This window comes from Amblyraja radiata, chromosome 11, assembly GCF_010909765.2.
Source record: "Amblyraja radiata isolate CabotCenter1 chromosome 11, sAmbRad1.1.pri, whole genome shotgun sequence".
NCBI classification, from domain to species: domain Eukaryota; kingdom Metazoa; phylum Chordata; class Chondrichthyes; order Rajiformes; family Rajidae; genus Amblyraja; species Amblyraja radiata.
This window is the reverse complement of record NC_045966.1, coordinates 11443554-11587732: the sequence shown is the minus strand read 5'-3', so window position 1 is coordinate 11587732 and position 144179 is coordinate 11443554. Positions and strand designations below refer to the sequence as shown.

The following is a 144179-nucleotide window of genomic DNA, read 5'->3' as shown; positions in this document are numbered from 1 at the left end:
CCTCGGAAGGGATTGCTAAATAGGTTTTTAACTGATACGTTAAATATGCATAGGATTCATGAAGCAACTAACGTGCGCCAAAAAATGCAGCCATGCAAATATTAACGATGCATCTCAGACTGCGTGAAGTGCAAGCTTCCCCAAATAACTTATTCGTCTGAAGAATATGTGATTCTGTTTGTAGTTTGTTTGGTTGTTTGTTTGTTTGTCTTTTTGCACAAAGTCCGCGAGCATTGCCACTTTTCATTTCACTGCACATCTCGTATGTGTATGTGACGAATAAACTTGACTTGACTTGAATTGAGAAAGGTCTCAACTCGAATTGTCACTTATTCCCTTTACCCAGAGATGCTGCCTGAGCCGCTGAGTTACTCCAGTTTTTGTGTCTATCTACGTTTCGGACCAGCTTCTGCAGTTCCTCCCTACACAACTTATTTCTATTCTCGTTAACATTCTGGTCTAAATTAATAATGGTTAGAGAATAACCGCTATTTTGCGTGTAAAATAATTCAATTGAAGTTGAATTGTAAAAAAAAAACAAAGCACTGATTTGGGAAACTAGCGAATAATTGGGTAATATTCACTTCAGGGCACCCGTTATACACGAACTTTCGCGATGCAAACCAATATTCCTCGCATGCAAGAACTGCAGAATGGTGGGCAATTTGCGAGTCTGAGACCAATGCATTCCTCCAATGCACCAAAGCCAGATGGCGTGAGATCATGTTCAGTAGATAGTCCCAAGCTTTGTTTAAAATATGGAACAACTTCACCCGTCGTTTCAAACCGCCGGTCGGATCTCCTGGGGACATTGAATTTAGCCCAGATTTCTTTTTCTCCCCATTGCACAAGAACACAAGAAAAGAAGGTCTGTAGAAAGGGCTCCGACCCGAAACGTCGCCTGTGCACTTCCTCCACAGATGTTGCCCAGTTACTACAGCGCTTTGAGTTCTGCTCAAGGTTCCAGCATCAGCAGTTCCTTGTGTCTACAGGGAAATGGGATCACGAGAAGGCTGCTAGGATCTTACAATATGATCACGGCTGATGTATGCTAGCCTCGTCTACTCTTGTGCATCACTCTCAATTCCTCCCTTTGAAATGTCTATCTAATTCCCTCTTAACTATTTCTAATGATCTAATGTTAGCATTCATAGCAAAAGGATTTGAGTATAGGAGCAGGGGGGTGCTACTGCAGTTGTACAGGGTCTTGGTGAGACCACACCTGGAGTATTGCGTACAGTTTTGGTCTCCTAATCTGAGGAAGGACAGTCTTGCCATAGAGGGAGTACAGAGAAGGTTCACCAGACTGATTCCTGGGATGTCAGGACTTTCATATGAAGAAAGACTGGATAGACTCGGCTTGTACTCGCTAGAATTTAGAAGATTGAGGGGGGATCTTATAGAAACTTACAAAATTCTTAAGGGGTTGGACAGGCTAGATGCAGGAAGATTGTTCCCGATGTTGAGGAAGTCCAGAACAAGCGGTCACAGTTTAAGGATAAGGGGGAAATCTTTTAGGACTGAGATGAGAAAAACATTTTTCACACAGAGAGTAGTGAATCTCTGGAATTCTCTGCCACAGAAGATAGTTGAGGCCAGTTCATTGGCTATATTTAAGAGGGAGTTAGATGTGGCCCTTGTGGCTAAAGAAGGGATCAAGGGGATATGGAGAGAAGGCAGGTACAGGATACTGAGTTGGATGATCAGCCATGATCATATTGAATGGCGGTGCAGGCTCGAAGGGCCAAAGGGCCGAATGGCCTACTCCTGCACCTATTTTCTATGTTTCTATGTTTCTATGATCCGGACTTCACCCACTCAGAGAAGAAAGTCTTTCACACCAATTTTGAAAGGAATAGATCCTTTAAACTGAGATTAAAACATTAAATCACTCCAGTCAAGGTGGAAAGTGTGCAGAGAAGATATATGAGGATGTTGCCACGACTGGTGGGCCTGAACTATAGGGAGAGGTTGAGCAGGCTAGGACTTTCTTGGAATGTCGGAGGCTGAGGGGTCATCCCACAGAGGTATGTATGCAAGATCATGCGAGGAATGGGGGTCAGTCTGAAGAAGGGTTTCGGCCCAAAACGTTGCCTCTTTCCTTCCCTCCATAGATGCTGCCGCACCTGCTGAGTTTCTCCAGCAATTTTGTCTACCATGAGAGGAATAGATCAGGTGAATGCACCTGATACTCTTGCCTAGAGTAGGGGGACACAAGAACTGGAGGACATAGGTTTAAGGTAAGGCAAAATAGATTTAATAGAAACCCGAGGGGTAACTTTTTTACACAAGGGGTGGTGGATGTATGGAACGAGCTGCCAGAAGAGGCAGTTAAGGCAGGTACTATGACAGCATTGAAAAGACATTTGGACAGGTACATAGATAAGAAAGGTTTAGAGGGATATGGGCCAAATGCAGGCAGGTGGGGCTAGCAATGGCTAAAGGGCCTGTTTCTCTCTCCGTCCCTCCCCCATCCTACCCATCCTGCTATTTTCACTATTCATATCCCTTCGTTATGACCTCTTCCACAGCAAACAACAGACTATTGTGGGCTCCACCTTTCCTTGGTCATCCGTGCTGGCTCTAATTAGTTTTGTACCTTTTCATACCTCTAGTTTCCCTCTTCCCTGACTCAGTCTGAAGAAGGGTCTCGACACTAAACATTACCTATTCCTTTTCTCCGGAGATGCTGCCTGACCCGCTGAGTTACTCCAGCATTTTGTGTTTATCTTTGGTGTAAAACTGCACTTGTAGTTCATTCTTACACTGTTTCCATGCTCAATGACTCTAAATTTGAGAGGTTTTGTTACAGTTGTGCTGGGTGCTGGCAATTTTGCTCCAAGGGGTCTTGCTATATCGCATATTAACAAAACATTTAGACAGGTACATGGGTAGGACAGATTTAGAGGGATATGGGCTGAACATAGACAGGTGGGACTAGTGTAGATGCAACATGTATGTCGGTTTGGGCTTGTTGGACCAAAGGGCCTGTTTTCATGCTGTACCTCTATTTTAAATGACCAGCCCCTTATCTTGTAGCTAGGCGCCCTTGTTCCTGATCCTCCCACTAGTGAAAGCATTTCAATATGTATCAGGCAGCTGCACAGAATCATCTTATAGAGGTGTATAAAATGATGAGGGGAATCGACAGTGTGAATGCACAAAGTTTAAAATTCAGAGTAGGGGAGTCAAAAACTGGAGGACATAGGTTTATGATGAGAGGGGAAAGATTTAATAGGAACCTGACGGGCAACATTTTCATACTGAGAGTGGTGGGTATATGGAACGAGCTGCCAGAGGAGGCAGTTGAGGCAGGTACTATAACAACATTTAAAATACATTTGGACAGGTACATGGATAGGATATGTTTTGAGGGATATGGGTTAAATGCAGGAAAATGGGACTAGCTTAGATTGGGCAACTTGGATGGCATGGGCAAGTTGGGCCGAAGGGCCAGTTTCTGTGCTGGATGAATCAATAATTCAAACATTGTTAATTTGACTGTACTTTTTCAATTAATTATAGCGGCAATATTCCATTACCGTCATTAAACTGAAAAGTGTGAAGTGTGCTGATTTAAGCTTATCCCAGTTTTCAAAGTCGCCATCTTTTGCATTTCCATAGAAGCTATATCCAATCAGCGCAAAAAGTGTCATAAGATAGGAAAGGTTTTGAGGGATATGGGTGAAACCTGGATGTCACACTTTTCAGGTTTCGATACCTTCCTCCCGATGGCAGGTGTGAAATGAGACCAGTGGCCAGGGTGGTGTGGGTCTCTGATGATCTGGCTGCCTTTTTGAGGCAGCGACTGCTGTGATTCACTTTGATGGTGGGGAGGTCAGAACGTAGAAACATAGAAAATAGGTGCAGGAGTAGGCCATTCGGCCCTTCGAGCCTGCACCGCCATTCAATATGATCATGGCTTATCATCCAACTCAGTATCCTGTACCTGCTTTCTCTCCATACCCCCTGATCCCTTTAGCCACAAGGGCCACATCTAACTCCCTCTTAAATATAGCCAATGAACTGGCCTCAACTGCATTCTGTGGCAGAGAATTCCAGAGATTCACCACTCTCTGTGTAAAAAATGTTTTTCTCATCTCAGTCCTAAAAGATTTCCCCTTTATCCTTAAACTGTGACCCCTTGTTCTGGACTTCTCCAACATCGGGAACAATCTTCCTGCATCTAGCCTGTCCAACCCCTTAAGAATTTTGTACGTTTCTATAAGATCCCCCCTCAATCTTCTAAATTCTAGCGAGTACAAGCCGAGTCTATCAAGTATGATGGACTAGGCAGTGTTCACCACTTTATACAGTCTTCCTCGCTCCTGGACGATTAAGTTGTCGAACCAGGCCGTGATATAACCAGTCAATACGCTCTCTACTGGCTTGAGTCTGAAGAAGGGTCTTGCCCCTGAAAAGTCACCATTTCCTTCTCTCCAGAGATGTTGCCTGTCCTGCAGAGTTACTCCAGCATTTTGTGTCTATGCTCTCTACTGAGATTAACTATCCTCGGAGAGAGAAATAAATGTCATCACACCTGAATGCAAAGTGTCTTCTCATGAAGTTTAAAACCCAATGGAGTAGGAATTGTGTAAACGTCCAAACATGAAACATCACCTGATCTCAAAGTCAATCTCAACCATCAGTATAATTCCAGGTTAGGGGTTGAAAATGACCCCAAAAATGTCAGTCTGTCAACAACATCTGCGGTGACTTAAAATTATAGGCAATGGGGGCGAATGTGAATGTAGAACACAGGCACTCCCAGACTTACAGAATAGGTGACTTACGTAAACTCACACATACTAAAGCAAAACCAGCATCAGCAGTTCCTTCCTACATAATGCTTTAAGCCCACTGCTTTATTTCCCAGTTGTGCATCTTGGTCATCATGGCAGCAGTGCAGTGCACTACTGTGCACGGGGCTGTTATTGCGAGCCAGGCAGCCATTAAGAGTCATGCATCATGGAAACAGGCCCTTTGGCTCAACTGGTTGTTCCCGGGGTGGTCTCTGCAACAAATAGTCAATTTACATGTGCGTGGTAACACTTACGTTTCCGGACTTACGTAACAACTGACCCTGCAAGGAGGGACGTAACCCTTACATCAGGCAGGGAGCAACACACAAAATGCTGGAGTAACTCAGCGGGACAGGCAGCATCTCTGGAGAGAGGGAATGGGTGACATTTTGAGTCAAGACCCTTCTTCAGACTGAGAGTCAGAGGAGAGGGAAGCTAGAGATATGGAAGGGTAAGGTGTGAAAACAAGAGATCAAAGGGGACCATGATCAAGTAAATGTAGAATAGATCATGGTTAGCTGAGGGTAAGGTGACAAAGAGGCATGCAATCACTAATATTTAATCAGGAGGACAGTAAAACCAGTCGGAGAACTAGGATGGGGGAGGGATGGAGAGAGAGGGAAAGCAAGGGGTACTTGAAGTTAGAGAAGTCAATGTTCATACTACTTGTGTGTAAGTTGCCCAAGCAACATATGAGATGCTGTTCCTCCAATTTGTGTTGGGCCTTACTGTGACAATAGAGGAGGCCCTGGGCAGAGAGGTCAGTGTAGGAATGGGAGTGTCTAGATTTGTATCCAATATGATGCTGCACTAAATAGCATATGCTGAGCAAAAGGATGACTTATGCAAAATTCTTGCTCTGCCATCATGGCTAGTTTAGTTTATTGTTATATGTAATAGTAACAATACTTTTTACGGGAGACATAGAGATATGGAAGGGTAAGGTGTGAAAATGAGGGATTAAAGAGGATGAATATTAAGGTAAATGTAGAATAGATCAATGCTAGCTGGATGAAGGTGACAACGAGGCAACAAAGTAAAATGTATGCAATGGAATAATTTGTGACAATCACAGTGAGCTTCTGTGCTTTGCATACACTTTGTTTACAAATAGCAGCCACCTACAGAATGGACAAAGTTACAAAGAATGCCGGCTCCTCCCTTTGTTCTCCCTCCCCCCCCCTTCCCTCCCTCAACCCCTCCATCCCGCACAGCGATTCCTCCACGATGGGTCCCCATTGTCCATTGTTCATCTTCCACCCCACGCCGGTTCCTCCATTGTTCTTCCCCCCTTCTCCCCCCCCCCCCCCCCCAGGGCATGTAATCAGGGGAACAGCCAAAGTAGTCGGAGAACTAAGGTGGGTTGTTCTATGCCATGTTCAACACGGCAGCCACAGTCACTACTACACCTCACATTTACAGGACAGGTATCAGAATGCCACCATGCTCATTCTGAAGTTCCCAGGCAAGAGGTTTAACTTTAGTTAAGGCACAACAGAGGATGTGTAACGGGTATAGCTTGGACCCAATAGCAGCACAGAATCAGGCAGGTATAGTTGGTAATGAACTTTATTACGATACTGTAACACAGAGTAGTAACACAGGAATGGGTACACCGTACTCACACAGAGGCTCAGGATTGAGCGAGGGTTCCGAAGAGGGGCGGGCGGGCGGGCGGGCAGGCAGGATCGAATCCGTATAGGCAGTCGGGAAATCGCTGGAGAGTCTTGCATGAATGCTGAGAACAATCTGGCACTGTATGAACGGTGAGGAGAGTCTATATACCGGGTTAATTGGTGATCAGAGGCAACTGAGTGCAACAGGTGAGGAGAGTTGGGCTGATGAGAGGGGAGTGGCAGGCAGGCAGGTGAGGAGAAGGAGGGACCGGTGGAAAGGTACTGGGAGGTGAAGTGGATGAGAATGAGGAGAGGGCAGACTGTGACAGGATGTATCAAAGTCAAAGTATCAAAGGTATTTTATTGGTCACATTCACATACACTGAGGTGTAATGAAGTGAAATGCTTTTTGCCATTTTGCAGCACACAAAAAAAGAATACAGACATAACACCAATGAGAGTCTTAAACACAAAGAACATCCCCCCACAATGGTTCCCATTATGAGGGAAGGCACAATGTCCAGTCCCCAACCCCAGTTCACCCATAGTCGGGCCTATTGAGGCCTCCACAGTTGCCTCTACGGAGGCCCGATGTTCCTGGCCGTTCTCGCCGGGTGATGGTGCTCCGGCGTCGGGAGTCCTCACAGCGGCTTGGGAACCCTGGAACGGCCGCCTCCGTACTGGAGGCCGCGGCTTCCGAAGCCGACAAGGCCGCGCCGGTTGGAGCTCCACAACTGGCGATCTCGTCGCGAGATCCCAGGCTCCCGGTGTAAAGTTCAGCGCCGCCGCCCGCAGCTGGCCACTCCACAGTCCCGCAGCTCCGCGATGTTTTACCCGGTGGTCTCAGCTCACCGGAGCTCCAGCGCGGCGACCCAGGCAAGGCATCGCCCGCTCCACGATAGCGCTCCAGCGCTGTGCCGCCGCCGAAGCCGAGGCTCTGGGCGGTCCGCGACAGGAAACGCCGCTCCAGGCCCGCTGGTAGGCAGCGAGGACGGGTCGAAGCTGCAGCCCGGAGAAAAGCTGCCTCTCTGACCAGGTAGGGCAGTTTCCCCCTCCCCCAACCAGACATAAAAACAGATTTTATCCACGAGTAGTTGCTCTACTCAATAGCCAAAAATCCCTTTGATCTGGTATTTTGTTGGTTCACATGCTTGATCAATGGTGCTTTATCATTAATGTTTTATTATTATTAATGTTTAGTGTTTTCTGAGTCATTCGTAACTGTCACTGTATGTCATGTTACTTGTGGGCGGAGCACAAGGCAAATTCCTTGTATGTGAATACTTGGCCAATAAACTTACTTACTTACTTAGAACCAGGAAAAAGCTAGATTAATACAAGCCTGGTGTGTAGGCTGAAAGATGAAAAGGGCAGCACGGTGGCGCAGCGGTAGAGTTGCTGCCTTACAGCACCAGAGACCCGGGTTCGATCCTGACTATGGGTGCTGTCTGTACGGAGTTTGTATGTTCTTCCTGTGACCAAGTGGGTTCTCCGTGGGTGCTCCGGCTTCCTCCCACACTCCAAAGACGTACAGGTTTGTAGGTTAATTGTAAATTGTCCCTAACGTGTAGGATAGTGTTTCGGGTCGAGACCCTTCATCAGACCTTTTCCCTAGAGATGCTGCCTGACCCACTGAGTTACTCCAGCATTTTGTGACTATCTTCGATATAAACCAGTACCTGCAGTTCCTTCCTATTACACAATGGTTAGATTTACTGTGGTTACATTTCCTTTCTTGGGTTGACAAAGATTCTGCTTCAGTCTCCATCAACGTTCCAAAGGCGTACAGGTTTGTAGGTTAATTGGCTTGGCATAATTCCAAATTGTCCCTGGTGTGTGTACGATAGTGTTAGTGTGCGGGTATCGCTTGTCAGCGCCGACACGGTGGGCAGAAGGGCCTGTTTCCGCGCTGTATCTAAAACGGAAACTAAAAACTAAACTAATACCACTGCCTACAATTTATTGATTGTGTGCCAAGAGACGACCGTTGGCTCAACTAATCAGTAGAATGTCAGAACCATGATTTGAATGATTTGCTTATTGTTAAGATATTGTCGCCGAACAGTGGCTGCCTGTCCCGCTGAGTTAGTCCAGCATTTTGTGTGTGTCTTCTGCTGAATCCAGAGCGCAAGGCGTACAGATGGAAAATATTGGTGAGACAAGTGTGTTTTCTTGGGTTGTTGCGAATGACTGACGGCTCCTGCTGTTTCCTGTGAATTCTGTGTGGTCCAACTCAAATCCATGCCTTAAAGCACAATTTACTCAAGGGCGTTAACAAAGTAAAGTGGAGATGCCACAATAAAATACATGGGAGGGCAAATTTTCTGGTTGAGTAAAGCCCCCAAGGACAGCTTCAAATGATCCTATTGATCATGGTTGCTCAATGATATACAAGCATTTAATGAAATTCATCAAGAAGCCTTTTCATTGGAAAAACTGCATTGTGAGCCAATGACATAACCTCTCCAAGTCAACCAGTATTTATGATCTCGTTAATACAGACAGGTGAATCACCTTTTACTTTTAGATCATAACACGAACATTACTGTATAAACTTGCCAAGCCTTCCAACTACCTTTTAATTTCCAAATAAATTATCTTTAATGTCCAAATAAAATGAATACACACATTCTGCAGCAGTGGTGAATCTGTTAAATTCATTGTCACGGAAGACGGTGGAGGCCAAGTCGATGGATATTTTTAAGGCAGAGATAGATAGATTCTTGATTAGGCCAAGTGTCGGGGTAATGGGGAGAAGGCAGGAGAATGGGGTTGAGAGGGAATGATAGATCAGCCATTATTGAATGGCAGAGTAGACTTGATGGGCCGAATGGCCTAATCTTGCTCCTTTAACATGAACTTATGAAGTTATTTCTTTACCTTTAGCATCTTTCTATTGCTTCATATTCACTCTTTCAACAATGATTTGTTTAAATGAATACAAATCTTCCACAAGTATTTTCCCTTCAGTAACTTTCTGCCACTTTATTCTGTCAAGCTAAAATAAACACACATACTCCTCGAGTCTGTAGAATTCTCTGCCTCAGAGGGCGGTGAAGGCAGGTTCTCTGGATGCTTTCAAGAGAGAGCTAGATAAGGCTCTTAAAAATAGCGGAGTCGGGGGATATGGGGAGAATGCAGGACGGGGTACAGATTGGGGATGATCAGCCATGATCACATTGAATGGCGGTGCTGGCTCGAAGGGCCAAATGGCCTACTCCTGCACCTATTATCTATTGTCAATTGAGTAATTTCTTTACCTTTGGTTTCTTTTCTGTTGCTTTAGATTCTCTTTCACTCACTGATGACGTTTAAATGAATACAGATTTTCCACAAGTAATTAGTTTTTATCCTCCAGTACTTCTCTGCCACTTTATTCTCTCTCGTTCTCACACTGACAACTTACTTTGATTTCGGTTCCATTAATGCTGTTGTTCTTCAATACAATCCCAAGTTGTTAATGCTTGTATCAACAAGTATAGGGTAGAGACGCTGCCGTGTGGGCGGCCTGGTGCGGGGTTGGAGACGGTGCTCCGGCGGCTGAGGCGGCGTTCTGGCGGCGGCGACCTGGATCCGGGGCTCGGCCGCGGGCCAGTGGATGACAACGTCGGGAGCTCGCGGGTCACAGGTTGATGCCTGTTTTCCGGAGCTCCCGTTGCAACAGCTGCGTCCGCTGGACTGGAGGGCGGCAGCTTCGACCACCCCCGGGCCGCGGAGCTTGAACCGCGGGACTGATACCATCGCCCGGTGGGGTATCGCCTCGGCGCAGAGGGAGAAGAGGAGGGAAGAGACAGTAACTCTAAGACTTTTGCCTCCATCACAGTGAGGAGGTGCTTGGTGGACTCACTGTGGTGGATGTTAATTTGTGTTTATTGTGTGTTGTTATTATTACATGTATGGCTGCAGGTAACAGCATTTCGTTCAGACCGAAAGGTCTGAATGACAATAAAGGAAATCTAATCTCTAATCTAATCTAATCAGAGGGCTCCAACGGTTCAGCTGGGAACCTCTTGCTGCATATCCAAAGCTATTCTCACCCCTTGAACAAGTAAATCGATCTCCAGCAACCTTTGCTGCATAAAATGCAGAACTAAAGGCCTTAAGTTCTTTACTTTCCACACCAGGGCATCGGAAATGTCCTCGCTCTTCAGGGAACGGGGATTCCCCTCCTCCACCATAGATGAGGCTCGCACCAGGGTCTTGTCCATACCCCGCAACACTGCTCTCTCTCCCCATCCCCGCACTCGCAACAAGGGCAGAGCCCCTCTAGTCCTCACCTTTCACCCCACCAGCCGGCAAATACAACAAATCATCCTCCGCCATTTTCGCCACCTCCAACGTGACCCCACCACTCGCCACATCTTCCCATCTCCCCCCCCATGTCTGCCTTCCGCGAAGACCGCTCCCTCCGCAACTCCCTTGTCAATTCTTCCCTTCCCTCCCGTACCACCCCCTCCCCGGGCACTTTCCGTTGCAACCGCAAGAAATGCCACACCTGTCCCTTTACCTCCCCCCTCAACTCCATTCAAGGACCCAAGCAGTCGTTCCAGGTGTGCGACAATGGTTCACCTGTATCTCCTCCAACCTCATCTACTGCATCCGCTGCTCTAGATGCCAGCTGATTTACATCGGTGAGACTAAGCGGAGGTTGGGCGATCGTTTCGCCGAACACCTCCGCTCAGTCCGCAAGAACCTACCTGAACTCCCGGTGGCTCAGCACTTCAACTCCCCCTCCCATTCCCAATCCGACCTCTCTGTCCTGGGTCTCCTCCATTGCCAGAGTGATCAACACTGGAAATTGGAGGAAGAGCACCTCATATTCCGCCTGGGTAGCCTGCGGCCGGCGGGCATGAACATTGAATTCTCCCAATTTTGCTAGCCCTTGCTGCCTCCTCCCCTTCCTTAACCCTCGAGCTGTCTCCTCCCATCCCCCCCCCCCCCGCCCTCGGGCTCCTCCTCCTCCCCTTTTTCATTCCTTCTCCCCCCCCACCCCCTATCAGTCTGAAGAAGGGTTTCGGCCCGAAACGTCACCTATTTCCTTCGCTCCTTAGATGCTGCTGCACCCGCTGAGTTTCTCCAGCATTTTTGTGTACCTTCGATTTTCCAGCATCTGCAGTTCCTTCTTGAACACTAAAGGCCTTAAGAAATTGATTGCAAGTTTTATATTGACTTACCTTCCATCATGTATGTAGAGGCCAGCGAGCCAGGTGCAGATATATATTACCCAACATCTCAATTAGCTGATTGTGATATTAATTTGCACAAGATAAACTGATAACATTTGAGAAACAAAGCCCATAAATTTCATTTCAGAAGGATGGCTTAGAATAAATAATTAACCAAGCTTACTTGAACCGAATTTGCTTTCTCGTTCACACCGAATGCCGTCCTGCTTTTAAGAGAGAGCAACTATAACGTAGCAAACTCATATTATTGTGAGCAGTTACTGGCCCCACATCTGAAAAAAGGTGTGCTGGCTTTGGAGGTTTACAAGAATGATCCCAGGATTGGGTTAATGGGGTGGAAGATTGCAACCTTCACGTGGTCCGCCTTGTTTCGACGAATGCAATCAACCCGGCGTGCACAATCAAATAAGGTCAAATAGAACAAGTTGTCCTACAACTTTAAGGGCCTGTCCCACGAGCATGCGACTGCATGCGGCAAGCGCAACCAAACCGGAAGCGGGGGCCACGCAGAGGTCGAGTGAGTGACGTGAAGTTCGATCGAAGTCCGCGGGAAGTCCGCGCGTGACGTTCGGCGTCAAGATGCTGCGTACGCCCGTCGAGGCGGTGCTTACGGTGTCGAGGTGGCTGCGGGCCAGCAGGCCGTTGCTGCGCGGAATTTTTGAACACTGTCAGTTTATCGGAGCCCCGCGCGATGTCGGGACCAGCTCCGCACAACTCCATACGGCTCCTGCGATCGAAGTGGGACCGGCCCCGCGAGTCCATACAGCTCAAGCGACCACGTTAGGTCGCGCTTGCCGCATGCAGTCACATGCTGGTGAAACAGGCCCTTTAGGCAAGAATAAGAAGATTAGGTTAATGTACGATGAGCGTTTGATGGCACTGGGCCTGTACTCTTTGGAGTTTAGAAGGATGAGCGGGGACCTCATTGAGACTTTCCGAATAATGAAAGGCCTGGATAGAATGGATGTGGAGAGGATGTTTCCACTAGTGGGAGAGTCTAGGACCAGAGGCCGCAGTCTCAGAATAAAAGGACGTACTTTCGAAAAGAGTTGAGGAATTTCTTTCACCAGAGGGTGATGAATCTGTGGAATTCATTGCCACAGAAGGCTGTGGAGGCCAAGTCAATGGATATTTTTAAGGCGGAGATTGCAGATTCTTGATTAGTACGGGTGTCAGGTGTTATGGGGAGAAGGCAGGAGAATGGGGTTGATGTATCAGCCATGATTGAATGGCAGAGTAGGCTTGATGGGCCGATTGCCTAATACTCCGAGAACTTATTAACTACTTAATGCCATGACATGTAAAATATCACAGAGTGCTTCACACGAGCATTATCAAATAAAATTTGACACCAACCCATGAGAGAAGATGTTAGCGTTGATGGACAGAAATTTGGTGGGATCATGGCAAAGAACATCATAAATGGGGAAAGAAAGGCGTGGATCTGGAGCAATTCAGGGAGGGAATTTGAGAGGAAAGATTTTGAGCTGAAAAGGGGCAGAAATGATTCACAAGGAAGTTGTCTGAACTGACCTGCATCTGTTATAAGGAGAGACATGATATGCTGGAACTGATTTTTCTTGAGAAAAGGACTGAGGCGTGAACTTATAGAGGTTTATAAAAATAACGAGGGGTCGTCTTCTTTCGTGTCCATCTTCCATGTTTCAAATGTTGACATCGCTGTCATCATCCGTCCTGAAAAGGACGCAAGCTTCCGGCGACTATCAGTGGGAGCCACCAGGCACGGAAATCGCTATCAAAATATGGAGGGGACCTGGGGACACAATTTCTCGGCGGCCGCACGTGTATGCGCACACTCACACGCACGTGGCTTCGGAGGCTCAATCCAGCGCTAAACGCAGCTCAACTCTGCATGTCTCGCCGGGTTAACCTGCAGCCCTGCCTGGACTGACGGGACACCAGCGCTGCTTCTCCGCGCTGGCTGTAAACCTGGGCCATATTTCCCGCAAGTCCAGGCAGGGCTGTAGGTTGACCTGGCGGGACAGGCAGAGTTGAGCTGGGTTTAGCGCTGCTTCTCTGCGCTGGCTGGGGGCCGGGGGGTAGAGCTCCCGTCTGGGTCCCGACGTCTCTGGCCACCCCCGGGCATGGGGGGGTGGGCACTCGGGTGGGGACGGGACAGCGCCGGAGGGCCGGGATCGATCCTGGCTGCGGATGAAGCGCAGGTCTGTGCCGAGCGTGTTTTGGCACGTCTCTCTCCTCCAGTCATCGCGCTGAATCATCATGTCCCGCCCCCATTGCCTGCTGACCGACGTCTCTCTCGTCCAATCGGCGCCCTCGATCAGCAGACCCACCCCCACTGTCTCGCGGAAAGCGGAGATTGCACCGGGTTTTAAAATCCGGATTACAAAAAATGGGGGGGGAATCGTCCCCCACCTCTCAAAACAGAGTGTCCCCCCGGCCCCCCCCCCCCCCCCCCCCCCCCCCGACCGGGATTTCCGCCCCTGGGAGCCACCACTTGTTGCAATAGATGATGGTGGTAGCAGAATTAGCTTGGGATACTTCCAGTCTCCAGCCCCGCGACATGGACACTTCTGCTATGGGGCCAATGAGGGGTAGTAATAATGAGGTGGATGGTGGCAGCCTTTTCCTCAAGATAGGAGAGTGTAAGACTGGAGGACGTAGGCTTAAGGTGAGAGGGGAAAGATTTAAAGGAGCCCGAGGGGCAAGCTTTGATGGGTATAAGGGGCGATTTGGCAGAGGAAGTGGGAGAGGCAGGAACAATTGAAACACTGCAAGGTGGCACAGCGGTAGAGCTGCTGCCTTACGATGCCAGAGACACGGATTCGATCCTGACTACGGGTGCTGTCTGTTTGGAATTTGTAAATTCTCCCCGTGGCTGTGTGTGTGTTTTCTCCAGTTTCCACCCACACTCCAAAGACCTTCGGGCCTTTGGAGGTTTGTAGGTTAATTGGCTTTGGTGAAAATTGCAAATTGTCCCCAGTGTGTAGGATAGTGCAAGTCCACGGGGGTTGCTGGTCGGCACGGACTCGGTGGGCCAAAGGACCTGTTTCCGCGCTGTATCTCTAAATTAAACGAAACTAAAGTAAACTTTATCTAACCATCTGCCTATCAAATAACCCTCCTCACCTGTGTCGGCCCATTACCTGTGAGGCTTTGGCCTTCCCCTCTCCTCTCTTCCAGCTCAATCTGACAGGTCCCGACCCAAAACGTCACCTATCCATGTTCTCCAGAGATGCTGTCTGACCCACTGAGCTACTCCAGCACTCTGTGTCTTCTTCTGTAAACCAGCATCTGCAGTTCCTTGTTTAAACAATCTTATTCATGTTTCACGTATCTAGTTGTGTAATATGACCGTTGGCCGAACAATTTCCCTCCTAGGATAAATAAAATTGTATCGTATTGTATCGTATCGTACTGTAAGTTAATGTACCTTGCAGAGAACAGTTTAAATTTTACAGACTACGGAAGTGCATTATATTGTCACCAAATAATCTCTGACTTTGTTTTTAGAATGAGAAATATCTTCTTTCTGTCAGCAAATGTAAAATATATAATCTCAAGTAATCTGTGTAATTCTTTGCCACTGAAGGCGGTGGAGGCCATCAGTGGATATATTTAAGGCAGAGATAGATAGATTCTTGATTAGTAGGGGTATCAGGAGTTATGTGGAGAAGGCAGGAGAAAGGGGTCGGAGAGATAGATCAGTCATGATTGAAGTATGGAGAGAAGGCAGGTACAGGATACTGAGTTGGATGATCAGACATGATCATATTGAGTGGCGGTGCAGGCTCGAAAGGCCGAATGGCCTACTGCACCTATTTTCTATGTTTCAATGAATGGCGGAGTAGACCTGATGGGCCGAATGGCCCAATTATGGTCCTATCACTTATGATCTTATGAACTCTTCCACAAGATTTAGTTTAGTATTCCAATTTTACTATTAGCAAAGCTCCTTATCAATGAAGAAACAAGGAACTGCAGAAGCTGCTTTACAAAAAAAATACACAAAGTGCTGGAGTAACTCAGCGGGTCAGGCAGCATTCCGAGAAGAAAATGGATAGGTGATGTTTCGGGTCAGGACCCTTCTTCAGACTGAACGTTTTGGGTCGGAACCCTTCCACAGTCTGATGGTTTTTTTGATCAGGGCTCTTCTTCAGACTTTCAGTCATCAGTTCCTGATCCGAACTATCACCTATTCTTTCCCTCCATAGATGCTATGGGATCTGCTGAGTTAGTCCAGCATTTTGCGTTCTGCTCAAGATTCACGCATCTGCAGTTCCTTGTATCTCCACCTCCTTTGTAATTTAGTTAAATTCAGTTTATTGTCATGCGTACCGAGTTCCAGTGAAAAGCGATTTTGTTGCGAACTTTCCAGTCAGCGGAAAGTCTATACATGATTACAATTAAGCAGTCCACAGGGTCCCTTTTCCAACCTGCCTCATTTTGTAACAAATTGAATGCTTACTGAATAGGACAAGGGACAACTAGGATGCCCAAGACATCCATAGAGCCATGTCTAAGAGCTCAAGCGAGTCAAGGCTGCACTGACAAACAGAACACTAAAATTGCAGCATAACAGACTTGGAAACCCAATACACCTTGATAAAATGTAACAAACAAAAAAATCCAAGTTCTGGTTCTCAAGGGTGGAGGGAGGAACAGCAAGCAGATGATGGCTTCAACCAAAGACAGATACAGAAAGCTGGAATAACTCAGCGGGTCAGGCAGCATCTCTGGAGAAAAGGGATAGGTGCCGTTTCGGGTTGAGACCCTTCTTCAGTGAAACATCAGTGAAACATCACCTATTCTTCAGACACTGAAGAAGGGTCTCGACCCGAAACGTCACCTATTCCCTTTCTCCAGAGATGTTGCCTGACCCATTGAGTTACTCCAGCTCTTTGTGTCTATGCCAGATCTGTATCTTCACAACTTGCTTTTTCTGCAGTATTTTGCTATTCATAATCCATGGTTCAATGGTTTTCACACCTTGCCCTTCCATATTTCTATGTCCCCCCCTCTCACCTAACTCTTAGTACAAGAAGGGTCTCGACCCAAAACGTCACCTATTCCTTTTCTCCAGAGATGCTGCCTGACCCGCTGAGTTACTCCAGCATTTTGTGTCTGTCTTCTGTTTCTGAAGTGATTGGGTAGTTATGAAGCATTTGACACAATGTGCTACTCACTCTGTGATTCATGTTGTGAAACGTGATGGGAAATACTGTTGTGACGTGTGTTCTCCTTACCTGGCAGAAATTCAATGCGAGTGCGTTATTTGTTCTTGCCAGTTTTCTCCTCTCCCTTCCTGAAGGGAATTACCAAGATACAGGTGCAAGCCCTAACATCAATTACTTGCCGGCTATCTCATCACAGAGTGCCTTTGCTCAGCCCAAGCATGTTTTTGTTTAAAAAGGCAGACACACCCACTCTCAGCAGAAGGTACACAAAAATGCTGGAGAAACTCAGCGGGTGCAGCAGCATCTATGGAGTCTCGATTTTCCAGCATCTGCAGTTCCTTCTTAAACACTCTCAGCAGAAGTTGGTTTGTGTTGGTATCTCACAAACCAACTTCCCTTCCATTGGCTCCATCTACACCTCACGCTGCCTCGGCAAGGCCAGCAGCATAATCAAGGACCACTCTCGCCCCTCTGCTCCCCTCTCTCATCAGGCCAGAGATACAGAAGTGTGAAAATGCACACCTCCAGATTCAGGCAGAAATTCAATGCGTTATTTGTTCTTGCCAGTTTTCTCCTCTCCCTTCCTGAAGGGAATGACCAAGATTCAGGTGCAAGCCCTGAAAATTACCAAGATTCACCGTTGGTTTCCAAAATTACCAATCTTACCAAGATTACCAAATTACCAAGATTCAGGAGCAGTTGCTTCCCAGCTGTTATCAGCAACTAAACAGTCTTCTCATCAGCTAGAGAGCGGTGCTGATCTCCCATCCACCCCATTGGAGACCTTTGAGCTATCTTTAATCGGACTTTATCAAACTTCAGTGTTATATCGTGCACTACATGTGTGCTCTTTATCCTGTATCTGTGCACTGTGGACTGTGGTTTGATTGTAATCATGTATAGTATTTTACTTCGGAGTCACGTGAGTGATTCCGTGAAGAACCCGTTCAGCACGCATGCGCGGCATTACGTCCAGCAGAGCAACAGCGGCACAGCGGGAGTCAGGCGCTCCCGCTACGGAGGTGAAAGAACGGACCGTCAGGTAAGCTGACGTCGGCTTTTTCTTTCACAGGGAGCCTTCTGCTGTCCGGCAGAGAAGAAAGGCTCTGCAACAAACCTGTCCCCCGCTCGACTCCACGGAGGAGCGTTCCATCTGGGGGGGGCAGCATCAAGGCAGTAGGATCACTTACCCGGCGCTACGCTATCCCGACACCGTGCCGAGCCCAGCCCCGCTAGCGCCTAAGCAGCGGGCTGGAAGTAACGCCACGGAGGCGTCCAGCCGGTGGCTCCGCCTTGTCGGACGGGGACGTCTCTCCACCCAGGCGGGGGAGAGACAGCCGCCTGAGCCGCATGGAGCGGCTCTTGGAGCAGGAGCTCCAGCGAGATGCACCCCAGGAGGGGCGCTCTCGCAGAGGGGGATCAGGCACTCCCTCCACAGTGCCTTGTGCACTGTCCATTGCTTCCTCCTTTCCAGAGGATAGCTTTGGTGACCAGGACTGGGCTGGTCAAGAACAGGGGCAATGGCTGAAGATCTCGGGAGTATGCAAGGGGTGCAGGAACAGGAAGAGGTGCTAGGTGTGGTGGACAGCTACGTGGAAACCCCACGTGCAGGAGGCCGGTAAAAGCCTGACGTAGCCATCACATCGTTTTTTCCTCGTTCCATGGACAAATACAGAGATGACCACAACCTTCGTAAACAAGTCATAAGACCTGCCATAAATCCTACATTGCGGGGTTGTGCATACCCCAGCCACTGAGCCAGACCCACTGCTCTTTGGCAAAAACCTCACAAAGCATATGAAGGACATGCAAGAGGTTTTACAAAACTTTTGGCTCATGAGGGCAGGGCCGGGACGAGTAACCAAAAACAGTAATTCCTACGCAGCAGCACTCCATCGCGTCCATCAGTCAACGTCTACCATATCGGACTGATGAAAGCTCGGGATCCGCATCTATCACCGAAAGTCTTCTTTAGACCAGGGCCCAGAGCGGACCCCATGGAAAATGTGTCACCCCCCAACGTCACCGCCATGTCAGACGACGTGCAACACTCGTTGGACCGGCAGGAAACAGAAGAATACCCATAACCATGGAGGTAGGTGGGTCTGGTTTCTACCAGTGTATAGAGTAATACTAACACATGGGAGTCTATCACGAGAGATCAGTATATACTCAATGGCATTAGTGAATACAAATACAATTCATACTAGAAAAATTGCCACCAGGTCAACATTCACCCCAGAGGGTATTTTTTTCCCCTCTCCGTTAAAGAAACGAGAGGGACAAGCTGAACTGGTGAGAATAATTACAAAGGGTATCATGGGAAAACCTGAACCCTTACAATTCGTATCAAATATATTCACTAAACGCAAAAAAGATGGTGGATGTCGCATCATCATTGACTTAACTTCACTAAATATGTTTGTTAAGTATATACATTTCAAAATGGAACCGGTTGTTACTGCCAAACAACTAAATTCCAAAGGATACTTCATGGCAATCATTCATCTTAAAGGTGTTTACTATTTAGTACCATTCACAAGGATCATCGCAGATACCTGAAATTTACCTGGATGGGGCAGCTATAGCAGTTTAAAGCGTTACCCAATGGGTTCACATCAGCCCAAGAGTGTCACCAAGACACTAAAACCAGCTCTGGCAATATTCAGAAGACAAAAACATATTGTCATGGCATATCTTGATGATATCCTAAATGGTAGGCAAGACCATGAATTTGACTATGTTAGCTGTTCAGCTACCAAACAGTTATTCGAAACCCTGGGGTTGTCTTACATCCAGATAAATCTAAGTTGAAGCCATCATGGACTACTTGGGCTTCACAATTAATTCAGTCTACGTGACTGTAACATTGCCAAAAGACAACATAGTTGAATTGGCACAATCATGCAACAATTTAATGGTCAACAAACTACCAACTACTCGACAAGTAACAGAGTAATTGGGAAAATGGTAACAGCATTTCCGGCTACATAATTCGGACCTTTGTACCAAAAACGACATACAGGTCATTATGATCGTTTCATGAAGTTACCCACTGAAGTAATATCAGAACTACAGTGGTGGGCAAAAAACGTTTGACATAGTTTCAGCCTATTATCATCACTAACCCTATGTCAGTTATCCAAACAGATGCCAGTGCTCAAGACTGGGGAGCAACTAACTCTATATCAAGCACAAGTAGTAGATGGACTAACCCAGAATAGTAAGATTAAACGAGAACTTACCTGTTTGAAGTTTGATCTTGATTTCATGAGGAGTTACGATGAGCGATTACGTGAAGAAGGGCCGTCCGTCTACATGCGCGTCAATCTTCAAAGCAGCGGTGTTAAATCACAGATAAAAAAGAAGACCTGAGAATAGTAAGATTGAGAAAAACTTGAACTTCCATATGACCTTGATAATATGAGGGTGGGAGCGGTGGGCACGTAATCGCTCATCGTAACTCCTCATAAAATCAAGATCAAACTTCAAACTGGTAAGTTCTTGTTTAATCTTACTATTTTACTTCGGAGTCACGTGAGTGACTACGTGAAGATTTCAAAGCTCTGTGATTTTACGCCGGTTACGAATCCAGGCGTCACACATTGAATGGATTGACCATGGATGCGTGTAATCATTAAAGCATTGAGACATTACGTAGTTAAGTAAAGAAACTGATGCTTTAAATGAAAGAATAGTTTTTTTTTAAAGTTACCCCTCCCAACCTTGGGGGGGAAACTAAGGTACAGAACTTAAAATGGTACGTACAAACACCCCCAGTCCGGTTATAGGTTTGTTATAAAACCGGTGGACCGTTATTTCATTCGTCCATCCTGCAGCCACTAGGATGTCGTCAAGGGGCACGTCCATAGCTCTTGCTGCCGACGTAGATGCAGCCCTGGTGGAGTGAGATTTAACCATATAAATGTTTACTCCTGCTACGCCATTACCTCTTTTGACCATCTGGAGTTGGTTTGAGTTGACACCTTTTGGTGTGTTTTTTTTTTTTTTTTATGGCTGATGAGGACTGATTGTTCTGTGCCTCTGAGATTCTCCGTAACTCTCAGATAGTGGTGTTAGTATGTTACCACCCACACAACCGTTGGTCCTCTGGATATGCCAAGAACTGGATCTCCATCCCTGGCATTCCTGGCCTGCTCTGTTTATCAGGTTCCTGATTAGGAATGTTATGTTGTTCATATTGGTGGTCATGTAGTCCAACCGTAGCTTTTGCAGTGTCTGGACTCTTTGTCAGCATACCACCTTCAGGGTTAGTTATAGGCGGTCCCCGCTGTCAAAGTAGGGCTTGTACCACGCTCACATCCCATGTGTCAGTGCACCTTGGCCTTGGAGGTCTTAAATTGTAAATTCCCTTCATGAATTTTGTTGTAAAGGGGTGCGTTCCTATCGAACTGTGCCCTGCTTCTGGCATCAGATTGGAGGAGAGTGCGCCTCTGGCATTATAGATGCACTATAACTTAGTTTATAGTTATAGTACAGTTGATAGGAACTCCAAGACATCCGTTATCCGAACTGTGTTGTATTTGTTCAGACAGTCCTATGCCTTGAAATGGCCTCCTCAGAATCTGCAGACCAACATTACTGGCTGGACTATAATTCTGGCACTACCAATATGCCTGTGGCTTAGTCTTGCTTGATTTTTGTCAAGCATCAGTTTGTGAGACAAATTGGCGGAAAGCATACATAAACATTCCTCCCCAATTGAGGGAGAAAGCATCCACTGCCTTGCTCCTGGATCCAGCTCGCAGGACACATATCTGGGTAACTAATGGTTAGTCTAGATGCAAACGGATCAACATCTGGTATGCCAAATCGTGTAGTTATTTTGTTAAATACTGTCTGATTCAACATCCATTCTGTGTTGTTATTAAACATTCATGATCCAGCATCTGTCACCGTGTTATAGCTACCTCGTAGATTTCCCAAATGTTCCTCTCGATACACTAGTGCCAAATGAGGTTCGACAATCTGTCGTAAGATACAGATTTTACACCACCCTTGTTAATGGATATATGCCACCGCAGTGGTGTTATCAATCTGAATTTGAACAAGCACCGGTTGCATATCGCTACAGAGAACCTTGAGTCCATATTGTGCCCCCAACAATTCTGGGTAATTGATTCCATTTGTTGGGGAATTACAGACTCCTGCTCATTCCATCTGCCCCCACAGCTCTAGACTGTGTTGGTGTCTCCCCATCCTTAGCCGCTTGCATAGGTCTGAAGAACCCTCGATGGCTTTCAAGCAAAATTTCCCTGAGCTGTCTCCCATTCGTTATCCACCATAGTTATTCAACAATGGCCTCTGCTGGCAATCCATAGTTTGCCAATTAGGCCTGCATATAATTTGCTTCATTCCTTTGCTTGCTGTAAGTTCTGGTAATGCAAAGGCCCGTACTGCTGGGAATGCAGCTACTATTTGCCAATTACACTCGCTGTTTGCCTGATAGATGGCTAGAATTTGACTATCAGGTCATTGCAGGCTTAATTAATATTGTCGTTTGCCCCTAGGCAAAGTCACCAACATATTTACTGTTTTTGATAGTAAATTCTAGGTAATCAATTACCCTTGTAGGTGTCAATTTTGATTTAACTGGATGGATGAGGTAACCAATTCTTTCAAACAGGGTTTTGGTTTGCTTGACTCATGCTTCTGCCAATTCTTGGTGACTCCAAAATGAAAAAGTCCTCCAAATATGCCATTACTATGTGGTTTTGAGACCTTTGTAGGCCCAGAATTGGTTTCCGTAGTTTTGTCAATAGTCTAGGAGCTGATGTCAACCCATTTGGCAGATCCATACCATCCAGTTAAACTTCAAATATCTCCTGTTCTTAGTGAATAGACACCGAATAGTATGCATCTTTGAGGTCGATGCATGCCATGTGACCATTCTATAGGAAGCTCCTATAAAACAGTAGTTAAACCGTAACAAAATTACTGTTTCTAAAAGTCTATACTGCACAAATGAGTTACACCTGGATGAAGTGACATCCTCCATCTGTCACATGTCCTGAATGGCAATCCTGCCCAAAAATACTGTACCTGCCTCGAAGACAATTCCAGTCCGAGTTCCAAGTCTGCTTGGAACCTGTGTATGTTGTGCAGTAAAATTATCACGTTATTATCTGTTTTTAAAAACCCCGTTCTGAAATTTCTTGTTATTGTCATTTTGAACAAGAACACAAGAGTAAATTACCAACATGTAACTGCTCCACAATCCCTTGTTTCAGTAAACCCAGACCCACCTACCTCCATGGCTACCGGTGGTCTTGTGGTAAGCCCAAAGGCCCCTGATGCGGATTCCTTTCCTCTCCTTGATTGGGAGTAGGACTGGTAAGGAGTGTGGATTCCATGTTTCTCCCGACCTCTGCTTGGGTCTGGTCCTCATCATACTGAGCCTGCCTTGTAGGACAATTCTGGCCATTATTTTGAGTCTGCCTTGAAAGACGACTGATCATATTTCCGTGCCCAGCTTTCAAGCTACCACCGGATTCAGTGAACCGCTCCACTGAGAGTGAAGTTCGTAGGCAGCCCTGAAAACAGGTGCTGCCGCAGGCCCCTGAGGATACCTGTGCTGACATGGCCCTTCCAGTGGACCTAAATGAGATTCTAGCTTTGGTCAGACTGAAAAGGGCCATGAATGCTCCTCTCCTTAGAGCAGGAGACATTTGTGCAGCCCTGAAAACAGGTGCTGCTGCCTGCAGGTTCTCCATAATACCCGGGCTGTCAAGAGCTAGATTCCATCCAGGGAAGCACCCAGTGGAACCTGGATGATTGCAGAAGCACTTATTTTCTGTTTGTTTGTATGGAAGCTTATTATTCCTTTTATGTAAAGCATTTTGGTGTTGACTTAAACAGTGCAATATAAGTAAAACTTACTTACTTACTTCCTTTCTTCTGCTTGTCCCTGGGAAGGTTTCCCCCCCTCTCTTTGTACTCTGATTCAGAGTGGTTTCTTCCACATGTAGTTCCCCCTTCAATGGGGAAGACATTGGGCTGCCCCATGTGCGAGGCTCCAGGCACCGGCACTGCTGTAGGCCGTGCTGATACTGCTCCTACCTTTGGAGCAGATTATTGTTGGAGCAACTTCTCCATAAGTTGCTCCATGTGGGAGAAGTCGTCCTCAGACGCTCTCCGTTGAGGGAGGGTATCCCTCTTCCCCGGACTCATCTGAGTCAATGGGTTAGTTTAGACTTGCGGGTGGCATTACGTCCCGCAGGGCAACCATGGAGCTCCTGCTCCCGCGCAAAGTCTCCTGCCGATTCTGCTGTCGGCGCTAATGTCGGGAACAAGACCGTCGCCCACTATTTGGAAAGCTGCGGTCTTCGGCAGCCGACATCCCCGCGGGCCGTCTCCTCGACATCTGGGCTCTGAAAAAAACTTCAAGCCCGAAAGAACGCAGGTAAGTGAGTTCAACGTTCCTTACCTGCTCATCCCGACGGCCTGGGAGGCTCAATGCCTGCCAGTCCGTCGTGCGTGTTGCGTTCAAACGTAATGACGCGCACGCAGACGGACGGCCCTTCTTCACGTAGTCACTCACGTGACTCCGAAGTAAAATCATCGTTACCACTTACACTGGGCATTAATTATCTAGAGATGTTGGGTGACTTTTATGGTTTAAAAGCATATGCATAAATATGCATCACTTGCATGTACGGTTATAAATAGATAATACTGCGGTGGTAGCCTACATTAACCATATGGGCAGCATAAAATCGGTATCATGCGACAAGTTGGTCAACACAATTTGGCAATGGTGTGTCCAAAGACATATTTGGCTATCAGTAACTTACCTGCCAGGTAAGCTAAATACAGTGGCAGACACCAGGTCACGTAAATTTAATGACAACATCGAATGGATGTTAAAACCCAAAAAAAAATTTCACAAAAGTTATCTAGCAATATCGCACGCCAGATATCGATTTATTTGCATCGAGGCTAAATCACCAGGTACCTATGTATGTCGCTTGGGAACCAGACCCTGAGGCAGCAGCGGTAGATGCGTTCGCGCTGGATTGGGGAAATTCTTCTTCTATGCATTTCCTCCCTTCTGCCTCATCAGTCGGGGACTACGCACAGTACAAATGGACTCTGTTTCAGGTATTTTGATAGTACCCGACTGGCCTACACAGCCATGGTTCCCAATACTCCATGACATGGTTGTTGGAACTCCGATGGTATTCCCCAGTGACCCAGAGTTATTAACACCCAGTGTCGGGCACAAGCCACCCGTGCCATGAAAAAATCAAACTCCTGGGTTGCAGATTCTGCACAAACCACTTCTGGGACTGGGATTATCATAACAAACCGTCGACACCATGTCAGCATCGCTCCGAACATCCACTAAAAAACAGCACTTGTCCAGCATTAAAAAATGGGAGAAGTACTGCTTGGATACAGGGACCACCTACTCAACCGCTACAGTTACCAACGTACTGGAATTCCTGGTGAACCTTCACCACGATGAAGGACTCAGCTACAGAGCCATCAACACAGCTAGAATTGCCCTGACTGTCTATTTAAAGCCAGCTCCAGGACAACAGGCCATGGGGTCCCACCAGCTGGTGGTCAAACTAATGAAGGGTATTTACAACTCTAACCCCCTAGAACAAGGTACACCCATATATGGGATGTCAGTGTGGTCCTGACATACCTCAGGGGATGGCCACCAGCCAGATCCCTCAACCTGGAACCATCTATGCTCAAAACACTCATGTTGATGGCACTTGTAGCTGCACAGAGGGTCCAGTCACTACACCTATTGCGACTGGACACCATGCTCACAGCTCCAGACCAGATCTCTGTCGTTATCCAGGGAATGATCAAACAGAGCAGACCAGGAACACCTAATCCAGTCGTGGAATTCCGGGCTTACCCACCAGAAACACGGTTATGTGCCATGACCCTATTATCCTACATAGACACAACCAAAATATTCGAGGGAGATGAAAAGCCTTGTGGGTCAGTCATAAAAAACCTTATGGTCGGGTGACGAGCCATTTCGAGATGGCTCAAGCAGGTGCTAAAAGCTGCTGGGATAAAAACTAACATGTACAAATTTCATTCCACCAGGGCAGCATCCACGTCGACGGCTAAAAGAATGGACGTGCCTATAAACCACATCCTGGCTACAGCAAGATGGTGGGGGGAAAGACCGTTCAGAAATTTTATAATAAGCCGTTGGCAAAACCTGTTTTATTTGCAGGAAAGATTTTACAGACTGCAAATATTTAATTTAAGCCCAGGGGAGCAATTTAATTTCTTTGTTGTTATTGTTAAAAAATACCATTGTTTTTCTACAAACAGATTCATTGGTTGGTTACGATAACACACTTCCTCCCTCAAAGTCTTCGGCAGTGATGTAGTAATAACTGTTACATGGTTTGAAATCACAGAGCTTTGAAATCTTCACGGAATCACTCACGTGATTCCGAAGTAAAATAGTAAGATTAAACGAGAACTTACCAGATTGAAGTTTGATCTGTATTTTATGAGGAGTTACGATGAGGGATTACGTGCCCTCCGCTCCCACCCTCAATAATATGGGTCAAATTCATAAACTGATGTCTCCTTATCTTTACTATGTTTACTTCAATAACTGTGTCTATCTGTGATTCCACACCGCTGCTTTGAAGTATGCCGCGCATGCGTGCTGAACGGGTTCTTCACGTAATCCCTCATCGTAACTCCTCATAAAATACAGATCAAACTTCAAACTGGTAAGTTCTCGTTTAATCTTACTATTTCATCTGACTGGACAGCCCACAAACAAAACCTTTTCACTGTACCTCGGTACGTGTGACTATAATCAACTAAACCTAAACTAGACCCGTTGAGTTACTCCAGCACTTTGTGACTTTTTTCATAAACCAGCATCTGCAGTTCGTTGTGTCTACATAGTAAAACTGGGGACTGAGAGAGAAGGAGAAGGTTTGAATAAGGGAGGGAGCTAAGGAGGAGACTGTGAGGCAGATAGTGTGTGCTCTTGCCAATCTACCAGTGTGTGGATAGTGTATGTCAGTAGTAACTAGAGTGTAAATAGTCCTTGTGTTGCTGAGAGAATATGAAAATGACCAGATAATCCGTTTCTGTCAAGTGTTTAGAGGGATAAACACTGGCCTGCAGGGATAACGCCTTTAGTCATCTTTGGCTGAATGCCATGGGATCCATTCCATCCATTTGAAAGTGTTTCAGTTTATTTGTTACAGTTTAATAACTCGGCCAAAACTCACACTAAGTTGTGAGAGTGAAGCTCTTCCAAGGCATTAGCCTGAGGTGCTGGCCTAGTATTCTGTCAATAGGTCTCTGGTATAGTTTTGAACCTGCTGCCTGACCCACCAAACTGTTATTAATCATAGGCCAATTCAAAACAAGGTACCCAATACAACAAACCCCCCCTCCAAAAAATAATAAAATTATGTGAAGGGAAGAAATGCAGATGCTGGTTTACACCAAAGGTCGACACAAAATGCTGGAGTAACTCAGCGGGGCAGGCAGCATCTCTGGAGAAAAGGAATAGGTGACATGTCCGGTCGAGACCCTTCCTTTATAAAATTACATTTGCTTCTAGACTGCCAGACTATGTAAAGTACAAAGTGCTGGAGTAACTCAGCGGGTGCAGGCAGCATCTCTGGAGAAAAGGAATAGGTCTTTATTAGGTCTTTATTCTTTGGAGCGCAGAAGGTTAAGGGGGGACTTGATGGAGGTCTTTAAAATGATGAGAGGGATAGACAGAGTTGACGTGGATAAGCTTTTCCCATTGAGAGTAGGGAAGATTCAAACAAGAGGACATGACTTGAGAATTAAGGGACAGAAGTTTAGGGGTAACATGAGGGGGAACTTCTTTACTCAGAGAGTGGTAGCTGTGTGGAATGAGCTTCCAGTGGAAGTGGTGGAGGCGGGTTCGATTTTATCATTTAAAAATAAATTGGATAGTTATATGGACGGGAAAGGAATGGAGGGTTATGGTCTTAGTGCAGGTAGATGGGACTAGGGGAGAATAAGTGTTCGGCACGGACTAGAAGGACCGAGATGGCCTGTTTCCGTGCTGTAATTGTTATATGGTTATATGTTGATGTTTCGTGTCAAGACCCTTGTTCAATAGCATTATATTTGCTTCTGGTCTGCCGGACGACTTAAAACACAAAGTGCTGGAGTAACTGAGCGGATCAGGCAGCTTCTCTGGAGAACATGGATAGTTAATATTTATGTTCATTTATTACCAAGGTAGAATGAAATTATTTTTTTTTGCATACAGATCAGTAATATTATTGTCATACAGAAGTCCAATCCCGGATTAAGTGCAGAATGCATGGAAACAGCCCACTCAGTCCACATGCAAGAGTAGCTGGGTTTTGGTGACATTTTCAAAGTCCCAGCTGCAGATGGCCATAAAGGCCCATTGCCTGATCTGGATTGTGTTTAGTTAAGCCTCCTTTTGTGCATGAGAAGATATAATTACTCCAGGGGAAAGAAACAGCCTTTCTGGCAATGGTTACACAAGCTGTGCGAAAGATGTGGTAGGAATGCTAGTTTTTCTTGCTGTTATAGTTCCAGAATTTCTAATTTAATTATTAGTTGAACATAAAGGCATTACATGGGACAGACTCATTTGGGCCCCACTAATATCCAGTATCAGCCATAAGCTGTCATATAACCATTCGGAAAACTGAAGTGTGTAGAAAGGAACTGCAGATGCTGGTTTATACCGAAGATAGACACAAAATGGCTGGGGTAGCTCAACGGGTCAGGCAGCATCTCTGGAGAAAAAATATGGGTGACGTTTCGGTCAGTCTAAAGAAGTGTTCCGTCCCGAAACGTCACCGTTCCTTTTTCTCCAGAGATGCTACCAGACCCGTTGAAGTTTAAGGATAACGGGGAAATCCTTTGAGACCGAGATGAGAAAAACATTTTTTACACAGAGAGTGGTGAATCTCTGGGATTCTCTGCCACAGAAGGTAGTTGAGGCCAATTCATTGGCTATATTTAAGAGGGAGTTAGATGTGGCCCTTGTGGCTAAAGGGATCAGGGGGTATGGAGAGAAGGCAGGTACAGGATACTGAGTTGGATGATCAGCCATGATCATATTGAATGGCGGTGCAGGCTCGAAGGGCCGGATGGCCTAGTCCTGCACCAGTTTTCTATGTTTCTATGTTTCTCCAGCACTTTGTGTCTAACTTCAGGACAGATGAAGGGCAGAGTTTAATTTAGTATAGAGATGCAGCATATAAACAGGCCCTTCGGCCCACTGAGACCCATTCGCACTAGTTCTGTTCTCTTACATTTTTACTCATTCCCGTCACACGAGGGGCAATTTTACAGGCGCTGAATAAACTGACAAATCCACACGTCTTTTGGATGTGGGATGTAACCGGAGCACCCAGAGGAAACCCACATGGTCACCGGGAGAACAGGCCCTTCAGCCCACAACATGTGTACCCATCTGATCTCCATCCTTCCAGTCCCTGCACCTCCATGTGCCGATTTCAAACATCACTATCGTATCTGCCTTGACCACCACCACCTGTTCCAGGCTCCCACCACTGTCTGTGCAAATAACATGCCCCGCACATCTCCATTGAACTTTTCCCCTCTCACCTTATAGCAATGCCCTCTGGTCTTAGACATTTCCACACTGGTTCTGACTGTCTACCCTAAGGAGTTTTAAGGGGTTGGAAAGGCTAGATGCAGGAAGATTGTTCCCGATGTTGGGGAAGTCCAGAACAAGGGGTCACAGTTTAAGGATAAGTGCGAAATCTTTTAGGACCGAGATGAGAAAAACATTTTTCACACAGAGAGTGGTGAATCTCTGGAATTCTCTGCCACAGAAGGTAGTTGAGGCCAGTTGTTTGACTATATTTAAGAGGGAGTTAGATGTGGCCCTTGTGGCTAAAGGGATCAGGGGGTATGGAGAGAAGGCAGGTACAGGATACTGAGTTGGATGATCAGCCATGATCATAGTGAATGGCGGTGCAGGCTCGAAGGGCCGAATGGCCTACTCCTGCACCTAATTTCTATGTTTCTATGTTTCTATGTTTCTATCTATGCCTCTCGTAATTCAACATACTTCCATCATGTCTCCCCTCAACCTCTGACCTTCCAGAGCAAACAATCTGGGTCTATCCAACCTCTCTCCCTGTAGCTGAAGCCCTCTAATCCAGGCAGCATTCTAGTAAACCTTAAATGGGTAAGAACTGCTACTTTAATGATAGTGTACATTAGACTTGGCTTCTGCAACTGCATTGCTTCAGCCTGTTCAAGAACAAAGCCTAACCACCTTGGATCTGCATGAAAGCAGTGTCGGAGTGTTGTTGTATAACAATTTGCTTTCTCTATTTTGGTGTCCAAGTAATAAATCTGATTCTGGACAATGTACTTGAGCCAGAACCACCAGGATTATTTCATTAAGTTTAAAGATAATTCATTGCATATTGGCATCCCTGGGTGGCCCCCAATTAAAAGTGTTAAAGTTTGTATCTGTGGTGTTGTTAGACACGATTCCTACCAAAGCATGCAATTTACAATTACACGGAATACATTTGTAGATCATCTCAGTCGCTTGAAGGAATTTAGTTTGCAATCAAGTGACTATTCTTTGGGTTCATACGTTCATGAGTTATTTGAGCAGAATTAGTCCATTCAGCCCATCCAAGATAGACACAAAATTCTGGAGTAACTCAGCGGGACAGGTAGCATCTGCGAAGGGTGCTCAGCATCGCCAAGGACTGCTGAGGACTGTTTACCCTCCTACCATCCGGGAGGCGCTACAGGTCTCTCCGTTGCCGGACCAGCTTCTTCCCTGCGGCTGTTACACTACTCAACACTGTACCTCGGTGATTGCCAATCACCCCCACCCCCCCCCCCACCCCCCCCCCCCCCCCCCCCCCCCACCCCCAGACACTCCTCTCACCAGGAAAAAATACTATGACTGTATGAACGTAAATAGATTTATTTATTGCTCATATCTATGTCGCTCTTCCAGGGAGATGCTAACTGCATTTCGTTGTCTCTGTACTGTACACTGCACAATGACAATAAAGTTGAATCTGATCTGATCTGATCTCTGGGCAGAAGGAGTGGGTGATGTCTCGACTCGAGACCCTTCTTCAGAGTGAGAGTCAGGGGAGAGGGTTGTTAGGTGAGGGGAAAGTCCAAGTCTACTCCGTCATTCAATCATGGCTGATCTACCTTTCCCTCTCAACCCCCATTCTCCTGCCTTCTCCCCATAACCCGACACATTTACGAATCAAGAACCTGTCTGTGTGCGCCTTAAAAACACCCGATGACATGGCTTCCAATGCCGTCTGTGGGTTATTAGAAAAGGAAATGTTAGTGATTATGTTCAACAAAGTATGTGACTTTAGAGATACAGTGTTAAAACAGGCCGTTCGGCTCACTGAGTCCAAGCCGACCAGTGAGGTATGACCGTGGCTCGTCGGGTGCTAAAACATGAGCCGCAAATAGAGTTAACTAATTCTGGGTGGCACAGTGGAGCAGCGGGTAGAGTTGCTGCTGACAGCGGCAGAGACCTGGGTTCCATCCTGACTCTGAGTGCTGTCTGTACGTAGTTCGTGCGTTCTCCCCGTGACCCACGTGGGTTTTCTCTGAGATCTTCTGCTTCTTCCCACACTCCAAAGACGTACAAGTGTGTAGGTTAATTGGCTTTGGTAAAATTGTGAATTGCCCCTAGTGTGTGTAGGATAGTGTTAGTATGTGGCGATCGTCGGTCGGTGCCGACTCGGTGGGCCTGTTTCCGCGCTGTATCTCTTAAACTGAAACTAATATCCTTTGGGGAGACAATTTGGGAGAATCTCAACAACTTGATATTGTTGTGCTTTTATTAGTCTTTTGAACTCAATATTAAATAGTGTAACAATACGTGTCTTCTTTTTCATTTCAATTCCACTGTAGACGCACCTGCATCTGTTTCCTTCCTTTCAGCTTGCAACATGTTCCCCAGAACATACGATATTTCAAAGTAAAGTTGTTGTAATCTAGAGAACAGAGAGCATAATGAAAATATTGTGGATAAGTTCATATGTGATAGGAGCAGAATTAGGCCATTCGGCCCATCAAGTCTACTCCGCCATTCAATCGTAGCTTTCCCTCCTAACCCCATTCTCCTACCTTCTCCCCATAACCCCTGACACCCGCACCAATCCAGAATCCATCTACCTCTCTGCTTAAAAATATACATTGACTTAGCCTCCACAGCCATCTGTGGCAAAGAATTCCAAAGATTCACCTCCCTCTGACTAAATCATTTAAAGAAAAGGCCTAGAAATTCAGTTGCAAAGCATATCATTGTATTGTCACTGTGTTCTGATAGCACTGCGGCTCCCACAGACCATAATATAACTCTCTATTGCACAGCTTCCGGTTATTTTAGAGACACAACACGGAAACAGGCCCTTCAGCCCACCGAGTCTATGCTGACCATCAATGGTTGCTAAACACTTTAATTCTCCTTCAATGGGACGACAGATGGCACAATGGGCTAAGTGTTCGGCTGGCAACCGGAAGGTAGCTGGTTCGAATCCCGCTTGGAGTGCATACTGTCGTTGTGTCCTTGGGCAAGACACTTCACCCACCTTTGCCTGTGTGTGTGGATGTAATTATATGAAGCACTTTGGGGTCAATGCAAGTTGACTAAAAATGTGCTATATAAATAAAGAAATTTAATTTAATTTAATTTCACATTCCCACACAGACCTCTCCGTCATAGGTCTCCTTCATTGTCAGAGTGAGGCCCAGCGCAAATTAGAGGAACAGCAGCTCATATTTTGCTTGGGCAGCTTACAGCCCAGTAGTATGACTATTGATTTCTCTAACTTCAAGTAACCCCAGCATTCCCTCTCTCTCCATCCCTCCCCCACCAAAGTTACAAGGTTAATTCACAGGATGGCGGGACTGTCATATGCTGAGAGAATGAAGCAGCTGGGCTTGTACACTCTGGAGTTTAGAAGGATGAGAGGGATTCTTATTGAAACATATAAGATTGTTAAAGGTTTGAACACGCTAGAGGCAGGAAGCATGTTCCCGATTTTGGGGGAGTCCAGAACCAGGGGCCACAGTTTAAGAATAAGGGGTAAGCCATTTAGAACGGAGACGAGGAAACATTTTTTCTCACAGAGAGTTGTGAATCTGTGGAATTCTCTGCCACAGAGGGCGGTGGAGGCAGGTTCTCTGGATGCTTTCAAGAGAGAGCTAGATAGGGCTCTTAAAGATAGCAGAGTCAAGGGATATGGGAAGAAGGCAGGAAGGGGGGTACTGATTGGGGATGATCAGCCATGATCCCATTGAATGGCGGTGCTGGCTCAAAGGGCCGAATGGCCTACTCCTGCACCTATTGTCTATTGTCTATTGTTTATTGTCAGTCGCACCAGCTTCTCGTTTTCACCCAACAAACAGCTAACAATGGCCTGTTTCCTTTATCATCATTACATTTTTGCATATCTTTCATTCATTGTCCTTTATCTCTCTACATCATTGTCTATACCTCTCATTTCCCTTATCCAAAACTAGTCTGAAGAAGGGTCTCAACCCGAAATATCACCCATTCCTTCTGTTTGTGTTAAATCTTTATTGTGTATTGTGTGTTCTTTTTAAGTGTATCGCTGCTGGCAAATTCATTTCACTGCATGTGATGTGAATGTGATGGAAAAAATTGACTGACTTTCTCCAGAAATGCTGCCTGGCCCGCCTAGTTACTCCAGCTTTTCTCCAGTGTCTATCTTTGGTTTAAACCAGCATCCGCAGTTCCTTCCTACACAATCTACCGTTCACACTAGTTCTATGTTATTCCACATTCTCATCCATTCACTACACACTAGGGGCAATTTTCCACAGGCCAATTCAACTACAAACCTGCATGTCTTTTGGGATGTGGGTGGAAAGCGGAGCACTTACTCTTATGCTAAAAGCAAGATCTAAAGACCAAGTCGCTGAATGGCTTGGCCTGAGGTGAGCATCAAGTGAACCCACACCTTCACACACTAGAGGTCATTAGAGTCTAATCCAGTTTTACACTTCACACTTTAGAGATACAGCATAGAAATAGGCCCTTCGGCCCATCGAGTCTGCGCCGAACTGCGATCATACTAGCACTATCCTACACACTGGGGACAATTTACAACTTTTACTGAGAGCCAATTTAAGGGCCTGTCCCACGAGCATGCGACTCCATGCGGCAAGCGCGACCTAACGTGGTCGCTTGAGCCGTACGTCCTCGCGGGGCCGGTCTCATTTAGATCGCCGGAGCCGTATGGCGTTGTGCGGAGCTGATCCCGACATCGCGCGGGGTTCCGAAAAATGAACATGTTCTAAAATTCCGCCCGGCAACGGCCTGCCGGCCCGCAGCCGCCTCGACGGCGTACGCACCGCCTCGACGCCGTACATCACGCGCGAACTTCCCGCGGACTTCGCTCGAACTTCATGTCACTCACCCGACCTCCGCGCGGCCCCCGCTTCTGGTTTGGTCGCGCTTGCCGCATGCAGTCGCATGCTCGTGGGACAGGCCCTTTAGGTCGCGCTTGCCGCATGCAGGTCGCATGCTCGTGGGACAGGCCCTTAACCTATATACCTGCACGTCTTTGGAGTGTGGGAGGAAACCGGAGCACCCGGAGGAAACCCGCGTGTTCTCAGGGAGAACGTAGTCAGGATCGAACCCGGGTCTCTGACGCTGTGAGGCAGCAACTCTACCACTGTGTCACTGTACCGCCCTTCCAGGCTGAAGAAGGGTCTCGACCCGAAACGTCGCCTATTTCCTTCGCTCCATAGATGCTGCCTCACCCGCTGAATTTCTCCAGCATTTTTGTCTACCTTCGATTTCCCAGCATCTGCAGTTCCTTTTTAAACAGCCCTTCTGATTTAGTGGACATGAATATCTAGAGAGAAATGAAGCACGTGTATCTGCAATTTTATGCACGCATGTGGCAGCTCAGTTGACACCTACGTGAAGAGAGACACAAAAAGCAGGAGAACTCAGTGGGACAGGCAGCATCTGTGGAGAGAAGGAATCGGTGACGGGTCGGGTCGAGACCCTTCTTCAAACTCAGGATCAGGGGAGAGGGAGACATAGATGTACATAAAGCGTATATTCTACATGAAGTGCCTTTCTACTCACTTGTACAGTGTATTGTCCTGTTCGTCAAGACTCGCGAGGTAAATATCTATGAACGACACACTCGAACACAGATCATCCAGCATCACAAAATCATCGTGACGAAGTGTTTGTTTGAACTTCTCAATCATTTCGGAGAAGCTTTCAAACTGGCTGGTTTTCTAGAATACAGGACACAGGCAGAACATTAATTTCATCCAACGGCTGAATATTTTGAGTAATCTTTTTCTCTTTTTGTTCAGCCTCACCAATTTCTTGATTATCATGTATTATTCAGCAAAATCTAAATGGCTATCCCTCTATATATTTATATCTGGGGATCAGTTCAGTTTAGTTTACTGACAAGTGTGCTGGGGTGCAGTGAAAAGCTTTTGTTGCGCGCTATCCAGTCGGCAGAAAGACATAGAAACATAGAAATTAGGTGCAGGAGTAGGCCATTCGGCCCTTTGAGCCAGCACCGCCATTCAATATGATCATGACTGATCATCCAAAATCAGTACCCCATTCCTGCTTTTTTTCCCCATGTCCCTTGATTCCGTAAGCCCTAAGTTCTCCCATCTGGGAAAGGGAGAGGAGGGGGCGTCTGCCTCATGGTCAACTCTGCGTGGTGCTCAGACGTGGCAGTCCTGTCCAACTCCTGCTCTCCACACCTCGAACATCTGGCGGTGAAGTGCCGTCCCTTCTACCTCCCAAGGGAATTCACCTCCGTTATCCTGACCGCGGTCTACATCCCACCCCAAGCAGACGTCCGTCTGGCACTGGAGGAGCTGCACGCCGTGGTCAACAAACACCAGACGTCTTACCCCGAGGCATTTACCACCATTGCTGGGGACTTCAATAAGGCAAACCTCAAGAAATCACTCCCTAACTTCCACCAACATGTCTCCTGCTGCACCAGAGGACCTAACACCCTCGACCACTGCTACACCACCATCAAGAATGCCTACCGCTTTATCCCTCGTCCTCATTTTGGTAAATCTGACCATAGACGTGCTGCTTCTTCCTGCCTACAGGCAGCAATTAAAGAGCGCACCCCCAGAGGTGAGGACAGCACAGAGCTGGTCAGGAAGGGCAGAGGAACAACTCCAGGACTGTTTGGAATCTGTAGACTGGGCAATGTTCAAGGACTCGGCAACGGACTTGAACGAATATGCCACAGTCGTTACAGACTTCGTAAAGAAATGTGTGGAGGACTGCATCCCTACAAAAACCTTCCGAGTGTTTCCCAATCAGAAACCTTGGATGAACTTTGAGATCCGCACTCTTCTGAAGTCCAGACACAGTGCATTCACTTCCGATGATACAGTGGCCTACATGAAGTCCAGATACGACCTTGGTATGGCCATCAAAAAGGCCAAAAGGGACTTCTGCTCCAAACTGGAGGATGAGACAGATGTTCAGCAGCTGTGGCGGGGCCTGAATGCAATCACCTCCTACAAGGCGAAACCAGGAGGCAGCTCGAATGTCGGTGAAACATCACTCCCTGACGAGCTCAATGCGTTCTACGCACGCTTTGATAGGGAGAATACTGATGTGCCTTCCCGATCCCCCATCCCCTGTGATGGCATTTCAGTCTCAGTCACAGAGGCCGACGTCAGGAAATCCTTCAGAGGGGTGAACCCCCGAAAAGCACCTGGTCCTGATGGTATACCCGGTCGTGTTCTAAAAACCTGTGCGGACCAACTGGCTGGAGTTTTTACGGGCATTTTCAACCTCTCACTTCTGAGGTCTGAGGTCCCCACCTGCTTTAAGAGGGCATCAATTATACCGGTGCCCAAGAAGAGTAAGGTGACGTGCCTCAACGACTATCGACCAGTGGCACTAACGCCGGTGGTGATGAAGTGCTTTGAGAGGTTGATCATGGAGCAAATCAACTCCTACCTCGACAAAAACCTGGACCCACTGCAGTTCGCTTACCGCCACAACAGATCAACGGTGGATGCGATCTCGCTGGACCTCCACTCCGCTCTGGACCACTTGGACAACAAAAACCCATATGTCAGGCTGTTATTCATCGATTACAGCTCGGCATTTAATACAATCATCCCCTCCAAGCTGGTTACCAAACTCGCAGAACTGGGTCTCTGTGCATTCCTCTGCAATTGGATTCTCGACTTCCTCACTCACAGACCATAGTCTGTTCGTATTGGTGGAAATGTGTCAGCCTCGATAACAATCAGCACGGGAGCACCTCAAGGCTGCGTGCTCAGCCCTCTGCTTTACTCACTCTATACTCATGACTGCGTAGCCAGTCACAGTGCAAACTCCATCATCAAGTTCGCTGACGACACCACTGTTGTGGGACATATCACTGATGGGGATGAGTCAGAGTATAGAAGAGAGATCGAGCAACTGTCCATATGGTGCCAGCGCAATAACCTGGCCCTCAACACCAGCAAAACCAAGGAACTGATTGTGGACTTTGGAAGGAGTAGGAGGGGAACCCACAGCCCCATTTATATCAACGGGTCGATGGTTGAAAGGGTCAAGAACTTCAAATTCCTGGGCGTACACATCTCTGAAGATCTTTCCTGGTCCGAGAACACTAATGTAATTATCAAGAAAGCTCATCAGCGCCTCTACTTCCTGAGAAGATTACGGAGAGTCGGTTTGTCAAGGAAGACTCTCTCTAACTTCTACAGGTGCACAGTCGAGAGCATGCTGACCGGTTGCATCGTGGCTTGGTTTGGCAATTTGAGCGCCCTGGAGAGGAAAAACTACAAAAAGTAGTAAACACTGCCCAGTCCATCATCGGCTCTGACCTTCCTTCCATCGAGGGGATTTATCGCAGTCGCTGCCTCAAAAAGGCTGGCAGTATCATCAAAGACCCACACCATCCTGGCCACACACTCATCTCCCTGCTACCTTCAGGTAGAAGGTACAGGAGCCTGAAGACTGCAACAACCAGGTTCAGGAATAGCTACTTCCCCACAGCCATCAGGCTATTAAACCTGGCTCGGACAAAACTCTGATTATTATGAACCCATTTTCTGTTATTTGCACTTTATCAGTTTATTTATTCATGTGTGTATATATTTATATTATGGGATATGGACACACTTATCTGTTTTGTGGTAAATGCCTACTATGTTCTGTGTGCTGAAGCAAAGCAAGAATTTCATTGTCCTATACAGGGACACATGACAATAAACTCATTTGAACTTGAACTTGAACTAACTCTCTCTTGAAAACATCCAGTGAATTGGCCTCCACTGCCTTCTGTAGCAGAGAATTCCACAGATTCACAACTCTCTAGGTGAAAAAGTTTTTCCTCATCTCAGTCCTAAATGGCCTACCCCTTATTCTTAAACTGTGACCCCTGGTTCTGGACTCCTCCAAGGACTCCAATGAAGACAATATATGATTGCAATTGAGTCATTTACAGTGTATAGATACATGATAAAGGAATAATGTTTAGTGCAAGGTAAAGCCAGTAAAGTTTGATCAAAGAGGGTCACCAATGAGGTAGGTAGTAGATCTCAGGGAAAGTAAAATGAACTCAACACCTGTCTATCCATGTGTTCAAGAAGGAACTGCAGATGCTGGAAAATCGAAGGTAGTGTTTCGGCCCGAAAGGTCACCTATTTCCTTCGCTCCTTAGATGCTGCTGCACCCGCTGAGTTTCTCCAGCAATTTTGTCTACCTGTCTATCCATTATGTCTGTGATATGAGCTTGCTGCCTTTGGATTATAGCTTGTTTCTTTTCCATCAATGTTGTTTCTCTTTCAGCTTGGATCCCTTTGTTGAACTCCCTAGTTGTTTCCTGGAAATGAAGATGCAATTTATTGTAACAGCCTTATCGGGCAGGCTTTAGCTGAGGAACGGTGAAGATGGAAGACAAACCTACCCGGATATTGATGATGATCACACCAACGAAGAGGTTGAAGAAGAGGAAGCACCCCAGCAAAATGAATCCCGTGATGAAAAGTTGAATTGATTTGTAACCGCGGGCATCCGTCTGAGCTCGAAGATCAGTCCAGCCATCCAACTGAGAGGTGACAGGACACAGCTCAACAATTCTTTACATTAAAGGTTTGCAAAAATACAGTAGCTATGTTTTTCCACACACCAAATCTTTAGTTGAGGAAAGGACTGCAGATGCTGGTTTAAATCGAAGATAGCTGGAGTAAAACTCCGCAGGACAGGCAACATCTCTGGAGAGAAGGAATGGGTGACGTTTTGGGTCGAGACCCTTCTTCAGCCCAATGGGCATTATTTATCTTTAGTTTAGTTTAGTTTAGAGATACAGCATGGAAACAGGCCCTTCGGCCCACCGAGTTCACACCGACCAGCGATCCCCGCACATTAACACTACCGCACGCACACTGGGGACAGTTCCGTCTACATTTTACCAATTAACCTACAAACCTGTACGTCTTTGGAGTGTTGGAGAAAACCCACGCAGATCACGGGGGGAATGCACAAACTCTGTACAGACAAGCACCCATAGTCAGGAGCAAACCCGGGTCTCTGACACTGTAATGCAGTAACTCTACCGCCACACCACCATGCCGCCCACAATAGACACAAAGATGCTGGAGGAACTCAGCACTTCAGGCAGCATCTCTGGAGAAAAGGAATAGGTCAAAACCCTTCCTCAGACTGAGCCACGGTAATTTCACAGTAGATGTGCAACTGAGATATAGAAACATAGAAAATAGGTGCAGGAGTAGGCCATTCGGCCCTTCGAGCCTGCACCGCCATTCAATATGATCATGGCTGAACATCCAACTCAGTATCCTGTACCTGCCTTCTCTCCATACCCCCTGATCCCTTTAGCCACAAGGGCCACATCTAACTCCCTCTTAAATATAGCCAATGAACTGGCCTCAACTACCTTCTGTGGCAGAGAATTCCACAGATTCACCACTCTCTGTGTAAACATTTTTTTCTCTCATCTCGGTCCGAAAAGACTTCCCCCTTATCCTTAAACTGTGACCCCTTGTTCTGGACTTCCCCAACATCGGGAATAATGTTCCTGCATCTAGCCTGTCCAACCCCTTAAGAATTTTGTAAGTTTCTATAAGATCCCCCCTCAATCTCCTAAATTCTAGCGAGTACAAGCCGAGTCTATCCAGACCATCAGGCTCAGTCTGAAAATGGGCTCTGACCCGAAACGTCACCTATTCCTTTTCTCCAGAGATGCTGCCTGACCCACTGAGTTACTCCAGCATTCTGCATCCATCTTCAGTATAAACAGCATCTGCAGTTCCTTCCTAAACCAAATCTTTAACTGTTGCAACCAAAATCATTTTGGCATCATTTTCCAAGTAACATTGAACAGCTTTTCTCTGTCCGTCAGTACCCGCCTACAATAATAAACTGTACGGAATCTTTTATCTTCTCCATATGATGGTACAGAAGGGATATTTTACTAATCAGTGATAATAAACCCATGGACACCTGGAAACTGCAGCAGACCCATTTCCATGTGAATGCTGGAGGAGGTCAAGGACTACACCATTGAAACTCCCAAACTGATGGATAATGTTAACACACACTTTGTCACTTGGGAACATATCATGAGTGCCCATCATAAAAAAAAGTCGAAAAATTCCAATTGAAGTGTTCAGGAGAATTGCTGTGGGAATTTCAGCAATAACTACTTATCTTCCCCATCCCCCCTCATTAGTCCATGTAGATCAACCCTTATTAACTCAATAACTCAAATCAGAGGCAGTAAAGTAGCTTCGTTTATAGAGCCGCCGCCTCATCGTGACAGAGACCCGGGTTCAATCCTGACCTCAGGTGCTTTTGTTTTGAGTGAGAGATACAGCATGGAAACAGGCCCTTCGGCCAACTGAGTCCACACCAACCATCCATCACCCGTTCCCACCAGTTGTACGCTATCCCACTTTCTCATTCACACCCTACAATTTACAGAGGCCAATAAATGTACAAACCCGCACGTCTTTGGGATGTGTGGGAGGAAGCTGCAGCACCCACAGTGGCGGCACGAGGGTAATTCACCTCGAACTCTTTGAAGACGTTGGACCTTGTCTCTGGAACTGTTGCACTAGATGCACTATTGCACCACAGTACTGAGAACTCCGTTCTACACTCTGCATTCTCCCTCTGCTCTGCCTATTCCTACGTGAGTTTGACTTGATTGAATTTATGTATCGTGTTTTCTGATTTGACTGGATAGCAGGAAAAACAAAGCTTTCCACTCTACCTTGGTACATGTGACAATAATAAACCTAAACCTATTTGCAAAAGGACTGCTAATTAAATTTAAGCGGTTATTAAATCAACGTGGCTGGGCCCAGTGGCGCAGCGGTAGAGTTGCTGCCTTACAGCGCCAGAGACCCGGGTTCAAGTCAAGTCGCCAAGTCAGTTTTATTCATCACGTGCACATAAAGTGCAGTGAAATGAATTTGCCAGCAGCGGTACAATTAAAAAAAAGAACACACAATACACAATAAAAATGTAACACAAACACCTACCACAGCATTCATCACTGTGGTGGAAGGCACAAAATTTGGTCAGTCCTCCTCCATTTTCCCCCGTGGTAGGGACCTCAACCCTCCGAAGTCACTGCTCCGGGCGTCCAGTTGTGCAGACAAGGTAAGTCCAGGTAAGTCCTGAATCGGTGCCTCCCCACCGGAGACCGCGGCTTCAAGATGGTGTCGGCCGCAGGCCGGCGGTCGAAGATCTAAAGTCCCCGCCGCGCCGCAGCCAGAAGCACCGCAGACCGCAGGGCCGGCGGTCGGAGCTCCTCACCAGGGATCCCCGGTGAGGGATCCCGCTCCGGATGGTAAGTCCCCGCCGCGCCCGCGGTAGAAGTAGGCCGTGGGTTCGATCCTGACCTGGGGTGTTGTCTGCATGGAGTTTGTACATTTTCCCTGTGACCGCATCTGGTTTCCTCCCACATTCCAAAGACAATAGACAATAAACAATAGGTGCAGGAGTAGGCCAATCGGCCCTTCGAGCCAGCACCGCCATTCAATATGATCATGGCTGATTGGCTAATTGACTTCCGTTAATTATAAATTGTCCCTGGGGCGTAGGATAACGCTGGTGTAATGATGGCTTGTCAGCGCAGACTCGGTGGGCTGATGGGCCTGTTTTCACGCTGTATCTCTAGCGATTATTACCCCCCGGTGTTTATTAGTAAGTCGAGTGGCACAGTGGCACAGCGGTAGAGTTGCTGCCTTACAGCGCCAGAGACCCTGGTTTGACCCTGACCACAGGTGCTTGTCTGTACAGAGTTTGTACGTTCTCCCCGTGACCTGTGTGGGCTTTCTCCAAGAGCTCCAGTTTCCTCCCACACTCCAAATAAATCCAGGTTTGTAGGTTAATTGGCTTGGTATCAATGTAAATTGTCCCTAGTGTGCGGGGATCGCTGGTCGCCGCAGACTTGGTGGGCCGAAGGGCCTGTCTCCACACTTTATCTCTTAAGCCTAGCAAAAAAAATGATCTGAAGAATTTGTCACACAAAGACTGCAGGTTAAAATAATTATTACCCTTGGTGTTTATTAACAGGTGAAGACTTAACAATTTTAATAATACCATTATTGGCCAAAGTTGTTAAAACGACAAAAAAAAAAGGTTATGTGTACCAATTTCGTCTCCAAGGCTCTCAGTCGTATTATTTAATAAATATGTTCGCTCATGACTTGCAAACAGAATATTTCAGCTTCCATTGATGCTTTGTGGGTGGTTGGATCTGAGCCAAAAAGGCCAGGAAACTCACCGGTTCAACTGTACTGAGGTTATTGGTGTTACAATCAAATTTCCTGTGAAAATATAACCTGCTTTGATCACTATTACCTCTTGAAACTGAGAAGACATATTCCCTCAGCCTTGTATGCTTATTTCATGTTGCAAAGCAGAACCAGGAAGAGGCAAAATCCCAGCAAGTGGTTCCTGCCCCTTTTGCTGACCTCCAGAGATTTCCCTCCGTGGTGCTAGGCAGTTTAGTTTAGTTTAGTTTAGAAATACAGCAGGGAAAGAGGACTTTTAGCCCGCTGACTCCACCTCGACCGAGCCCCGTAACCCTCGCACTCTCCTACGCACCAGGGACAATTTGTAATTTACAAACTTTGCCAAAGATACAAACCTGTACGTCTGGGCGGAAACCGAAGATCCCGGAGAAAACCCACCCGGTCACGGGGAGAACGTACAAACTTCGGACGGGCAGCACCCGTGGCCAGGATCGAACCCGGGTCTCTAGCGCTGTAAGGCAGCAACTCTACCGCTGCTCCGCCATGCTGCCTCATTTGGAACAGTTGTCCCAAAATCAGTTTGTGCCCCGTAATTCTGTATGAGCAAGTACTTCTAAGGAGCAATGTAATGCCTAACAAATAAGCACTGTTCCTGAAGAAGTCTGAAGAGTTGTCTCAACCCGAAACGTCACCTGTCCACGTTCTCCAGACATGCTGCCTGACTCACTGAGTTACTATGGAATTTTGCACCCTTCCAATCACAGCTAAAGACATTCTGGTTGTGATACTTGGATCACAGCTGAGAGGTGGCACGGTGGTGCAGCGGTAAAATTGCTGCCTCACAGCACCAGAGACCTGGGTTCGAACCTGACTACGGGCACCGTCTGTACGCTGTTTGTACGTTCTTCAAGTGACCGCGTGGGTTTTCTCCAGGGGCTCCAGTTTCCTCCCACATTCAGTGCAAGTTTGTAGGTTAATCGGATTCAGTAAATTGCCCCTAGTGTGCAGGATAGTGCTACTGTACGTGGTGATCGCTGGTCAGCACTGACTCGGTGGGCCAAAGGGTCTATTTCCTCACTGTATCTCTGAAGTCCACAGATTTCAAATTTGGTAGCTGGCACCTGTTAGAGTGTCATCTCCACTAGATTCCACATTTTAAAATACAAAGCTTATGGATACACAATAGGAAGCAAGAAAGGAAAAACATGCATTCACATAATACCTTTCATAAACTGCAGGCAATCTTGCAGGCAATTAAATGCTTTTTCAAATATAATCACTGTTTTTAATGTAGACAAAATTTGTGTCTAATTAACACCCAACAAGGTTCCATGAAGAGTATAAAGGGGTTGTTTTTTTTCTAAATGATGGAGAGATAAAAGGAACCTACAAATGGAATCTATTACGTCCTTCTAGAAGGTATTCCAACGTTTAACTATTTCTCAGACAACTCTGCATCAGGGAATGTAGACAAAAGGAACTGCAGATGCTGGAATCTTGCGTAGAATGCAAAGTGCTGGAGTAACCCGGCAGGTCAGGCAGCACCTCTGGAGAAGACGAGGAGCAGTCTGAAGAAGGGTCCCAACCCGAGACGTCACCCATCTGAGTCTGGGGAAGTGTTCCAACCTGAAACGTCACCTAACAGTCTGAAGAAGGGTCCTGGCCCAAAATGTTGCCTATCCATGTCCGCCAGAGATGCTGCATGGCCCACTAACTTACTCCAGCACTTTGCATTCTCTGCATTAGGGAATACATCTCTCCCTTAGTGTGTTAGGGATGTGTCAGCCCAATTCTTCCTTTAGCCGACAGCTCACAATGATCAGGTGCAGAAACAAATCTCATACCAACCAAACCGAGTCTGTAACTTCAATGGAAAATAATAGATGTTACCTAAATCTAAGACAATGGGTTTTTTTAATCTATTATTTAGATTTATGTACTTGGAGGCTGCATTTGGCGTATTGTGTCCAGTCTTGCTCTCCCACTGTAGAAAGAATGTTATTAAGCCGGAAAGAGTGCAGTGAAGATTTATGGGGATGTTGCCAGGTCTCGAGGTCCTGAGGTACAGGGAGTGGTGGGGCAGGCTAGGACTTTATTCCTTGGAGCGCAGGAGGCCGAGGCAGATCTTATAGAGGTGTATAAAATCAAGTGGGGAATAGATAGTGTAAATGCACAGAGTCTTTTACCCAGGGTGGGGGAATCATTTACCAGTGGACAGAGGTTCAAGGTGAGAGGGGCAAAATTAAATAGGTGACTGAGGGGCAGCTGTTTCGCTCAGAGGTTGGTGGGTATATGGAAGGAACTTTCAGAAGAGGCTGGTATGATAACAGCATTTAAAAGACACTTGGACAGGTAGTCCTTGCTTTCTCCCTCCTTCACAACCCTTTCCCAGCTCTCCCACAGCCTGCTGTCTCCGCCACTTCCTTTCTTCTTCCTGCCCCCCCCACATCAGTCTGAAGATTTAAGGATAAAGGGGAAATCTTTTAGGACTGAGATGAGAAAAAAAATTTCACACAGAGAGTGGTGAATCTCTGGAATTCTCTGCCACAGAAGGTAGTTGAGGCCAGTTCATTGGCTATATTTAAGAGGAAGTTAGATGTGGGCCTTGTGGCTAAACGGATCAGGGGGTATGGAGAGAAGGCAGGTACAGGATACTGAGTTGGATGATCAGCCATGGTCATATTGATTGACGGTGCAGGCTCGAAGAGCCGAATGGCCTACTCCTGCACCTATTTTCTATGTTTCTAAGAAGGCTCGACCCGAAACGTCATCTAATCCTTCCCTCCATAGATGCTGCCTCACCCGCTGAGTTTCTCCAGCATTTTTGTCTGCCTTGGACAGGTTCACAGATAGGATATGCTTGGGGGGTGTGGGTTAGATGCAGGAAAATGGGACTGGCTTAGATTGGGCAACTTGGATGGCATGGGCGAGTCGGGCCGAAGGGCCAGTTTCCGTGCAGGGTGCATCTATAATTTAAACATTGTTAATTTGACTCTACTTTTTCAATGCGTTAAAGCTGTACTATTCCATTACCGTCACTAAGCTGAAGAGTGTGAAGTACGCTGATTTAAGGCTACCCCAGTTTTCAAAGTCACCATGTTTTGCATCCCCATAGAAGTTGTATCCAATCAGCGCAAAAACTGTCATCAACAAGAAGAGGAGGAACAGGACGAAGACGACATTTTTAAGCGTTCTCACCAAGGCACCAAACAAGACCTAGAGGACGGGAAGATGAAATCAATGATTAATTCCAGCAAATTACAAAGACCGTGCGTAATTTCAACGACTGAGTGCCATGTGAGGTGTTACACCTTGGCAGGACAAATCAAAATAGGACGTACATGATAAATGGTAGGGAATTGAAGAATACAGTTGAACAGAGGGATCTGGGAATAACTGTGCACAGTTCCTTGAAGGTGGAATCTCATATAGATAGGGTGGTAAAGAAAGCTTTTGGTATGCTAGCCTTTATAAATCAGAGCATTGAGTATAGAAATTGGGATGTAATGTTAAAATTGTACAAGGCATTGGTGAGACCAATTCTGGAGTATGGTGTACAATTTTGGTCGCCCAATTATAGGAAGGATGTCAACAAAATAGAGAGAGTACAGGGGAGATTTACTAGAATGTTGCCTGGGTTTCAACAACTAAGTTACAGAGATAGGTTGAATAAGTTAGGTCTTTATTCTCTGGAGCGCAGAAGGTTAAGGGGGGACTTGATTGAGGTCTTTAAAATGATGAGAGGGATAGACAGAGTTGATGTGATCAAGCTTTTCCCTTTGAGAATAGGGAAGATTCAAACAAGAGGACATGACTTCAGAATGAAGGGACAGAAGTTTAGGGATAACATGAGGGGGAACTTCTTTACTCAGAGAGTGGTAGCGGTGTGGAATGAGCTTCTAGTGGAAGTGGTGGCGGCAGGTTCGTTGGTATCATTTAAAAATAAATTGGATAGGCATATGGATGAGAAGGGAATGGAGGGTTATGGTATGAGTGCAGGCAGGTGGGACTAAGGGAAAAAAGTTGTTCGGCACGGACTTGTAGGGCCGAGATGGCCTGTTTCCGTGCTGTAATTGTTATATGGTTATATGGTTATATTTTATTCACTGCTTAGGACTGACTTCAACTTCTATCTCTGCTGAAACAATAGCATTTTCCTTACAAGACCAATGCAGTGGCTCAGCTGGTAGAGCTGCTGCCTCACAGCTCCAGAGGTCCAGGTTCGATCCTGAGCTCGGTTGCTGTCTGTGTGGAGTTTGCACATTCCCCTTGTGACCGCGCGGGTTTCCTCCACGTGCTCTGGTTTCTTCTCACATCCCAAAGACATGCGGGTTTGTAGGTTAATTGGCCCTCCGGAAATTGCCCCTGGGACGTACTTTATTCAGTGGAGCTCAGGACGATGAGGGGGTAATCTTAGAGAGGTGTATAAAATCATGAGGGGATTAGATAGGGTGAATGCACAGAGACCTTTAGATCCCCCGGAGTTGGGGAATCAAGAACCAGAGGACATAGGTTTGAGGTGAGATGGGAAAGATTTAGTAGGAACCTGAGGAGCATCTTTTTCACGAGTCGGTATATGGAACGAGGTGCCAGAGGAGGTGGTTGAGGCAGGTACATTACCTCAGTTAAAAGAAATTTGGACTGATACATGGAGAGGCGTCAGGGTTTATGGGGAGAAGGCAGCAGCATGGGGTTAGAATGGAGAGATAGATCAGCCACAATTGAATGGTGGAGCAGACTTGATGGGCCGAATGGCCTAATTCTCCTCCTATCACTTATGATCTTATGACCGTATGAGAGGAAAGGTTTAGAGAGATATGGGCTAAACGCAGTCAGATGAGGCCAATGCAGAAGAGGCACCTTGGTTGGCATCAGCAAGTTGGGCCGAAGGGCCAGTTTCCATGCTGTATGGCTCTTTGACTATGACTAGTTACGGTGGGAGGTGGTGATGGAGTGTAGAAATAGAGGTGTTGCTACATTGTACAGGATATTGGTGGGCGCTGATGTGGAATAGTGTATAATTTTGGTCCACTGTTTAAGAAATTATAGACCAGTAGAGGAAGCAGTAATGGAGGATTTTATTAGGCTTTCATTTGGTCTGGTACATGGATAGAAATATTTAGAGGGGTATGGGCCAAATACGAGTAGGTGGGACCAGCATAGATGGGGCATCTTGGTCGGCATGGACAAGTTGGGCCGAAGGGCCTGTTTCTGTGCATTAGACACTATAACTCTATGACTTTATATGTGGGGAGTGGATGCAAAGGTGGAACAATACATAACTAGTGACAATGGGTATTTGAGGGTCAGTGTGGAGCCGGTGGGCCGAAGGGCCTGTTTCCATGTAGAGACAAAGAATTGCAGATGCTGGTTAATGCACTAAAAGACACAAAGTGCTGGAGTAACTCAGCAGAACATACAGCATCTCTGGGGAACGTGGAGGTGACATTTCGGGTCAAGAGACTGACCAACAGCTCTTCCCAGCTGTTATCAGGCAACTGAACCATCCTACCACAAATAGAAAGTAGTCGTGAACTACTATCTACCTCATTGGAGACCCTCAGACTACCTGTGATCAGTCTTTACTGGCTTTACTTTGCACTAAACGTTATTCCCTTATCATCTATCCATACGCTGTAAATGGCTCGATTGTAATCAGTCTTTCCGCTGGTTAGCACGCAACATAGAAACATAGAAACATAGAAAATAGGTGCAGGAGTAGGCTATTCGGCCCTTCGAGCCTGCACCGCCATTCAATATGATCATGGCTGATCATCCAACTCAGTATCCTGTACCTGTCTTCTCTCCATACCCCCTGATCCCTCTAGCCACAAGGGCCACATCTAACTCCCTCTTAAATATAGCTAAACTAACTCCCTCTTAAGTATAGCAACAAAAGCCTTTCACTGAACCTCGGTACACATGACAATAAACTAAACTGAACTGGACTGCACTGAATCAGAAGAAGGGTCCTGAGCTGAAACATCACCCATGTGTGTTGCCCAGAGATGCTGCTTGACCTGCTGAGTTGCTCCAGCACTTTGTCGCCCGTGCCATATTGACCAATCGATCAATAATGCTCCAATAATGATCAAGATGGGGGCGGCACGGTGGCTCAGCAGTAGAGTTGCTGCCTTACAGCGCTTGAAGAGCCTGAGACCCGGGTTCGATCCTGACTACGGGTGCTGTCTGTACGTTCTCCCCGTGACTGTGTGGGTTTTCTCCGAGATCTTTGGTTTCCTCCCACACTCCGAAGACGTACAGGTTTGTAGGTTAATTGGCTGGTATAAGTGTACATTGTAAATTGTCCCCAATGTGTACGCAGGATAGTGTTAATGCACGGGGGGGGGGGGGGGGGTCGTTGGTCGGTGCGGACTCCGTGGGTCGAAGGGCCTGTTTCCCCGCTGTATCTCTAAATGAAACTAAGCTCATATGATTTACCTGCAAGCCACGGATAAGTGAGATGGCCCTGAGAATCCTAAGTGGCCGCACTATATGAAACCAGGACATAATGCGTGAATTTCTTATGAGAAAGAAGCGCTGGATGTAAGATAACAACAGCACGATGAAGTCAAATACATTGAATCCAGATCTCCAGTATTTAATTGGGTCAACATAAATCTTCGCGATGAACTCCACGGTATAAATTGCCAAGAACAACTGTTCCGCCACCTAGATAAGAGAACACAAATTAATTGAGATTGAAAAGATAAATCCAGTCAAGTTGCAAAGGGAGAGTTCCAAGGATGATCAAAGGATCAAAGGTTATTTATTAGTCACATACACCATAGGTGTAGTGAAATGCTTGTTGCCAATGCAGCACATAAAAGAAAGAATACAGACATAACAATAATAAAGAAATTTAAACATAAAAAAACACCCCCCCCCACAATGGTTCCCATTATGAGGTAAGGCACAATGTCCGGTCCCCATCGCCATGTCCACCCATAGTCGGGCCTATTGAGGCCTCCGTAGTCGCCGCTACGGAGGCCCGATGTTCCAGGCCATTCTGGCCGGATGATGGTGCTCCGTCGTTGGGAGAATCCTCACAGCGGCATGGGACACCTGGAACGGCCGCTTCCCTTACCGGAGACCATGGCTTCCGAAGCCGGCAGGCCGCGCTGGATGGAGCTTCACCACTGGCGATCTCGGCGAGAGATCCCAGGCTCCCAATGTAAAGTTCAGCGCTGGCCGCTCCACAGACCCGCAGCTCCGCGATGTTTCAACGGCGGTCTCAGCATTCCGAGTTCCAGCGCGGCGACCCGGGCAAGGCATCGCCCGCCCCGCTCCGCCGTAGCGCTCCAGCGCTGCGCCGCCGCCGATGCCGAGGTTCTGGCCGGTCCCGTCAGGAAACGCCGCTCCAGGCCCGCTGGTAGGCCGCGAGGCCGGGTCGAAGATGCTGCCCGGAGAAAAGCTGCCTCTCCGACCAGGTAGGGACCCTGAAAAGTATTTTCCCCCTTCCCACCCACCCCCCCCCCCCACATAAAAAAGACTAGAGCTCCAAAAACAAAACACTAAAACACACTAAAAATTTAAAAAAGAGTGAAAAAACGGACAGCTGCAGGCTGGGCAGCCATACCATACAGGACGGCGCCCCCGATGTTGCGAGGTCAAGAGGACCTGAGCTACGGGGAGAGGTTGAGCAGGCTGGGACAGGGAGGATGAGGAGCGATCATATGGAGGTGTACAAGATCATGAGAGGAATAGATTGGGTAAAGTGCTTTACCCAGAGTGTGGGGAATCGAGAACCAGAGGACATAGGTTTAAGTTGAGGGGGGAAAGAATTAATAGGAACCTGAGGGGTAACATTTGTACATTAAGGGTGGTGGGTATATGGAACGAGCTGCCGGAGGAGGCAGTTGAGGCAGGCAACATGTTAGAGACATTTGTAGTGTCACGCGTATAGGATAGGTTTGGAGGGATGTGGGCCAAACAAGGGGAATGGGACTAGTGTAGTTGGGGCATGTTGGTCGGCATGGGCAAGTTGGGTCGCAAGGCCTAAATCTTTTAGGACCGAGATGAGGAAAACATTTTTCACACAAAGAGTGGTGAATCTCTGGAATTCTCTGCCACAGAAGGTAGTTGAGGCCAGTTCATTGGCTATATTTAAGAGGGAGTTAGATGTGGCCCTTGTGGCTAAAGGGATCAGGGGTTATGGAGAGAAGGCAGGTACAGGATACTGAGTTGGATGATCAGCCATGATCATATTGAATGGCGGTGCAGGCTCGAAGGGCCGAATGGCCTACTCCTGCACCTATTTTCTATGTCTATGTTTCTATGTTTCCACGCTGTATGACCCTATGACAAAGTTCTATCAAAAAACTAACACATCCATCCAATACTTGTGCTCCACAAGACAAATATTTTCAATTGTGGGAATAATCTATCCTCTTTCATAGTTTAATATGTATTTTTTTCCTATTTTTAAAGTGCATTATCATTGATTATCATTGATTAAACATAGAAACATAGAAACATAGAAAAATAGGTGCAGGAGTAGGCCATTTGGCCCTTCGAGCCAGCACCGCCATTCAATATGATCATGGCTGATCATCTAAAATCAGTACCCCGTTCCTGCTTTTCCCTCATATTCCTTGATTCCTTTAGCCCTAAGAGCTAAATCTAACTCTCTCTTGGATAGTACAGGTCAGGGGTTATGGGGAGAAGGGGTTGAGAGGGAAAGATAGATCAGCCATTATTGAATGGCGTAGACTAGATGGGCCGAATGGCCTAATTCTGCTTCTATCACATGAACTTATGAATAGTTGTAATAGTCTTTGCGGAGGATAATGAAAGATAATGGAAATAAATATGAACAATTTCTGGTCAAGTCTAAGTAAGTCAACACTGGAACATTGTATTTCATTCCTTCTACACAAGTACATTAAAGAAAATGGAACCAAGAGTAGTCCACCTGGCCCCTCAAACCTGCCCCACCATTCACTATATACTTCACTCATCTCCCTCAGCCCTAATGAGTGCCAATTCTACACAACCCTCAATTCCACAGTCTTTCATTAATTTATCTACTTCCTCTTTAAATAACTCCAGTGATGGACCCCCACAACCCACTCTGTGAGAGGGAATTCAAGTTCAAGTTCAAGTGAGTTTATTGTCATGTGTCCCTGTATAGGACAATGAAATTCTTGCTTTGCTTAAGCACACAGAAAATAGTAGGCATTTACTACAAAACAGATAAATGTGTCCATATACCATGATATAAATATATACACACATGAATAAATAAACTGATAGTGCAAATAACAGAAAGTGGTTGGTAATAATCAGAGTTTTGTCCAAGCCAGGTTTAATAGCCTGATGGCTGAGGGGAAGTAGCTATTCCTGAACCTGGTTGTTGCAGTCTTCAGGCTCCTGTACCTTCTACCTGAAGGTAGCAGGGAGATGAGTGTGTGGCCAGGATGGTGTGGGTCTTTGATGATACTGCCAGCCTTTTTGAGGCAGCGACTGCGATAAATCCCCTCAATGGAAGGAAGGTCAGAGCCGATGATGGACTGGGCAGTGTTTACTACTTTTTGTAGTCTTTTCCTCTCCAGGGCGCTCAAATTGCCGAACCAAGCCACGATGCAACCGGTCAGCATGCTCTCGACTGTGCACCTGTAGAAGTTAGAGAGAGTCTTCCTTGACAATCCGACTCTCCGTAATCTTCTCAGAAAGTAGAGGCGCTGATGTGCTTTTTTGATGATTGCATTAGTGTTCTCGGACCAGGAAAGATCTTCAGAGATGTGCACGCCCAGGAATTTCCATGGACCTCAGTACTTAATGACTGCCCCCTTATCGTGCACCTCTGTCCCAATAGACAATAGATGCAGGAGTAGGCCATACGGCCCTTCAAGCCAGCACCGCCATTCAATGTGATCATGGCTGATCATCCACAATCAGTACCCCGTTCCTGCCTTCTCCCCATATCCCCTGACCCCGCTATCTTCAAGAGCCCTATCTAGCTCTCTCTTGAAAGTTTCCAGTAAACCGGCCTCCACCGCCCTCTGAGGCAGAGAATTCCACAGACTCACAACCCTTTATGTGAAAAAGTATTTCCTCATCTCCGTTCTATACCGCTTACCCCTTATTCTTAAACTGTGGCCCCTGGTTGTGGACTCCCCCAACATCGGGAACATGTTTCCTGCCTCTAGCGTGTCCAAACCCTTAATAATTGTATATGTTTCAATAAGATACCCTCTCATCCTTCTAAATTCCAGAGTATACCAGTCCAGCCGCTCCATTCTCTCAGCATATGACAGTCTTGCCATCCCGGGAATTAACTTTGTGAACCAACGCTGTACTCCCTCAATAGCAAGAATGTCCTTCCTCAAACTTGGAGACCAAAACTGCACACGATACTCCAGGTGTGGTCTCACTAGGGCCTTGTACAACTGCAGAAGGACCTCTTTGCTCCCCTCATTCAAGACTCTCCCTTGATTGGAAACGTCTCACAATAAACCTTGTCATGTGCCCTTAGGATCCTGTATGTTTCAATAAGACCCTATCCTTAAAGAATGGATCGATTTGGTTTATATTCACTGGAATTTAAAAGGATGTGAGGGGATCTTATAGAAACATATACAATTTTTAAAGGATTGGACAGGCTAGATGCAGGAAAAATGTTCCCCATGTTAGCGGAGTCCAGAACCAGGGGTCACAGTTTAAGAATAAGGGGTATTTTAGGACTAAGATGAGGAAATACTTTTTCACCCAGAGAGTTGTGAATCTGTGGAATTCTCTGCCACAGAAGGCAATGGAGGCAAATTCACTGGATGTATTCAAGAGAGAGTTAGATATAGTTCTTATGGCTAACAGAATCAATGGATATGGGGAGAAAACAGGAACGGGGTACTGATTTTGGATGATCAACCATGATCATATTGAATGGCGGTGCTGGCTCGAAGGGCCGAATGGCCTACTCCTGCATCTGTTTCTATGTTTCTATCTGCCGGAGGAGGTAGTTGAGGCAGGTATTATTGCAACGCTTAAGAGACATTTAGACAGATACTGGAAAGGAAAAATTTAGAGGGCTACGGGCCAAACGCAGGCAGGTGGAACTAGTGTAGATGGGAGATAGACACAATAAACTGCAGTAACTCAGTGGGAGAGGCAGCATCTCTGGAGAGAAGGAATGAGTGATGTTTCGGGTCGAGACCTTTCATCAGACTGCTTAGGGATAAGGGAAACGAGAGATATAGAGGGTGATGTGGAGAGATAAAGAACAATGAATGAAAGATTTTCAAAAAGACTGGTCTGCCCCAACAGCTGCTGACAACGTTCTACCGCTGCACCACAGAGAGCATACTAACGTATGGCATCTCTGTGTGGTATCTCAGCTGCACGGAGGCGGAGAGGAGAGCTCTTCAGCGCGTCGTCCACAGAGCGCAGAGGATCATTGGGACAGAGCTACCAGCCTTGGAGGGCATCTACCACACACGGTGCCTTAAGAAGGCCGTCAGCATCCATAAAGACTCATCACACCCCTGTAACAGACTGTTCGAACTACTTCCCTCCGGCAGACGTTACAAGGCCTTCTACGCCTGAACCTCCAGACTCAGAAACAGCTTTATTCCCAGAGCTATAGCGGCTCTGAACCGGCCCTGCTGAGTGCCCCCCACCCCCCCTGGACTGTCTCCCTCGGATGGTCACGACACACAGCTTATTTATTTATTTTACTTTTCTTTTTCATCGGTTGGAGCTGCATACTAAATCTCGTTGCACTGACGTGCAATGACAATAAAAAAAAAATGTTTTAAATATATTATTATTATATGCAAAAAAGTAACGATGATAAATGAAACAGGTCATTGTTGTTGGGTTGTTGTAAGCTGCTTGTAGCGTGACAATGAGAAGCTAGTGTGACCTGGGTGGGGGAGGGATAGAGAGAGGGAAGGAATGCCGGGGCTACATGAAGTGAGAGAAATCAATATTCATACCACTGGGCTGTAAGCTGCCCAAGCGAAATATGAGATGCTGTTCCTCCAATTTGCGTTTAGCCTCACTCTGGCAATGGAGGAGACCGAGGACAGAAAGGTCTGTGTAGGAATGGGAAGGAGAATTAAAGTGTCCAGCAACCGGGAGATCAGGTAGGCTCACGCGGGCTGAGCTAAGGTGTTCCGCAAAACGATCGCCCAGTCTGCGTTTGGTCTCGCCGATGTACAAGAGTCCACATCATGAACAACGGATACAGTAGATGAGGGTGGAGGAGGTGCAAGTGAACCTCTGCTTAACCTGAAAGGACTGTCGGGGGTCCCTGGACAGAGTCGAGGGAGGAGGTACAGGGACAGGTGTTGCATCTTCTGCAGTTGCAGGGGAAGGTACCTGGCTTAGGGGTGGTTTGGGTGGGAAGGGATGAGTTAACCAGGGAGTTGCGGAGGGAATGGTCTCTGTGGAAGGCGGAAAGGGGTGGAGATGGGAACATTTGTCTAGTGGTGGGATCCCGTTGGAGGTGGCGGGAATTTCTGAGGATTATGTGTTGCATGCGACGGCTGATGGGGTGGAAGGTAAGGACTAGGGGGCACTGTCTCTGTGGCGAATAGGGGGAGGGGCAACAAGGGCGGAGCAGCGGGATACCGAGGAGACACGAGTGAGGACCTCATGGGAGAGTGGAACCCCCCCCCCCCCCCTTCCCTAAAGAATGAGGACATTGCGGATGTTCTAGTATGGAACATCTCATCTTGGGCGCAGATGCGGCGTAGACGGAGGAATTGGGAGTAGGGGATAGAGTCTTTACATGAAGCAGGGTGGGAAGAAATGTGGTCAAGATAGTTGCGGGAGTCAGTGGGTTTGTAATAGACGTCAGTCAATAGTCTATTTCTTGTGATGGAGACTGTGAGATGAAGAAAGGGGAGGGTGGTGTCGGAGATGGTCCAAGTAAATTTGGTGCAGGATGAAAATTGGGGGTGAAGTTGATGAAGTCCATGAGTTCTGCATGGGTGCAGGAGGTAGCACCGATGCAGTCATCAATGTAACGGAGGTAGAGTTCGGGGATAGGGCCAGTGTATGCCTGGAACAGGGATTGTTCAACGTGCCCTACAAAGAGGTAGGCACAGCTGGGGCCCATGCGGGTGCCCATAGCTACGCCTTGGATTTGGAGGAAGTGGGAAGAGTCAAAGGAGAAGTTGTTGAGGGTGAGAACCAGCTCCGCTAGGTGGAGTAGGGGTTAGTAGAGGGAAATTGGATGATTCTGCGGTCAAGGAAGAAATGGAGGGAGAGAGACCGGGGGAGGGGAGAGGAAGGGAGGGGAGAGGAGGGGGGAAGATAGAAACATAGAAACATAGAAAATAGGTGCAGGAGTAGGCCATTCGGCCCTTCGAGCCTGCACCGCCATTCAATATTATCATGGCTGATCATCCAACTCAGTATCCCATCCCTGCCTTCTCTCCATACCCCCTGATCCCTTTAGCCACAAGGGCCACATCTAACTCCCTCTTAAATATAGCCAATGAACTGGCCTCAACTACCTTCTGTGGCAGCGAATTCCAGAGATCCACCACTTTCTGTGTGAAAAATGTTTTTCTCATCTCGGTCCTAAAAGATTTCCCCCTTATCCTTGTACTATGACCCCTTGTTCTGGACTTCCCCAACATCGGGAACAATCTTCCTGCATCTAGCCTGTCCAGCCCCTTTAAGACCTTCCTGGTGGAGGATGGGGGTGTAGAGTGACTGAACGTTCATTGTGAAGATGAGGGAGTGGGGGTTCGGAAAGTGGAAGTCGTTAAGGGGGACGAAGGGCATGTGAGGTATCTTGGACATAGGTCGGGAGAGATCGGACCAGGAGGCAGGAGCAGACAAAAACAATGGGTCGGCCAGGGCAGTTGTGTTTGTGGATTTTGGGGAGAAGGTAAAAACAGGCTGTGCGGGTCTGGGAAACGATAGAGTTGGAGGCTGTGGAAGGCAGACAACCAGAAATGATGAAATCAGTAATGATGTGTGAGATAACGGTCTGTGGGATCTTGGTCCAAGGATAAGTAGGAGGAGGTGTCTGAGAGTTGTCGCCTGGCCTCAGCCCGGTAGAGGTCAGCGAGCCCGACTACCACGGCACCTCCCTTGTCGGCGGGTTTGATTATAATGTCAGGGATGCTGCAGAGTTGCTGCAGAGTGAGCGGAGGGCTGTACGTTGAGAGGGGGTGAGGTTGGAGTGAGTGGAAAAGTGATGGGACATGCTGGCCGGGGTGGGCAAGTTGGGCTGAAGGGCCTGTTTCAACAATCTTTGACTCTATGACTGCATCATTCTTCAAAACACCAAAGAGTCATAGTCATAAAGCTTGGAAACAGGCCCATCGGCCCAAATTTTCCATACTGGCCAACATATCGCAACATGTCAAAGGCAATGGATTCCATTTTTGTTTTGGTTATCTATACTATTACTAAAACTCTCATCTTGACCACTGCGTTGTAAATAGATTTGCGTAAAAACGCTACCCTATATCGCGATGATTTTTTCGCCATCTTACTCACTTGTTCTCCTCTGCACCGAGCGCCCCAAGTTGTGTTCCGATCGGTGAAATGTTAGAAGAGTTATGAAGGTTTAAAAAATCGTTAGGTCTTCTTGCTTGTCAGTTACCATGAAGGTAACGCTCCTTCCGGGAGCGAGGAGAATAATGCCCTGGAAGCCGTGAGTGAGAGTTGAGTCCAGAACTGAGAGTCCACCAGCCTTTAGTGAGTGAATGTGAATGTAAAAAGCCGTGGTTGAGTGCGGAAGTCGCGCTCAGTTCAGAAGTCGGACGTGAGTAGATGCAAGAGAGTTTTACTGTCATTAGTCCTGTGTGTGATGGTGTATGTGTGAGAGATACCGTGTATGTGAGAGAGATACTGTGTGTGTGAGAGAGAGATACTGTGTGTGTGAGAGAGAGATGTGTGTGTGTGAGTGTGTGAGAGATAGTGTTTGTGTGTGTGTGTGTGTGTGTGTGTGTGAGAGATAGTGTTTGTGAGAGAGATTGTGTGTGAGAGATAGTGTGTGTGTGTGTGTGTGTGAGAGATAGTGTGTATGTGTTTGTGTATGTGTACGCGTGAGAAATACTGTGTATGTGAAAGATACTGCGTGTGTGTGAGAGAGATAGTGTGTGTGTGTGTGAGAGATAATGTGTGTGTGAGATATATATATATATATATATAGTGTGTGTGAGAGAGAGATAGTGTGTGTGTGTGTGAGAGATAGTGTGTGTGTGTGAGAGAGAGAGAGATAGTGTGAGTGTGTGAGATATAGTGAGTGTGTGTGTGTATGTGTGTGTGAGATATATATATATATATACTAGACTAAGTGGGACCCGTTGGGTCCCATGTTCACACGGGAGGGTTGGTCCCCCGACGCAATATTCCACCTCTCCACCAATTCCAATATTGGTGGCCAGTGGGGGGGGGGGGGGGGGGGGCTTTCTGGAGCACTGGTATGGGTGTTGTTGGCTGCAAGGACTACTGGTCTCCAGAGGGCTAGTATCGACATTGTGGGCCAAATGGATTCTTGGGGTGGCAGCTCAGTCCTTCAAGCCTGATGTGCTCCTGATGTGCTGGCAGCTCACTCACAGCTGGTGGGCTGGCAGTTGACTCATGGCTATTCCTTGAAATTCCATTTCAAGCAGTGCAAGGTCACCAAATTCAAATCCATTTTCCTACCATTTCAAGCAGGATGCAAGGCCGCCAAATTCAGGTTCAGTTTCCTACCACTTCAAGCAGGGTGCAAGACCACCAAATTCAAGTGCAGTTTCCAACCACTTTAAGCAGGGTGCAAGGCCACCAAATTCAAGTGCAGTTTCCAACCACTTTAAGCAGGGTGCAAGGCCACCAAATTCAAGTGCAGTTTCATACCACTTCAAGCAGGGTGCAATGCCACCAAATTCAAGTGCAGTTTCATACCATTTCAAGGAGGACGCAAGGCCACCAAATTCAAATGCAGTTTCATACCATTTCATGCAGGGTGCAACAACACCACATTCAAATGTAGTTTCATACCATTTTATGCAGGGTGCAAAGCCACCACATTCAAATGCAGCTCCATACCATTTCAAGCAGGGTGAAACCACCATAAAACCACACAAAACATCACACTCACAGTTCAGTAGACATTCAGTGTGTTCAGTTGATTCACAGCTCAGACAGAGCTGTGATATCTCCCTCCCCCATCATGCAAAGACTGAGCCACACCCACACATCCGGGTTTTATAATCCCTCCCCCTCCCACCGGAAAAGATGTGGCCTTCATGGATTCTCAACATTTTTTAAACACTAATAACACTTTTATTTTTCATTGATGGGAAGAATCCTCTGCACCTGATGCACGGAGGGGGACTGAGTAAGATGGCCAAAAATCACAGCCGTAAGTGGTAGCGTTTTATCTAAAATCAATATAGTACAAACAGAAAGTTGTCAAGTTTAGACAAACAACCATTCGCGGTGCCTTTTGCTTCAACCCAAAACCCCCCGAACAACCATTTGCAGTGCCTTTTCACTTCAAACCAACCACATTTTCATTTTCAAACCACATTAAGGGCACTCACAGTTGAGTAGACATGTGTTCAGTGTTATTCAGAGCTCAGAGAGACGTGACCCTCTCGCTTCCTCCATCTTGCAGAGACTGAGTGAGGCACACCACTTCCGGGTTTTATAGTCCCTCCCCCCTCCCACCAGAGAGGCAGCAGAGAGGGTCCCTCTTCACCCACGACTGCATCCCTAAGTACGGATCCAACGCCATCATTAAGTTTGCTGACGACACCACGGTGGTAGGACTGATCAGTGACAACGATGAGTCAGCCTACAGAGAGGAGGTCCAGCACCTGACAACCTGGTGTGCCAATAATAACCTCGTCCTCAACTCCAAGAAGACGAAGGAACTTATTGTCGACTTCAGGAAGGTCAGAGGGGGCAGACATACCCCCATCCACATAAACGGGACTGAGGTGGAGCGCGTCTCCAGCTACAAATTCCTCGGGGTACACATCTCGGAGGATTTGTCCTGGTCCCTCAACACCTCCAAGCTGATCAAAAAGGCACAGCAGCGCCTTTACTTCCTGAGGAGGCTCAAGAAAGCCCACCTGTCCCCCAGATCCTGACCAACTTCTACTGGTGTACCATCGAGAGCATCCTGACCGCCTGCTTCACGGTATGGTACAGCAGCTGCACTGTTGCGGACAGGAAGGCACTACAACGGGTGGTGAAAACCGCGCAGCACATCATCGGTGCCCCGCTCCCTGCCATGGATGCCCTCCACCGAAAACGGTGTCTGAAACGGGCTGGGAAGATCATTAAAGACCCCTCCCACCCCAACCATGGACTGTTTGCCCTCCTCCCATCAGGGAGGCGGTACAGGAGCCTCAGGTCTCGTACCAGTAGGATGAGGAACAGCTTCTACAATCATACCGTCGCATTGCTGAACTCGGAGTCCCGCCGATAGATTCCTCCGGTCCCTCTGTCCCCATTGTTTAATTATTCTGTATTTTTTATTATTCTGTATCCTCTTTTTTTATTTTTTTATTTCTATATTGCACTACTACGGACTGACGCAAAACTGCATTTCGTTGTACCCATACTCAGTATTTGTGCAATGACATTAAAGTTGAATTGAATTGAATTGAATTGAAAATTATGAAAATGTTTTAAACATTAATATCTCTCAGATTTTTCATCGATGGGAAAAATCTTCTGGTCCAGTCCGGCGCAGGGGGGCTCTGAGCGAGGTGGCCAAAAATGACAGCCATAAATGGCGGCATTCTCTCGGAAATCACATCACAGTGAGTCAAAAGTGGTCAAGATCTTACTTTTAGTAATATAGGATATTTTAGTAATATAGGATATATATATATATATATAGTGTGTGTGTGTGTGTGAGAGATAGTGTGTGTGTGTGTGTGTGTGTGTGTGTATGTGTGTGAGATATAGTGTGTGTGTGAGAGATAGTGTGTGTGTGTGAGGTGAAGGGTGTGTGTGTGTGTGTGTGTGTGTGTGTGTGTGTGTGTGTGTGTGTGTGTGTGTGTGTGTGTGTGCGTGTGTGTGTGTGTGTGTGTGTGTGTGTGTGTGAGAGCGAGATGGAGGGTGTGTGTGTGTGTGTGTGTGTGCGTGCGTGCGTGATGGAGGGTGGGTATGTGTGAGCCCATCAGCCGTGAGTGAGTGAACTGCGAGCCCACCAGCCGTGAATGAGTGAACTGCGAGACAACCAGCCATGAGTGAACTGCGAGTCCGCCAGCCGTGATTGAGTGAACAGTGAGTCCACCAGCCGTGAGTCAACCAGCCGTGAGTGAGTCAACTGTGAGTCCACCAGCCGTGAGTGAATGAATTGTGTCCACCAGCCGTGAGTGACTGACCTGTGAGTCCACCAGCCGTGAGTGACTGAACTGTGTCCACCAGCCATGAGTGAGTGAACTGTGAGTCGACCAGCCGTGAGTGACTGAACTGTGAGTCCATCAGCCATGACTGACGGAACTTTGTCCAAGAATCCATTCGGCCCACAATGCCCATACTAGCCCTGGATACCAGTCCCTTCGGCCCACAACATCCATACTAGCACCAGAAAACAGTGGACCAAAATAATGCACTGTACTTCAATTCAAGGCTCACCAATACTCTATACAATTTAACATACATCTCTATTTCTAAACTGATCAAGATTCCTCATCTACACCGCCTGCCCACGTTTGGCCCACAACATCCATCTAAAAATGTCCTATCCAACACGTACTTGTCTTTTAAATGCTGTTATATCACGCAACAAAAAGCTTTTCATAGTCCCTCGGTGCACGTGACAATAATAAACTAAATTAGATCGCTTTGAGAGAATCCATTAATACCATAGCATATTCAGCCATGTAAACATATTTGCAAAATATCACTGTCAACTTACATTAAAGAAATTAAAAAACTTGTACTCCATTTTGTAATTGGTCCCGAGGGCCAGCAATAGTGAATTTGCAGTAATCGTGGTGAAGATGAACCATTTGAAAAGCGATTTCTTCAAAAGCCTTTTAACGTAGCCATGGAACAAAAAGTCTTTCCTAGATGGGAACAAAATCAGACAAAACGTAACAGAGGGTGACGCAGTGGCGCAGCGGTAGAGTTGCTGCCTTACCGCATCAGAGATTCTGGTTTCCATCCTGACTGCTGTCTGTACGGAGTTTGCACGTTCTCACTGTGACCTCGTGGGTTTGCTCGGGGTGCTCCCGTTTCCTCCCAGACTTCAAAGACTTGCTGGTTATACGGCACGGTGGTGCAGCAGTAGAGTTGCTGCCTTACAGCGCCAAAGAACCGGGTTCAATCCTGACTATGGGTGCTGTCTGTACGGAGTTTGCACGTTCTCCCTGTGACCTCGTGGGTTTTTTTCCGGGTGTTCTGGTTTCTTCCCACACTCCAAAGGAGTAGAGGTTGCGGTTCACAGACTCGCCAGCCGCCTGCCACTCTTGCAGGCTGGAAGAGTCTGTGTACCACGTGTACACAGAGTGCGTGAGGCTGCAGCCACTGTTTGAATATCTAAAGGGGCTGCTCCTTGCCTTCTGGCTGCATTTTTCACCCACCATCCTCATCTTTGGACACCCTGTGCGTAGGGGAGAGGGTAGGGCTGAAGATGTCCTGGTTGGGTTGCTCCTGGGCCTGGCCAAGCTGGCCATCCGCGAGTCACGGCGCCAGACGGTGGAGGGCTCTACCCGAGCCAGCTGCCTGCCCCTTTTCCGGGGTTACGTCCGTGCCCGGGTGGGATTAGAAAGAGAATACGCCCTGTCTACGGGCACCCTGAGGGAGTTCCGGGACCGCTGGGCTCCGCAGGGTGTTGAATGTATCCTCAATAAGGATTGTATCATAATTGTATAGTAGTTTATTACATGTTTGTATTGTATTATGGTGGTGGGTTCTGGCTTGTTTTATTGTAGTGTAATATTATTTTAATAAATAAATAAATAAATAAATAAATAAAGGAGTAGAGGTTAGGTAGTTGAATTGGCTTCCGTAAAGATTGTAAATTGTCCCTAGCGTGTAGGATAGTGCTAGTGATCGCTGGTCGGCGCGGGCTCGGTGGGCCGAAGGGCTTGTTTCCGTGCTGTCATTCTAAACTAAACTAAACTAAACAAGGTTTATAGATTAATTAGCTCCTGTAAATTGCCCCTAGTGTACAGGATAACTCTAGTGTATGGGCGATCGCTGGTCGGTGCGGACTCGGTGGGCCGTAGGGCCTGTTTCCACGCTGTATCTCTGACGTCTAAAGTCCAAAGTCACATTTGGAGTATTGTGGGCAGTTTTGGGCCCCATATCTGAGGAAGGATATGCTAGCTTTGGAGAGGGTCCAGAGGAGATTTATGACAATGATCCCCTGGATGATTGGGTTAATGTATGATGAGTGTTTGAAGGCTCCTGGGGCTGTATTTGTTAAAGTTTAGAAGGATGAGGTGGGGAGTGAGGGGGGTCTCATTGAAATCTACAGCAAAATGAAAGGCCTAGATAGCGTGGATGTAGAAAGGATGTTTCCAGTAATGCAAGAGCCTAAAACTAGTGTACGCTTGATCGCTGGACGGCGCAAACTCAGTGGGTCCAAGGGCCTGTTTCTACGCTGAATCTCTAAACTGAACTAAACTAACAGGCTTACAACCCAGCAGTATGAATATTGAAGGCACACAAAAATGCTGGAGAAACTCAGCGGGTGCAGCAGCATCTATGGAGCGAAGGAAATAGGCAACCCAGCATAGGAAATAGGAGACCCAGGACAGAGAGGTCGGATATGGAATGGGAGGGGGAGTTGAAGTGCTGAGCCACCGGGAGGTCAGGTTGGTTATTGCGGACCGAGCGGAGGTGTTCGGCGAAACGATCGCCAAGCCTCCGCTTGGTCTCACCGATGTAGATCAGCTGACATCTAGAGCAGCGGATGCAATAGATGAGGTTGGAGGAGATGCAGGTGAACTTCTGTCACACCTGGACAGAAATTGGAGGAACAGCACCTCATATTCCGCTTGGGGAGTCTGCAGCCTGGGGGCATGAACATTGAATTCTCCCAATATTGTTAGCCCTTGCTGTCTCCTCCCCTTCCTCATCCCTCGGGCTGTCGCCCTCCCATCCCTCAGCCCTCGGGCTCCTCCTCCTCCTTTTTCCTTTCTTCTACCCCCCCCCCCACCCCCCATCAGTCTGAAGAAGGGTTTCGGCCCGAAACGTTGCCTATTTCCTTTGCTCCATAGATGCTGCTGCACCCGCTGAGTTTCTCCAGCATTTTTGTGTACCTTCGATTTTCCAGCATCTGCAGTTCCTTCTTCAACAGTATGAATATTGACTTCTCTAACTTCAAGTAACCCTTGCTTTCCCTCTCTCTCCCCACCCTAGTTCTCAGACTACTTTCACTGTCCTCCTGATTCATGTTACTGAATGTACAGTACGACTCGTTGTCACCTTCCCCTCAGCTAATGAACCATTTCCTTGATCATCGTCTGCTTTTGCTCTGTTGTTTTCTCACCCAGTCCTTCCTTTTCTCAAGCCACCCACCCCCCTGACTCTCAATCTCAAGGGTCTCGACCCAGAAACGTCACCCATTCCTTCTCTCCAGAGATGCTGCCTGTCCTGCTGAGTTACTCCAGCATTTTGTGTCTATCTGCCTAAACTAACAGCTTCTTTCTACTATGTACCTGGCATTGACTTACCGCATGTTTTTGTACATACTGATGTCAAAACTCTTCTTCCCACCAGAGACATTTGTGGCTGAAGGGTGGATTTGAACTTTTAAAGACATTTTGATGCCTTTTGCTGCTCAGAAGACTTATAATTATGTTTAACTGGCACTTCCTTTCACTGATAGATCGGTTTCAATCGGAAATGTTAAAGTTTTCTTCGAAGTTTACGATTTGGCTACAAAAGTAAAATTCATTCAAAACAATACGACAACAAGCCAGTACAGCCCACCGCGGTGTATAACGTGCGGGTTAATAGTTATTAGGACAGTTATAGAACATGAATTTTATGTCACAGAACATTACAGAAAGAAACCATGAGATCGATTATGATGCACAGGCATTCCGAAATAGATAGACAGAAGGGAAAGAGAATATTTCGCAACAATGCAGTCACAAACGTATCTCCAACAAATAATAATATTGAAGATAGACACAAAATGCTGGAGTAACTCAGCGGATCAGGCAGCATCTCTGGAGAAAAGGAATAGGTGACGTTTCGGGTCGAGATCCTTCTTCACACTGAGAGTGAAGATAGTTTAGCTTAATAGGTTAGTTTAATCCAACTAATTAAATTTAATTAAACTAGTTTAGTTTAGTTTAGTTTAATCCAACCCAGCCAAATACCACCCCATGTCTGAAGAACTCCAGTACTTTGTGTGTTTCGTTGTCATGGCCGCCCGAAGGGGGTGTACGATGGGTGCGATCGCACCCACCTTTTTTTACAGAGTAAAAAAAAATCCAGAGTGAAAAGATAAACATTGGGGCGCAATATTTTTTTATTCTACCCCAGGACAGAGGGAGCCTTGCCTCTGGGCTCCTTGGCCCTCTTGCAGCCCTCTGAATGGTGGCCGATTAGGAAAAGGGGAGATGCAACGAGACCTGGGTGTCATGGTACACCAGTCATTGAAAGCAGGCATGCAGGTGCAGCAGGCAGTGAAGAAAGCGAATGGTATGTTAGCATTCATAGCAAAAGGATTTGAGTATAGGAGCAGGGAGGTTCTACTGCAGTTGTACAGGGTCTTGGTGAGACCACACCTGGGGTATTGCGTACAGTTTTGGTCTCCAAATCTGAGGAAAGGCATTCTTGCCATAGAGGGAGTATAGAGAAGGTTTACCAGACTGATTCCTGGGATGTCAGGACTTTCATATGAAGAAAGACTGGATAGACTCGGCTTGTACTTGCTAGAATTTAGAAGATTGAGGGGGGATCTTATAGAAACTTACAAATTTCTTAAGGGGTTGGCCAGGCTAGATGCAGGAAGATTGTTCCCGATGTTGGGGAAGTCCAGAACAAGGGGTCACAGTTTAAGGATAAGGGGGAAATCTTTTAGGACCGAGATGAGAAAAACATTTTTCATACAGAGAGTGGTGAATCTCTGGAATTCTCTGCCACAGAAGGTAGCTGAGGCCAGTTCATTGGCTATATTTAAGAGGGAGTTAGATGTGGCCCTTGTGGCTAAAGGTATCAAGGGGTATGGAGGGAAGGCAGGTACAGGATACTGAGTTGGATGATCAGCCATGATCAGGCTCGAAGGGCCGAATGGCCTACTCCAGCACCTATTTTCTATGTTTCTATGTACAGCCACTGGATGACCCTGGCGTTGCGCTCGATGACCAAGAGGGCAGAGGCTTGTTCTTCCCTCAGAGCGGCTCGTTGTCACTATCGCTGGGAAACTTGAGGGCAAGACTTTCAAAGGTGGCGTCAGCGGCAAACCTCTCCCTGGCCAGGTTCTCGATCACCTCGGGGTCGAGTCTGCAGTGCTCGAAGAAACTGTCCAAGCCCGAGCAGGCTCGGGAGATGCGGCAGCTGAGGTTGGACTGCGAGCGCCGTAATCTGCCTTCACCAACCCGCCGCTTAAACGGCTCTTTGGGGCGACCTCCTGCTGCTTCTTGGGGTGCTGCTGCTGTGGTTGCTTGTGCACCCTGGGAGGTTGCTGGCGTGGCGACTGGGGGTGGGGGAGAGGGGGAGGGATAGGAGGGGGGGAGAGAGGCCGGGGAGGGGAGAGGAAGGGAGGGGAGAGGAGGGGGGGAGATGAGAGGGGGAGAGGAGGGGGGGGAGAGGAGGGGGGGGAGAGGAGGGGGGGAGAGGATGGGGGGAAGAGGAGGGGGAGGGAGGAAGGGGGGAGGGGAGGAGAAAGGAGGAGGGAGAGAAGTGGAAAGGAGAGGAGGGGGGAGAGGAGGGGTGAGAGGAGCAGCAGGGAGCGGGGAGTGGGCATCAATCAAAGGAGAAGGGAGGTGTGGGTGGGGGGGCTGACGACATTCGCTGCGCGAGCAAGATGGCGCAGAGCAAAGTTTGTCATATTTTTGAAGATTTTCATTAATAACTCGAGAAATAAAGCATGACATTTTCAGATAGGGCGATTTTGGACTCCAGGGGAAAAATCTCTACTGGATTATGTAAAGATTTTACCATTAACATTCAAGATTCAAGATTCAAGAAATTTATTGCCATGTCAACAAGTTGATAGGAATGTGTCTTGGTTCGCTCTCAGACAGATACAATACAGTACAATACAACCACCACATACACCACAATAAATAATACAGACAATACCGTACGAAGGACAATATATACAGGAAGGACAGTACCCAGCAGCGTCATGTTAAGCGTAAGTGCAAGTGCAAAAGAAAGTGCAAAGTGATTAGTGCAAATTCAAATATCTGATGGCTTGGAGGTAGGTGCTATACATGTTATACGCAAACAAACACACACACGAACAAACACACACACACATCCAAGATCAGACTTTTAATAGTTACTAGACCAAGTGTGACCCGTTGGGTCCCGTCCCCTCACCACCCCCCCCCCCCCCCCACACACACACACACACTAACCACCCCCCCCTTGATATTATATTATTATTATTCATTCGCTCCTTTCACCCCATACCCGCCCTATCCAGGGGGGGGGGCGGGCCAAGCAGAGGGGGAGGGAGAAAGGGGAGGAGAGAGAGGGGGTGTAGAGAGAGAGAGAATGGGGCGTAGAGAGAGATGGAGGTAGAGAGAGAGGGGAGGGAGAGAAAGGGGAGGGGGAGGGGGAGAGAGGGGAGGGGGAGGGCGGGCGCGGACGGGCGGGCGGGCGAGTGTCGTCCAAAGGAGCGTCAATTGGGCTGACGCAGTCTTCAGCTATGATCTTTGGTCTTCAGTCGACAGGGCAACTTTTGAACAACGGGGGCGGAGGGAGGGCTGAGTGGTGATGTCAGTCGCAGCGCGAGCAGACGGCAGTCAGGCAGATTCATTGTCACGTCATAAGCAAAAAACATGCCTTTTGATTTCAAAGTTTGATCGGATTTGTGAAAATTTTTATCAATATCTCAAGAAATAAAGCACAACATTTTCAGGTAAGCCGATTTCGGACTCCAGGGGTAAATCTCTACCAGAATATGTTTTAAAAATTCCCGTTCACGCGTCGTTTTTTGAGAAGATGTGAAAACCCACAAACAAATAAATAAATACACACACACACATCCAAGATCAGAGTTTTACAGTTATAATAAGGATATGATTGAATCAAAATCAAGAATTATAAATTCACATTTCAAAAATGGTTTTGCAATTCAGTAGTACTGATTGTCAGTATTGCATACTGATATTTGAGAATACATGAGGTTGCATGTAAAATACTGATTTTCAAAAATCCAGTTTCTGTGTAGTACATTCTATTGCATTTATGTGAGAAATTCCGATTTCCCCAACAAAATACTGATTTTGAGCCATCAAAATACGGAAATGCTCGGTGAAACTTCGCAACTCTGCGATTATTCATAATCACATTGTGTTTGAGAATTCAAAATGCGATTTGTGATCTTGTTTATGAGTCATCATGGAACTAGAATTTGTTATAATAGTATGACAGTAAAATAAGTTAGTTTGAAAGCGATAATGCACCATTTAGTTTGACTTCAATTTTCATGATGGAAATTGAATTCGAACTAAATGTTGAATTCACATCCCTATTCCATGTTGAAATTGATGTGATGTGAAGTTGTTAGGTCAGGAGGACCATTAAAGGTACACTGCACACACTAACACAGTCGAACAGTAACAGGCAATCAAATTAACACACAAAACATTTTCTAAAAAAAGGTTTTCTTTACTGCAAAAATTTACAGTATTTTATTTGCAGTTTTTGCATGATCTTTTATAACATTTTATAACATTTATAACATTTTACATAACATTTTACAACAGTACAACTTTCAATTCTTGATTTTTTTAAATGTATACAACAATTATCCCAATCATCCCATTCCACCCACTCATTGCTCTTGACTCAACCAAAATTATTTCTGAAATAGTGGTCATAAAATTGGTGCAAAAATGCTCCAAAACAAGGCTCAGAATGCACCAGAGACCATATAAAACCCCAGAGCTTCCAGGGCCCTTTAGCGGGCCCTGGACCCTGGCAACAAGGGATTTCGAGCTTCGCGCTCATGATGTGTGCTGCGTGCACATTATTTCAGACATTTTTTTGTAATCCTGTCATGCCACCCCCTTTTTGAAACGCTTCGTACGGGCCTCTTTGTCATCTAGCAGCATTTGCTGTTTTTTTCTACACGCTGTAAAATAACCTTTTGGGAATCCTGCACCATGCACTCACAAGTCCCTTTGCACCTTCGATTTTTGAATCCTCTCCGTAGTTATTATTTCAAACATTTTCAAAAACAAATTGACAATTTTGACAGAGAACGAAGCTATTATTTCAACTGAAGACAGACACAAAGTGCTGGAGTAATTCAGCGGGTCGGACAGCATCTCTGGTGAAAAGGAATAGGTGGCGTTTCAGATCGATACCCTTCTTTGGACCGAAGACCGCAGTTTGAAGAAGGGTCTCGACCCCGAAACGTCACCTATTCCTTTTCCCCAGAGATGCTGTCTGATACGCTGAGTTACTCCAGCTTTTTGTCGCTATCTTCGCTCTAAACCAGTATCTGCAGTTCCTTCCTACACATATTATTTCAACCGTTTTGTTTGTGGGACTTAATCCAGTCATGAGTAGCCACACTCGTCACGAAAGGCCCTGACACTAACCAGGCGTTCACCAGATAGACTTCCTCCATCTCAGCACCAAGATGCTTTCAGCGACTCTCAGGCTATTAAACTTGTTGAAAGCTCTCCTGCTGCTCGCCGACTGGTACGTGCTGGAAGTTTTCAATTGTGTTTTCTTTTAGTATCAAGTGAATTTTGGCCATTCCTTTTCTTTTCTCAGTCTTTAGAGATATAGCGCGGAATCAGGCCCTTCGGCCCACCGAGTCTGCGCCAACCACTATCACTATCCTACACACAAGGGACAATTTATAATTTACATAAGCCAATTAACCTATAAACCTTACATCTTTGGAATGTGGGAGGAAACCGGAGTATCCGGGCTTCAGTAGTGCATAAGATCATAAGTAATAGGAGCAGAATTAGGCCATTCAGTCTACTCTGCATTCAATCGACTGATCTATCTCTCCCTCCTAACCCCAGTCTCCTGCCTTCTCCCCATCTTATCTGGTTGCAATAAAATAAAAATAATATCCAAATGCAATAATATCCACCATTTTTTAATTTCAATTAAAGTATTTTGCAACATCTTCAAATTGATGGGAGAGAGAAACTTGAAAGCTTCTGAAATGAAGGTAGAATTAGCGCTATTTACAATTCCGTGTTATCTTCAAAGCTCCCTTATTCAACTGGGGAAGTCAAGTTAATACTTGAATTCATCTTTCTGTGCTGCACTAAAGGCATCGAGACCAGGTGATTGTCTCGATGCCTTTGAACTATTGTACATCCTCATTTGTTTATCACCTCATTGGAGACACTCGGACAACCCTTGATCGGACTTTGCTGGCTTTACCCTCCACTAAACATTATTCCCTCATCATGTATCTGTACACTGTGAATGGCTCGATTGTAATCATGTATTATCTTACCTGTGACTGGGTAGCACGCAACAATTGCTTTACACTATGCCTCGTACACGTGACAATAAACTAAACTGAAGTTTAGTCTGAATTTTGCTTTATTCTGAAGAAGGGTCTCGACCCGAAACATCGCCCATTCCGTCTCTCAAGAGGCGCTGCCTGTTCCGCTGAGTTACTCCAGCATTTTGTGTATACATTCCGTGTGATTCTGCAATTCCTTCCTACACAAACTAAATTAAACACTGCTTAGTTTAGTTGAATTTAGTTTAGAGATACAGCATGGATATAGGCCCTTCGGCCCATTGAGTCCATGCCAACCAGCGATCCCCGTACTATTCCATTCCCATTGCTCTTCCATTCCAATTTTAGTCATGCAGTTTGTAAATAGTAATTTGTAATAAATCCATTTTATTTAAATAGCATTATTGTAATTAAATAAATTGTATAATAAATTGTAAATAATATATATTTTTAAAACAGCAATATGAGAAGCAGAAAAGTAGGAATAAACCATAAACATTCCTCTGCAGCACAGGCTGAAGTTTCAGGAGGAGCACTTTTGGATATATCAAGGTTTATCATTTTAATATTAGTGTTCAAGATTTGTAAGGTTAATCGACAAGCAAGCAAGAAGGTAAAAAAATTACAAAATGCTGGAGTAATTCAGAACGTCAGGCAGCATCTCCGGAGAACATGGATAGGTAATGTTATGGGTCAGGGACCTGCAGGCTCCAGCCATATCTTCAGACAGGAAGGCAAAATTTACGGAAGCCAATCACCTACAAACCTGTAAGGCTTTGGAATGTGGGAGGAAACCAGAGCACCCGGAGGAAAGCCACGCGGTCATGGGGAGAAAGTACAAACTCCTTACAGACAGCACCCGTAGCCAGGATCGAAGCCGGGTCTCTGGTGCTGTAAGGCAGCAACTCCACCGCTGCGCCACCAAGCAACGCAACAAAGTAGGGCAAACATTGTGATAAAAGAAAGAAAAGTTGCACACTTGCAATTCTCAACATTTTATTTATATTGAAGGAAATGCACCCAACATAAGTGGATATTCCATTTTGTCTTTATTATTTCTCAAGTATTGTGTAAACTAAACCCAATGTAACATGCGGGTAATGGAATTATTTTTTCAAAAACTGCAGATGCTGGAAACCTGAAATAAAACCAGTGTTGGAAATGTTCAGCAGGTCGGGCTGCATATGTGGGAAGAGAAATACAAATTTCGATGAAGAGTCTCTGCCCTGAAATGTTAGCTGTTTCTTGTTCGACAAATGCTGCCTGACCTGCCAAGTGTTTCAAACATTTAATATTTTAATAATACACAAATACCCCCTCGACAGCATTTCAGATACAAGTCTAATGCATTTACATTCCTGCTTTCAAATTGTATATTCATTAAAAAAATAATTCCAGTGATCAGCAACTCCAGCCCAGTGCCATTGCCAGGATAAAAACATTTTTCACACAGAGAGTGGTGAATCTCTGGAATTCTCTGCCACAGAAGTTATTGAGGCCAGTTCATTGGCTATATTTAAGAGGGAGTTAGATGTGGCCCTTGTGGCTAAAGGGATCAGGGGGTATGGAGAGAAGGCAGGTACAGGATACTGAGTTGGATGATCAGCCATGATCATATTGAATGGCGGTGCAGACTCGAAGGGCTGAATGGCCTACTCCTGCACCTATTTTCTATGTTTTCTATAATGGGCCTGTAAGGCCAACTTAAGACTCTATATTTTTAAAAACATTGAAACTTCAGGATACAAGATGGCGCCGGAAATGTGGCGACTCTTTAGTTTAGTTTACTTTACTTTAGCGACACAGCGCGGAAATAGGCCCTTCGGCCCACCGAGCCCGCGCCGACCAGCGATCCCCGCACATTAACACTATCCTACACACACTTGGGACAATTTACAATTATACCAAGCCAATCAACCTACAAACCTGTACATCTTTGGAGTGTGGGAGGAAACCGGAGATCCCGGAGAAAACCCACACGGTCACAGGGAGAACGTAAAAACTCCGTACAGACAGCACCCGTAGTCGGGATCGAACCAGGGACTCTGGCATTGTAAGGCAGCAACTCTACCGCTGCGCCACTGTCCCTTTGTGTACTGCCTCAATGTAATCTTCTATTCTTACACTCCTGAGCTTAAGTATGATTGTGTACATGTGTGGTAGGATTTTATTGAAATGTACAAAAAACCAAGAATTTCACCGCATCTCGGTACATGGCAATCAGGTACCGCTGAACCATTGAGAATACAGTTTCAAACAACTTACTATTCACTGCATTACTATTCACAGCAGTCATGACCTTCATTTTTGAAGGAATTTAAAAATGGGATTACACGTTCCATTATTCTTCCCAATTTCACCGTGAGCTTAAATTCCTTTAAAGGTATATTTTATGCAAACCCCCCTCGCTGTTTCCCCCCTGGAAGAAAAAAAGGCACAAAACAACTAATTGGGAGAAGCAGCAGCTTGTTCGATGAATTTTGCCAGCTTAATATCTTTTTTGGAGAGACCACCGCAGTCATGGGTCAGGAGAGTGATCTGAACCTGGGGGAGAGAAATATATGTACATTTATATTAAATGCATGATTGAGTCACCATTCCACTTTAATCAAAGAAGTGATCTTGAGACGAAACTAAAGTGGGGCAAAATTAATTTTGGTACAGGTCCACCATCGATTTTCCGGCACCCTTGGTTCCAGAGCCTTGCCGGATTATCCGTTTTGCCGGGTCGGCCATAGTCGGAACGTCCCGCCTAGGCCACCGTGGGGAGGGGGGAGATACTGGCCCACAAAGCTGACCTCGGAAGTCAGCTATGGAAACGGATCTGCCGGCTCCAGCCGGGCTGGGGTTCCAGAGCCCCAGGGGGTCAGGGGGCAGGGGGTAAACACGACCCACCGATCAGCCGCGGAAGTCGCGATGAGGTCGAGATAGGCCGCCTCGTTGCGCCACATTTTCGGGGGGGGGGGGGACTTTCGGGAAAGGGGGCTTCAAGTGCGTTGTTGTAATTTTGTCCGGATTATAAGAGGTGCGGGAAAATCAGTGGTGGACCCGTATCTCAGGTTTTGCGGGAAGGGTGTGGTGGGGAGGGAAAGAGGACGTTTTGAGGAAGGAGTGGGGAAGAAGTCATTTTGGGGGACGAGTTGGAGACGAAGGGAGGGGAAGAGGAATTGTTGAAGGATAAAAGGTGGTGGGAAAGAGGAATGTTTCGAGGAGTTGGAGATAGGGGACAAACTCTTGCAGGATGAGTGCTGGTGAGGTTCATAAGAGGTCATTTTGAGGGATGATTTGGAGACGACGGGAGGGGAAGAGGAAATTTTGAGGGATGTGTCGGTGACAATATTTTGTGGTGCAACAACAACAGCATTTGCTCTGGTCCAATAGTCTATATGAGCTGAACCAGCACTAAAACACACACAAAATGTGGCTAGTTACAGTGCTATTAATGCTTAAGCAAGCCTCTTTGATGCTTGTTTTGTGGAACTGCACACAACATAGAAACATAGAAACATAGAAATTAGGTGCAGGAGTAGGCCATTCGGCCCTTCGAGCCTGCACCGCCATTCAATATGATCATGGCTGATCATCCAACTCAGTATCCCGTACCTGCCTTCTCTCCATACCCTCTGATCCCCTTAGCCACAAGGGCCACATCTAACTCCCTCTTAAATATAGCCAATGAACTGGCCTCGACTACCCTCTGTGGCAGGGAGTTCCAGAGATTCACCACTCTCTGTCACAAGGAACAAAAGGAGAGAGTAAGGGCTAACTAACTCTGCTGTAAGGTATTAACCAAGATGGCAATGTCTGAGAATACACTGGTTCGGGCTTGTAGCACCTTATAACACCTGACTGTCCCTAATCATCCCTTGCCCATCCAAATGCCTGCATATCCTATCCCTCAGAATACTCTCCATCAATTTACCAACTACAGATGTTAAGCTCACCGGCCTATAGTTCCCAGCATTTTCCCTGCAGCCCTTCTTGAAAAGAGGCACAACATTTGCCACTTGGGTGGGGGAGGGATGGAGAGAGAGGGAATGCAAGGGTTACTTGAAGTTACAGAAATCAATACTCATACCGCTGGTTGTAAGCTGCCAAAGCAAAATATAAGATGAGATGTGAGATGAAATATGAGATGAAATATGAGATGCTGTTCCTCCGATTTCCATTTAGTCTCACTCTGACAATGGAGGAGGCCGAAGACTCCTAGACCATATACATATATATACATACATATATACATACATATATATATGTGTATATGTGAGCATGTGTATATATACACACACTGAACTTTTTTTCTCTTGCTTATCATATTGTTTACAGTGTACCATGTTTACATATTCTGTTGTGCTGCTGCAAGTAAGAATTTCATTGTTCTATTTGGGACTCTCTTGAGATAATGTTTACCAGTCTGTGGTGTGCTGAGGAAACATGGTGTGCTGGTGCTGACATCGCTAATATGGCACTGCTTTGAAAGGAGCGAGGCACATGTGATGTGTTGGAAGGAACTGCAGATGCTGCTTTAAACCAAAGATAGACACAAAATGCTGGAGTAACTCAGCGGTACAGTTAGATAGGCAGTCACATTTTTGAGTTAGATATAGCTCTCAGGGCTAACGGAAGCAAGGGATATGGGGAGAAAGCAGGAACTGGGTACTGATTTTGGATGATCAGCCATGTTCATATAGTGAATGGCGGTGCTGGCTCAAAGGGCCTACTCCTGCGCCTATTTTCTATGACAGGCAGCATCTCTGGAGAGAAGGAATGGGTGATGTTTCGGGTCAATAATCTTCTTCAGACTGCTGCAGACTGAATTAATACACAACGTCTTGCTGTGAAACTATCGTTCACGTTACCTTGTGGTACACATTGAACCATTCTGGGTGATGATTCATTTTCTCTGCTTGTAAAGCCACACGCGTCATGAACCCAAAGGCCTGGAACGAGATTCAGTTTGGACATAAAGTTAACAACCTCAAATTAAAAACCACCATTCTATATACTATCAAAGGTTAAATGCAAAGCTCAATTTAATGAACCTTAATAGTAAAATTAAAATCTGTGCCTGACTTTACCCTCTTAAATGAAAAAATAAACCAATTTTCTCTCATTTAAAACAAATGTTGAGTCAAGTTTAGTGCATATTCATCTTTAATGTTTCAGCGTGCTTTGTTTAGCTCAGTCTAGTTTAGTTTAGTTTAGTTTAGGAACCGGAGACTCTTTTCTGCTGCAGCCTTCAACCGCCTTCCCAGCCTATATATATTAGTTAAAATAAACACTCAAGCCAATATAAGATGTAGACTCTTGTGTACAGCCTCAGTTTAATCTACTATTCCTACACTCTTGTACATAAGAAAGATTGTGCCTATGTATAGTAAAATTTTTATGGAACTATATGCAAAAAAGGAAATTTTCTGTGACAATGAAGTCACTTATTTCCAGTTTCCGCCCACATCACAAAGACGCACGTTTGTAGGTTAATTAGCCTCATAAAATTCATCCTGGTGTGTGGAGAATTGATGAGAACGTAAAATTAGTGTGAACCATCGAGTTTTAATGTATTAGATTTTATCATTTAAAAAGGGGCGGCACAGTGGCCTATGGTAGGGTTGCTGCCTTCGTGTGCTGTCTGTACAGAGTTTGTACGTTCTCCCTGTGACCGCGTGGGTTTTCTCCAGGTACACCGGTTTCCTCACACACACCAACGACATACAGGTTTGTAGGTTAATTGGCTTCAGTAAAGATTGTAAATTGTCCCATGTGTGTAAGATAGTGCTAGTGTATGGGGATCACTGGTCGGCACGGACGAGGTGGGCCGAAGGGCCTGTTTCCAGCTGTATCTCTAAGCTAAACTATCTCTAGACTAAAAATCCTACTTTATATTTTGTATAAATGCTGGTTGCGATACAAGTAGCTAGCAACACACCAATAAGTGACTGTGGAGCCACTTTGATGTGACTACGATGGGCACAAAATGCTGGTGTAACTCAGCGGGACAGGCAGCATCTCCGGCGAGAAGGAATGGCGACATTTCGGGTCGAGACCCCTTCTTCAGAATACTTAGAGAAAAGGGAAACGAGACATATAGACGATGATGACTAAGATGGACACAAAAAGCTGGAGTAACTCAGCAGGTCAAACAGCATCTCTGGAGAAAAGAAATAGGTGATGTTTTAGTCTGCAGCAGCGTCTCGACCAGCAACGTCACCAATACCTTTTCTGCAGAGATGCTGTCCGAACCCGCTGAATTACTCCAGCTTTCTGAGTCTCTCTTCGGATTAAACCAGCATCTGCTGTTCCTTGCTACACTTGATGTGACTAATAATCTTTGAAATGAACTGACAGGGAAAAATAGTCTTCAACGAGTTCCTTCGTTAAAATCAGTACTACAGTTTAATAGAGGCTTTTCTGTCTATATTTCAGACCCTTGTTCGAGCTGCTGATTGCCCTGCAATTACTGGGTAAGGAAACATCCAGCAATTACGCACTGATATGCAGGCATACCTCAGGAAGCCTTCAAATGTTTCATGGAACTAATTTCCATTTTACATTATAAACTATTCTCTGTTCCCCGAGAGAGTGTTTCTCTTTATAATATTTAGATCAAATTTCAAGCCATTGGACAGTTCACCCAGCCCATTAATTGTCTCCATTTGTACCAAATCACCCTCTGTGTGGCACAGTGGCGCAGCTGGTCGACTCCGGGTGCTCCGGTTTCCTCCCACATCCCAAAGTCGTGCGGACTTGTGGGTTAATTGGCCTCTAGAATTGCGCCCGGTATGTCGGGAGTAGATGAGGTGGTGGGATAATGTAGAACTCGTGTGAATGGGTGATCTATGGTCGGCGTGGACTCAGCCAGCTGAAGTGGGTTGTTTCTATGCTGTGTCCCTAAACCTAAAACAATCAGAATTAAATATCATAGGGAATGGATGAGAAGGTGGGATGACAGAGAACTAGTGTGAACTCCTAATCTGGTCTCCTAATCTGAGAAAATACATTCTTGCCATAGAGGGAGTACAGAGAAGGTTCACCAGACTGATTCCTGGGATGTCAGGACTTTCATATGAAGAAAGACTGGATAGACTCGGTTTGTACTCGCTAGAATTTGGAAGATTGAGGGGGGATCTTATAGAAACTTACAAAATTCTTAAGGGGTTGGACAGGCTAGATGCAGGAAGATTGTTCCCGATGTTGGGGAAGTCCAGAACTAGGGGTCACAGTTTAAGGATAAGGGGGAAATCTTTTAGGACCGAGATGAGGAAAACATTTTTCACATAGAGAGTGGTGAATCCCTGGAATTCTCTGCCACAGAAGGTAGTTGAGGCCAGTTCATTGGCTATATTTAAGAGGGAGTTAGATGTGGCCCTTGTGGCTAAAGGGATCAGGGGGTATGGAGAGAAGGCAGGTACAGGATACTGAGTTGGATGATCAGCCATGATCATATTGAATGGCGGTGCAGGCTCGAAGGGCCGATTGGCCTACTCCTGCACCTATTTTCTATGTTTCTATGTTTCTAACTGGTCAGCATGGACTCTTTTAGAGTTACAGCGCAGAAACTGGCCCTTCGGCCCACCAAGTCCGCACCAACCAGCGATCACCCCATACACTAGCACTATCCTACACACTAGGGACAGTTTGCACATTTAACTGAAGCCTGCACGTCTTTGGCGTGTGGGAGGAAACCAAAGCACCAAAACCCATGCGGTCATGGGGAGAACATACAAACTCCGTACAAACAGAACCCATAGTCAGGATTGAACCCTGGTGCCTAGCGGTGTAAGGCAGCAACTCTACAGCTTCAACACTGTGCTGCCCACCTACAGCATAACTCGGTGGGCAGAAGGGCCTGTTCCCGCAAATGACAAAAGTTGAGCAATAACGAGTTGTAACTCTTTGGGTATCGTGGCGCTATCGAATGTTAGTGACAATTCAATGATTGGCTTTGCAATTTCTAGGCCATTGCATTTTCTTTCAGGGTCTACAATATTTTCTTTTGCTCTCCATTCTCTAGATTACAACAATTTTTAATTTGAAATATCATATGTTCTGGGCAACATATTGCAAGCTGAAAGGATGGATGCAGATACGCTGTATCTCAGATTCTATGCTGCATCTCCAAACTAAACATGACAGAAATAGTTACTTCATATGATCTTTTAACAGTAATCTATTTACTTGAAACGCACTTCACAACTTTTAATTTTAGAATACACTTCTTCCACTCCAGGATTACCACACGTTTAATTAAGGTCTTCCTGAGACATTATCATCTTGGTATTTGTGCTCACTTCCATGAGAAATACAAGCCCTTGACCTTCCTATATTAATCACATAATTCAGAGCCTGGCATTAGGATATTAGAAGGGACCCGGGTTCGCTCCTGACTTTGGGTGCTATCTATGGGGAGTTAGCACGTTCTCCCTCTGAATGCATGGGTTTCCTCCAGGGTGCTCCGGTTTCCTCTGACATCCCAAAGACGTGCAGCTTTGTTTTATTAATTGGCCCTGGTGTGTCGTGAGTGGATGAGAAAATGGGATAACATGGAATGGGTAATCGATGGTCAGCGCAGACTCGGAGGCCGAAGGGACTGTTTCTATGCTGTTTCACCAAACTAAACTAAAACTAAACCAAAGTTAAATATCATATCACTTCATAACTTACTCTCCTATCATCTCTCACTGATCAAACACGTCTGTTAAAAACACATATATTCCCCTTCATTGCACACAAGAGTTTTTCTCCCAAAATTAATCCATGTGGTTAAAATCAGTGACTTCTCATGGCCAAGGCTGCTCTAAAGAATTTCTAAGTGCAAGATTTTCAACGCAGAGTTTTCAAGGTTATGTTTCTTGTGCGTCAGATGTTTTTTATAACTCCCATGCTAAATCCTAATCCCCTCCCCCACACCATCTAGTCATCAGTCTTTGTAAGGGCCTGTCCCACTTGGGCGTCATTTGCGTGTCATGCAGCTGGCGCGCAAAGATTTTGTGAATCCCAAAATCCTGGGGCGCCACGCGCGACCGTGCGTCATTGCCTCCGCCACCACGCCTCACCAAGCGCCATGCACGCGTAATGCACGCCATGCGCGCATCACGGGCATGTCACAACGCGCGCGTCATGCATCATGACACGTAAATCATGTCGCGTAAATGACTTGCAAATGACTCCCAAGTGGGACAGGCTCTTTACCTGTTCATTCTGATGCCGGGAATGAGAGAGAGGTCCTGATCTCCCATCTACCTCATTGGAGACCCGTGGACTATTCTTAATCGGACTTTATCTTGCACTGTGTGTTATTCTCTGCCACAGAAGGCAGTGGAGGCCAATTCACTGGATGTTTTCAAGAGAAAGTTAGATTTGGCTCTTAGGGCTACCGGAATCCACTAGGAGTTAGATTTGGATCTTAGGGCTAACGGAATCAAGGAATATGGGGGAAAAGCAGGAACGGGGTACTGATTTTGGATGATCAGCCATGACCTTATTGAATGGCGGTGCTGGCACAAAGGGCAGAATGGCCTACTCCTGCACCTATTTTCTATTTTTCTATTCCCTTTATCCTGTATCTGTACACTGTGGGTGGCCCAATTGTAATTATGGATGGCATTTCCGCCTACTGGATAGCACGCAACAAAAAGTTTTTCCCACTACCTCAGTGCACGTGACAATAAGTTAAACTAAGATCATACGTGATAGGAGTAGAATTAGGCCATTCGGCCCATCAAGTCTATTCTGCCATTCAATCATGGCTGATCTATCTCTCTCTCCTAACCCCATTCTCCTGCCTCCTCCCCATAACCTCTGACACCCGTACTAATCTAAGGTAAAATAAGCTACTAAACTAAACTACTAAGCTCAACTAAACGAATTGGAACAAGCACCTCGGTCACTTAAAATGCAGTGAATATCCGGCCCGCCTGCCCACTTTACCAGCAATCAACTCCCACAGAATATAGTACAGACAGTTCTCTGGCCCTAATAGAAATGTCAGGGGTGTCAGGGGTGTCAGGGGCGAAGGCAGGAGAATGGGGTTGAGAGGGAACGATAGATCACCCATGATTGAATGGCAGAGTAGACTTCAAGGACCAAATGGCCTAATTCTGCTCCTATCACTTATAATAATAATAATAATGCATTTTATTTGCTGGCGCCTTTCTGGACACCCAAGGACACCTTACAGGACATAAAATCACAATACATTTATCAATATTAAAATCAAGTTGATTAAAAACAAAAACAAAACAAAAAAAAACAGAAATTGCACAAAACATTTTAAGTCATTAAAATCAGGGTGAACATGGTGGAAGTTATGTCGGGTATGCTAATCTAAACAGGTGTGTTTTGAGTTGTGATTTGAATTGATCGATAGTGTCCAGGTGATGGATGGGAGGTGGGAGAGTGTTCCAGAGACGTTGGGCAGAGCAGCTGAAGGCTCTGGCACCCATGGTGCTGAGTCTAAATGTGGGGACAGTTAAAATTGCAGCTGAGGAGGAACGAAGTGACCGGGAAGGAGTGTATGGTAGCAGCAGGTCAGAGAGGTATTGGGGAGCAAGGTGGTGTAGGGCTTTGAAGGTCAGCAGTAAAATCTTGTAGTTAATCCGGTGGTGCACAGGGAGCCAGTGGAGCTGAGTGAGGATGGGTGTGATGTGGTCCGATGATCTGGTGCGGGTGATGATCCGGGCTGCAGAGTTCTGAATGCATTGGAGGCGATGAAGAAGTTTATTGGAGGTGCAAGTGAGGAGGGCGTTGCAGTAATCGATGCGGGATGTGACCAGAGCGTGGATGAGGACTTTTGTATTGTCTTTGGAGAGGGAGGGGCGGAGTCTGGAGATGTTGCGGAGATGAAAGTATGCCGAGCGTGTGATATTGCTGATGTGGGGGCCAAAGGAAAGTGTACTGTCCAGAATGACGTCGAGACTTTTGACATGGGAGGAGGTGGGTATGGGTGAGCCATCAACTGAAATGGTGAACGGGTGGGTTTTGGAGAGTGTGGACTTTGAGCCAATTAGCATGATTTCTGTTTTATTTATTTATGAGCTTATAAACTAATGAAATATCCGCGTGACCAGTGCAAACATGCTGCTCCACTGCATCAAAGTTTTAAAATGCTTTCACAAAATCCTGTTACCTTCAAGTATCAGGTTTGGGGTAAGACAAAAACTTTACCTCCGTTCTGATTCAGCAAAGTACACCAGTCTAAAACTGGCACATCTGACTGTTAACATGCCTCATTGCCTGTTGCCACTCTCGCTGTTCAAACTAGTTCATATTCGCTTATTGATAAAAGCATAAACTTAGGCATAGCAGATTTTTGCTTTCATTACTACAGTAATTGTTATATTTTGCTAAGGCAATACCCATATTCAAGAAAGGGTGGAAACAGAGAGCTGGAAATCTATAAGACTATTATGTGCAACATGGTGGCGAAGCGGTAGAGTTGCTGCCTGTCAGCGCCAGAGACCCGGGTTCGATCCTGACCATGGGTGCTGTCTGTACAGAGTTTGTGCCTTCTCCCTGTGACAGCGTGGGTTTTCCCCAGGTGATCCAGTTTCCTCGCACACTCCAAAGACGTGCGGGTTTGTAGGTTAATTGACATCGGTTACATTGTCCCTGGTGTGTTGGATTGTACAGGGAGATCACTGGTCAACATGGACTTGGTGGCCAGAAGGTCCTATTTCCACGCTATATCTCTAAAGTCTAAGGTTTTAAAGTCTAAAGTAAAATGTTAATATCTCCTAATTGGATCTGCTAGATTAATTTCTAAGGAAAAAAAGGATGTGAAGAAAATCAGAATACAATTGATCTTCCACCTACACCCCATCCATCCTCCAGTCTCACAGTTCATGCCTCTTCTCTCCTTATCCCACAGCCTTTTGTCTCCTTTTCATCCCTGGCCATAAGGTCATAAAGGATAGGAATAGAATTAGGCCATTTGGCCCATCAACACTACTCCGCCATTCAATCATGGCTGATCTATGTCTCCCTCCTAACCCCATTCTCCTGCCTTCTCCTAATAACCTCTGACACCCGTACTAATCAAGAATCTATCTATTTCTGCCTTAAAAATACCCACTGACTTGGCCTTCACAGCCCTCTGTAGCAAAGAATTCCACAGATTCACCACCCTCTGACAAAATTAATTTCTCCTCATCTTCTTCCAAAAAGAACGTCCTTCAATTCTGAGGCTAGGACCTCTAGTCCTAGACTCTCCCACTAGTGGAAACATCCTCTCCACATCTTTGACCACCCATCTGCTAATCAACCCCCCTAACATTGCCTGGTTTTGTCCTGCACCTAAAGACGGGTCCCGACCCAAAACATTGCCTACGTTGTAATTAGAAAAGGGCCATCTTTACAAATATCAATTTTATAATCGCAAAATCTAAAACCATTAGATTTTGTTTTACAACAAATGCTCCAAATACCAATTTTTTTAATTAAGTTAAGAGCAGCGCAAGGGTGCAGCTGGGAGAGCTGCTGCCTCACAGCGCCAGACACCCGAGTTCGATCCTGACCTCAGGTGCTGACCTTGCGGAGTTTGCACGTTCTCCCTCTGACCTAGTGGGTTTCTTCCCACATCGCAAAGACGTGCAGGTTTGTAGGTTAATTGGCCGCTATAAAATTGCCCCTGGTGTGGGCGAGAAAGTGGGATAACATAGAACTAGCGTGAACGGGCGACCGATGGTCGGCATGGACATAGTGGGCCGAAGGGCCGGTTTCAATGCCGTGTCTCTAAACGCAACTAAAAGCAGTTCGGGTAAACATACCCCTTCCAGCCACCCCTTCACCTCCTCTCCCTGCTGACTTTGGAAGTCCAAACTAAATTTAAATCAGCACCAGGAAGTGAGGAATTGGACGAGGCATGATACAGGCTCCACAAATTTGCCTTTACTTTATTTCTGTTTATATTTGAATTCACTGGAACAAAATCTATCCCCCAAAAAACTCCCACCAAGTAAATGAGCATGAGGAATTTAAAGGCTAATTTTACAAATCAATTCTTCTGGCAATCTTAATTAATTCATGTTTAATATGCCTCAAGAAGGGTTTTTTTTTTTTCCACCAGTGTGCTCTAGACAAATTCCAACACTAATCAGGCAAATTAGAACTCTATTATTTAAGTGGTGTCTTATTATCCTCTAAATATTTGCAGTGTACGAACATACTAACTTCATTGAGCCGAGATGCCAATAAAAAGGAAATAGGTTGGGATACAGTCCTGTATTTAGGTTTCACACTTAATGATGTTTGACATTTTTCACATCTCGTCATGTGATCTGTCATTAAGTGCAATTACTTTGCGTAGTATCTGCCTTGAGACCCAATTAAAATAATTGTACGATTCCGGCAACGAAACCTTCCATAATTTGGCCAGAATCTGCACTTCTTCAACTTTGATTACATGAAAATTTAATAAGCCGCAAGATTTTTTTATTATACCTTCTGTCGTGACGCATCCTTACTCATCTGAGCCGCATTCAGGGATCATGTTACGATTCACGGAGAGACAACATTTGGTTCCCAAGTTCTTGAAAGATCAAAACGCCAGCCGTGCAACGAAAATGCCAAGGCAGTCTTTCACATATAATTGAATCTTCTGGCTATAATTGAAGCAATTTGGGCGTTTTAATCAGACACAATAACCCAATTTTACAGAAACAGAACCATAATCAAAAAAAAATTTGCAAAGTGGAAATCAGTCCAAGCCAGATGTATTTTGGTTAGTTCAGTACAGAATCTCTGTGTCTCCCTCTCTCTCCCCTGACTCTCAGCCTCAAGAATGGTCTCAACCTGAAACGTCACCCAGTCCCGCTCTCCAGAGATGCTGCCTGTCCCGCTGAGTTACTCCAGCATTCAGTGTACTTTAGTTCAGCTTTGCCAGGACTTTGTGGGGGGTTTTTTTCTAACAGAGTCAGGTATCCCAGGGGGGAAATTTTAACATTGGACATCCCAAAGTGTCGGGGTATCGATTTCAAATCCAGGTTTGGTTGTAGACAGGAGGCCATGCTGTCTGTTTTACAACAGATACAATGCGGCAGAGGCAGGGGGTAATGGGGAGAGAGAGAAAAACAGAAGGATGTAAAGAAACAATTAGGTCACAGTCACTCAGGCCACTTTTTTAAAGTCTGCTTACACTCCCACATACAACAGCCGCAAGGGGAATAATTGAAAAGCTATACTATTGACTCCATTTACACTTCACGCTGCCTGGAGACCAGTCTCACCACGGACACTCCCTTTCCCCCCTTTCTCATCGGACAGGAGGTATAGATGTTTGAAAACACACAACTCCAGATTTAGAGACAGTTTCTTCCCAGCTGTTATCAGGCAACTGAACGGTCCACTCATCAGCTATAGCGCAATCCTGAACTCCCATCTACCTCGTTTGAGACCTTTGGACTATCTTTAATCGACCCGAAACGTCACCTATTCCTTTTCTTCAACTATGCTGCCTGACCCGCTGAGTTGCTCCAGCATTTTGTGTCTATCGTCTTTGATCAGACTTTAGTGGACTTCAATGTTATATCTTTGCAATAATCCTTTATCCTTTATCTGCGGACGGCTTCACTATATTTATTTTGAGTCTTTTCGTTGACTGGATATCACGCAAACATAAGCTTTTCACTGTACCTCTGTACACGTGACAATAATAAACTAACCTCCAAAGTCACCTGCATCTTTGCTCTGTCTATTGTGGTTGAGTTTGACGATTGAATGGGTGTACGGTAAAGACTTAGTTTAAACTTTAGATAGATACAGCGCAGAAACAGGCCCTTCGGCCCACCAAGTCCGTGCCAACCAGCGACCACCCCATACACTAACACTATCCCGCACAATATGGACAATTAACCCACAAGCCTGTACACCTTTGGGATGTGGGAGGAAACTGAAGCACCCGGAGAAAACCCACACGGTCACAGGGAGAATGTGCAAACTTCATACTGTCAGCACCCGCAGTCAGGAGCGAACCCGGGTCTCTGGCGCTGTAAGACATTCTTGCCATAGAGGGAGTACAGAGAAGGTTCACCAGACTGATCCCTGGGATGTCAGGACTTTCATATGAAGAAAGACTGGATAGACTCGGCTTGTACTCGCTAGAAGTTAGAAGATTGAGGGGGGATCTTATAGAAACTTACAAAATTCTTAAGGGGTTGGACAGGCTAGATGCAGGAAGACTGTTCCCGATGTTGGGGAAGTCCAGAACAAGGGGTCACAGTTTAAGGATAAGGGGGAAGTCATTTAGGACCGAGATGAGAAAATCATTTTTTACACAGAGAGTGGTGAATCTGTGGAATTCTCTGCCACAGAAGGTAGTTGAGGCCAGTTCATTGGCTATATTTAAGAGGGAGTTAGATGTGGCCCTTGTAGCTAAAGGGATCAGGGGGTATGGAGAGAAGGCAGGTACAGGATACTGAGTTGGATGATCAGCCATGATCATATTGAATGGCGGTGCAGGCTCGAAGGGCCGAATGGCCTACTAATGGCATCTAATTTCTATGTTTCTATGTATGGCAGCAAATCTACTACTGCACTACAGTACCACCCCATATCTGATCTGATCAGATCTGTATATATTATCTGTTTGGATAGCACGCAAACCTGTTCACTGTATTTTGTTACACGTGACAAAAATAAATATAAACCTAAAAAAATAAAATATTGCAAATGTTTGAAATCTGGGAAGGGAGTGTGTAAGAGCTACTTTCTTCAGAGTTACTGTGTAACACCATATTCTGCACTCAGTTTCTTTCCTCCTTTGTGCTACCTGAAGTACTCGTGCATGGTGCGTTTTGAACAAAGTTGCTCACTGTATCTTGGTACACGCGGGAATAAAAAAATCAGTACCAATTCCAATAATTGCTTTCAGACTTTTCCAGGCATTAATAGACGGCACAAAAGCAGATGGAAGAAATGCCGGACGTGCACACTGAAATGAGAAATAAATAAAGTGCTGGAGTAACTCAGTGGGACAGGCGGCATCTCTGGAGAACATGGATTGGTGACGTTTCGGGTCAGGGCCCTTCTGCAGACTCATCAAACTGAAGAACGGCCCCAACTTGAAATGTCACCTATCCATGTTCTCCAGAGATGCTGCCTGACCCGCTAAACTACTCCAGCACTTTGAGCCATTTTTTGTAATCCACCATCTGTAGTTCCTTGTGCCAACATGTATACTGAGTTCCATTGAGAACATTCTTCCTGTCAAACTTCCATATTAAAAGGACACCCATCTCTATGCCAGAGCTGGGGGCCAAGTTTTATCAGGCATCAGCTCTAGTTACTCCTGGCATTCATGCCCCAGCAATACGATAACTTGCAAGGATCCCCAACTGCAATCCAGGTCATAATGCGCTTCAAAATCTAAAATGTTCATAAGTTATAGGAGCAGAACTAGGCCATTCTGCCCATCGAGTCTACTCCGCCATTCAATCATGGCTGATCTATCTTTCCCTCTCAACCCCATTCTCCTGCCTTCTCCCCATAACCCTCGACACCCTTTCTAATCAAGTATCTGTCAATCTCCCCCTTAAAAATACCCAATGACTTGGCCCCTTCAGCAGCCTGTGGCAATGATTTCCACAGATTCCCCACCCTCTGATTAAAGAAATTCCCTTTCAGTCTAGTTTATTGTCAGTTCAGTTTAGTTTATTGCCACGTGTACCGAGGTACAGTGAAAATTGTCATCTCCTTTCTAAAGGTAGGTCATTTTATTCTAAATTGTTATTGCAAAATAGAATACCTTTTGTCAGCTGTGATGTTAGAAACATAGAAACATAGAAATTAGGTGCAGGAGTAGGCCATTCGGCCCTTCGAGCCTGCACCGCTATTCAATATGATCATGGCTGATCATCCAACTCAGCATCCTGTACCTGCCTTCTCTCCATACCCCCTGATCCCTTTAGCCACAAGGGCCACATCTAACTCCCTCTTAAATATAGCCAATGAACTGGCCTCAACTACCTTCTGTGGCAGAGAATTCCACAGATTCACCACTCTCTGTGTAAAAAATGTTTTTCTCATCTCGGTCCTAAAAGACTTCCCTCTTTGTTATATTTGTCTCCATTCTATCTAGTTATGTATTTTGCCAAAAATACTAACGCTGGAATAAATCTAGAAATATTTTAAAATTATTTTCAAAGGCTTGAAACAAAGCTCTCTATATCTAACTTAAGCACCTAGCACGTGTCTTGGCACGTGTCTCCGATCATAAGCTCATACGGTTCACCATCCCTTCTCCGACACCTCGCCCCCGCTTCCTCCGAGAAATCACATTCCGTAATCTAAAATCCATTGATCCCCTCCATCTCTCTGACCTGCTCTCCACCACTCTCCCCCTGGACTCAGCCCCCATCTCTCCTGATGATCTCACAAACCATCTCAACTCCACCTTGTCCACCTCCCTTAACACTATGGCCCCCCTCAAAACAAGAACCGTAACTTTCAACACATCTTCACCCTGGTACGCACCTGCACTTCGTAAACTGAAACAGACTGGTCGCCGACTTGAACGACTCACAAAGAAATCATCTCTCACAGTCCACCTTGAAGCTTACAAACTCCACCTCACTGACTACAAAGATGCCCTCATTGCTGCAAAATCTGCCTACCTCTCCTCCATATTCACCGATCCCTGCCTAAACCACAGAACCCTCTTCTCCGCAGTGGGCAACCTCCTCAAGCCTCGAGCAAACACTCTCCCTACCTCTACTCCGGATCTCTGCAACTCATTCCTCCACTTTTTCGCTGATAAAATCAGCACCATCTATCAATCTTTATCCCCTGTACCCGACTCCCCAGCATCTACTCCACCACTAACCAAGGCCCCTCCTTTCAACATCTCCACTGACCTCCTTACCCGTCCTCCACACTGCTTCCTCTCCCAGTTTGACCTGGTCACCCCTACTGAAATCTCCAAACTCATCAGCTCTTCCAAACCCACTACCTGCTCCCTCGACCCTCTCCCCACTCCCCTGCTGAAGTCCTGCCTCCCCGTTCGCTGCCCCTACCTCACTAATCTCTTCAACTCCTCATTGTCCCAAGGAATTGTCTCCTCCGCTTTCAAAACTGCTGCTGTCACACCAATCTTAAAGAAACCTGGTCTTGATCCCTCCTCTCTCATTAACTATCGCCCAATCTCAAACCTCCCCTTTCTTTCAAAAACCCTGGAGCGTATCGTTGCGTCGCAACTTCATTCCCACCTCCTTGCGTATAACCTACTTGAACCCCTCCAATCTGGCTTTCGCCCCCTCCATAGCACAGAAACTGCTCTCCTCAAAGTCCTCAACGACCTCCTCACCTCTGCTGACACTGGTTCCCTCAATATCCTCATCCTCCTCGACCTGAGCGCAGCCTTCGATACAGTGAACCATAACATCCTGCTCACTAGACTCAAAGACCTCGGCATTGAAGGCTCTGCACTCAGCTGGCTCCGTTCCTACCTTTCCAACAGATCCCACTTCATCTCTCTCCACAACCACACCTCTGCTACAGCCACAGTCACTCAAGGCGTTCCCCAAGGCTCCGTACTCGGCCCCCTCCTCTTCATCATCTACATCCTCCCCCTTGGTCAGATACTCCGCCACTTCAACCTGGACTTCCCCTGTTACGCCGATGACACCCAGATCTACCTCGGCACCAAATCCCCCCACAACCCCCCCCCCCCTCTCCCATATCAACTCCTGTTTGTCAGCTATAAAAACCTGGATGCAACATAACTTCCTCAAACTCAACAGCGATAAGACAGAATTCCTCCTCATAGGCTCCAAAGCCACACTCAGCAAAATCAATAACCCCACTCTCACCATCGACGGCACCACTGTCTCCCCATCTCCCCAGGCCCGCAACCTTGGCGTGATCTTTGATTCCACCCTCTCCCTTGAGCCTCACATCCGCCATGTCATTAAAACCTCCTTCTTTCATCTCCGCAACATCGCCAAACTCAGACCCTCTCTCACACCTCCCGCTGCTGAAAGACTCATCCATGCCTTCATCTCCTCCCGACTGGACTATTGCAACTCACTTCTCCTTGGCATCAGCTCCATCTACATCAACCGACTCCAACTGGTCCAGAACGCAGCCGCCCGACTCATCACCCACACCAAATCCTGGCATCACATCACTCCAGTCCTCAAACAACTTCACTGGCTTCCCATCTCCCACCGGATCACCTACAAAATCCTTATCCTCACCTACAAAGCCCTCCACCATCTGGCCCCCCCATATCTCACTGACCTCCTCTCCCCCTACTAACCCTCACGGTCCCTCAGATCCACATCAGCCGGTCTCCTCTCCATCTACAAGTCCAACCTCCGCAGTTTTGGGGACAGAGCCTTCTCCAGGGCAGCTCCCAGGCTCTGGAACTCCCTCCCCCAACTGATCCGCAATTCCGTGTCCCTCATCATCTTCCAGTCCCCCCTCAAGACCCATCTCTTCACCTCTGCCTATCCTTAGCCCCATGTCCCCCTCCCTTTTCATCTGTGCATTAATTGCCTCATATTGTGTTTTGAATTGAATTCTGTCTTTACTTTGTGTACTAGTCATGTCTCTACTATTTATTTCATTTCCCTTACATGTTTTTCCTCTACCTGCTAAATTTTTGTAAGGTGTCCTTGAGACTCTTGAAAGGCGCCCATAAATAAAATGTATTATTATTATTATTAGTAAGCTAAATGACACAAACTCTGCAGCCCTACATTGTATCTAGGCATGTGTATTTTTAGTTGGAGTTTCCAGGAAACAAACCAAGGACAGTTGTCACTCCACCGACGTTAGTTATTCTGCTGCCAGCTATGCCATAGACAGTAACACTGGGACAGCGAAGCGGTAGAGTTGCTGCCTTACAGCGCCAGAGACCCAGGTTCGATCCTGGCTACGGGTGCTGTACTTTACAGAGTTTGTACCTTCTCCCCATGACCTGCGTGGGTCTTCTACAAAAACCTTGGTTTCTCCCCACACTCCAAAGATGTACAGGTTTTTTGGTTAATCGCCTTGGTTTAATTGTAAAGATTGTCCCCAGCGTAGGATAGTGTTAATGAGATGGGGACAGTCGCTGGCTGGTGTGGACACGATGGGCCAAAGGGCCTGTTTCGGCGCTGTATCTCTAAACTAATCAGCTGCCTCGGAGTCAACGGGTGATTGAACAAAGGAATCTAGGATTCATGAGCAAAAAGCAAATTGCTGGAAAAACCTAGTGGGTCAGGTAGCATCTGCGGAGGTAAGGGGATAGTCGATGCTTTGGGTTGAGACCATCAGAATCCTGATGCAGGGTCATTACCTACACCTTCACTTGAAGGCTTGTTCTTACACAAGGGGTAAAAAAAAATGGTCACACATTTACATGGTCACAGTGGATTTGCAAGTGGCAGCCATTGTAAACACAACTGGGTCCAACGTAGATCATTCCGGTCGGCATTACAAGGAGACGCAAGGAACCGCAGGTGCTGGTTGACAAAAAACTATACAAAGTGCTGGAATAACCCAGCGGGTCAGAGAGCGTCTCTGGACAACATGGAGAGATGACATTTCAGGTCGGGACTCTTTTTCAGACTCATTACAAGTAACCAGTCAACAATCAAAATTGTAAGCATTTCCATTATATAGAGAACAACAAAAATCTGGAATAATTTTGCACTGGGAAATTTCCAGAGCAACGTTTGTTCATAAGTTCATAGGAGCAGAATTACGGCCATTCGCCATTCAATCATGGCTGACCTTTCTTTTCCTCTCAACCCCATTCACCTGCCTTTTCAATGAGATCCCCCCACATTCTTCTAAACTCCAGCGAGTACAGGCCCAGTGCCTTCAAAGCCTCATCGTACGTTAACCCGATTATTCCTGGGATCATTCTCGCTTAAACCTTAATACAAAGTTATTCCTCCAAGAAGTTACAATAGTGGAGATTTACTTTCAAGGGAAAACATCATTATGATATAATTTGGAGAATAAAATATCACTCTTACCATTTCACAATCACAATCACAATAATACTTTATTGGCCAAGTATGTTTTGCAATATACGAAGAACTTCATTTGCCAAGTCAGTCATACAAATAAAAAGCAACGGAACACACAAAACACATTTAAACATAAACATCCACCACAGAGACTGCTCCACATTCCTCACTGTGATGGAAGGCAAAAAAAAAAATCAATCTCTTCCCTTAGTTCCCCCGCGGTCAGGGGTCTCGAGCCCTCCGTTGACGGGACGATCTTCACTCCCGTAGCCGGGGGCGTTTTGGCCCCTCCTGCATCGGGGGGGATGTCCGCAGGCCGCAGTTGGAGCGATCCCAGCGAAGGGATCGGCTCCGATATTAAGTCCGCGACCCGCGATGGGGCCAAAGGTCAGTCCGAGGAGGCCTCCAGCTCCATCGATGATAGGCCGCAAAGCGACCGGAGACTCGACCCGGAAATATCGCCGGTGTCAAGTTGGGAAAAGGGGAAGTACAACGGGATCTGGGGGTCCTTATTCATCAGTTAATTGAAAGTAAGCATGCAGGTACAGCAGGCAGTGAAGAAAGCGAATGGCTTGTTGGCCTTCTTAACAAGAGGAGTTGAGTATAGGAGCAAAGAGGTTCTTCTGCAGTTGTATAGGGCCCTGGTGAAACCACACCTGGAGTATTGTGTACAGTTTTGGTCCCCTAATTTGAGGAAGGACATTCTTGCTATTCAGGAAGTGCAGCGTAGGTTTACAAGGTTAATTCCCTGGATGGTGGGACTGTCATATGCTGAGAGAATGGAGCGGCTGGGCTTGTATACTCTGGAGTTTAGAAGGATGAGAGGGAATCTTATTGAAACATATAAGATTATTAAGGGTTCGGACACGCTAGAGGCAGGAAACATGTTCCCGATGTTGGGGGAGTCCAGAATCAGGGGCCACAGTTTAAGAATAAGGGGCAAGCCATTTAGAATGGAGACGAGGAAACACTTCTTCACACAGAGAGCTGTGAATCTGTGAAATTCTCTGCCTCAAAGGGCGGCGGAGGCCGGTTCTCTAGATACTTTCAAGCAGAGCTAGATAGGGCTCTTAAAGATAGCGGAGTCAGGGGATATAGGGAGAAGGCATGAACGGGGTACTGATTGGGGATGATCAGCCATTGAATGGCAGTGCTGGCTCGAAGGGCCGAATGGCCTAACTCCTGCACCTATTGACTATTGTCTATCGCATCTCCGGCAATGTAAGAAACTGAAAAGTTTCCCCCGACGCCCCCCCCCCCCCCACATAAAAACAAACTGGAGAACATTTACACAAACATATAAAACGCACTTAAAATGTTTTAAAGATGAAAAAACAAACAGACTGTTGGCAGGGCTGCCAATCATTCTGCGCCCCTGGTAGTGAAACAATTAACTGGTGACAGAGTGAGATGGGTAGTGTCCAAACTTCTTTAACTGATAAAACAATGTTGGATAAGATTCCACTTCAAGACCAGCTGAAACTTAATTTAATACAGCACTCCATGTGGAAAATGCATTATAATATACATATGGCACATAGGGAAAAGTAGCATCTCATGTTACCCTTGGAATGCGTTTAATAACTTAATACTGTCGCTGGAGATTGTTTTACTGGAGCCCACTGTTTTACATCTTAGTGTGTTGGTGAGCAATTGATTTTGATCTCTGCCCTGAATATGTCTTCAAATTTAATAAACAACCTACAGCGCTGATTTAAAAGTAAAGAAACAGAAATATTTTAAAAAATTCAATTCAATCTAACTCTTAACAAAGTAACTTCAAAACCTGCACCTGGTCTTCAAGTGGAATCTTATCTAATGTTGCTTTACCTGTTAAAGCAGTTGAGAAAGCTCCGTCGTCTGACCACCCTGGACACGCTCTCATTTCACTCCTGCCATCGGGAAGAAGGTACAAGAGCCTGAAAACTGTAACATCCAGGTTCAGGGGCAGCTGCTTCCCAACAACCATCAGGTTATTAAACACTATGAATTCCAACTCAACTCTGAACTACAAACTGTCTTCATTGCACTGAGGACTTGAGGCTTTATTTTTCTCCTTGCACTGTTTTGTTGAGTTTCATATATTTGATCGGTACGCGTGTCAGGGGTTATGGGGAGAAAGCAGGAGAATGGGGTTAGGAGGGAGAGGTAGATTCAGCCATGATTGATGGGCCAAATGGCCTAATTCTGCTATTACTTACAGTATGACCTTATATATTGAATTTATTTTTGTTCATTATCAAAGTGTCCACAGAGTACTATGTTTACATATCTGCTGGTGCTGCTGCAAGTAAGAGTTTCACTGTTCCGTTTCAGGACATACGACAATGAAACTTGACACTTGAATTGTATCATAAATGATCATTGTGATAGATTTATGAAGGGTCTCGACCCAAAACGTCACCTATTCCTTCTCTCCAGAGATGCTGCCTGACCCGCTGAGTTGCTCCAGCATTTTGTGCCTATCTTCGGACAGAACCTTATTCTGTCTCTGCAGTCAAATCCATTCCCCTCCATTAGAGAATACTACACTGGCTGGAGTTCAATATTTCTATGTTCCCTTCCATTTCTTTGTGTCCGCTCCATGTACTTACAAGCTGTGAATCAGTTTTGCCAATACACTTGGTGCCTACGTTAGAAAAGGCGCCTCAACTGTAAGCACTATGAGGATACGACAATTGGTTTTGGCTTCTCTAACACAAACTGAAGGCGAAACAAAGGATAAAGTTTTTGATTTCAGCTGAATTGGTGAGTACTTCCAAAATGAATAGTGCAATATAAAAATTAACGACCCTCAGAAAAGCTCTGTGGACATTAGCTCCTACTGGTGCAGCAGTAGAGTTGCTGCCTCACAGTGCCAGAGACTTGTGATTTATCCTGACTATGGGCGCTGTCTGTATGGAGTTTCTACTTTCTTCCCGTGACCTGCGTGGGTTTTCTGCGTGGGTATCCCAGGAATGGGTAGTTTAACCTATGATGAGCGTTTGTCACCACTGGGCCTGTACTTGCTGGAGTTAAGAAGAATGAGGGGGGACCTCATTGAAGCATACAGAATAATGAAAGCCTTAGATAGAGTGGATGTGGAGAGGATGTTTCCATTAGTGGGAGCATCTAGTACTAGAGGTCGTAGCCTCAGAATTAAAGGATGTTCCTTTAGGAAGGAGATGAGGAGACATTTCTTTAGTCAGAGGATGGTGAATCTGTGGAATTCATTGCCACAGAAGGCTGAGGATGCCAAGTCAGTGGATATTTTTAAGGCAGAGATGGATAGATTCTCTAGGAGTACAGTTGTCAGAGGTTATGGGGAGAAGGCAGGAGAATGGGGTTAGGCGGGAGAGATAGATCAGCCATGATTGAATGACGGCGTAGATTTGATGGGCCGAATGTCCTAATGCTTCTCACTTATGACTAGACAATAGACAATAGGTGCAGGAGTAGGCCATTCGGCCCTTCGAGCAAGCACCGCCATTCAATGTGATCATGGCTGATCATCCACAATCAGTACCCCGTTCCTGCCTTCTCCCCATATCCCCTGACTCCGCTATTTTTAAGAGCCCTATCTAGCTCTCTCTTGAAAGCATCCAGAGAACCTTGCCTCCACTGAGGCAGAGAATTTCTGTATAATTCCTGTATAAATTCCTGTATAATATTCAGAAGCATGGATCAACAGGACACATATTTAACCCCAGATTCTCTACAAAAAAGCTCGGCAATTACCTCCCATATATCAACATTTACTGTTATTTTGTTTGTAAGTGCAGGCCAACGAAGCAATAATGTGGTTATTAACTTTACTGAAAAAAGGAACTTTAAACAACCTTATTGTATAACAGCATGTGAACAGTTAATGCAGATTTAGTTTAGTTTAGAGATATAGCACAGAAACAGGCCCTTTGGCCCACTGACTCCGTGCCGACCAGTGATCTCCATACACTAGCACCATCCTACCCACACTCGGGACGATTTACAATTTTTTTAAACCGGTCAATTAACCTACAAACTTGTTTGTCTTTGGAAACTGGAGCACCCGGAGAAAACCCACATGGTCACAGGGAGAACGTACAAACTCCGTACAGACAACACCCATAGTCAAGATTCAACCCGAGTCTCTGACACTGTAAAGGGCCTGTCCCACGAGCATGCGACTCCATGCGGCAAGCGCGACCTAACGTGGTCGCTTGAGCCGTACGGCCTCGTGGGGCCGGTTCAACTTCGATCGCTGGAGCCGTATGGAGTTGCGCGGAGCTGGTCCCGACATCGCGCGGGGCTCCGAAAAACTAACGGTGTTCAAAAATTCCGTGCGGCAACGGCCTGCCGGCCCGCAGCCATCTTGACGCCGTACGCACCGCCTCGATGCCGTACGTCACGCGCAAACTTCGCTCGAACTTCATGTCACTCACTCGACCTCCGCGCGGCCCCCACTTCTGGTTTGGTCGTGCTTGCGCATGCAGTCGCATGCTCGTGGGACAGGCCCTTTAGGTCGCGCTTGCCGCATGGAGTCGCATGCCCGTGGGCAGGCCCTTAAGGCAGCAACTCTAACCACTGTGCTGCCCAGATTTTACAGATTGTCCTAGCATTTGTCTTAACCCTGTAGGGAGAGGGCAAGCTGCTCGATTCAGATGAAACTATCCACAAAAATGAGAGCTAGCTTAACATTGAAACTTTGAGAATATAAATTTGCTATCCTTAAATAACATAGATCACATTAATTCCACTTGGCCAGTGAGCTTCTACAAGTAAAGCAGCCAAGAAACATCACAACAGTCGCTGAGATATTATCAGTCTTGCTTACACAATGCACTGACAATATGTGAGTTGAGTTTAGTTTATTGTCACGTTTTAGTTTAGTTTAGTTTAAAGATACAGTGCGGAAACAGGCTCTTCGGCCCACCGAGACCGCACCGACCAGCTATCCCCGCACATGAACACTATCCTACATGAGGGACAATTTTTACATTTTATACCAAGCCAATTAACCCACAAACCTGTGCATCCCTGGAATGTGGGAGGAAACTGAAGTTCTCGGAGAAAGCCCACGCGGTCACGGGAGAACGTACAAACTCCGTACAGACAAGAACCTGTAGTCAGGATCGAACCCGGGTTTCTGGCGCTGTAAGGCAGAGACTCCAACCGCTGTGCCACCGTGCCGCTGATGTACGTGTACAGAGGTACAGTGAAAAGCTTTTGTTGCGTGCTAACCAGTCAGCGGAAAGACAGTACATGATTACAATCGAGCCATCCACAGTGTAATGGGCATGTAACATGATAATGGGTATCATGTAACATGATAATGGGTATAACGTGAATAACATTCAGTGCAAGATAAAATACCAGTAAGAAAGTGACACAAATAAAAAGTTTAAAAGAGGAATACAACTTCAAAAAAGGCGACTGACTGTAAACAAGCATATGCTAAATCCCTCAACACATCTTGTAGTATACAGCCAGCATGGATTTTTTTCCAAACAACTTCAAGGTTTCTTTCCTTTATAAACCTTGGTGAGCAGAACGAAACATAGATAAAAGACTTTCCATGCATGATGCCCTACGTATAGAGTTTATCAGACTTCTGTGAGTCTGCATAATTTAACCAAACCTAATTAAAATTTCTGAATTTATTTAGTTTACCACGAGAGGTCAAATACCATTTGCATGGGTTACACCTGCAACCACTCAGCACCCAGCCTTTGATAATTAGCAAAAGATTCACTGGCCAGGCCCAAATTTGTCTAAAATGAGAGCCTCATGGTCTGGTTTCCTATTGTAGTCATGCCAAACCTTTAGAGCTCAGGAATAGATACAGAGTGAAATTTTCCAACAAGCAAACTCGGTTAATAATGTTTCTCTTTCGCCCTTCCTATTCTGACGTTAGTTATTCAGCATTCATAAACAGCCCTTGGCATCGAACACAGGCAGCTGCTCAATGGAATGACGGACCGCAGACAAATCACAGTGTAGATTGATTTTAAGCACAAATTACTAGGTAGCAGTCACAGGAAGGCTCATTAGTATCGCTAGAGGCAATAATACAGCAACCTTCTTCCAGGTAATTCAGCACAGGGCAAGGACCAAACCTTACACTTCCAATTCTATGTGCTTTAGCGGCAAACAATATTAGCTGTCGTCCAGAGTGGCACAGCGGTGGCGCAGCGGTAGAGTTGCTGCCTTGCAACGCTTGCGGCGCCAGAGACCCGGGTTCAATCCCGACGACGGGTGCTGTCTGCATGGAGTTTGCACGTTCTCCCCATGACCACGTGGGTTTTCTCTGAGATCTCCGGTTTCCTTCCACACTGCAAAGACTTACAGGTTTGTAGGTTAATTGGTTTGGTACAAGTTGTCCCCAGTGTGTGCAGGAAAGTGTTAATATGCAGGGATCACTGGTCAGTTGCGAAGTTTCAGTGTAAAGCTAGCTCAGTTTTGTGGATAGTTTCATCTGAATCGGTGGGCCGAAGGGCCTGTTTCCGTGCTGTATCCCTAAACTAAACACCAGAGGAGGCATTGTTGGATATAAAATTAATACGAATCACCACTTGATATTCAGATCAATCATTTGAGTTTAGTTTCGAGTTTAGTTATTGCGACGTGTACCGAGGTACAGGGAAAAGCATTTGTTGCGTGCTAACCAGTCAGCGGAAAGGCAATACACGATTTCAATCCAGCCATCCAGTGTACAGATACATGATCAAGGGAACAACGTGAATTTAAAAGCGTGGAGCAATCTTCTTCTTCTTCTTCTTCTTCTTCTTGCGTATGGCGTGCACGGCCTAAAGTTGATCTTGTTTGTGCACGTCGGGTTGAAACGGGGTGGACCACGTGAAGGTTGCAATCTCCCACCCCAGTGGAGCAATTATAATGCGTGATTGCAGACCCACTTCGGTGACCCGCACACAGGGTTGCCTGGGTTGGGCCCCATCTTGGATCATCTACACTTCACGCTGCCTCGCCAAGGCCACCAGTCACACGCTGGTCACTCCCTCTTCTCCCCTCTCCCATTAAAGCAAGAGGTACAGAGGTTTGACAATGCATATGTCCAGAATCAAGGACAGTTTCTTCCCAGCTGGTATCAGGCAACTGAACCATATCCTATCACCAACTAGAGAGCAGTCCTGACCTCCCATCTACCTTATTGGAGATCTCCCAGTCCAAACTATCATTAATCAGACCTATTGGACTTAATCTTGCACTAAACGTTATATCTTTGATCCTGTATCTGTATGCTGTGGAAGGCTTGATTGAAATCATGTATAGCACGCAACAAATATGCTTTTCACTGTACCTCGCCACATGTGACAATATAAAAACTAAACAGGCTAACATTATCCAGAAGAAGAGGCCTGCCGCGCGGATACTCTGTAACTTTGTCAACGCCCTTTATGTAGGTATGTTGCAAAACTTACCTTCAGCATCGCTGCAGGTCTGTCGCTGCCCGTGTGCGCGATTTTGGCGCCTTTGAGAGGGGAGTGGGTTAAAAAACGCGATTTTCTCTCGGCTATTCAAATCGAGGTTGTTCAGCCTGCTTAGTTGCTGATGAAAAATCGCTGCGACATTAGTTCGCTGCAGCTATTTTTAAACTATATTGGTTTATTTAATTGTTATAGTAGGTTAAAAATCATCCTCTAAACCCGCGACCGCCACCAACAGGACGGATCTCATGTAGGGGACAACGCAAGGTAGGCTGTTTATTTTTACATTGAAAAGCGCTTCTTAAGATCCCTTTATACAAAATGTTATGTTGCGGGTAGCTGACTTGGGGGCCCATTAAATCCTGCAGTATTTTTCTGGGCATATGGGGTACAAATTCACCGCAATGGGAATGTTCCAAACCATCGCGTTCCACACGATCCCACTCGAAAGCTGATTTAAATGGCCATTAATTTACAGCAATTGAACACTAAATTCCTTCCATTTGGCCTATAAATTAATGAGATTTAAAAATCATGTTTTATTGTGAATTATTGTCTGAATGTTCTTTGGACACTTAGGCTATTTAAAAATGTTAATCTTTCCTTAAGAAATGGATAGATGTTTAGATCTAGTAATTGAATTTTGGAATTAACTACAATTGGGTAACTAACTAATTATATGCTTTAATTTCAGGTCATCCAAGTAAGATTGTTTAATATTTGTTTCAGAATGCTTCAATCTATAATAACTGAAGATTTCATTCAGTTCTCTTAATTTTTAATAAAGTTATGGGCTTTTGACTGTCCTCGATCACAGCTTTTGTGTTAAGTCAATGGAAAATCAATAGGGAACAAGATGCTAATTTCCGAGTATGAAAATGGCCATAACCTTTTTAATATTGAAGATATGAAAGTGAATTAGGTATCAAAGTAAACTTCTTTTTATGCATTATCTGATGGGATAAATTGCAGCCTTGATTTTTTAAATCTCAAAATTTTGTAACATTGCTACTTTATGGGCGATTATTTGCATAGAAAATAATTTCACTGTGCCTTGTCACATGTGACAATAAAGTATTCACTCGTTCATTCATTCATTCATTCTTGAACACAACAATAACCTCATCAACTATGAACTTCTATGGACAGGAGTTTGAGCTTGAGTTTAGTTTATTGTCACGTGTACTGAGGTACAGAGAAAAGCTTTTGTTGCATGCTAACCAGTCAGCAGAAAGACAAGACATGATTACAATCGAGCCATTTTTGGGGGAGGGAGGGGGTTTGCACTAGTTTACAGTTATTAATTTATTGAACTTTTTAAATTTTATTTCTATCTGTGAATTGGGATTTATTTATTTTATTTATATGTGATTGTGATAACAGGCCCATTCATCTGCTGCAATTAATAATTTCATTTTTCTGTTGCTAATGAAACATTCCTGACTCTTCTCGACTTGATTTTTGATTTGGCACAAAGAAGTTCCACCCCCCCCCCCATCTAATTCTATGTACATTCTTCCAACAGGGCAGCATATGGGTGAATGTATTTCTTCCCATTGTCCAGGTTGAGATTTTAAAAATAACTCTTCACATTTTCACAATGGGCGAAACCAATAAATTCCACAGATGTGCAGCTTTGTCCGTTATTCACCAACATCGACAATTTACTGCACAATTTCTACTATGGTGGCTGAAAGTGTATTCATGGTATTCTGCAAGCTTAAGATATTTAGTTCCCATCACTAAAACCTGAAACAATTTGTCACGGGGAATAAAAATCCAAGGACATTAATCCTTCTGAAAGTAATAGCGCAATCTCCCTCTCCCCTCCTTCAACAGTGTAGTACGGAAAGCAATAGGTAAACTCTTATCCTGTTGCCCAGTTGGGGAGTGCCCTTATACCCGAGTACAATAATCACTGTAGCATTGACGAGATGGAGGAGGGCCGTTGGAGAGGGAGGGGGGGCGTCAGAGGGCGAGGGGGGCCGTCAGAGGGCGATGAGGGCCGTCGGAGAAAGATGGGGGGACGGTCGGAGAGTGAGGAGGACAACTGTGAATGAAGGGGGGACACGGCGGAGGGTTCCCGCTGTCAGGTGCGGCGGCAGGCGGTAGATAGGTAGACAGTTCAGTAAACTGTCGTTACTTTGTCAGTGCCAAAATGTGGCGGCACCTGTGTACTGCCTAGGCGAGGTCTGCTGCATGGTTTCACAGGGTTGTATGCAAAACAAAACATTTCATTGTTCCTAGGTAAATGTGACAAGAAAGAATTACAAGGGAGTTGGGAGGTCATGTTGCAGTTGTACAAGACGTTGGTGAGACCGCATTTAGAATATTGTGTTCAGTCCTGGGCACCATGTTACAGGAAAGATATTGTCAAGCTTGAAAGGGTTCAGAAAAGATTTACAAGGATGTTGCCAGGACTAGAGGGTGTGAACTATAGGGAGGGGTTGTGTAGGCTGGGTCTCTATTCCATGGAGCGCAGAAGGATGAGGGGAGATCTTATAGAGGTATACAAAATCATGAGAGGAATAGATCGGGTAGATGTACAGTCTTTTGCCCAGAGTAGGGGAATCAAGGACCAGAGGACATGGGATCAAGGTGGGATCGAGAAAGAGCTATCAATCTGTCAATAGTAATCCGAGGCGTAACTTTTTCACACAAAGGGTGGTTGGTGTATGGAACAAGCTGCCAGAGGAGGTAGTTGAGGCTGGGACTATCCCATCGTTTAAGGAACAATTGGACAGGTACACGGATAGGACAGGTTTGGAGGGATATGGACCAAGCGCAGGCAGGTGAGACTAGTGTAGCTGGGACATTATTGCCCAATGTGGACAAGTTGGGCCGAAGGGCCTGTTTCCACACTGTATCACTCTCTGCATCTAATCATAATGTATTTTGATTAACATTCAGTTGTAGATTGCAAATGTAATCAGATCCACTGAGGTGGCACGGTGGTGCAGCGGTAGAGTTGCTGCTTTACTGGCAACGGGTACTGTCTGTACATAGTTTGTATGTTCTCCCTGTGGGTTTTCTCCGGGTGCTCCGGTTTCCTCCCACACTCCAAAAATGTACAGGCTTGTAAGTTAATCAGCTTCTGTAAAAATGGTCCCTAGGGTGCAGGATAGAATTAGTGTAAGAGTGTGGTGTAGGTTATTTGGCTTGATAAAATTGTAAATTGTCCCTAGTGTGTGTAGGATAGCGTTAATATGCGGGGATCGCTGGTCGGCGCAGACTGGGTGGGCCGAAGGGCCTGTTTCTCTAAAACTAAACTAAACTAAACTAAACCCAGCAGTAACTCAACAGCAGACCACAGTGCAGTTATGGTTTGCATATTATTTGCCTGCAAAAGGCATTTGTTTAAGACACCTTGATGTGAACAGCAGTGTGGGGATGAAAGGGTATCATATTCTACTCCCAAAGACAAGTACCCTGTTGGGAAAGTCGGGAGTCCCAGGTGGCTGCAAACAACAAATGTCACACGTTCCAAAGAACAGAAGGGGTGGCAAATGTACAAATCCCAGCCAAAACTAAAACGTGTGTGAAGGACAAGGAGAAGGCAAAGGGAGAGAGAGGTTAATGGAATTAACTTACTGGAATGTGTACATCTGTGTAACCCAATTCATCTGATCCAGCAATTCAATTCCAACATACATTCATGGATCATTCATGTCTATAAACAGTTGCCGACTTTGTTGTCGAGTATAGACCACCTTTTATCCACTGCTATCCCATGCCCATGATCCTGAATCTACACACGACATTTGTTTCAATCTTCATGTGCACACAATTTACAGCCTTCATTTTGCTTTGTAACGCTGTCAAATTAAATAATAGTTTGAAACGCTTACAAGGAAATAAACTGGCCTATTTACATGGGTAGAAAGGAACTGCAGGTGCTGGTTTAACCCGAAGGTTGACACAAAAAGCTGGTGTAACTCAGACAGCATCTCTGGATAAAAGGATTAGGTGACGTTTCAGGGTCAAGACCCTTCTTCAGACTTCAGGCCAGAGGTGGTCAATTGGCATGATCTCATCACTAGCTGGTTTACTGCTTTAATGCAAAGTAATTTCATAAATTCATAAGTTCTAGGAGCAGAATTAAACCATTTGGCCCATCGAGTCTACTCCGCCATTCAATTCTGGTTAATTCATTTCACCCTCTCAACCCCATTCTCCTACTTTCTCCCCATAACCCCTGAGATCTGTGCTAATCAAGAATCTGCCAATCTCCGCCTTAAAAATATCCATTGACTTGGCCTCCACAGCCACCTGTGGCAATGAATTCCACAGGTTCACCACCGTCTGCCTAAAGAAATTCCTCCTCCTGAAGACATTTTGTGCAGAAAGTTAAAAATATATATTTTAATTAATATTTAATTTACGTTCTATTTAATCTATTGCATCAATGTTAAAAAATGTATTTGAATTTGACTTCATAAAATACAGTGTATCTGATCTTTGACCGATCACATATGATATTGGGACGACAGATGGCACAATGGGCTAAGTGTTCGGCTGGCAACCGGAAGGTAGCCGGTTCGAATCCCGCTTGGAGTGCATACTGTCGTTGTGTCCTTGGGCAAGAAACTTCACCAACCTTTGCCTGTGTGTGAATGTGTGTGAATGTGTGTGAGTGATTGGTGGTGGTCGGAGGGGCCGTAGGCGCAGATTGGCAGCCACGCTTCCGTCAGTCTGCTCCAGGGCAGCTGTGGCTACAGAAGTAGCTTACCACCACCGAGTGTGACTGAGGAGTGAATGAATAATGCGATGTAAAGCGCCTTGAGTATTAGAAAGGCGCTATATAAATCCCATCCATTATTATTATTATTATTATCTTTTCATTTCTTTGCTTTCAATGTACTTTCGCGATCCCCAAAATATAAAATACTCTGAATGTGACTGCTAGCTAGCTATTGCACTTGTTTAGTAACTATAGTGCAATGCAATGCGCCCTTCTCTGTCCTCCCCCCCCCCCCGAATCGTTCTATTAGTTTCACTGTCGTCCCACTTAGTTTCACCTTTTCACTCGTTATCATCTTCTCCACAGCCAACAATGGACCAGTGTGGGCTCCACCTTTCCTTGATCATTGTGGCCGGCTTTGATTTGTCCTTTTGCATACCTTTCATTCATTTGTTCTTGGTACCTCTTCTTATCTCTAGTTTCCCTCTCCCCTGACTCTCAGTCCGAAGAAGGATCGATCAATCAATCAGAGTTATTCATCATCACATACACAATAAAGTGCAGTGAAATTAATTTTGCCAGCAGCGGTACAATCTCCGTGGGGAAGGCGACCAAAAGCGGTTCCCCCCTACGCCCCCTCACCACCCCCCTCACACAAGACACACCAAGAGACATTAAAACACACATTTGGACATACTAAAAAAAAAACCCAAAAAAGTAAAAATGACGAACACGCTGCTGGCAGGGCAGCCGACTCGCAACGCCCCCACCGACCCGAATCAACACCTATTCCTTTTCTCCAGGGATGCTGCCTGACCCGCTGAGTTACTCCAACACTGTGTATCTTTCTTCAGTGTAAACCAGCATCTGCAGTTCCTTCCTACACAATGCAATGCTGTGTGGTAACAGCATTGTCCCTGCAAACATTTATCTTTTGCCACTAGACTTTGGGATACAGAATGCTGAAGTAGTCCCAAAGAGCGGATTCCTTTTGTGTAATAACCTTGCAATAACTGCAAGGCCTCATTGGAGAATCTTGGACTACTTTTGACCGGACTTTACCTTGCAGTACACGTTGTTCATCTTATTCCCTATATCATGTATCTATATCAGGGGTGGGGAACCTACGGCCTTAAGGCCATTAAGTGCGGCCTTCTAGGCCATTAAGTGCGGCCTTTTGAATGAATCCAAATTTTGTAGAACAAATCCTTTTATTTTTATTAATGTTTTTGTTTGTCTTTTATTATTATTTTTTTAATCTTAAAATGAACATATTTAAAATATCAAAGAGTATTTTCAACGAAATAATCCTCCCCACACGAAAAATGCTTTCTTGCTTATCAACCACTTATTGCTGCAAGTCTACATTCTCCTACCTAACCCAAATCAAGACACCCTTAAGGTCACAAATGGCGATACCCATCTAGAAGATCAGCTGAAACTGCGTACCTCCATGTTGCAACCAAATAGTCAAATGCTTTTCCACAAAAAGCATTCACAACAAAGTAATTAAAAGGTTAGTTAACTTTAGAATTAACCATTTTTTTTTCATTTTCTTGAAGTTAGTACATAGTAGTTAGATTGTTACAAAATAATGTACATTTGGAAGTATATCTAATTGAAGTTTCTTGGATGTGGCCTTATTAGATTACGGCTAACTTAATGTGGCATTCCAACATGAAACGGTTCCCCACCCCTGATCGATACACTGTGGATGGCTCAATTGTAATGACGCATTGTCTTTCCGCTGACTGGTTAGCATGCAACAAAAGCTTTTTAGCTGTACCTCGGTACACATGACAGTAAACTAAACTCAAACTAAACTTAGAAGGTACACAAAAATGCTGGAGAAACTCAGCGGGTGCAGCAGCATCTATGGAGCGAAGGAAATAGGTAACGTTTCGGGCCGAAACCCTTCTTCGGCCCAAAACGTTACCTATTTCCTTCGCTCCATAGATGCTGTTGCACCCGCTGAGTTTCTCCAGCATTTTTGTGTACCTTCGATTTTCCAGCATCTGCAGTTCCTTCTTTAACACTCAAACTAAACTTAAACTTCTTCAGATGCAGGGTTCCGACCCAAAATGGGACCTATTCCTTTTCTCCAGAGATACTGCCTGAGTTACTCCAGCCTTTTATGTCTAACTTCAGAATGTCCAGATCTCTTTCTCTCTCTCTCGCCACACTCTGTAATGCTTTTTCATTAAAGGCGGCACGTTGGCGTAGGGATAGAGCTACTGCCTTACAGTACCAGAGACCCCAGTTCGACCCTGACTACAGATGATTGTAATCATGTATTGTCTTTCCGCTGACTGGTTAGCACGAAAACAAAAGCTTTTCGCTGTACCTCGATACACGTGACAATAAACTCAATTTTTTTTAAAGACCTTTGTAAACATCGCAGCCAGAGATGTACAGAACTGCCGGTCACATCATGTGTTTCTGTAATGTGTTCAGAGGGTGTACCTTGCAAAGGAGCTGTTTGACTTTGACTATCTTTAGTCAAAGGATAAAGTATCCTTTACCCTGTGGCTGGCAGAGTGGCACAGCAGTAGAGATGCTGCCTTGCAGCGCCAGAGACCAGAAACAGGAAGATTCCAATTTGTTTCCACTCTAGATGCTCTTGTATACGCTAGAATTTAGAAGATTGAGAGGGGATCTTATAGAAACTTACAAAATTCTTAAGGGGTTGGACAGGCTAGATGCAGGAAGATTATTCCCGATGTTGGGGAAGTCCAGAACTAGGGGTCACAGTTTAAGGATAAGAGGGATGTCTTGTAGGACCGAGATGATCATTTTTTACACAGAGAGTGGTGAATCTGTGGAATTCTCTGCCACAGAAGGTAGTTGAGGCCAGTTCATCGGCTATATTTAAAAGGGAGTTAGATGTGGCCCTTGTGACTAAATGGATCAGGGGGTATGGAGAGAAGGCAGGGATGGGATACTGAGTTGGATGATCAGCCATGATCATATCGAATGGCGGTGCAGGCTCGAACGGCCGAATGGCCTACTCCTGCACCTATTTTCTATGTTTCTATGTCTATGTTTCTTATTTTCAATAAAATTATCAGGATTAATTTCAGCCCTACATCCATGCAACATAAAACTATATTTATTTTATGGTACACAAAAATGCTGGAGAAACTCAGCGGGTGCAGCAGCATCTATGGAGCGAAGGAAATAGGCAACGTTTCGGGCCAAAACCCGAAACGTTGCCTATTTCCTTCGCTCCATAGATGCTGCCGCACCCACTGAGTTTCTCCAGCATTTTTGTGTACCTTCGATTTTCCAGCATCTGCAGTTCCTTCTTAAACACATATATTTATTTTATGCCAACTACTATTTAACACTCCACTCCCCAAGTTGTGCATCTTTTTTAAAAGCAGCACACTAAGCCCAGTTTCTGACTGCTTTATGATGGTGAAACAATTATTGTGGAGCCATGGTAACTATTCTTCGATTAGTTTGGTTTAGTTTAGCGATACAGCATGGAAACAGGCCCTTCGGCCCACCGAGTCCGCAACGACCAGCGATCCCTGCGCATCAACACTATCCTACACACACTAGGGACAATTTACATTTATGCCTCGCCAATTCACCTACAAATCTGTACGTCTTTGGAGTGTGGGAGGAAACCAAAGGATCTCGGAGAATTCGGCTCGACGGGCTGAATGGCCTACTCCTGCACCTATTTTTCTATGTTTCTGTTTCCAAAACCCACGCAGGTCACGGGGAGAACATACAAACTCCGTACAGACAGCACCCATGGTCAGGATCGAACCTGGGTCTCTGGCATTGTAAGGCAGCAATTCTACCGCTGCGCCCACCATGCCGTTCTTGATTACTGAGCACTGTACCTGGTTAAAATTCACAAATGAAAATTCTTTAAATAGTGCATCTCTGTCCTCAACATCTTCCCATCCGGCGGCTTTTAGTTCTGGTAGAAGTTGCTCTCTTTCTTCTGGGGTTAACCAATGGCTCTGTGACGCCTAGAAGAACACAAAAGCACAAGATGGCGACGGAGTTTGGAAGAGTGCATTGACAAGTTCAGCAACAGTACCTCTGTACACGTGACAACAATAGGCTAAACTAAAACTAACACAAATATTTAACTGCAATAAAATTGAGGGGTACACTAGGACAAGCAACACAGCAGTACAGAATAGTTTAATGAAGAAGGGTCTCGATCTAAAACGTCACCTGTTCCTTTCCTTCAGAGATGCTGTCTGACCCGCTGAGTTACCACAGCTTTTTGTATCTATCTTCTAATTTAATTGAGATTAGTTATAGATACAGCGTGGAAGCAGGCCCATTTAATTAAACAAGATTTATTCAGACCAAGTTATAAAACTTTATCAACATACAAAACAATTAAATTTTGAATTTGGTGACAAACCACAAAAACTATTAGCGCGTCAACTTCGCAAATTGGACGGGGAAAAAACAATATACAAAATTAGAACAGATAAGGGAGAAACATTAACACTGCCTAAAGATATTAATGATAGATTTCTACAATACTACCAAAAATTGTATTCATCTAAAATAACAGAACAATCAACGGGAATGGAAACATTTTTACAGAATTGTAAGTTTGCGGGTCTAGATCAGAAAGAGAGAGAATTGCTAGGGGCTGAAATTACGATAAAAGACATTGAAGAATCAATAAAGTCCTTAAAAAACGGAAAGTCGGCAGGACCCGATGGTCTAAATTCGGAATTTTATTAAAAAAATTATGATTTGCTTTCCCCACGCCTACAGACAATGTACAAATACGCCTACACTCAACAGAAACTCCCAGAAACTCTAAATGAATCAACAATCATACTTATACCAAAAACGGACAAGGATCTTGAAGACCCAGGTTCATACAGAGCTATAGCCCTCTTAAATACTGATCAGAAAATATTAACTAAGATTCTATCTAATAGATTGAGCTTAGTGATCAGTAAATTAATACATCCTGACCAAACAGGGTTTATCCCCAAACGGTATTCATTTTTTAATCTGAGAAGATTATTTAATATTATATACTCCAATAGAATCCCCAACGCAGAGCTAGCAATTATCTCGTTAGATGCTGAAAAAGCATTTGACCAGGTAGAATGGCCATATTTATTTTCGGTGATGGAAAAATTTCAACTAGGAGAGAAGTACTGTACATGGGTTAAATTGTTATATTCTAACCCAACAGCTAGAATATTAACAAACAAAATGTTATCAACTAAATTTAATCTCTCTAGAGGCTGTAGACAAGGATGTTCACTATCCCCACTATTATTTGCTCTTGCAATCGAACCCCTAGCAGAAAGCGTTAGAAACCATCCAGGAATATTTGGATACAATACTAGAGACACAAGGAATAAAATCTCCTTATATGCAGATGATATACTAATATATATTACAAAATTAGAAACTAGTATTCCAAACCTATTAAATCTAATAACTCAATTTGGTCAGTTTTCGGGATATAGAATCAATTGGAATAAAAGCGAAATCATGCCAATAACAAAATTCAATTTACATACAATACAACAATCCCCTTTTAAAATAGTTAAAGATAAATTTAAATACTTAGGAATCTGGGTAACTAAGACATATACCTCTTTATTTAAACTAAATTTCCCACCCTTACTGAATAAACTACATAAGAATATTCAATACTGGAAAACACTCCCCATTTCAATGCTTGGGAGAATTAATGCTATAAAAATGATTTTTTTACCGCAACTACTGTACCTACTTCAATTAATTCCGATATATATCCCAAAAACTTTTTTCAAAAAAGTCGACTCCATTGTTACAAGTTTTGTCTGGGATTATAAGAATCATAGAATAAGTAAAAAACATTTATGTAAATCAAAGATAAATGGAGGTCTGGCTTTGCCAAATTTCTTATTTTATTTTTGGGCAGTCCATATTAAAAACATGAATTTTTGGCTGGAAGAAATGGACCAACAACCAGATTGGCTAATGATGGAAAAGGAAGACTGTCTACCTTTTGAAATTGGACCGATCATATTTGCCCCCACAAAACTGCACAAAAAAACCTATAAAGAAAACCCCATAATACATAGTGGAATACGAATTTGGAAACAAATAAAAAAAGATTTAAAATTGAATAATATACCACTCTGCCTTCCCATTGTAAATAATCCTTTGTTCAAATCATCCTTTATGGACAAAGGTTTCACACAATGGAAAAATCATGGAATCAAAAATATAGGACATCTTTATGGGAAAGGTACTTTTCTTTCATTTCAAGAGTTGCAACTGAATTATGGACTGCACTCAAATAATTTTTTCAGATATCTACAAATTAGAGATTATGTTAAATCTAATACACAAGTTTACAGGAATAGGGAATCAGAAATTCTTGATGAGTGTCTGAACAAGCATCCTAATACTGAAAAACTAATAGCTTATATTTATAACACCCTACTAAATAACGAGGTACCACCGACCGAACCACATAGATACAAATGGGAAATTGAAATAGGTCATCCTATCACGAAAGATATGTGGGACGAAAGTTTACAACAAATACATCAATGTTCATTAAATGCCAGACATACTTTAATACAATTCAAGGTCTTACATAGACTACACTTCTCTAAAATAAATATAAATAGAATCTTCCCACAAATCTCTCCTATTTGTGATAAATGTCTACATTTAGAGGCTAATTTAACACATACGTTTGCAAACTGTATAAAACTTAAACATTTCTGGACAGATATTTTTGAAATAACTTCAGAAGTTATTAATACAAAACTGGACCCAGACACAAAATTAATAATACTTGGAATATCAGAACAAAGCTTAACACTCACAACAAACCAAAGAAACTTCCTCAATTACAGTATAATAACCGGAAAAAAATTAATATTAAAATTTTGGAAAGGCCCTACAACCCCCACAATCAAAATGTGGATTACGGAAATGTCGGAGACCCTATACTTAGAAAGAATTAGACTTGTCTTAATGGACAAACAAGATCTTTTCCATAAAATTTGGGCTCCATTCATTAACTATCTGAAGGGATAGATTGGCACAGCACGAGGACCCAGCTGAAACTTGAACTCAGGAACAGATGAAAAACTATACTCTATACTTTATAACCTACGAACCTATCTCCATTGATGTATTACAGGTAACCCATTCCACCTCCCTTGTTTTTCTGTTGTGTTTTTTGCTTTCTTTTTTATTTGTAACTTTCTACCCTCTCTTTTTCTCGCTTTCTATAAAAAATAAAAATACTAGAAGCAGAAGTAATTGATAATGGAAAATTTTAATAATGTATGACTGATGTATATGAAAAGTTTTTTTTTACTATAATATGTAACTACATTGTATAATATGTCTACTTCTAATAAATAAATAAATAAATAAATAAAAAGAGATACAGCGTGGAAGCAGGCCCATTGGCCCAACGAGTCAGCGCCGATTAGCGATCCCCGCACACTAACACTATCCTACACACACTAGGGACAATTTACAATTACACCAAGCCAATTAACCTACAAACCTGTACGTCTTTGGAGTATGGGAGGAAACTGAAGATCTCTGAAGGAAACCGGAGCATCCGGGGAAAACTCACGCAGGTCAAGGGGAGCAAGTACAAACTCCATACAGACAGCACCCGTGGTTATGATCAAACCAGGGTCTCTGGCACTGTTCACAACTCTACCGCTGCACCACCGTGCAGCCCCAGAGACTAATGGAGAATCATAAATGAGGTGCCGGTGTTTGTGAGCCTGTGTACTGGGTTGTGTGAAAATTTTGGTTAAAAGGAAAGATTGTTGATTGGGGCGAGTTATGCCCCTGTCCCACTTAGGAAACCTGAACGGAAACCTCTGGAGACTTTGCGTCCCACCCAAGGTTTCCGTGCGGTTCCTGGAGGTTGCAGGTGGTTGCAGGCAGTGGAAGCAGGTAGGGAGACTGACAAAAACCTCCGGGAACCGCACTTTAGAGCAGTTAGAGCAGCTCGTTCTAGTACTAGACAGGCACGAATGCAACCACACGTGGATAGTAGGGAAGGATAGAATAACACAACACAATGACACAGTTACAGGAGATACAGTATTAATGCACAACACAAACTAATGCACAAATAGCAAAAGGCCTGGATAGAGTGGATGTGGAGAGGATATTTCCACTAGTGGGAATCTAGGACCAGAGGTCAAAGCCTCAGAATTAAGGGACGTTCCTTTATGAAGGAGATGGGGAGGAATTTCTTTAGTCAGAGGGTGGTGATTCTTCAGAGTTCATCGTCACAGAAGGCTGTGGAGATCATGTCAATGGATATTTTTAAGGCAAACGTATATAGATTCTTGATTAGTACAGGCGTCAGGGGTAATGGGGGCGAAGGCAGGAGAATGGAGTTAGGGGGGGAAGATCGATCAGCCATGATTGAATAGCGGAGTAGACTTGATGGACCAAATAGCCTAATTCTGCTCCTATCACATATGAACACAATTCACATTTCGTGCAATTACAGCCACCTTGCATTTTACCCGTGTTTGATTTATGCGTTTTTGGAATAACACGCTTGTTTAATTAATACCAAAACCCAATTTACACGCTCGTATATTTATATAATGACACACTCAGATCTGATGTGGATGACCCCCAGTCCCAGGAGATTCCCTCCCCGACCTCCACTAAAAGCCACCTTGGGCAACCAGAGTTCACCACTCGCCAATGGAAGTGTTAGCATTTACATTCAAGGGTAGAGAGAGAAATTGTCCAAAAAGAACAAAGTACTATCCAATAAAATATTTCAGGTGGTCCACAGTCCACCAGAAAAACAAGGACATTTGTGCATTACTACATTTAACAGTCAAAGTTACAAATTTTGTTTGCATCGTATGTCATTGAGAACTTGATTAATTTTAAAATGTTTCAGCAGCAAAAGCCTTTCTTACAATTTCTTAAATTCACCACAAGATGGCAAATTATTTCAAACCAGATGTAGACAAAAGTGCTGGAGAAACTCAGCGGGTGCAGCAGCATCTATGGAGCGAAGGAAATAGGCAACGTTTCGGGCCGAAACCCTTCTTCAAACCAAAATTCAACCACTTCAAGTTTAGAGGCAAAAGAAAATCTTCATATCTATAAAACTTAGATGACATCTTTACGATTTTGAAATTGTCAAATAAACTTGAAATAACAGATTTCTGTAGAAATGACTGGTAATTTTTTTTTTAAATGGCCTTCCTTTGAACTAAAATTTAATGACATACTTATTAGTGGAATATTGAGCCTGCAGTTATAGGCCATCACAATACCCAGGAGGGATGGGGGGGGGGGAATCCAGACATCTACAGCAAGGAAGAGACCATGTTCCATAAGTGTATGGAGTGAGAGAGGTTGCAGCTGCTGTACGACCATCTGAAGGGGCTGCTCCTCAGGTGTTGGCGGCACTTTAGCCCCACGCTCCTGATCTTTGGTCGCCCGGTACGGAGGGGGGAGGGTCAGAAGGGAGGGAAGGAGGGAGGAGGGGTCGGATTGCTCCTGGGCCTGGCCAAGATGGCCAATGTCGGGTCCAGGCAGCAGGCAGTCGAGGGTTCTGCCCGAGTCGACTGTCTGCCCAACCTCCGGGCCTATGTCCATGCCCACCTATCCCTACATTGGAGCACGCAGTGTCCACGGGGACTCTGGAGGCCTGCTGTGAATGCTGGTTGCCACGGGGGGGGGGGGGGGTCGAGTGTATTTTAGATTGACAGTATTTTAATCTGATAACTGTCTTGATCTTGTTACGACTCTGTATTTGTGTGTAATTGCAAAAGCATTTTGGATTATTATTTAATAAACAAATATTTTGTTATAAATAATTTAAAAAAGGGAGGGAATTCAGAAAACATATGTAAACAAATCTGTCCTACAGAAGATGGTGGGTATGTGGACCAAACATCCAAAGGAAGTGGGATCGACAATTACAATGTTTAAAAAGACATTTGGACAGGTACGTGTGTAGGAACGGTTTAGAAGGGCATTGGTCCTACACAGTTAAATGGAACAAGAGAAGCCACCAAGTGCTGGAGTAATTCAGCAGATCAGGCAGTATCTCTGGAGAACATGGATAGGTGGCGTTGCGGGTCAGCACCCTTCTTCAGAGTAAATGGAACTAGATTACGTCAGCATAGACAAGTTGGGTTAAAGGGACTTGTTTCCATGTTGTACAACTTTAGACTTTGCTTTCGAGATACAGCGCAGAAACAAGCCCTACGGCCCACCAAGTCCGTGCCGGCCAGCAATCGCCCCAAACACGAGCACTGTCATACACACTAGGGATAATTTGCGATTTTACCAAAGCCAATTAACCTATGAACCTGTAGTATTGTACAATGTGGGAGAAAACTGGAGCACTCGGAGAAAACCCACGTGGTCACATGGAGAACGTACAAACTTCATACAGACAACACCCATTGTCAGGGTCAAACCCGGGTCCCCGGCGCTGTGAGGCAGCAACTCCACCTCCGCGCCACAGTGGCACTCATTGACTCTACAGTGAAAGCAAATGAAAATTTTGCTTTTTATGTAAATGCTTGCCGTTGTAACAATTTAAAAGCACAGGTTTCACTTTGATGCTCATGTAAAACATTCATTTAATCCTTGCTAATCCCTAATGCAGCCCCTTTTGTCAACTGACAACACCGCAAGGGCATTCATAGACAGATGCCATTGTCAAGGGTTTATGATCCAAACACGCACATCAAGTTAATGTACTTTAACCTGATCATAACAGATGATGACCTACAAGTTTACAATCATTTAGCTCTAATGCCCCTGCCCACTTAGGAGACCTAAACAGCAACCTCTGGTGACCTTGCCCGCCACCCAAAAAAAAAATCAAGGTCAAGGTGACCTGCAACCTCCTACCACCTCCCACGCATATGTTGAAAACCTTCCTCGACTATGAAGAAAACCGGCTTCAACTAGACCTGGGACTAAAAAAATTATCGGTTTTTAAAACGGCAACCTATTTTTAGTCGAGGCCGGTTTTAATCACGATTAAAAAATAGCAGCAACCTAGATGAAGCCTCGACCACGCGGAAACCACTTTCGACCATTAGGGAGAGTGACCAAAACCTCCGATGACCTCATGGAAACCTTGGGTGGCGGGCAAGGTCACCAGAGGTTGCTGTTTCGGTCTCCTAAGTGGGACAGGGGCTTTAGGAGCGGAATTCCACAATGCAATTGAGGTAGGAACACTGTTCGGAGAAATTGGCAATTTAGCAGTCTAACTCGGACGTACGTCCTCATTCTATTTTCTCCGCAATTATAAAGGGATGATCAACAGAAACAGCCATAACACTTCATGGGCAGTAAAGCAGTATGGAATCACCCACCATGTGAGGAGTAGTCACACAGCATGGAAACAGGCCCTTCGGCCCAACATGTCCATGCCAACCAACAGGCAGGTACTATTGCAATGTTTAAGAAACATTTAAACAGATACATGGATTGGATAGGTTTAGAGGGACATGGATCAAACACAGCCAGATGGGACTAGTGTAGATGAGACTTGTTGATCGGAGGGGACAAGTTGGGCCGAAGGGCCTGTTCCCACCCTCCATGACTCTATGACTGTGATTCTATGACTTTAACATGCTTCATCAATGGTCTCCCCTACCTGAGTTTGGCCCACATCCTTCTAAACCTTTCCTATCTGTGCACCGGTCCAAAAGTCTTTTAAATGTTGTGCTAGTACCTGCCTCAACTTTATCCTCGGGCAGTTTGTTTCATATATCCACCACCCTTTGTGTGGAAAGGTTGCCTCTCAGGTTCCTATTAAATCTTTCTCCTCCCACCTTAAACATCTCCTCTGGTTCTTGATTTCCGTGCTCTGGGTGGAAGACTCGATACATTTGCCATATCTATTCCCTTCATGATCCTATACACCTCTAATAAGATGACCTCTCTCCCCCCCCCCCCCCCCCCCCCCCCCCCCCCCCCTCATCCTGCTGCACTCTAAGGAATAAAGTCCTAGCCTGCTCAACCTTTCCCTGTAGCTCAGGCCCTCGGGTCCTGGCAACATCGTCATGAATCTTCTCTGCACCCTTTCCAGCTTAACATCATCTTTCCTATTGCAGGGCAACCAAAACTGAACACAGTACTCCAAATGTAGCTTCAACAACAAGTTGTACCTGTAACATGTAACATCCTAACTTCTATACTCAATAACCATTGCCATGGAGGGAGTACTCTTGCCATAGAGGGAGTACAGAGAAGGTTCACCAGACTTGATTCCTGGGAAGTCAGGACTTTCATATGAAGAAAGACTGGATAGACTCGGCTTGTACTCGCTAGAATTTAGAAGATTGAGGGGGGATCTTATAGAAACTTACAAAATTCTAAAGGGGTTGGACAGGCTAGATGCAGGAAGATTGTTCCCGATGTTGGGGAAGTCCAGAACAAGGGGTCCCAGTTTAAGGATAAGGGGGAAATCTTTTAGGACCGAGATGAGAAAAACATTTTTCACACAGAGAGTGGTGAATCTCTGGAATTCTCTGCCACAGAAGGTAGGTTGAGGCCAGTTCATTGGCTATATTTAAGAGGGAGTTAGATGTGGCCCTTGTGGCTAAAGGGATCAGGGGGTATGGAGAGAAGGCAGGTACAGGATACTGAGTTGGATGATCAGCCATGATCATATTGAATGGCGGTGCAGGCTCGAAGAGCCGAATGGCCTACTCCTGCACCTATTTTCTATGTCTATAACCTGACCGGCCAGTGTACCGAGAGCCTTCCTGACCACCCTATCTACCTGTGATGCCACTTTCTGGGAACTATGTACCTATCCAGGTCAACCTTCCTCAGAGCAAACCCGTGGAAAACGGCCGGTCAGGGTGCAGTCGCGGTTATATCCTCAGGACCTGCATGGGTCAGCTGACAGAAATACTCAGGGACATCGTTGGCCTCTCCCTACATCCATCTGAGATTCCCAACTGAATTGAGATGACCACTATCATCCTGCCACTGAAGAAATTCAGGATAGCGTGCCTTAATGACCACTGCTGTTTTACTGTGAGGGAAGGAACTGCAGATGCTGGTTTGCACCGAAGATAGACACAAAATGCTGGAGATACTCAGCGGGACAGGCGGCATCTCTGGAGAGAAGGAATGGGTAACGTTGCGGGTTGAGACCCTCCTTCTAATTTACTGCTTAGCTTGGCATGTGCAGCAGGTCTATCCATGTTTTATCCAACATCAATACACACCCATTTCCAGCAGAGGATGCTGGCTAGCAACTACCGGAAGGCAAGTCAGTGTTTTACACAATATTGTGTTTAAGAAGGAACTGCAGATGCTGGAAAATTGAAGGTAGGCACAAAATGCTGGAGTAACTCAGCGGCTCAGGCAACATTTCGGGAGAAAAGGAGGTAACGTTTCGGGTTGAGACCCTTCTTCAGACTGAGAGTCAGGGGAAAGGGAAACGAGAGATATATAAAATAGGTTATTTTACAGCAAAAAATATTTTGTGTTATTGGTTCTGGTTACATAAAATTATAGTGAAATTGTTTAGCTGTTTCTATGTCTGTATGTTTAAGAAGGAACTGCAGATGCTGGAAAATCGAAGGTAGACAAAAATGCTGGAGAAACTCAGCGGGTGAGGCAGCATCTATGGAGCGAAGGAAATAGGCAACGCAACCGCAAGAGTTGTGACACTTGTCGCTTTACCTCCCCCCTCGACTCCATTCAAGGACCCAAGCAGTCGTTCCAGCTGCGACAGAGGCTCACCTGCATCTCCTCCAACCTCATCTAATGCATCCGTTGCTCTAGATGTCAGCTGATCTACATCGGTGAGACCAAGCGTAGGCTTGGTGATCGTTTCGCCGAATGCCTCCGCTCGGTCCGCTTTAACCAACCTGATCTCCCTGTGGCTCAGCACTTCAACTCCCCCTCCCATTCCGGATCCGACCTTTCTGTCCTGGGCCTCCTCCATGGACAGAGTGAGCACCACCGGAAATTGGAGGAGCAGCACCTCATATTCTGCTTGAGCAGTTTGTGGCATAAACATTGACTTCTCCAATTTCCGGTAGCCCTTGCTGTCTCCTCCCCATCTCAGCTCTCCCTCAGCCCTCGGGCTCCGCCTCTTCCTTTCTCCTTTCTTCTCCGCACCCTCCCACCCCCCACCCTACATCAGTCAAAAGAAGGGTTTCGGCCCGAAACGTTGCCTATTTCCTTCGCTCCATAGATGCTGCTGCAACCGCTGAATTTCTCCAGCACTTTTGTCTACCTTCGATTTTCCAGCATCTGCAGTTCCTTCTTAAACACATTGCCTATTTCCTTCGCTTCGTAGATGCTGCCTCACCCGCTGAGCTTCTCCAGCATTTTTGTCTACCTATGTCTGTGTGTTAGTGCTGATATGGCAGATATCTGCTTGAGTTTGAGCAGAGACTAGTTTTATAATTCAAAGCATTTGATGTACTAAGCGACACTATTAACCATGAACTTACTATTGTGTAGGAAGGAACTGCAGATACTGTTTTAAACTGAATATCGACACAAAAGGCTGGAGTATCTCAGCGGGTCAGGCAGCATCTCTGGAGAGAAGGAATGGGTGACGTTTCAGGTCAAGACCCTTCTTCAGACTAGTCAAACTTGCTATTGCTTGCTTGTTTATGACAAAGAAAGAGGCCATTCAGTCCAGCCAGTATTCCGTCCATTCAGGCCATCAGAATATTCGGACAGGTACATGGATTGGAAAGGTTGAGAGGGATATGAGCCAAATGCAGACAGTTGGGACTAGTGTGGACTCGTCCTTGATTATGCTCAAGGTACGAATAAGGAACCCACTCTTCGGTTAATTATAAAGAGCAACCTTCAGCTAATTATAACAAAGCCTTCAATGCAAAGTCACCCAAAACTGGGGGAAATGGTCGAGTGTTTTCTTTTAAACCTCAAAACACTGAAATGAATTGCAGTGGTACAGAACCGTAATCAAACTCGACATATCCCCCTGAACTCTCTCGTTCTGCAACTCAAAATATGTAGTCAGCCATGAAGACAGTGTCCCTTTAACGCCAGCTGAATGCAATATGGCTCGACAGCTTGTTAAAACAAGGCTACAAAGAAGAGGTCGCTGCTGTTAAGGTTGGTTTGGGGGTTGTACTTTGATGAAGCTTGCTGCTTTCTGCTTGGACGTTTTTTTTCTCCAAAAGTCCACCTGCAGTGGTGTGAGCATTTGGGGCCCTTGCTCGTTTTTAGTCCCGCAGCGTGTTAAAGGCTCCACTTGCCGGCCTCAGCCCCTGGGTACAAGCGGCTTATCGCGGTACCTACCATTTTTGAAGGCGGCCTGCGAGTGAGAGTCCAGGGTTGGACGGAGAGGAGAGCAGGTAGCGACCTGGGCACCGCCGTGAGACTGAACGTTAACCAGCGCATCGCTCTCCAAATAACCTACGGCCTCCACCACCACCGGCCGCTGTCTGGATGAGCCGAGCAAAGTCCCCTGGTATCACGGCGGAACGCTCGGCAGAAACACACAACCGGCCAGTTGCTACAATGCATGTAACAACAGCGAGTTAACGTTCAATCCCAGTCTTATTTTAAACGTGCGCTACGCCAAATCTTGAATCCCGAATAAGGAATAGTTTACTCCAGCACTCTGTGTCTCACTTCTACTCACTTGGTGGTTAGCCAAGAACAAAATGCTTCCTCTTGCCCTATAAACCCCACCTCTGACAAGTCAGCATTTGCAGCTCTAGGAGTAAGCTGAGTAATCGGAGATAGACACAACATGTGGGACAGGCAGCATCTCTGGAGACAAGGAGAGACCCTTCTTCAGACTGAGAGTCAGGGGAAAGGGAAACGAGAGATATCGAGTCAGATTGTTATTATTATTGGGCAAGAGGGAGGGGGAGGCCCTTTCTGACCTCTTTCACTACCAGGGCGAGGTCAGATACAAACTGGAGGAACAGCACCTCATATTTCCACCCTAGTGGTCTACAGCCTGACTGAATGAACACTGAGAGACATGGAGACACCAGGAACTGCAGATGCTGGATTACAAAAACAAGGGGACATGGTGAAGTTCCGGGTCACGACACTTCTTCAGATGAAACATCACCTATCCCTGTCTGAAGGGTCCCGACCTGAAACGTCACCTATCCACCTTGTCCAGAGTTGCTGCCTGACCTGCTCAGTTACTCCAGCACTCTGTCTTTTTAGGCATGAACATTCAAATTCTCTAATTTCATGTAACCTACTCTCTTCTTATCTGCTTGGTCCCGATCCGAAACGTCACCCACTCCTTCTCTCCAGAGATGCTGCCTGACCCGCTGAGTGACACCAGCTTTTTGTGTCTATCTTCGGTTTAAACCAGCATCTGCAGTTTCTTTCTACACACTACCCTTATTTCCCACAAACATCCGGCTTTCCCCCCCACTCCTTTATTTGTTCCCATCCTCCACTTTCCCAACTTCATAGTTCATCTACAGCCCCTTATTATCTCATAAGTTCTAGGAGCAGAATTAGGCCATTCGGCCCATCAAGTCTTCTCCGCCATTCAATCATGGCTGATCTATCTTTCCCTCTTAACCCCATTCTTCTGCCTTCACCCCATAACCCCAGACACCTGTATTAATCAAGAATCTATCAATCTCTGCCTTTAAAATATCCATTGACTTGGATATCCTATGAATTCCACAGATTCACAACCCTCAAAGTGTAGTGTCATGCATTTTGGTAGTACGAATAAAGGCATAGACTATTTTCTAAATGGGGAGAGATTCCAGAACTTGGAGGTGCAAATCATGATCATACTTTATTAGCCAAGTATGTTTTGTAACATACGAGGAATTTGATTTGCCATACAATCATACTAATAAAAAGCAACAAGACACACAAAATATATTTTAACAAGAACATCCACCACGGTGTTCAAGAAGGAACTGCAGATGCTGGAAGATCGAAGGTACACAAAAATGCTGGAGAAACTCAGCGGGTGCAGCAGCATCTATGGAGCGAAGGAAATAGGCGACGTTTCGGGCCGAAACCCTTCAGACTGATGGGGGGTGGGGGGGAGAAGGAAGGAAAAAGGGAGGAGGAGGAGCCCGAGGGCGGGGGGATGGGAGGAGACAGCTCGAGGGTTAAGGAAGGGGAGGAGACAGCAAGGGCTAGCAAAACTGGGAGAATTCAATGTTCATGCCATCCAGACGCAAGCAACCCAGGCGGAATATGAGGTGCTGTTCCTCCAATTTCCGGTGTTGCTCACTCTGGCAATGGAGGAGACCCAGGACAGAGAGGTCAGATTGGGAATGGGAGGGGGAGTTGAAGTGCTGAGCCACCAGGAGTTCAGGTAGGTTATTGCAGACTGAGCGGAGGTGTTCGGCGAAACGATCGCCCAACCTCCGCTTAGTCTCCCTGATGTAAATCAGCTGACCACCACGGTGTCTCCTTCACATTCCTCACTGTGATGGAAGGCAAAAAAAAAAAGTTCAAACTCTTCCCTGCTTTGTTCTCCTGGGGTCAGGGGCTTCGAGCCTTCCGTTGACGGCACGATCTTGGCTCCCATAGCCGGCGGACTACGCATCGGGGCAATCAAGCTCCCGTATCGGGGGGAGAATCTCTGCTCACCCGCGCCAGAAGTTCGGACTTGGGAGTGCTAGAGCAGGATTCGCAAAATTTAATCTGCAAGTCGAATCAGTAGTAAAGAAGGCAAATGTGATGCTAGCTTTTATTTCAAGAGGGCTGGAGTACAAAAACGGGGTTGTTATGCTGAGGCTCTATAATGTGCTAGTCAGGCCACATTTGAAGTACTTTGAGCCATTTTGGGCACCATATCTGAGGAAAGATGTGCTGGCCCTCGAGAGGGTCCAGAGGAGGTTCGCAAGAATGATTCCAGGAATGAGTGGGTTAACATGATGAGTGTTTGATTGCACTGGGTTTGTACTCATTGGTTTAGAAGAATGAGGGGACCTCATTGAAACATATCGAATAGTGAAAGGTTTGGATAGAGTGGATGTGGAAAGGATGGTTCCACCAGTGGGAGAGTCTAGGACATAGTCTCAGAATTAAAGGATGTTCCTTTAGAAAGGAGTTTAGAATGAATTTATTTAGTCAATCTGTGGAATTATGTGCCACTGAAGGCAGTGGAGGCTGTCAATGGACATTTTTAAGGCAGGGATAGATTCTTGATTAGTACAGGTGTCAGCGGTTATGGGGAGAAGGCAGGAGAATGGAGTTAGGAAACAGAGATAGATCAGCCATGATTGAACGGCGGAGTAGACGATAGGCCAGTAATAATTCTGCTCCTATTAGTTATGACCTTATAGCCTTTATCGCATAGAATAACAAAACAAAATGACTGCATCAAGATGATAATGCATAATATGTACATTCAGTTCTTACAGATATGCTATACATATTTGCACTCCATTGAATGTAAAATCCTTTGTATTAAACAGTTTCAATCAATTCCCTCTGGTGGTCAGGTGGCACAGCAGTAGAGCTGCTGCCTTACAGCGCCAGAGACCAGGATTTGATCCTGACTGCAGATGCCATGGGTTATCTCCAGGTACGGTTTCCTCCCACACTCCAAAGATGTTTAGATATATTGGCTTTTGTAAATTGTCCCCAATGTGCAGGATAGTGCAAGGTTCTGGGGTGATAGCTGATCGGCATGGACTCGGTGGGCCGAAGTGCCTGTTTCCACCCTATCTCGAAAGTCTAAAGGAAATTCCCTCGTCAGCCAGTCCACACTCTGGGCATTCCCACACCTCTTTGCCAGTGGCTTTAGCATAACCACATATCTGGCAATCACCCTCTCTGGTTTTTGACTGGGTGTACCAGCTTGGTAGCTCTCACTGGTCTTTGATGACATTGGATTAAATCATCCCTTCCAGATTTTCATTTTGTCCCCCAAATTCTTCATCCACAGTTTCTGGTGCTAGTAGACTCACCAATGTCTCTTACATCTCCTGCCCCACCAACAATATCACACTTCCCTTCTCAGCTATCACTGCATTTGTCTATTGTGTCTCCACTGAGGAACAGTTTAAGAATCTTTGAGCTCTGAAATGATGCCCTAAAATGTAATCTTTGATGATGAAGTTCCTCATTATTTCCTTCACTTTGTATGTGTTCATTTCAAACATACTTCTTATTACAAGCTCATCTTCTTCTTCTTTCATGTGGCGTGCACAGCCTAAAGTTGTTGGACAACTTGTTCCATTTGATCTTCCGTTTGTGCACGTCGAGTTGATTGCTTTAGTCGAAACAGGGCGGACCATGTGAAGGTTGCAATCTTCCACCCCACTACAAGCTCATAAATGTGCAGTTCTAATTTTGCTTTCTGTCTGAATTATTTAATTTTATAACTACCATCTGCTATTCACTCTGGAAACGGTACTTAGTTAAATTAGCTGACATGTAAAACAAGAAATAACTATCAGAATTTACAATTCACAAAACTATTGAATATTTGGTAGAGATGACATTTATTCATAATTACACATATTTACATAAATCCCCACATAAACAGCAACATCATGATAAAAGGCCAACCCATTTATGAATATTTTCATAAATACTGTAGATCGCCAGTGTAGCTGTTCTTTGCTCCAAGTTGTGACTACTTCCCTGCAAGAGTTCAATCCTGGTGCTCGTGCTCTTGTCCTGGGATCAACCATTTGATACTGTCTGATTGAATTGTACCATAAATTAGAAACACACAGAGGAACATCACAGAGAAGGCAAGCAGCCAGTCGATGCCTCTCACCACCACGCTGGGAAGAGGTCCACTTAGATCCTGTTCCATCACTTCAACTGTGCCATTTGCTTCAATACCTGAAAAGGAGATCATATATATTTTTTTAAAGTAGAGTGCACCAGCAAATTTGCAGAGCATCCAGCATTTATCGGAGTTTCTATTTGAGTTGTAGAGCAGAGGGATCTAGGAGTGTATGTACATAGTTCCATGAAAGTGGCATAAGTAGATGCAGTGGTCAAGTTCACGTGATAGGAGCAGAATTAGGCCATTCGGCCCATCAAGTCTACGCCATCATTCAATAATGGCTGATCTATCTCTCCCTTCTAACCCCATTCTCCTGCCTTCCCCCCTAACCCCTGACACGCGTACAAATCAAGAATCTATCTATGCCTTAAAAATACCCATTGACTTGGCCTCCACAGCCTTCTGTGGCAATGAATTCCACAGATTCACCACCATCTGACTAAAGAAATTAAGAAGAGGGATTTCAGCATATTGGCCTTCATCAGTTGGAGTATTGTATATAGAAGTTGGGAGATCATGTTACAATTGTACAAGACATTTAGATTATTGTGTTCAGTTTTGGTCACCCTGTTACAGAAGAGATATTAAGCTGGAAAGGGTGCAGAGAAAATCCACGAGAATGTTGCCAGGACTCAAGGGTCTGAGCAAAAGGGAGAGGTTGAGTAGGACTTTATTCCTTGGAGCGCAAGAGGATATGGGTGATCTTACAGAGGTGTTCAAGATCATGAGAGGAATAGATTGTGTAAATGAGGTTTTTTTTAACCACAATAGGGGAATCAGGAGTGAGAGGACATAGGTTTAAGGTGAGGGGGAAAGATTTCACGTTGGTCGGTGTGGGCAAGTTGGTCGATGTGGGCAAGTTGGGCCGACGGCCCTGTTTCCACACTGTATTACTCTATGAACGAACAGGCAATACGAAGGAAGTACTAAGGATCAGTTTACAAGCTATTTAATTGTTTTCCAACAGGAAGGGTGTTAAGTGTGCACCACTTTTATGACTGGGAAGAAAGGAAGGGGGGGTAAGGGAGGGGGGGGGGGGGGGACGGTAGAAAATCAGTTGTCTACTAAGGAGCTCCCATTCACTGAACATTATGACGATCTTGTTGGAGTGACTGACATTGGACATGCCAGGAAAGGTGTTGGAGTAGAAGATTCTCCCACCATATCAGCTCACTACTAGAGGTTGGGCGAAGCGGAGTATGGAAACAGAGAGGTAAATTGATTTTGTCTCCCAATTAAACTTTTTTTTAAAATCAGTTTTAAAAACTGCTTAAAATACAAATATCAATTGTACAAAAATATCTTTAAACAAAAATACTTCTAAACCTAGAAACCAAGTGAGTCAACTCAAGTAATACTTTAAATGATTTGACATAAGTATGTCGCAAATTTTAAACCTGATATGTGCACAGAATTTTACATTGAAATTACGTGAACATAAACACGTGATTTATAAGAGTCAGAATTACTACTAACCCGTTTGATTAAAGATAAATGCTCTCAAGGTTGATAGTGTTCTGTCCGTATGGTTAAACCTTGCCATTGGCTTGACACCTTGAAACAGGAGGATGTTAGGAACCGCAACTGTACCAAACCTGGTAGAAAGACTTAAGAGTGACAGACACCATAATTAAAGATGTGAATATAGCTAATGAGTATCAAATACTACTTAGCAATTCATTTATATAAAATACATCAATTTGAATTTCTGTGGAATATGTCAAATGCCACTTTCATCTCATTTTCATTAATAATCTAGTACTCGAGTAACTCAAGCCAAATAATTTGGTTGCAAACAATCTTAGGCTATTTTGTAATTAAAAAAACATTGTGGTAGTTTTACATGGATTTATTGTGCTTGCATTTCACATTGAACATCACAATTTTAGTTTAGTTTAGAGATACAGCGAGGACACAGGCCCTTTGACCCACTGAGTCCACTCCGACCAGCGATCCCCGCACACTAACACTATCCTACACACACTAGGGACAATTTTTTTTTTTTACTGAAGCCAATTGATCTACAAACCTGTGGGAGGAAACCGGAGCACCCTGAAAAAACGTATGCGGACACAAGGAGAACGTCCAAACTCCATACGGACAGCACCTATAGTCAGAATCTAACCTGGGTCTCTGCCACTAAGGCAGCAACTCTACCGCTGTGTCACCGTGCCGCCTTTGTATTACCGGTGTTTCTGACACAGTGCCACAAAATAGTTGAGTTCTAATGTGTTTGTACATCATAACAGGACACAAAATGCTGGAGTAACTCAGCGGGACAGGCAGCATCTCTGGAGAGAAGGAATGCATGATGTTTCGGATCGAGACCCTTGCTGCCTGTCCCGCTGAGTTACTCCAGCATTTTGTGTCTACCTTCGATTTAAACTGCAGTTCTTTCCTACAAAATAAGATCATAAGTGGTAGGAGTAGAATTAGGCCATTTGGCCCATCAAGTCTACTCTGCCATTTAATCATGGTTGATCTATCTCTCCCTCCTAACCCCATTCTCCTGCCTTCTCCCCGTAACCTCTGACACCTGTACTAATCAAGAATCTATCTATCTCAGCCTGCACATCTGCACATTGTTTCCAGAAAGCCATATTTAAAGGTTTTGAGAATGCAGAATGGAAACTCAAAACATTTCAGAAAAACATGCTCGAGAGAATTTTGAATTTTGTTCTATGTCAGACTAAACCATTTGAGAGACATCTTGGAAGTTTTCCAATAATGGAAGCCATTCCACTCTTCATATTAGGAGAGTGCTAGTGTATGGGGTGATCTCTGGTCAGCGCAGACTCGGTGGGCCGAAGAACGTGTTTCTGTGCTGTATCTTTAAAGTCTAAAAACTGTTCCCAAGTCTGGTGCTGCATTCGATCAAGCAAAATAAAAATCAGTGTTTTACTTGGTTCCTCTATGTTTAAAGAATGTTAAAGCGTATGAATTACATTGCCAAACAAAAGAAATATGATTATTTAAATCAATGTACAAAATTGTTTCCATCCCCAACATTACGTGTGCCGTAGCTACCTGCTGTGCTGAGATGCATCCAGTGCCAGAAACTGTAGGGAGGGAAAAGCACGCGGTAATGCATTGAAATGTGGACCAAGGTCTGCAGAGAATCGACACCATGGTGTGTAGAATAGGACCACAGAGCAGTCACTGCCGTTGGCACTCAGATATTCCATGAGGTCCTGGAATTACATATACATAATCTCGGATAAAATGCATTATCAGACCAATTAGAAACAGTAAACATTCTGCTTTAAAAGATAACATTTTGTTTTAACACATGTATATCTTCAGGGGCCATTTGAAAATAAATATTCACTGCAATAAAATTAAGTTGTACATTTATTTACGCACTATTTAATTTACAAACAAATCCGTTCTCCGGCTATACCTCTCTTAATATTGCATACCCTAGCACAAGGAAAGATTGTGTACGAAGGAACTGCAGATGTTGGTTTACACCAAAGATAGATAAAAAATGCTGCAGTAACTCAGCGTGTTAGGCAGCATCTCTGGAGAAGGAGCAGGTGACGTTTTGGGTCTTCAGAGTCTGAAGATGGGTTCCGACTCGAAATGTCATCTATTCGTTTCTCCAGAGATGCTGCCTGACTTGCTGAGTTACTCCAGCTTTTTGTGTCTATCTACAAGAAAAGATTGTATCTACTGGATCCACTTAAAGGGATCATTTTATAGCTGGTAGAAATAAATCACCATTTATACAGCATTTTAATTGTACAATTGATTTCTACGGTTGTTTAAAGTTGCCATTGTCCACAGGGATTGGTGTTTCAATTGAAGAACCCCATCTTGCCTTCAGGGTTCTTTGCCCAACCAGTTAATCGCAGGCGAAAAACAATCACTGGGCATTCCACAAATAATCATGCCACAATAACCATTCTACAAATGGTACAAGTGGAAGAAAGGTGAGGAGGTTGTGGTCATAGACACATAGACACATTTAAAAAACGTGTAGGAATGATACTGGTTTACACCGAAGATTGAACAAAATGCTGAAGTAACTCGGTGGGACAAGCAGCATTTCTGGAGAAAAAGAATGGGTGACATGTTGGGTCAAGACCCTTCTTCAGACTGAGCGGTCTCGACCCAAAAGGTCACCTATTCCTTCTCTCCAGAGATGCTGCCTGTCCCGCTTAGTTACTCCAGCAATTTGTGCCTATCTTCATGTTTAAAAAAACATTTGGGCAAGTACATGGGTAGGATATGAGCCAAACACAGGCAGGTGGGACGAGTGTAGATGGGGCATCTTGGTCAGCGTGGGAAAGTTGGGCCGAAGAGCCTGTTTTCACACTGTATGACCACTGAAAGAAATGTACGCGAGGATTCTACACATCAGTGACGGACACCATCATTGGAATCTAACACCTGCACTGATGTCACAGTTGTGCCTGAAGCAAATGTAAATGATTTATTGTAAATGCTGTCATGAAAAATATGGTCATTAAGTTATCCAACAGAAACTGAAAATATTTGCAATATAGAGTCATACAGCATGGAAATGGACACCTACAGGCCAAGTCATCCACACTGAGCAGGTTTTATAGCTGAGCAAGTCCCATTTGCCTGCATTTGGTCCATTTTCCTCTGAACAGTTCTCAGCAGATATCTGTCTAAATGTATTTGAAAGGCTTTATTGTACCCCCCTCCACAGTTCATTTCATATATGCATCACCCTCTGCAAGAAGAAATTGCCCCTTGAGCCTCCTTCAAATCTTCCCCTCTCACTTTAAACCTAAGCCCGCTTGCTCTGGACTTCTACCAAGGGGCAAAGACTCTAACCCTCATGATTTTGTAAACCTCTCTAAGGTCACCCCTTAGTTGCCTACACGCCAGGAAAAAAAGTTGCAGCAAATTATGCATCCTTATAACACAAGTTATAACACATAATTATGCATCCTTATAACACAAGTCTCCTGGTAACATCCCATGAAGACAGACATAAAGTGCTGGAGTAACAGTGTGTCAGGCAGCATCTCTGGAGAAAATGGATAGGTGATGTTTTGGGTCAGGACCCTTCTTCAGACTGATTGCAGGGAGGAGTGGAGGCAAAAAAAAACTGGAAACGAAGGGGTCGGACAAATCACAGCTGGCAAAAGATGACCTCGGACGAGGGGGTTCCCTGATAGAAAAATCTGACATCTCATTCTAGCAATGTAATAAGGCTATTGAGGATACCACAACTGCTCAAGTTCTGCCTTTGCAAGTGCCTAGGGATGGTCAATTTTCCAGCACATGTCATTGTTCACTCTTACTATCCTGAGTGCCCTTCTTGTGGGCTGTTATTAATCAGCTATCCGTGCAAAGATAAATTGTTTGAATATTATTCTTATTCCACATTACTCAGTACATCACTGGTTGATGCCATTAATCTCAGCGTTAAAAAGGCTGTGTTCTGTCATTGCCTTACTCTTTGATGAGTTCTTGACCATGTGAAATGCTGGCTTGTGAAAACTGATTTTAAGATTCTGACATGGCAGTAAAACTTCAAATAGTCTGAGAAAATTGACGCAGTCATAAATTTCAACATGCTATGTAAATTTCAACATTCACAGTAAAGAAAATATGAGGTCCTGTCACACGTGTATGTGTACCTCAGCATCACTCTGTACTTAATATATTTCAATCTTTATTAAGGAGGAAACATCATGGAGTTTTATTAAGGAGACTTCTAAGCATTTGCTGATAAAACTTTTGTTGAAGCATTTTTAGGATCCTTCTGTGCAATATAAACTAAGAATTTGCAAAGCATAAAATACTGGATGATTTGCTTTTTCTCCCTCTGGGGTTAAAAAAAAGACACGTAGTATTGAGTCATCTGCCCTGGCTAAACAGGCAAGATTAAAACTTAATTGGGCATTAAGTCAAAGCCAAATTATGTGTGCGTGCGTGTGTGTCTATATGGGTGTGTATATACACACACACACATGTATGTGTGTATTTATTTATATATATGTGAATAAGTATATATATTATACATACACACACAGATAATACATACACACACACACACCTACTACAATATACAATTCTTCACCAACAGATTTTCTGTTTAATAAAATTCCTCACTTAATTTAGGAAGTCATTCCACAAAAAAGTACAAAGATTAGTGAAAATATATTGCATTTCGATTCATCAAGATTAATGAACAGTAGAAGACTGTTAATGCAGCAGCTCCAGTTTCCACTAATTAAACAGCAGGGAGCAGCTCAAATATTCAGGCAAGAAGCTGCATGAAAGCAGTGAATCTGAGGCAATCACAAACCTGGAGGGGCCTTCAGAATCTGAAGCGTAGAATCTGCTCTTTTATTTCTTTCAGCAGTAAAAGTTCAAAGTCAGTGGGCCAATAAACCAGACATCTTTAAAATTCTAATTTACTACAAATCAGGTCACCTACAAATTACTATTCTGAATTCCCAACAAGTCAGCCCGTCACAAAGAATAACATTTTGATGTACAATTTCCCAAGAGAGCATAAAGTCTTCAATTGTTGAAATTTGGGCAATTGTGCATCAAATTAGACAAATATACTGCTAATCCATCCGTTACCGAGACAGACTGTGGCATGCAGCCTTAGCCAAAGAGGCCAGAAGGAAATTTTCTTCAAAGCATTTGCCAATAATGTTTTCAAAATGCACTGAATGACTTTCATCTACAAGTCCCCAGCTACTGATAAACATCTGCACGGTGCTTTGGTGCCGACCTTCAGTGACGTGGCCAGAAAACCACCCTCATTGAGAGAGAAACAATGTGTAAGACCTATATAAAGCACAGAGTGCTGGCGTAACTCAGCGGGGTCGGGCAGCATCGGTGGAGGGAATGGATCGGCGACGTTTGGTGACCGGAGCCTTCTTCAGTACAAGTCCTATGGTGTCCCATTGTGTAACGGCATCAAAGCTTAATAAAAATGAATTTTGTGGGCAAAAGTTAAGCAAATAAATAACAAAATATGAAAAAACTCAAATTTCAACAAAGTATACCAGAATAGTGCTTAGGTCTGTGATGTCCAATCTTACATATATTGAAGTTGGTAGGAGCTAAGCAAGGGCCAAACGGTTAAAAATTCTGATCTTTTATCCTATTACTATGCTTGGCAGCAAATACTGTATGTATAGAAAAATCTGCCAGACTTCACCATACCTGACATATCACCGGACCTGACAAATCACCGGATCTGGATAGAGTGTAAGAGTTAAAATTTACAAGAATAATTTCCCCAAAAAAAACTTACAGCATAGGTACTATTACAGAAACAATGGCCAACTTAAAGCATACCCCTGAGAGACCCATCAACAAATTCACCAAATCTATTGAAATTTCGAACTGCCTTACTTGCGAGCTGTTAAGGATTTGTACGATAAAGTGATCTAATCCAGTGATATTTCTTTCTTCACAGTTTACTTTTGGTGATTTGGCCGTTCCAGTAGCATTCGATTCTTCCACGGCTGCGCTCACAGTCTGCGCTGGTTCCACAGCATTTGTGGCTTTCTTTTCAGGTAGCTCTCCCTCCGGACTACTGGATGGAGCATGTGCGAGGGAAGGCACTACTTCCTTTGGGACACTGCATTCTCCGTTCTCTCCACTTGCATCGGTACAGGGACTATCTTTGACTTCAAACGTGGAGTGTTCACTTTTAATATTCTGAATAAGAGACAGTAACGTTTTTTGATTTGAGGTAATTGCACTTCCCAGAACAGCATCAGCTATTTCTGCCGTTGGAAACTGGATTTTCCCTTTACTCTGTTCATCTGTTTCTTCAAGTTCAGCATCACTGATTGCATTGGAAATTATTTCATTCCTTTCAGCAGGCAATTGTTTTGAGGCATCAGCATCTCTGTGGATGTCAGCTGCAAACAAAGATTCTTTGATTAAAAATTCCACATACATCAATATTTTAATATAGTTAATATTAGATCAGTGGCTACAGCAATATAGCCCCATGGTGGCACGGTGGAGCAGCGGTAGAATTGCTGGCTTACAATGCCAGAGACCCGGGTTCGATCCAGACTATGGGTGCTGTCGGTATGGAGTTTGTACGTTCTCCGTGACTGCGTGGGTTTTCTCAGGGTTATGGTTCCAAAGACATGCATGTTTTAGGTTCAGATTCAGATTCAGATTCAGATTCAACTTTAATTGTCATTGTCCGTGTACAGTACAGAGACAACGAAATGCATTTAATTGGCTTCTGTAAATTGTCCCTGGAGTGTAGGATAGATAGAACTGTTGTTGGTCGGCATGGACTCTTTGGGCTGAAAGGCCTGTTTCCATGCTGCATCTCTAAATCAAAACTAAACAATATATTGCTTGAGTTTCTTGAAAATCATTGACTCAGAGACACATGTCAAATCTACCAAAAGCAGCCAAGGGATTTTTTTGACAAGTGATTAAACACATTTTGGAATTAAATGAAACTAGTCTCAATAACGGTAGCGTTAAACTATCAGATCATCATAAAAAATAACGATAGGCACAACAATGGGCAATAACAATGGCACAAATATAGGCGGGACAGTTGGATAGTTGGTAGAGCTGCAACCTCCACAGTGTATACAAGTGATAGGTGGTTACAAAGCCTAGAAAGCGATAGGTGAAAGATAGACATTAAATACCAGATTAACTCAGCGGGTCAGGCAGCATCACTGGAGAAAATAAATAGGTGATAGAAACATAGAAATTAGGTGCAGGAGTAGGCCATTCGGCCCTTCGAGCCTGCACCGCCATTCAATATGATCATGGCTGATCATCCAACTCAGTATCCCGTACCTGCCTTCTCTCCATACCCTCTGATCCCCTTAGCCACAAGGGCCACATCTAACTCCCTCTTAAATATAGCCAATGAACTGGCCTCGACTACCCTCTGTGGCAGAGTGTTCCAGAGATTCACCACTCTCTGTTTCCGATCTCGATCCTTCTTCAGACTGAGAGTCAGGGGAGAGGAAAACTAGAAAGGTTTTGAAAAGGTGCCTGACCCGCTGAGTTACTCCAGCACTTCAGTGTAAACCAGCATCTGCAGTTCCTTCCTACACAAGTGACAGGTGGATAATGAGAGGAGGTTGACGTGGAAACAAGGAACTGCAGATACTGGCGACGTTTCGAGTCGAGTCCTTCTTCAGACCGAGAGGGAGGAGAGAGAGAGGGGGGGGGGGGAGAGAAGGGGGAGAGAGAGGAGGGGGAGAGGGGAGGGAGGAGGAGAGTGCGGAGAGGGAGGGGAGAGCGGAGGAGGGAGGGAGGAGGAGGAGGGAGGGAGAAGGGAGGAGGAGAAGGAGGGAGGAGAAGGGGGGGGGAGGAGAAGGGAGAGGAGGGAGGGAGAGGAGGGAGGGGGAGAGGAGAGAGGGAGGGGAGAGAGGAGGGGAGGGGAGAGAGGGGGGAGAGGGGAGGGAGGAGGAGAGTGCGGAGAGGGAGGGGAGAGCGGAGGAGGGAGGGGGGGGGAGAGGAGGGGGGAGAGGGGAGGGAGGAGGAGAGTGCGGAGAGGGAGGGGAGAGCGGAGGAGGGAGGGAGGAGGAGAAGGGGGGAGGAGAAGAAGGTGGGAGGAGAAGAAGGTGGGAGGAGGGAGGGAGGGAGGGAGGGGGAGAGGAAGGAGAACGGGGCCTGTCCATGTTTTCCAGTCCATCATTCAATGGGTCGGGAGCGCTCGGCCTGCACAGGCAATATTCCCCGCTTCTAATTGGCCCCGCCCGGCCACTCACCATGTGCAGTCACCACTGCGAGGATCAGCGCAGCGGCGAGTGAGGCCGCGGGCCGGACACGGACGTGGACCCGGCAGCCCATTCCCATTCCCATTACACCCGCCCGCAGAGACTAGGGCGTGAAGCCGGTGGCCGCCATCTTGACCGCGGCCGCAAGCGGTCGTCCCGGCTCCGACTGACGGCGGCGACAGCCAACCAGCGACGGGATAGTGGGAGGGACCTAACGGCTCCGACCAATCGCCGAGAGCCTATCGGCGTCCCTGTTATGACTGACGGCGACATTCTCCAATCAGCACGTGGTGTTGGGCGGGGCCTCTCGGTTCTGGCCAATAGTCGTGCGGGAGACCGGACGCTGCTGTCGCACCGCCCATGACTGACGGTGGCCTCAGCCAATCAGCGATACTTCTTAGTCACGGTGGTGGGCGGGACCTCTTGGTTCCGGCCAATAGCCGCAACCCCGCGGTCGTCCCGCCTCTGACTGATAGCGACATTGGCCAATCGGCATGTCGCTGGTGGGCGGGATCTATGGGTTCTGGCCAATAGCCGCACGGTAGACAGAGAACCCTACTGGCGTCGTCCCTAACGGACAGCAGCTTCAGCCAATCGGCGACGCGCTGTCTCCTCGGCGGAGGGCGGAACCTCTGGCTTCCTATCAATGGCCGCGTAGGTTGAGGTTGAGGCGCAGCAGGTTGGTGGTGGAGAGTCAAGGAACTGCAGGTGGTGGAGAGTCAAGGAACTGCAGGTGCTGGATTACAAAAGAAAAGACACAAAGTGCTGTGGAACTCAGCTGGTAACTTGTGTCATAGAGATAGTGTGGAAACAGGCCCTTCGGCCCAACTCGCCCACACCGGCCAACATGTCCCAGCTACAATAGTCCCACCTGCCTGCACTTGGTCCATATCCCTGCAAACCTGTCCTATCCATGTACCTGTCTAAACGTTGGGATAGTCCCAGCCTCAACTACCTCCTTTGGCAACTTGTTCCATACACCCACCACCCTTTGTGTGAAAAAGTTCCCCCTCGGATTCCCGTTAAATCTTTTCCCCTTCACCTTGAACCTATGTCCACTGGTCCTCGATTCCCCTACTCTGGGCAATTGCATCTACCCGATCTATTCCTCTCATGATTTTGTATGCCTCTATAAGATCTCCCCTCATCCTCCTGCGTTCCATGGAATAGAGACCCAGCCTATTCAACCTCTCCCTAAAGCTCACACCCTCTAGTCCTGGCAACATCCTCGTGAATCTTTTCTGAACCCTTTCAAACTTCTCTGCTGAGATAACTGAACTCTACAGATTTCTTTTTTTTTGTTGAGGACGTTATTCCTTGGAGTGAAGGAGGATGTGGGGTGATCTTACAGAGGTGTACACAATCATGAGAGGAAAAGATTTGAGTCACTTTTGAGATACGGCGCAGAAACAGGCCCTTCGGCCTACCAAGTCGGCGATCCCTGCACATTAACACTATCCTACACACTAGGGACAATTTACCATTTTACAGAAGCCTGAATAACCTTTAGAAAGGAGATGAGAAGGAATTTCTGTAGTCAGAGGGTGGTGAATCTGTGGAATTTATCACCATAAACGACTGTGGAGACCAGGTCAATGGATATTTTTAAGGTGGAGATTGATAGGTACTTGATTAGGACGGGTGTCGGGTTATGGGGAAAAGGCAGGAGAATGGGGGTGTGAGGGAAAGAAAGGTCAGCCATGATTGAATGGCGGAGTAGACTTGACTGCTGAATGGCATGGCCTAAATCTGCTCCTAGAACGTATGAACTTATGAACCTACACGTCTTTGGAGTGTGGGAGGAAACCAGAGCACTCTTGAGATAACCCAAGCCTTCACAGGGAGTACGTACAAACTCCTTACAGACAGCACCAATAGTCAAGATCGAACCTGGGTCTCTAGCGCTGTGCCAGTATGCCATCTAAGATGATTTGTGAGGTGAAGGAGTGCGTCTTATATCCTTCCATCTCAGGCCTTTGTCCAACCATCTGCGTATCACAAAATAAAACCCTAATCTGCATCCACCTATCACTAGCTGGGCTTGTGAGATAAGGATAGAAGGTGTGAATCGTGAAGCCTGAGGAAGAATATTGATTTAGTTTAGTTTATTATTGTCACCTGTACCGAGGTACAATGAAAAGCTTTTTGCTATCCAGTCAAAGACTATACATGGCGACATGCCGAACTTCCTAAGCCTTCTAATTGAGTCTGAAGAAGGGTTTCGGTCCGAAACGTCGCCTATTTCCTTCGCTCCATAGATGCTGCTGCACCCGCTGAGTTTCCCCAGCAATTTTGTGTACCTTTAAAGACTATACATGTTTTGAATCAGGCCACCCTCAGTGCACAGATAAAGGGAACAACATTTAGGGCAAGATAAAATCTAATTAAAGATGATTTTAAGGGTCTCCAATGAGGTAGATGGGAGGTCAGGCCGTGCTTCAGCTGGCGAGCGGACAGTTCAGTTGTGGTTCTGGACGGCAAGAAACTGTACCTAAATGAGGAAGTGTGCAGTTTCTAAAGTTTGTACCTCCTGTCTGATGGGAGAGGGGAGAAGAGGGAGTGACCAGGGTGAAACCGCTCCTTGATTATGCTAGTGGCCTTGCTGAGGCAGTCAGATGGAGTCAATGGAAGGGAGGTTCCATTGACTCCATGCACTCCGATAAAATGCTTTCTAGAAGTTGGTGACGGTTGTTGGCGACATGCCGAACTTCCTAAGCCTTCTAAGGAAGCAGAGGCGTTAATGTGATTTATTGGTCTCAGCCAGTCCAGGACAAATTGCTGGTGATATTTCTTCCTTGGCCATAGCCTTGATGTGGCTAGACAAAAGTGCTGGGGAAACTCAGCGGGTGCAGCAGCATCTATGGAGCGAAGGAAATAGGTAACGTTTCGGGCCAAAACCCTTCTTCAGACTGATGGAGGGTGGGGGGGCAGCGGGGAGAAGAAAGGAAAAAGGAAGAGGAGCCCGAGGGCTGAGGGAGAGCTGAGAAGGGGAGGAGACAGCAAGGGCTACCGGAAATTGGAGAATTCAATGTTTATGCCACTAGGGTGCAGACTGCTCAAGCGGAATATGAGGCAGCCTTGATGTGGCTGTTCCAGGACCAATGGCGGGTGTTATTTATTCCTAAGAACTAGAAGTTTTCAACCATCTCTACTTCGCCACCATCAATGTATATATACCATGGTATGTGTACTGCTTCGCTTCCTGAAGTCAATCACAATGCCCTTTGTCTTGCTGACATTGAGGGAGTGGTTGTTGTTTATGGAAAGGGCTCGGAAGAAATGGGTACGCATCCAGGTTGGGTACACGGAAGAGAGGGGGAAAGAAAGGGCAGTGTTTGTAGGTTAGTTACCTTAAGTTTAGTTTAGTTTGGAGATACAGCGCAGAAACAGGCCCTTCAGCCCACTGGGTACACACCGACCAGCGATCCCCGCACATTAACACTATCCTACACCCACTAGGGACAATTTTGACATTTACCAAGCCAATTAGCCTACAAAGGATTTGAGTATAGGAGCAGGGAGGTTCTACTGCAGTTGTACAGGGTCTTGGTGAGACCACACCTGGAGTATTGCGTACAGTTTTGGTCTCCAAATCTGAGGAAGGACATTATTGCCATAGAGGGAATGCAGAGAAGGTTCACCAGACTGATTCCTGGGATGTCAGGACTGTCTTATGAAGAAAGACTGGATAGACTTGGTTTATACTCTCTAGAATTTAGGAGATTGAGAGGGGATGTTATAGAAACTTACAAAATTCTTAAGGGGTTGGACAGGCTAGATGCAGGAAGATTGCTCCCGATGTTGGGGAAGTCCAGGACAAGGGGTCACAGCTTAAGGATAAGGGGGAAATCCTTTAAAACCGAGATGAGAAGAACTTTTTTCACACAGAGAGTGGTGAATCTCTGGAACTCCCTGCCACAGAGGGTAGTCGAGGCCAGTTCATTAGCTATATTTAAGAGGGAGTTAGATGTGGCCCTTGTGGCTAAGGGGATCAGAGGGTATGGAGAGAAGGCAGGTACGGGATACTGAGTTGGATGATCAGCCATGATCATATTGAATGGCGGTGCAGGCTCGAAGGGACGAATGGCCTACTCCTGCACCTAATTTCTATGTTTCTATGTTTCTAAACCTGTACGTCTTTGGAGTGTGGGAGGAAACCGAAGATCTCGGAAAAAACCCACGCAGGTCACGGGGAGAACGTACAAACTCCGTACAGACAGCACCCACAGTCGGGATCGAACCCGGGTTCCAGCGCTGCATTCACTGTAAGGCAGCAACTTTACCACTGCGCCACCGTGACCGCCCTAAATTGGAGAAATTGAACGATCAAACATTAGGTTGTTAGCTACCCAAGCCAAATAAATGCGAGGTGCTTTTCCTTCAGTTTGCATGTGGCCTCACTCTTGTAATAAAGGAGGCCCAGGATAGCGACTATTGCTGCCATACTCTGGAAGTATTTGGTCCTCAGAACTTTTCTGGTCACTACTGGGACCTTGTGATGTACCTTTCTGTCAAAGATTGCTAGTGATCATAGAATCTACTTTTCTTCAATTTTGCTGTTGCTACTGAAATAAGGAGGAAAATATTCATGTGGAGTGAAAGGTTACTGTCTTCACTATTGTGAGATCACGGAGAACTTTAGTTGGACATTTGGTCTGAGACATTCGATGACAAAGGTCTGTTGATGATCCTAACCATAGAGGCATGCATGGGCTACCCCTCAAAGTGTGTCCTCTCACCTCACAAGAGAAACTCCAGGTTTCAGTTGGCAATGCTCCATAGGTACAAAATCAACATCATTTAAAGAATCATGCATTCCACTGTTAATAAGTGAACCAGGCAATTTAAAAAAAGGCGATTCTTTTTTACACATTAATGCATGGCATAAAAAATGGCAGAATGCATCTAAAAGATAATGGCCTGGATAGAAAGGATGTTTCCACCAGTGGGAGAGTCCAGGACCAGAAGTCACAGCCTCAGAATTAAAGTACATTCTTTTAGGAAATAGATGAAGAGGAATTTCTTTAGTCAGTGTGGTGAATCTGTGGAATTCATTGCCACAGAAGGCCGCAGAGGCCAAGTAAATGTATATCTTTAAAGGGGGAAATAGATAGAATCTTGATTAGTACTGGTGTCAGAGGTTATGGGGAGAAGGCAGGAGAAATGAGGTTAAGAGGGAGATAGATCACCCATGATTGAATGGCGGAGTAGACTTGATGGGCCAAATGGCCTAAGTCTGCTCCTATCACTTAAGTAAACCTGAAGCAATATGAGAACCGAACTAAAATTTTTTGTATTAGGATTTTATTTGGGCATAGAAGAGGGAGAAAACAATGAATTGCGTAGAATGCAAACGTGTACTACAAGAATGCAAGTTAAGATTCTTTTAAAAGCCTATATTTGAAATGAAAGACTGTATTGTACCACCTATAAATGTAATACACAATCCATTATTTAAAGTTCGAGTGAGGGGGATAAAAAAAAAAGTTCAGTCACGCAGTGACCAGTAATTCTTGAACTGAAGACCAATAGCGTTTAATCAGAACTAATTTATAGATCAAAAAGCCAACATATATATATTTTGACCTGCAAAATACAGAGAAGACTGATTTCCCAAGTAGGTCACTTTAGAACTAACCAAAAACATGACTACTATAAATGCAATTTCACCAGTTTCTCATCGCAAGAGCTGTTTAATAGAAAATTAATTTCTACCTTATAATCAAAAACTTCTAATGCCATAACATTTAAATATCATCCACATGAAAATAAGGATGCAAGGTGGATTTTTTCAGTTTAGTTTAGAGAGATATTGTAGAGGCAGGCCCTTCGGCCCACCAAGTCTGCACCGACCAGTAATCGCCCTGTACACTGACACTATCCTACACACTAGGGACAATTTACAATTTGACCAAAGCCAATTGCACCACTGCGCTGCGGAACTGGCTGGGGTTTTTACCAACATCTTCAACACCTCCCTCTGTCAAAGCTCAGTACCCAACTGCTTCAAAGAATCTATTATCATCCCGGTTCCCAAGACCAAGACCATCTCCTGCCTCAATGACTACAGACCCATTGCCTTGACATCGGCAGTCATGAAATCATTTGAGCGCATCATACTCAATCACCTGAAAACTGTCACCACCCCACTCATGGACCCATACCAATTTGCATACAGAGCCAACAGGTCAGTTGAGGAGGTACACAAAATTGCTGGGGAAACTCAGCGGGTGCAGCAGCATCAGTTGAGGACACCGTCAACTTAGCAACCCATCACATTCTGAACCACCTGGAGTCCGCAAACACATATGCCCGCATCCTGTTCATGGATTTCAGCTCTGCATTCAATACAATAAACCCGGCCATACTGTTCAATAAATTACTGGACATGAACATTGACCCATGCATCTGTTACTGGATTCACAGCTTTCTCTGGAACAGGAAACAGAGGGTGAGGATCAACAATAACACATCCTCCCCTCTGTTCCTCAGTACAGGCACACCCCAAGGCTGTGTTCTCTCACCCTGGCTATTCTCCCTTTACACAAACCAGCTCACATCCCACCACCGCTCTGTCAACTTGTACAAGTACGCGGACGACTAAACCATTATAGGATTCATCACCAACAACCAAGAAACTGAATACCGTGCACAGGTCAACCAAGCAGTGACCTGGTGCACAGACCATGATCTCTTACTCAACTCATCAAAAACAAAAGAACTCATCATCGACCCAAGACGCCAGCCATCCCCAAAAACTCCTGTGCTCATTAAAGGTGAATCCATCTCCATCACTGACACTTTCAAACTCCTTGGAACCCACATCAGCAACAACCTCAAATGGAGGACAAACGCAGACCACATCTATGGAAAAGCCCAGCAAAGACTTTTCCATCTCCGACAGTTAAGGAAGTTCAGAGTAAGGTCTCATCTTATGCTCCGCTTCTATACAGCCATCATCGAAAGCATCCTCACTTTCATCCATCTGGTTCGGCAGTCTCGACTCACTCTCCCGGAAGAAATTACAGAGCATCATATACAGAGCATCCAAAATTATTGGCTTACCCCTACCATCCCTTGAATCACTTTACCACAAACGGACACTTCACAAAGCCCGCAAGATCATCTCTGACCCCACTCACCCTGCACACTATGCCTTTCAGCTACTGCCCTCTGGGAGGCGTTACAGGTCAATTGCCTCCAAAACAAACCGCTTCAAAAACAGTTTCATTCCCACTGCAATTAACTTTTTAAACTCTGTACGGTGAGGAATACGAATAAGCATGGCCTTTATGTATTATGAAATGTGTCTGTCTGTATGTATATCTATGTTATAAGTTTAATGTTTGATGAAATGTTGGAACCTGTATCGAGCTGTACTGATAACAAATTCCACCAGCCTGGCTGTGTGGTCATTAAAATACAATACAATACAATACAATTAACCGACAAACCTGTACGTCTTTGAAGTGTGGGCGGAAACCGGAGCTTCCCGGAGAAAACCCACACGGGTCACGGGGGAGAACGTACAAACTCCATGCAGGCATCATCCGTAGTCAGGATCAAACACGGTTTTCTGGCGCCGTAAGGCAGCAACTCTACCGCTGCCACACCGTGCTACCCTAACTTTTTATTAAAGAAGTCTGCAGAGGCAAGTAACACTGGCCATTTTGGTGCAATGCCTCGATGCATTTCGACACTTACTTCACAAGATACCCACTGTACATAGCTGTTGGTCTGCATTAACATCTGTTACTGGAACCCACTGCCGCTAGAAGCGGGGTTCCATTTCTGAATGGGAAATACATTTTCACTGAACTCTTGCAACCAGCAAAAAAAAGTGTAAGTCCTACAAACAACAAATAGCTGCCCTAACCAGCTCCACTATAACTGGAGAGAAAGTAGAATATTAAGGGAGAGTGTAACTTTGGGAACTTAGTCAGCAAGTTGCTTCAATAAGGATAAACTAATATTTTAAAATTATATTTGATAACAAAATAAAAAATAACATTTGATTTTCTGTCAGCTTTATTTCCACTAGATATGGATTTTTGTTACCAGACAAAAAATGTTAATGATTACCCTTGGTGGATCTACATTTCTGCCCATTTCTTTCCAAATGCTGTCACTAAAAAAGGAGCATTGTGCATGTGGTTTCTGTTGTGATAAGCCTTCCACTTTGACTAAAAATACATTTGCCAAGATCGCTTCCCCCATGACAAAGCATGCGTTTCTCTTCTGTTGAGAAAGCAATTTACGATTTTACAGAAGCCAAGTAACCAACAAACCTGTAAACAACAAAATCTTTGGAGTGTGAGAGAAACCGGAGCTTCCGAAGAAAACCCACAAGGTCACGGGGAGAAGGTACAAACTCCGTACAGACAGCGCCTGTAGTCAGGATCGAACCTGGGTCTCTGGTGCTGGAAGGCCGCAACTCTACTGCTGGGCCACTATGCCACCCTTAAACCTTGATTGAGCAGGTACTTTTCACGTAGTATAAGTTTCAGATTAGTTGATAACCACAGTTTAATCACTATCACATAATTTATTTGTTAAAAATAGGGCACAATATCTTTCAAAGCATCACTTTAGCTCATTCCAGTAAGTAATTTTGCTTTGAACTTCCAAATCAGAATCAAATCTACATTTGAGAAAATTGACGAAAAATGTTTCCAAAATCTTAAGAGTTTACATTCTTTAATAATATCCTTAGTTTTGTTCATAAGGGGCATTTCATAAATTGAATACAATCGTCCGTGGTTCAATAGCCACAAACTTTGAGACACAAAGTGGGGGAGTAACTCAGCAGGGAATAACTCGGCAGCATCTCTGGAGGTCATGGATAGGTGACATTTCAGGTTGAACCCTTTTTCAGACTGATTGAAGAGAGCGGGGAAAAGGGGAGAGACAGGACAAAGAGTCGCGGGTAATAGGTGACACAGGTGGGGGGTTTTGACAGGCAGATCGTTTGAACAAAGGCCGGAGATAAGATGAGAAGTTGAGAGACAGGTATGAAGATTTGCAGATCGTAAAGCTAGAGGGAGGAAAGTGGGGGGGGGGGGGGGGGGGGGGGGGGGAGATAGGGGGGAAAGGAAAGGGTTGTGGAGAGGAGAAATAAGTGAGAGTCCAGGTTGGGCACAGGAGAGTGAAAGGGGCGGGGGGTTAGATAGAGGTCACTTAAAATTGGAGAATTCAACATTCATACTGTGTAGGAAAGAACTGCAGATGCTGGTTTAAATCGAAGGTAGACACAAAATACTGGAGTAACTCAGCGGGCCAGGCAGCATCTCTGGAGCGAAGGAATGGGTGACGTTTCGGGTCGAGACCTTCAGTCCGAAGAAGGGTCTCAACCCGAAACATCACCTATTCTTTCTCTCCAGAGATGTTGCCTGTCCCACTGAGTTACTCCAGCATTTTGTGTCTAACCTCAACGTTCATACTGTTTGGCTGTAAGCTACAGAAGTGGAATGCAGGCTCTATACTCGCTGGAAATAGAATACTGCATGTAATAAAGGTTTGGATATATTTTTAAATCTTCTGGGGATCCAGCATGGAGGTCACATGCTACTTTCTTTGGTGTAAAATGATATTAGCCTAAGTGACAATCCCTCTTTTTTTATTTTACCTCCACTATACTCATTCCACTTTCAAAGCCTGGTTTAGATAAATGGCTAACGGATGAGTTATGATTGAGAATATGTTAGTGAATACAGCCATGTGTGTAACTCTATTAAAATGTGGATAAACTTAGCAAGGATATAGACCTAAACCATCCACACTCCTAGTTTACAACTACACCATGTGTATCCGTTTACCCAGTAAACCGTAAACAAAGCTCCTGCAAAGGTACAGCTTCCCACCTAACAAAAAACATGCGCAAAACATAAAACAGTTTTATCATTCAACAGTACAATCTTTGTCCGTTACATACAAGCATTTTTTCCTGGAGTCGTGTACACAGTGGAGCATCACAAGTAATAACAAACCTGGAGCATGCAGTTTTGTCAACAAGTAACAAAGGCATTGAAAACAGAGGCACCTTACAGCTGAGGTTTCTTCAAGGTTAGTGTTCTCCGGGACTTATCACAGTATCTGGCAGCAGACATCAATGAATGTCCATAAAATGCGGCATCTACGAAAAGCCATCCGATTGCCAGTTTAAAAATATGGAGCAAAGGGTTTCTTTCACACGACAATGTAGCTCTATGCATCAACAGGTGTACAGTTTCGAGGCTGTAATTACCGTATTAGCCTTGGATACAGTTTAAGTCTAGGTTTGGGGGAAAAGAAAGATGTCTGCACGGATTTCTGGAAAAAAAACTTTTATTATGAAAAGGACAACTAGCCGGCCATTTTGGGAAATGCTAATGCCTGATAAGCAAAACCATTCCGAGGTATATTCTTGACAGTAGTTGATATCTCAAACGTGGTTTTGGTGACAATAGTCAGCTACAATGGATGCTACAATTAAACTTTGAAAAGACGCATACATGGAATACTTATGATGAAACCAGTGTTACCATTACAGTAGTACGTGTAGTAAATGTGAAAACCTGCCTTCCTAGGAACGATTCTCGTAGTTGTCAACCAACTCTTTTGTATGTCCAATTGTGATTATGCAGAAGCGTTAAAGTACAGTGCTCAACTCTCTTTCTGCTGAGTTTTCCTTCGGTCTTGCTTTTGCCTGTTAAATACTAATAGAGAGAGATATTGTATAGTTTTTGCAAAAATAAAGTTTGATATTACACTGCATTTATTTTGCAACTGCATTTCAGACACAGAATGCCATGCAAGTGAGATTTTTTTAAATTTTTACAAAACCCATTATTTATGGTACAGTACCAATTAATAATTCAATAATGATCACAATTTTGAAAATGGCACCCTATCTGTTCAATAGATATTGCGCTTTCAGAATGTAGTGACAAGGAGCTGCAGATGTTGGTTTGTAAAATTCTGGAGTAAAGGGCTGTCCCACGAGCATGCGACTCCATGCGGCAAGCGCGACCTAAAATCGCCTGTTCCACGAGCATGCGACTGCATGCAGCAAGCGCGAATTTTTGAACACGGTCAGTTTTTCGGAGCCCCGCGCGATGTCGGGACCAACTCCATACGGCTCCGACGATCGAAGTAGGCCCGGCCCTGCGTCAAGCGACGTTAGGTCGCGCTTGCCGCATGGAGTCGCATGCTCGTGGGACAGGCCCTTTAGGTCGCACTTGCCGCATGGAGTCGCATGCTCGTGGGACAGGCCCTTTACTCAGCGAGTCAGGCAGCATCCCTGGAGAACAAAGAAATTATTTTACTGGCCAAACTTGGTCTTTCCCCTCCTCTTTTCCAGCTTTCTTTCCCCTTCCCCCCCCCACCCCTAATCAGTCAGTCTGAAGAAGAGTTCCAACCTGAAATATCGCCTATCCATGTTCCCCAGGACACTGCCTGACCCACTGAGTTACTCCAGCGTTTTTGTGTCTTTCCATGGTGCTTTCAGTCTCAGCCACCAGTAATCTGCTGTGCTCAGAGGGACAAGAAAAAAATCCCAGGCCAAACAAGACTAAACATGGCTCA

At 45.3% G+C, this 144179-nt stretch overlaps 3 protein-coding genes across 3 annotated transcripts; all 3 read right to left on the bottom strand.

Annotated features, from left to right (window-relative positions):
- Window positions 1-31671: 31671 nt before the first annotated feature.
- catsper3 (cation channel sperm associated 3) lies at window positions 31672-64257 on the bottom strand. The gene is made up of 9 exons (XM_033030068.1): window positions 64169-64257; window positions 61402-61552; window positions 49011-49241; window positions 45603-45785; window positions 38750-38890; window positions 38546-38665; window positions 35502-35536; window positions 34906-35043; window positions 31672-31774 (listed from the first exon to the last, which is right to left on the bottom strand). The coding sequence occupies exons 1-9, from the start codon at window positions 64255-64257 to the stop codon at window positions 31672-31674; spliced, it is 1191 nt and encodes a 396-aa protein (XP_032885959.1).
- Window positions 64258-72369: 8112 nt separating this feature from the next.
- pcbd2 (pterin-4 alpha-carbinolamine dehydratase 2) lies at window positions 72370-118866 on the bottom strand. The gene is made up of 4 exons (XM_033029325.1): window positions 118446-118866; window positions 107018-107149; window positions 74985-75065; window positions 72370-72669 (listed from the first exon to the last, which is right to left on the bottom strand). Exons 1-4 carry the CDS (start codon window positions 118545-118547, stop codon window positions 72571-72573), a joined length of 414 nt encoding a protein of 137 aa, XP_032885216.1. The 5' UTR covers window positions 118548-118866; the 3' UTR covers window positions 72370-72570.
- A 3717-nt stretch (window positions 118867-122583) lies between these two features.
- Window positions 122584-132776, bottom strand: txndc15 (thioredoxin domain containing 15). The gene is made up of 5 exons (XM_033029324.1): window positions 132609-132776; window positions 130255-130769; window positions 125926-126089; window positions 124375-124505; window positions 122584-122951 (listed from the first exon to the last, which is right to left on the bottom strand). Exons 1-5 carry the CDS (start codon window positions 132700-132702, stop codon window positions 122755-122757), a joined length of 1101 nt encoding a protein of 366 aa, XP_032885215.1. The 5' UTR covers window positions 132703-132776; the 3' UTR covers window positions 122584-122754.
- Between the last annotated feature and the right edge of the window lie 11403 nt (window positions 132777-144179).

What these genes read in the sequence shown, in the direction of transcription:
- catsper3 (XM_033030068.1), bottom strand. Translation starts at nt 64,257, where the DNA reads ATGTCTTTAAAAGTTCAAATCCACCCTTCAGCCACAAATGTCTCTGGT. An exon ending in AGTATGTACAAAAACATGCG is followed by an intron (nt 61,553 to 64,168) that starts GTAAGTCAATGC and finishes GTTCCCATCTAG; the next exon opens with GAAAGACTTTTTGTTCCATG. An exon ending in CAGACATAATGGATAGACAG is followed by an intron (nt 35,537 to 38,545) that starts GTAGACAAAATT and finishes GGAGAGCAGGAG; the next exon opens with TTGGACAGGACTGCCACGTC.
- pcbd2 (XM_033029325.1), bottom strand. Translation starts at nt 118,547, where the DNA reads ATGCGCTGGTTAACGTTCAGTCTCACGGCGGTGCCCAGGTCGCTACCT. An exon ending in CATTTGTGAATTTTAACCAG is followed by an intron (nt 75,066 to 107,017) that starts GTACAGTGCTCA and finishes ATCTCGTTCCAG; the next exon opens with GCCTTTGGGTTCATGACGCG. An exon ending in GGTTCAATGTGTACCACAAG is followed by an intron (nt 72,670 to 74,984) that starts GTAACGTGAACG and finishes TCTCTCCCCCAG; the next exon opens with GTTCAGATCACTCTCCTGAC.
- txndc15 (XM_033029324.1), bottom strand. Translation starts at nt 132,702, where the DNA reads ATGGGAATGGGAATGGGCTGCCGGGTCCACGTCCGTGTCCGGCCCGCG. An exon ending in CGCAGTGGTGACTGCACATG is followed by an intron (nt 130,770 to 132,608) that starts GTGAGTGGCCGG and finishes CTTTGTTTGCAG; the next exon opens with CTGACATCCACAGAGATGCT. An exon ending in ATTTATCTTTAATCAAACGG is followed by an intron (nt 122,952 to 124,374) that starts GTTAGTAGTAAT and finishes TCTCCTTTTCAG; the next exon opens with GTATTGAAGCAAATGGCACA.